Source organism: Tachysurus fulvidraco, chromosome 10 (genome assembly GCF_022655615.1).
Source record: "Tachysurus fulvidraco isolate hzauxx_2018 chromosome 10, HZAU_PFXX_2.0, whole genome shotgun sequence".
Lineage (NCBI taxonomy): Eukaryota > Metazoa > Chordata > Actinopteri > Siluriformes > Bagridae > Tachysurus > Tachysurus fulvidraco.
The window spans coordinates 16,444,033-16,588,211 of NC_062527.1; the positions used below are offsets into that span (position 1 = coordinate 16,444,033).

The 144,179-nt window shown below is 38.7% G+C and overlaps 2 protein-coding genes and 1 non-coding gene across 5 annotated transcripts; 2 read left to right on the forward strand and 1 right to left on the reverse strand.

Annotated features, from left to right (window-relative positions):
- Positions 1-20,018: 20,018 nt before the first annotated feature.
- Positions 20,019-20,210, reverse strand: LOC113654987. Its single transcript, XR_003443611.2, has one exon. It is a non-coding gene; the product is annotated as a U2 spliceosomal RNA (small nuclear RNA).
- An 18,809-nt stretch (positions 20,211-39,019) lies between these two features.
- sh3rf2 (SH3 domain containing ring finger 2) lies at positions 39,020-73,350 on the forward strand. 2 transcript variants are annotated; one of them, XM_047820051.1, is made up of 10 exons: positions 39,020-39,173; positions 49,326-49,592; positions 51,933-52,028; positions 56,243-56,536; positions 64,149-64,270; positions 64,716-64,886; positions 67,055-67,311; positions 68,497-68,813; positions 69,770-70,056; positions 71,153-73,350. In XM_047820051.1, the coding sequence occupies exons 1-10, from the start codon at positions 39,162-39,164 to the stop codon at positions 71,328-71,330; spliced, it is 2,001 nt and encodes a 666-aa protein (XP_047676007.1). In that variant the 5' UTR covers positions 39,020-39,161; the 3' UTR covers positions 71,331-73,350. The 2 variants fall into 2 exon arrangements, with proteins under 2 accessions (XP_047676007.1, XP_047676008.1); XM_047820052.1 differs by lacking the exon at positions 39,020-39,173 and adding an exon at positions 41,791-41,811.
- Positions 73,351-75,544: 2,194 nt separating this feature from the next.
- kif3a (kinesin family member 3A) lies at positions 75,545-92,902 on the forward strand. 2 transcript variants are annotated; one of them, XR_003443589.2, is made up of 18 exons: positions 75,545-75,736; positions 76,491-76,773; positions 80,030-80,174; positions 80,535-80,619; positions 81,293-81,398; positions 81,755-81,894; positions 81,988-82,185; positions 82,331-82,505; positions 83,145-83,243; positions 89,081-89,237; positions 89,754-89,934; positions 90,062-90,172; positions 90,550-90,675; positions 90,906-90,959; positions 91,038-91,106; positions 91,201-91,328; positions 92,182-92,323; positions 92,424-92,902. XR_003443589.2 is itself a non-coding variant. In XM_027165242.2 (17 exons), the coding sequence occupies exons 1-17, from the start codon at positions 75,731-75,733 to the stop codon at positions 92,228-92,230; spliced, it is 2,112 nt and encodes a 703-aa protein (XP_027021043.2). In that variant the 5' UTR covers positions 75,545-75,730; the 3' UTR covers positions 92,231-92,902. The 2 variants fall into 2 exon arrangements, 1 of the variants encoding a protein (XP_027021043.2); XM_027165242.2 differs by having other exon boundaries at positions 92,182-92,902.
- Positions 92,903-144,179: the final 51,277 nt, after the last annotated feature.

Consider the following 144,179-nt stretch of genomic DNA (forward strand, 5'->3'; position numbering starts at 1 on the left):
TGAATTCTGTTTGCTTTTGACCAGCATTCCCTGTTCCCCAGTGCATGCTTAGGCATTACAACTGCGATATAGAGTATTGCCTCACCTCTTATGGATTAGTGCTATATATTATGCCCTGCATAATTTGCTGAGATTTAAGAAAAAAGAAAAAAAAACATGAACATCACATCCAAATGAAAATGTATCTGAAACAATAGAGCAGAACAGATTTGCTAGATTGTTTTCTCATCGTGATCATTTTTGTCCAAAATATTATTTGTAGTGTATCTGATCTGGTTTTGCCTCGGGGTATATGAAGAATCCCTTTATTGTGAATGTGCAATGATTTATTAAATGAACGGAGTTTAAATGCAATTCTTTTCTTTTTATTTGACTGCCTCCATAATATTGCAGTGTTACTTTTGGAAAAAGCACAGCATTTCAAGCCAGTCACAGACTTGAACAGAACTTGTCAAACTTGTCGTTATTGTTTCTTTCAAATAAAGAAATGCACCTTTCAGCAAACTTTGATAGAAGATCAAAAATCACAATACAAAAAAAAAAAAAAGTTCCAGGCAGGATAATATTTGAATGCTGTCTATCTCTTAGTTTTGATAATTTATTGTGTCTATTACAAAACACACTGAAGCTATTCTGGCGTCTCTCCCCAACCCCCCCCACCCCCCCACCCTCTCACTAATTCTTTACATTCAGCTCATTGCAGAGGTGGGGTCTGTAATACACTGTTCCACGTTTTTCAGCATGTGAATTACCCCTTTAGTTCCATAAACGCATCGCAAAAATACCGTTTTCAGACGTGACTATTAATATTCAGGAGATTCTGCAGTGTCGCTATATTTTAGCTGAAACTGAGAGGCTTTCTGCTCTTCTACACTCAAAGTGTGTCAGTTTGATGAATATGGATTTATACATACGAAGGCTTTTTGACACAGAAATGACCTAAAAAATCTAGCATTTGTGGTATAAATAGGCTGGTATGTTAACAAGCCCTCTTACAGTACATGCTGGGTAAAAGTGAATGCGGTAGAATTTATATGCAAACTCCTTTTTTTTATTTCAGATACCAAGATTAGATTGTGACTGTAGTAGAGGTCGGATCAAAGTCAAGCAGTCTGAACAGGGGGGAATTCATATTCATAGTAAAATCAAAATGGTAATAAACAGATGGGCAAAACATGACATAGGATAAGCAACAAAACTATAAGGAATCTATAAAACACACTGAAGGTATAAGCCGGGTGTATACAGCGTGCGTGTACACAGCATTCGGACACAATTTTAGACAATTAAAAAGAAAAAAAAACATGGCTAACTCGATTGCGATTTAGGATGGATGCAGAAAAGAGACGTACAAAAACTGAAAAACAAATCTTTAGCATTAAACTACAAAATATTAAACAGCATTGTGGTAGCCCAGTGGTTTAGGTGTTGGGCTACTGATCGGAAAGACATGGGTTTGAACCCCAGGTCCACCAAGCTGCCGCTGCTGAGCAAGGTCCTTAACCCTCAGTTACTCAGTTGTAAGTGACTCTGGATAAGGGTGTCTACTAAATGCCGTAAATGTAATTCATAACACCTCTATAGCAACTGGTTAAAAATTTTGTTTCTTGAATTCCAGGCCAGATTATTTCAAAGTAAATTTCACAAAACGAAAGTTGAGAAGTGAAATAAGCAATGATATAATTTTTGAAGATGCTTTCCAATACATGAAGCCTGATTTTGTAAACATTAAAATAAGCTAGGGGCATCAGGAAGCATTGCACATTGCCTCACAGCTCCAGGGTTTAGTGCAGCGGTGTGTATAATCTTCAAAATTCATTCCAACCAAGCAGAAGTCACCTGTTTAATCAGTTGTTCTTAGCTTTTAGTAGACTCTGGTGTGGCTTCTGCTTGGATGGAATGAAAACCTGCACCCACACCGGCCCTTTCCGGATAAGATTGAACACCTCTGGGTTAGTGGGTTACTGTCCACTACGAGCCTGGAGAGTTATATGTTCTCCTCATGTCTGTCTGGGTTTCCACAAAATTCTCTGGTTTCCTTCAATTTTCCAAAAAACATGCTGTTTAATTCCGTGCCCCCGCATAAATTGTCTGATGTCACATTCTCTCTGTTTTCCTCACAGTATTCAAGGGTTAGGCTCCAGACCCACCGAGACCCTGACAAGGATAAAGAGCTTTCTGAAGATGAATGAATAAACAAACAAAAGAAAATATAGATTTTTAAAATCTCAGAGCATTGAAAACATAAATAGTGTTGGGGTGCGTTTTTGTGAAGTCATTTATTTTAGAGGTGTGATATTGAGATGTGACTTTCTTTAGCCCGTTAGGAAAAACTCCTAACAATTGCATCACATTACATTAATTCATTTAGCTGATGCGTTTATCCAAAATGAATTACAAATGAGGAATTACAAGCAAAGTGATGTATTAAGGTAAAAAAAAAAAGGATGGCTACTATACAAGATTTAAATTGAGTACTAGATGAACAACATACACAGTGCAGAGGTATCTGATCTGCTGAAGTGCTGATTTATTTATTTATTTATTTTTATCTATCTATCTATCTATCTATCTATCTATCTATCTATCTATCTATCTATCTATCTATCTATCTATCTATCTATCTATCTATCTATCTATCTATTTATTTATTTACTAGCAGTTAGCTAATGTTCTCGGAAAAGGGTGCTTTTTGAAGATAAAAAATTACAAATTCTCCTTTGTGGATTGAGGTTGGAAGATTATTTCATCACTGAGGGACAGTCAGTTAGAAAGTTCTTTAAAGGGACGTCCTTCCTTGCTGAGTATTCAGTACCAGACGGTTACTCACCACAGACAGACTATATTTGCAATATAAATCCTGACATAATTGACAGAAAATTCTATCTTTTTTTTATATGTTAAAAAGTTTTTACTAGGCCTTTAAACAAAATTCATTTATTATTGATAACTATCTGCATATATTTGTATCGTATTTGAATTCCCAGGCATTAAATTTACTGTTTACTGGCCACAACAATCTATGCCTTAGAACAAAAGTAAAGACTGTTCATTGTAATTGGGAACATTTCATACATTACTTTTGGTTTGGTTCTTTTTATTTTGCCTCTTTTTATGGAAGCCAAAGATGGACTTGACATTTCTAAAGTTCCAAATTGTATAAAGGACGCATTAATGTGTTTGGTGGAGAGATCTCAGAAACAGCAAATATAATACAATTGGGGTTAAAGGGTTGGAGATTAAGATTACTATGGAACCAAACCATGCCATTCTGTTGTATATATAGGATTGTAAACACTGTTTTTTTGAGAAATCAATGTCTTGTCATAAATCAGATGGAGATGGAAAACGACACCCTGTCAAAGCGTTTGATCGACCTGTCAGAAGAATTTGTAAATGAATCTGACATCATGTAGTGTGAGCAGTGTCACAATCATATATAAAACAAGACATATTGGATAAAATCGATCCTGGGAATAATCACTAAATGCAGCTTTCACTTAGAGAAAAACAAACAAACAAACAAACAAACAAACAAACAAACAAACAAACAAACAAACAAACACATAACACCAATGCTAAAGCTAAAACCTAATGCTAAATGTCACCATTTTCAGACTGAGGTGACTAGGTGCCATTTAACTTGTGAGCATCTACGTCATGAGGTATTGTACAGTGTGAGTATACGAGAATAAGACCAGGTTTTAACATCAGAAAAATAAACTACTAGATTTCACAACACATCAAAATAAATAAGGGGTGTAAATTCACTCACTAATTAGTCGTGTACAGGAAGCAGGAAGTAAACAAGCGACACACAAGGTGTTAAAGTGTTTAATTTATAAATTAAATACTCGAGTAGACGATTCCTAACATGAATACTGATGCTGCACCTTCAAATTCACCTTCGAATTTATGTAAATTTAATTTCTGCTGCTATATGTTATGTATTATGCATAGCGACCATTTCAAACAGCATTACAGGAATCCTCCTCTAACTCTCCATGTTTGATATCTCACTCCCATTGTGCAATCCTTCCTCATCACATAAACCTAAACGACCCGCCGGATATCCCTGACATCTGAGCAGATCGATTCTAAGAGCATGAGACAGCTTTGGAGCTTGGCCTCGTTGACTGGCTACTAATCTGCATACAGCATCAACAGCACACATCCTTTTCAGCGAGGAATGAATGGCCAGTAATTCGGCTCTTTATTTCAGTCCGGCTCTCTATGAACGGAAGCAGAGCACAGTGATGAAGCCTCTGATAGCAGATGCTTAAATTGCCTATCAAATAGATGCCTTCTACTGTATATATGTACAGTATATTTAAATATATGAATATATAATTATATAACTAAAATTTAAACAAGAAAAGGGAAAAAACTATGAATTATAACTCAGACTTGTTTATATAACTATAAAACAAAACAGACAGCAAACTTAAACATAGCATGTGCATAAAACTGACACATATGAATCACTGGGTGGGTGGAAACGATGTTTTTTGCCACATTTTAAAATGCAGAAGGGAGAAGACTTCACAGCTACGGAAAGGAAGAGAGTACCACAGCTTTTGTGGCAGGAAAACTTTATTGCTGGTTCAGAGCAGAGAGAAAAGGACAGAAAGCTGATGAATCTGAGAGGGTGTGCAATAAATAAATAAATAAATAAATAAATAAATAAATAAAAAATTGGAGAATACTTTGTGTGACCTTCTTCTGCCAACATGAGCACACATGAGTCTTCTCCTATAATGCTTGATGAGATTGGAGAATACAGAGCAAAGGTTCTGTCTTGTAGACTCTTCCTTATTGCTTACTCAGGATTTCAGAGAGTTGCAGGTCAGGGAGATCGGGTGGCCATGTAAAATGCCTGATAGCATGATTCTTGGCAGAGGCAACCTGATTTGCGTTTAATATCTCCAGAGAAAAGGTATGATGCCTTGTATCTTAACAGCTTGATCAAGTGAAAAAGCAGTCTAAACATCACAGAGCCTCTAAAATCCTTAACAGTAGGGATTCGGTTTAATCATTATTCCTGAGTGTTAATTACCAGAAACCTCGATTTTAACCTTACCCGACAATAACGTTGTCTAGTGAATGCCAGGCGCTTAGGTTTGTGCTTAGCTAAAAGAAATGTCTTTCTGTCTGGCACATGAGTTCACAGAGTTTGTTGGTGTGAAGGTTTTGCCTAAAATGCAGACTTTAAAACCTGACAATGTCAAAACAATTCCATGGTCTTCGAATCTCCAACCAATTTAATACAATTTTGTAGCAAATATATATATATATATAAGCCTAATATATAATATGAAAAATCCAATGAAAGTACAACGAGACTACATCCTTTGGTTATGCTTCTGCCCTGTGAGATTTTAAGTGTTCACAGAAAGGCTTTCTTAATCACGCGCCTGTCAAAACCCATGCATCACATGGATGACAAGTTCTATGTTAGTAGAAGAGAAGACGTGGAGAGGGAACACGTTATGCAAGATATTAATTTTAGCTGTAGCTGTGTCACTGCACCCTGGCTTTGAGAAGATCCTTACTCGTGGCAGCTCTTTCTTCACAATATAACATTATTAGGTTTGGTACAGGCGAAGCTCTCTGGATGGGGGATGTGGGAGTGTATGAAAAAGAAGATCGGTGAATGTCACACAAATTCCTGTCTTGCCTTTCAGTTGACTTAAAGAAAGCAGCGTTGTTTTTTTTTGTTTGTTTCTTTCAAATTTGAAGCCTTTTTTTCGTTGCAGTTTTTGTACAGCCTCTGCTGAGTACATGCTGATGGTCATGGTTCAGCATTTTTCTGAAGAGTTTTTTTTTTTGAGGATGAATGAAAACAGCAGCCAATTAGAGTCGTTCTGGCGGCTTTTGTTTCTTCTGGGTGTCCCAGAAACCCCCCAGCTCACTGCCTGTCTATCTTCTTTATTTCTTTTTTTGCTCTTGTTAAGTGTTACAGAAAGCCTGAAAGACAAATAAGTTGGGAGAAAGTTTGCAAGATTATAACAGGATCTGTGTGTGTGTGTGTGTATGGCAGAGAGAGAGAGAGAGAGAGAGAGAGAGAGAGAGAGAGAGAGAGAGAGAGAGAGAGAGAGAGAGAGAGAGAGAGAGAGAGAGAGAGAGCATCTACATGCACTTGTGTGACTAAAAGAAAGGAGCAGGCTTCAATAAGTATGTGGGTCAAAGGTATATCTGGCTCCATATCTGTGATGCTGACAGTAGCAGATCTTGTGGCACTCCCGCCGTGCTGACACTCTGTTCTCTCCTCTGACAGCAATAAGCTTCCAGCGACAGTGAGAGAGCATTCACACACACACACACACACACACACACACACACACACACACACACACACACACACACACACACACACACACACACACACACACCTATTTCTCCCCCACAATGAGTTCCAGTGATCTTTCTATGTGGCTCACCTTTTTCTGTTAGCTCAGCAGCAGTAGTCGTCTCCTGGTCTTTTCTCTCGAGACCACTCACACTGCAGAGTACAATGATGCCAAACCTGCAGGTAAGCAGCCATTAAAGGAATACTCCAGAGTTTTTTTTGAAATTTTTTTTATATCTAATCTCTATACATTGCATCTGTAGTGGAAGGGCAATTACTGTGCAGAAGATTTTCCACATTTTTCTCTGTACCAAGGGAAACGAAAATGAAAATCCCATAAACAACAAAGACACTTGTAAGGTACATGTAAAGCCAGTGGAAATAACGTGCGAATAAAATGCAAATTAAAAAATACAGACATTACAGTCTAGAAATGGGGAAATTAGGATGAGAAAGGCATGAATGTAAGTCAACACACAGTTTATGTAGTTAACAAGTATGTAACAAGAGATAACTACAATTTCTGGTGAACAGGCCTACTCGGAAAATGAAGTAAAGAAGTAAAAAGTGGTTTTCAATGGATATGTAAATGAGCATGAGTACAAGTTTTTATTGTCTATTATGCTCACGTAAATGGCACTAAAGGATAAAAAATAATCAATAAATATTAATGATATTACTAAAGAAGAAGCTGTGTATAATGTTGTCATGGACGTCTTAGGAGATTTTTTTCCCAGCTTGTGCAGTCCACCAAAAACAGTTTACATTATCATATGACTGAGATACTTGAACTTAGATGGCTGTAAATCTGATTAGCTAAAATGTTGAATTTCACCAAGATAGATAATCCATATAGACACATTTCTGCATTTCATATGGACACATTTTATTGCTGGATTTTAAAGAAATTTTAAGGTAGGCAGTGCTTCCCATGAAAATCTGTATATTCAAGGCCAGCTATCGAGAAAGCTTCTTAAATATCTGATTACAAAATCATGAGCATAAATATGAAGTTGGTTTTGTGTGATACTACAGCCTCCACTCTTTTGGAAAGGCTTTCCTATTGATGTTGAAACGTGTCTATGGGGATTTGTGATCATTCAGCCAAAAAAGCATTAGTGAGATCAGGTACCGAGGATGTATGATGGAGTCTGGAGTAAATTCGAACGTCGATGTCTTCCCATAGTGTTTTGGAGGGGTTGAGGTCAGGGCTTTGTGCAGGACACTTGAGTTCTACTCCAAAGTTAGCACACCTTTTGGGCTTTTTAGATTCAATGATGGAAAATTGTAATGCTGCAACTTACAAAGACATTTGATAAGATTGTGAGCTTCCAAAGGTGTGGCAACAGTTTGAGGGAAAAACAGCCTCTGGGTGTGATGGAAAGGGGTGCGCATACTTTTGGCCATACTGTGTAGTCTATTACTGAGTGTGTGTCTGATCCTGCAAAGTGAAAACTTTATAGAAAATGTATGTAGCTGAAATTGATTTGTATTCACTGTATAGTGTAAATGCAACAACTGCCTTTAGACCTTCATCATAAGTGGGTGTAAAGGATTCTTTTCTCAGCATATGCTGCGAATCTATATATAATCTACATATAATACAGATGCAGTGGATAGAAATTGTGTTGAAGATCAATGGAGTATGGCTTTAAGGCTAGATAGGCTGACAGTAAAATATACTGATGATTTTACACAGCTTGTCTTAACATCAAGATTCAACAAGTGCAGATCTGTTGACTTACTAGACATTCAAAATGGCTAAAAACCTTCACAAACATCCAGCAAAGACAGCTATCTCACCGGTCTCACACTCAAGCTGTGAATTATAGCTGTGTTTAGGGATGGATAACAAAAAAAAGGGCTGAGATGCCCTTTAAAGATTCTCTGCCAGGGTTGCAGAGCCCTCATGGCCTTTTAGACTTCCATACATTGCCGGTTTCTGCATCTCACTCTGGGGGCTGTGATTTACAGTCTGAGCTGCTGCCGCTCGTCATTTTCCTCCTCATTACCTGATCCTCTCTCAAGGACTGTGCCGGAATTTACAGGAAGTCAATTAAGCTATTCGGACTAGAGATCCCATTCGCTATAGATCAACTCCATGAGTTACTAATCAGATCCGTGGAGGATTCGGCGACCCTGTACAAGCCTGATGTGGAAACTAAGCTGTAATTTATGGAGCCCCTCTAAAAGAGTACTACAGAAAAAATGAAACATGTTGATGTGCTGGAACAACAGAGCATCTAGATGTAATCAGCATTCCCTCTGGCAGTGGTGCCTTGTAATATTTACACACACGCCCACACTGATGAATTAAGATTCCACTCAATAAAACGCCCTTTGCTACTTGATGCTGTCAGTAAACAGTCATCACTGTGATTTATGGAAATGCTGCCATTCTGTAGGAGAGCTCTGTGCCAAGCCGTTCAGGAAATCCCTAGGGATGTTTCTGATTCTCCCAGAGCTCAGCTTTAGTCAAGCATTATCTAAATTTAACCAAAATGTGCAAATTCTATCCTGTGTCTCCGAGTGAGAACAGCAGCGGTGATTGAAAACACGTACGAGAACTGAAGCGTTGACAGACGTAAAAATTCATCGCTGATTTTTTTTGTATTTTTTTTAGACATTTTCTATTTGACTGGGGTTTAATGTGTATTCCTTAAGCTGTGATGCAGAGAGATGTCAGGATCAGCCCATGTGTGACACCTCCATCATTTTGCAGCTGAGGTCTTTTATTTTTTTATCAGCACTTTCATCTTTGCCTCTATCTGCACCTGGGAATAGAATCTTGGAATAGCAACTTTTATCTCTGTAGTTGAGTGACAATTTGTGTGTGTGTGTGTGTGTGTGTGTGTGTGTGTGTGTGTGTGTGTGTGTGTGTGTGTGTGTGTGTGTGTGTGTGTGTGTGTGTGTGTGTGTGTGTGTGTGTGCGGTGCGGTGGGATGGGGTAGGACGGGGAAACAACATAAATACAGAGATTTTCTCTGCATTCACTTGCCTTGTTTCAGTGTGGTACTTTAAATGAAGGGATGGATAGCTGACTTGGCCTAGTGGGTACATGTCTGACCACTGGGACATAGAGGTGAATGCTGTAGTGACTCAGTTACGTAGCAATCAATGCAGTCCTTCTGCAAGGGTCTGCTGCCATCACTATGTATCAGGGTCCTAACATTTCATTACCACTCTAAAAGGTATTCTTATTTTGACCACAAAGTGGAATTTGTATGTGCTGTAATCAACCCAGGAGACTGTAGAGTGGACAATTTTTAGGCCACCATTTTTAGGCCCATCTCTATTGGGGTGACCAGTGTGGACCGTAAATAGGGCTGCTCAGTCACACAGGGGTCTGCCAAAACCAGCTGCCACTCAACCCCAACTGTTAGCAACCATATACTCCATATACCCCATGTACCCCATGATGGATGGATCACTGTCTAAATATGACCAAGGTTCACATTGAAATGGGCCCACTGTGTCTCAGGAAAGCCACAAAAAAGCAGATAAACTGTGCTAAGCTAAAATTAGACAGAACAAGGTATACATAAGACCTTGTATATGAAATGGTCCCCCTTAACCTCAGTGCAACACACAGATGCAGTTGACTCTGTAGGTAACAAAGCCAGAAAACATCAGACCTGATCACTCAAGGACACTGTTTTCAAGAAGTTTCTTTATTAGGGAAGTTTCAGGAAGAGCTGGAGCACAGTGGACATGATTTTACAGTAAGACAGCTACAAGAAAAGTGTCTTGAACCACATCTGTGCCTTTTAGTAACATTTGGTGATCTCTCTAATGCCTTGGATACTGTGAATTGAGAGCTACTCTGGGACATCCCAATAAAATTTGACTGTTCCATGATGGGCTGGTGGCTCATGTGACCGTAGAGAGACAGGAATCAGTGCCTTCGAATGTATGCACTGGTGTGTTGCAACAACATGTCTTCAACATCTAGTTAGTAGTGGGATTACTATAGATTTCTGGCTGGATCTTTAATATCCAAAGGCTCCAGGCAACCACAAAGGCCTCATCAGTGCAGGACTTTGAGATCCACTTTGCTGATAACTGTGTACTTGTGGCTCACACCCCAGAAACACTGCAGTAGTAGAGGTTGTACTTGTGGCTCACACCCCTCTTTGGCAGTAGTAGAGGTTGAACAGCACTAAGAGGCAGATCTCTTACCGTTACAGTAGGTGGTTTTGACATTTAAATAACTAGTTTTATGCTTTAAGCCCACTCACCCATTCCCACCAATGTTCATAAAGGTCCTCCCCATCTGCCACATGGAAACACAAACAAGCATTCAAGCATTTACTCAGATAATTATTATACTTTTTTATACTAATTTTAATCCATAATTATTTTGTAACATGTTCTAATTATTTTTCAGGTTATTTTTAAAAGTAAAAATAAAAAACACACAGAAAATGTACCTTGACTGTGAAATCACCACAACCAATTAACACAATATTTATTTAGCATGGAGTCTAATTGTTTGTTAGCAAGGGATCCATTCAGGGCACCGTGATTTACTGTATAAAGCAGATTTATAACTATAGCTAGGGAGTCTGTCACTTTTTAGCACCAAACCTAGAGAAATATGTCTACTTTCACAGAACAAGGTAATCTATCTGACATTGAAAACAACCACTGGCCTTTCCTGTTGCCTATAAGAGAATATCCTTAAGGCCAATTTCCATTTACTGCTTCAAAACAATGACAACAAAAAACTAGTATAGCTTGTCTAATGGGATGGGATGATCGATTAAGTAGATCTTGTTCTGGATAGCTCAACATTTTGTACATTTGTATTCCTATTGGAAAATAGTGAATAGAAGAAATTTGAGTAGTCAGATGGCCACTGGCAAAATCATGGAAGTTAATTGTTCAAAATATGTAGATGCATTATCTTGGCCAAGCCAGAGATGGGATGGGCAGACGGCCTACCGTTAAAGAAACTAGGGAGCTAATCCTTTTTGGTGTAACATGTTTGGCTTCACATAAACAGATGTCAGAAATACTACTGTAATTTCTCATCATATCTAGAAATATTGCATTCGCCCACCTGCCTTGGGCCGTGGATCTTGGTAATATAAGCCTTCTCCAAATAAATTATGTACATAATACATTTCTACATGATACCCAATTCAGGTCAGGCATGTGACACAGCCAATAACAGCAACATTGTAGGTGTTTGTTTTGGATTTATTATAGAACCAGATTTTTAGGTTCTGCATCTCTAACATTCTGGATATATCATTTTCAGATCCAGGTCTGTAACCTAATCCAGAAACAGGAACCTTCCCACAGGCAATATTTTTGATAAATTGTTCCACTGTGAATTCTTGGACCCGATAATTTGCCCTTGTCAGTTTTATTCGAAAGATAAGACCAAGAAGAGAGGTTTTTATCATGCATTCATTCACACAAAGATAAACCATACTGAAGGAAAAACAGAAGATTTCTCACACTCTCAGCTGAGGTTTAAAGGCAATCAGGGTTTTCTGCATGTTGCAAATAAATAAATAAATAAATAAATAAATAAATAAATAAATAAATAAATAAATGTGTTATCCACAATAGACAGTTTTAAATCCAATTTAAAACCTTATTTATTCTCCAAGGCTCTTCGGGCTTCATAAGGTCTGCAGTACAATGTTGCATCTGTTGTCTTTCAACTTTTGGTTTGTCTCAGTCCTTACTTCAGTAAGAGCTTTATGCCGGTAGATTTGAGGAAAGATGAGTGCAAAACAGAAAGATATCCTGGATGAGAAGCCAGTCCATTGCAGACCTCCACACACACATTCACACTCACTGACACCTAGGTGCAATTTTACATGTGGGGTGTGGTAGCTTAGTGATTAAGGTGATAAGGACCACTGATCGGAAGGTCATGAGTTTAAATCCCAGGTCCACCAAGCTGCCATTGCTGGATTCCTGAGCAAGACCCATAACCCTCAATGGCTTAGTTGTGTAAATTGAAGTAAAAAATGTAAGTCACTCTGTATAAGGGTGTTTGTTAAATGCCAGAAATGTAACATAACTAACTGAGCATTTAAAAAAACCCCAAAAAACTCATGCAAGCACACAGGCTCCACATAAGACATTTTATTGTATTTCATGGTTTTTCAGCAAATTTATTGAAATTTCTGACATTTAGCAGGCACCATTATTTAGAGCGATTTACAATATCTATTTTTTTTTATAGAACTGAGCAATTGAGGGTTAAGGGCCTTACTCAGGGGCCCAAGAGTGGCAGCTTGGTGGACCTGGGCTCAAACTCACAACCTTCCGATTGGTAGCCCATCACTGTCTCACTTTTCATCTGTGTGTCAAAAAAGATGGCCAACATCTCTTCTGTTTAATAATATTTTAGACATAGCACTCGGCATCCAGTCTAAGATGACCAAGCCATTGAGTACTTAGCAAACTATTTTAAATCAATTCTACTTTGGTGTAAATTTGAGGAATTTCCCCTCTCTGCACCCAGAGTGAGTTCTGTCAGGACCACTTTGTCAAATGAGAGTTTTTTAAATGATAGCATACAGTTAGTGTTGGCGATATGGTTCTGTTCAGGGCAGGAATCCATGCACCCGTCCGTGTGCATGCATGGACCGAGCGGGGAGAGCAGCAACTAGAAAATAGAATAGACTCCCCCTATAACAGAACCATTGGTCATGCATAGAGTTTTTTTTTTAAATAATAAATGAATAAATGGATAAATGGATAAATAAATAAATAAATAAATAAATAAATAAATAAATAAATAGAGAGAGAGGGGGAGAGAGAGAGAGAGAGACACGCTTGACGACATGGCCTGCCAGAACTAACGCTTAATTATGTTTTTGCATCTTGACTCCAACCCGTCATGTCATTGGTTTATCTCATTATTGTGTCTCAATTGCGTTCACCTACCTTGGGCTTTGTTGTTGATTAGTTTGTCTGTTTATACCATAATGGCATCTAACGTCTGTTGTACTGTTGCCTTTATACAAACTTTTTTAAGTCTGGCTAAATGCAGCAACTGAATTAATTAAGCAGAAACTTTATGAGTGTTAGTATGAATAAAAATGAGCTTATGGTCAAGCTGTGCTGTCACTGGCTGCCACACCACAACAACAGCAATAAACGGAAGAAATTCCTAGAAAATCTTGTTATCAGCACCAGCAAACCCATAAAGAATTTATATCTTGCATTCTATAACAAGTAGGAATAAGGAAATGAGGAAATGTGCTTGGCTTTCAACATTGAAATTAAAATACAATAAAAATTATTTCAATAGCACTTTTAACAATGGACATTGTCACAAAGTAGCTTTAGAGAAATATATAAATTCTTAAATTTTACACTTAAATCTATCCCTAATGAGCAAGCCAGATGCTACGGTAGGAAGGAAAATCTCCCGGAGACGGTATAAGGAAGAAACCTTGAGAGGAACAAGACTCCATTGTAATTCTGCACACTCCACTTTACTGTTTCTACATGTCACTCACCTGCATCTTAATATATCATGTAGCATACTACATGCTACAGGTAACATGTAACATATATGTCACATTACATTTTATTACCTCTTTTTCTTTCTTTTTCTTTCTAATTTAATTCTAGGCTTGATTTTTATTTCACTGCAAGTTGTATACTGTATATAACTATGAATGTAACAAATACATTTTTTCATCTTAAATCTTGAGCCCATTCTCATCTGGCTGAAAACAGAAAGAGTGATTATAAATCATTTCAGCTGTGTACTATATGTTTTAATGATGCTTGTATTATTTTGTGGAGAAAAAGCACTCTGAACGTCACTCTGAAAGTAACACTGTAGTTAATAATATAGGTGTAGCTGATCTCTGGACATGTCATCTACCCTGTCTTTATAGACGGTCATTGTGACTGAGCACTAAGGAGCCATATGTGTTTTTTAGCCATTTTATGAAATTGATATCACATTATCAGCTAGGAATATACACTAATTTGACTATGTAATGTAAAACACGTATCCAGCATGAGCCAGGTGAGATGTCAGTGGTCTTCTCTGACTTAATTTCTTTTTCAATGTCTCACCATTATTTGCATGTCACTGATAAAAAGCCGGGGGGCACGGTGGCTTAGTGGTTAGCACGTTCGTCTCATGAGTGAATGAGAGTGTGTGTGTGCCCTGCGATGGGTTGGCACTCCGTCCAGGGTGTATCATGCCTTGATGCCCGATGATGCCTGAGAGAGGCACAGGCTCCCGATTGAGTCTTGACCCGAGAATAGTTTGGATAAGCGGTAGAAAATGAATGAATGATAAAAAGCCACTAAAAATGTCCATTTGAAAAGATTTACTGTATCATGCAATGGGATGGATTCTTAGCTTTTTAATTTTCATTATTATAGACAGGACATAAATGTGTTAAAATACTGGTAAAATATCCATGCAACTTACTGATGAGTCCATGCTGGACTCATCAGTAAGTTGCATGGATATTTTACCACGAAGCAGCCATTCCTAATTATCTCCTGTTTTTCACCATTGACAGAAAATCCATGAGAAAAATTGGCTGGACTCCTTGTCATTGCCATACTTCAATAGATTTAATTAATTTTAATAGGTGCATACTAATGTGGGTAGCTAAAATCATTGACTTCTTTTTTTTTCAAGCTGTTGCTTTGTGTTCTGAAAATAAATGCGGCCATTGTCTCGATACAAAATGCAGAATTTTTTAAATGAATGCCAGATTATGGTCCGGCTGCTATTAATGTTCAGCATTGATGGTAGAACTTGGTCTTCCTGAAGGCCTAATTATGTAGGTTGTTAATCAGAATTGTTTATCAGATGTTACACCCATGACCAAATGGGAAATAGATAGATAGTTTCAGAAATAGAACAGCGATCCAACACATCATTAACACTCAGTATGTAGGAACCTCCAATTAGCTCAGATTTCTTCAAGTTTGAAATCCACGAAGTCAATTTATCCCTTCTTATCAGGGGCTAAAAATGTGTCCATGTTCAGCATTGAAATGTCTTTGTTATGTCACACTCCACACAGTAGTGCTCAGAGCTTTAAGGTATTGTAGACTTTTTTTTAGCCCACTATGGGCCATATATTTACAGAAAAGTAAAAAAAAATAAAATAATAATAATATAAAAAATATAAAAAAAATAAAATAAAAATAAAAAAACATATATATAATTATTTTATATTATATAATCATATAATGATATGAGATGCACCAAGTGCTTTTTAAAAATCTTCAACCACTAAAAATCTGTGTAAGGTTTCTGTGTAATCGCAACACCAGGAAAGCCACATGTCTCATGTTGAAAGCCGACGGTGTTCTGATTAATTTTCGATCAGACTTGTGGCCAGAAAATAATTCATTTGTTTATAATGATTGAAAAGTCGATTTCCATTCCACTAGTGTAATGGAACATGAGCACCACAAAACAGTTTATATTTTTTCATTTATTTGGTCTCTGGTAATCATAACATTACATATAATTTCACATAAGATTTTTATATATATATATATATATATATATATATATATATATATATATATATATATATATATATATATATATATATATACACACGTATATATGTATATATATATATACGTATATATATAAACATTTTATTATTTTATTTTTATTATTTTTATTATTTTTATTTATTACTTATTATTTCTATTCGTTTCTTCTTATGCGTTCCTAACTGTATTTTCTTTTTTTCAGCTTTAGTTACTTCTATGCACAATATATAAGGATGTGTGGGTTCTCATTTTACTGCGAGTATGCTGTAAATTGTTTTTAATATACTGTGCACATATAATAAAAATCTTGAATCTTGAAACTGAATCTAATTCCTGTTCTACACACTTGAGGTTGGCCGAAGCTGATGCTTCGAAAACGCTCGACGCTTCAGTGAACTTTCATCAGATAGCACCCACAAACAACACTGAAGATTGTGCTTAATTATAAATAGCAACCGTACAAATTTTGCCTACAAATCAATAATTCATAAAGAGAATTATCTAACAGTCTTACACCATTTATGGACTATATGTCTTTTCTTTTTAAATATGGCGACTAAGCCGTGTGTCCCTATGCAAAACAATTGCACACTTCAGCTGCAGCACCTACTGTAGCATGAGGCTAAACTTAGAGATGCTGGAATCATACCTTTGAGCTACAATAGTTTTTACAAATCTCCTCTAATTAGATTTGAAGACCATGCTCCATGTTGCTGTTTCAGTCTGCTTGGAGATAAGGGACTCAATTTCTTTGATGCTTCTTTTGGGAAAATACAGACTGGACTCTGGAGTCACTGCTGCTCCAAACGAAAGACGTTAACTATGCCAGTAAATAGAGCAATTCATTTGACTGGGAAGCTGTTTAGTGGCTCGCGTTTAATTAACTAAATCCCTCATAAGGGTCACGTGGCTTGTCAGTATTGTAGCACTCAGTTTGTAAGCATATGTGGCAAACAAATGAAGCACCAGCTGCTTTTCTAGTTAAAGATGCCACTTCCACCAATGCACAGCCTAATGTAGCCATTTTTACAGGCGACATATGGATTCAATATTTTCACTAAATTTGCACATCAATCTGGCAGTAAGCAAGCAGCCTATTAGTGGAATGACTGAGTAGGACAACAAAGTGAAGCTTTGTCTAAATGTTGAATAAATTTCTCATTAATAACGTAAGCTTTCTTTCTTTCTTTCTTTCTTTCTTTCTTTCTTTCTTTCTTTCTTTCTTTCTTTCTTTCTTTCTTTCTTTCTTTCTTTAACAATATTGTAAAACAGGACAATTTCAAGCATGATATCAGTGCAAATGTGCATAAATAAGTCTTAATAATATTTAAAAAGATTAGTTCTAATATTATCATTTTTGTTTTAAAGGTTTACAGGTTTACATTTTAGAATGATTAATTATATTTTAATTTGAGAATTATTAAATTTTATATGTTAATTGTCTGAAGTGTGTCATTATTATTATTATTATTATTATTATTATTATTATTATTATTATTGATGTTGTTATTGTTGTTGTTGTTGTTGGTGGAATTATTATTATTTTATTTGTTTATTTGTTTATTTATTTTATATATACATCCAGTTTTAAGTTACATACACCATCTTTATTATTATTATTATTATTATTATTATTATTATTATTATTATTATTATTATTATTATTATTATTATTATTATTTTACAGTTTAATAATTTTTTTGTATTAATATATAATGAATTTGATATGGAACACATTAAATATCTAATATATTCATACAACATGTTCGATAGAAAAGTGTCAGTGACACTCATCCAACCACACTGCTGTTGAGTCCAGGAATATGAAGGAGCAGCTGCTTGTTCCTCCAAGATACATTTTTGAGCAAATATTGCACCACATGAAAAGTAATTGCATTGTAGTCACAGATTTATCAAAGCAGACAAATATAAAGAGTCGTGATGGAACCTGGCAGTCTTATTAGCTTGTCAATGCCTAGTAGATTAGCCTGTTTTCTGGTTATTCATGTTTTGTGAGGAATGTGATGTTGATTGGTGGTGACCAGGTGAAATACTGTGTAGTCCTGATAAGTTAGTCTGTCAGCAGATGCTCATTAATCTCAATTGGTGAGGATGTCAAGGGAATAAACAGGAGAGTAAATTGTTCTTCCTTCTTCCTGGTGGGTTTCATTTATCCCCCTGATGTGAGTTATTATTGACTCAAAAGGGATAAAAAGTCCTGAAACAGATGATGTTTACCTCTCAGACTTTGTGGCAGGATATAGAGAGAAATCGTTTTTCATATGTGTTTGTGTGCTCGGGCTCAGCTTGAAGATGAGAGAGCATCAACTCAAGACTATGTTCATCTCTCAGAGAAACAAATTAGAGAAGCAAATTAAAAAAGAAAATAAGGGCAAGAAATCATTTTTGTGATTATTCTCTGCAGTTAATTAGTCAAGGACGACAATACAGCCAAAGCAAACTACTTTCCAGAACTGAACTTAAACTGAACTGAACTGAACTGAACTGAACACACTTACTGTATTCAGTATAAATCTGTGTTCAAAACACTATCCAAACAAACACTGATGATATGCTGTTTATACATGTTCACTAATGCTATTTTGCACAAAAGTCATGCCACTATTGAAATTGTACATATGTTTTCAACCATCTTACTGTTTACTAACCTCTATGTGCACAATGCCATTACTATCTATTTTGCATATTGCATTATGCATTTTACATGTTTCATGTCAACTAGTGTTTAGATTCCGATCCTGTAGCTTTGCACTGGAGCAACAATGCTAAAGTAGCTTACAAATAAAGGAAGCTTGCCACTACTTTAACTACAAACCAAAATCATCATCATTTTTGAGATATTTGGAGAAGCTTGGAATTTTTCATACTAAACATATTTTACGCAGATTTTTTATGTGGAAATGTGTCTTAACTGTTAGGAGTTTAAAAGAACAATCAAGTGTTTGCAATTTTGCCAATTGAAGTAGTTTTCTGCAAATATTGATTGCCACGAAATAAAGCATTTCTGGCCACAGTCACAAAAAAAAAAAAAAAAAAAAACAATCTTAAAGGGACCAATAATACTCATCATCAATTTACACCACCAATTAATAAACATATAATTATATAGCAAGAAATTAAGATAGAAACAACAGTAATGGAAGATAATGGAATAAAATGAAAACGCAACTATATGGCAAACTATACAACAAACTATACAATGATACATTAAAATACGACATTTGCACAACTACATTAATAACAAACAACAACAACAACAACAACAACAACAATGAAGAAAAAGCTCCCCATTTCTTTAATCGCTCTATACGAATACTCACATTAAGATAACATATTAAGACTTTATTCTTAATGTTAAACATAAACAGTATATTTTTAAAAATCCTGACCATATATTAAGTACAAAAATTCTCAAATGATATTATACAGATGATTGTTAAAATGCTGTTTATGTCCTGATGGATATTTATAAGAAAAAGCCTGAATATTAATAACTAATCATTTATTTATAAGTTTCAATTCAGTTCAATTCAATTCAATAATTTAAATTTATTTGTATAGCACATTTAACAATGGACATTGTCGCAAAGCAGCTTTAAAGAACATAAGAAACTTAATACATTTTTTAATATTATACCAAGATTAATATAATACAAGTTATTAGTAAGTAGTCAGTATTTAGTTATCAAGCATCGATTCATTGATTTGTTTATCGTTGTTCATTTGGTCAGCATATGATTCAGGATCTGATTCAGGAATATTTCATTCAATTCAGTTCAATTCATTATCACAATTCAAAACATTATCACAAAGCAGCATTATAGAAATATATAGAAGCCAGAGGGGGGGGGGGGGGGTGCATAGAAGCTTTAATTTTTGCCACATATACATTACAGCACAATGGAATTCTTTTCTTCACATACCCCAACTGAGGAGGTTGGGGTCAGAGTGCAGGGGCAGCTATGATACAGTGCCCTTGGAGCAGGGAGGGTTGAGGGCCTTGCTCAAGGGCCCAGCAGTGGCAGCTTGGCTGTGCTGGGCCTTGAACCCTGATCCTCCGATCAACAACCTAGAGCCTTCACCAGTTGCGCCACCACTGTGGGAAAAAAATAAATGGGGGGAAAAAAATAAAAAGTGCACCAATCCTGGCTGTACTGCAATACCAGGTCGATGCGTGGAGCGGACGGAGCAAGCCCCTAATCCATCTCCCTGTTCCAAATTTCAATTCAATATCTGGTCACCCGGGTAGGGGACGTATCAGATATTAAACTGATAAGAACAGATATTACACTTGATCTTAGTCAAAAGGCCGAGAAGCCTCCTTTTACATATACATTCAGGATAGAAATTAAAACTTTTAACTGTATAACTTTATCCTGAATGAGCAAGCCAGAGCTGATGGTGGGAATAAAAAAAAAGCTTGAAGATTTGCTTGAGAAGAACCAGACTCAGAAAGAGAAGCCATCTTCATGTGGGAGACACCGGAGTGTGTGATTATAAATCATTTCTCTTCTAGAACCTTGTACTGTATGGTACTGAGCAGGAAAATCATATTAGTTATAACATGAAGTCTGTCTTGTTATAAACTGATCACTGATGGAGACATGAGTGCCAATCTGATGGTGTCAATTGCACTCCAAAGCCATCTCTATAAGTGTCACCATCCACAGCAATCTGGTGTATCTCCAGGTTGTTCATGTGGCTCCATCCACAGCGACAGTGCGTAGATTCCAAGAGATGAGACTCCAGCCAGAAGTAGGGCATCAGGATGGATCAGACAGGTTCAGAGAGCAGAAGGAGTCAGAACCACTAGTTTATTCCCTGGAAGTGACACCAGTATATTGCACACACTCTTTCACACCTCCAGGCAATTTAGAGCTGCCAGTCCACCTACAAGCATGTTTTTTTTGAAGGTGTGAGGGAACTGGAGGCTAGCATTTTAAATTCTGTTAAAGTAAAAAAGGAGAAAATGCTGTGAAAGATTTCATTCTGTATACTGAACAGAATGAGTATCACGGACATTTTAACAGTCTGGCATTTGATTTTAATTAGAATACATTAGGAATACTTATGTCTGTCTGTCTACTGTACTGTACTAAGATTTGAGCAAATGATAATAAAAAGTGGAGTTTGCATGTTCTCCCCGTGCCTTGGAGGTTTCCTCAGGGTACTCCGGTTTCCTCCCCCGGCCCAAAGACATGTATGGTAGGTTAATTGGCATCTCTGGAAAATTGTCCGAAGTGTGTGAGTGAATGAGAGTGTGTGTGCCCTGCGATGGGTTGGCACTCCGTCCAGGGTGTATCCTGCCTTGATGACCGATGACGCCTGAGATAGGCACAGGCTCCCCGTGACCCGAGAAGTTCGGATAAGCGGTAGAAAATGAATGAATGAATGAATATTCTAAGCTTATAACACAATTTTACCATAAATGTAACAGTTGATCATCAAATATTTCCATGCAATCGTGATACAGCGTATAATATATTTCAATATTACAGGTGTTACACTGGCGACTTTTGATTGACGGTTAATGGAAATGGCTGCCAGTAAAGTTCTGCATATTTGCTCAGTTTTATAGGATTTTATTTCATCACTCTACTCTCCTGAGACCCAAACTATAATGTTTATAGCTGTTTAAGTTCTTCTCATTATTTCATATACAGCTGGCGACTAAAGAAACGAATCTCCAACTAGGAAAAAGTTTGAGAAAAGAGTAAATGTAGAAGAAAAACTTTTAATACTAATACTTTGGACTGAGTTCAACCAGTACAGCCTACTGGAAAGTGAGTCTATGAATCTATGTGCACAGCGTGGCATAATAGCCTTTCTGCCCGTCATCAGTTCCGCTGACTCATCACATTCACCGGTGCTCGAGGAGCCTCGGGGGCAGTTTATAAGCCCTTCCAGTCTTAATGAGTGGAAGTGCAATCTATGTTGAGGCCTTCATGAGCACTGAAGATGAGATAAACTACTTTCACCTGGGACTTTGCTACAGCGGGAATAAATGGTACAGTCAAAGAGAGCTCTTAAGAAGCTGTCTGGATAGAACAGCTAAATTCTTTGAAGGTCCAGTTTTGCTAAAATACTTACAACAGAGCAGAGAAGCAACAATCATGGTGGATGAAAAGTTATTTTTGAATACTTAATAATTTCTCTTTGGTTCACTCTTTATTTTGTGATGTATTTTGTAGAGGCAATAAAAAGATGAGATAACTCTTTACATACTGATCTGATCTCTCTCTCTCCCTCCCCCCCCCTCTCTCTTTCTGTCTTTCTCTTTCTCTCTCTCTCTGTCTGTTTCTCTCTCTCTCTCCCTCCTCTCTCTCTCTCTCTGTCTGTCTGTCTGTCTGTCTGTCTGTCTGTCTCTCTCTCTCTCTCTCTCTCTCTCTCTCTCTCTGTCTCTCTCTCTCTCTCTGTCTCTCTCTGTCTCTCTCTCTCTCTCTCTCTGTCTCTCTCTCTCTCTCTCTCTCTCGCTCTCTCTGTCTGTCTGTCTCTCTCTGTCCCTCCTCTCTCTCTCTCTCTCTCTCTCTCTCTCTCTCTCTCTCTCTCTCTCTCTCTCTCTTTCTCTCTCTCTGTCTGTCTCCCCCCCTCTCTCCCCCTCCCCCTCTCTCTTTCTCTATTTCTTTCTCTCTCTCTCTCTTTTCTCTATTTCTCTATCTCTCCTCTTCTCCCCTCCCCCCTGAAACCCTTGAACACTAATCAGGGCAGAGAGCATAAATAAAATGTAAAAAAAGAAAGAAAAAAAAAGTGCAAATTTCATGCTGTTTTATGTTTAGAGACCTGGACCGGCTAACCTACAGACAGTTTTTTTCATATATTTCTGCAGCACTTTTTCAATATTTTTTCAGGTCTGCTGAAATAAAATAAATAAAGCTCAAACTTCAAACCACCAATTCACAGCCCCCTGGATTAGACCATAAATCTAAAACAACCTAAAACTAATTTGTGAACAGGGATATCCTCTTAGTGGGGCAATTAATCTACTAATTGAATTCACAGAGTCAACAAAGATTTGGGGGAAAATATCAGAGTGTTGTGCCGAACTCGGATGTAAGAGTCATTTGACACTTCAAAGAGACAGAGGGATCAAGCTAATGGATATAAATGGGAGAAATATCTCACACTATATGTGTTTTTATTTTCTAAGAGACTTCTTACAGTTTCTTACAGTTAATAAACTCTGGTTACTTCAGTTAACTGTTTTTTTTTTAGTTAAATGCTTTTTAGCTTTTTTTTTTTTTTTTAAATATTTTTCATTTCTTTATTAGGCAATTGTTATATTTTCTGTCTTTTTTTAACGAGCAGTTTAGGAGTAAAACACAAGCAGGTTAATAATCTTCTCTCTCTCAACGTACATCTTATTGCTTTCATTCAATTCCAAAACATTAACCGAAATGTATGACATCTATTCATGTGTGTTAAAAACGACCCATTGTAATGTTCCTTACCTCACATTGTCCTGTATTACTGTGTTCCTTATTACGGACAGTAATTATGTGTTTATTTAAAAAAAAAAAGACTTATTTACAAGCTCATTTAATCAGCTCTATAACCATAAACATGCATTAACTCGAGACAGATTCTCGGCTCCGCTAATGTGACGATGACTTTGACCTATGAACGTAGTTAGATATCACAGACATCAGCCATAAGGCTCATGTGTAAGACAGAGTGATTGTGTTTACTTAAAGTCACAAATCTAACAGAAAGAAATATGCGCTGCCTGAAAACAGTGATGGATTTTAAATGGCACACTACCATTCGGTTTTCTGACCTTTTTCCTGAGAGGCCAGATTGTCATGGATGATAAATGAGTAGTTGTGATGTACTTTTTGTTGTTAAAGGGCCAGTCTGTAACCCTGCAGGGCATTAGGGGCATTTCGACCCTGCTACGCTCTGTGTGTGTTTATACACAGCTCTGGCCTCTGACCAAAAGCTTTCAGAGATTGAGAAGTGTCACTGCACTGTCGCACCTCACTGCCAGCTCAGTCACTTAACAGATACGGATGTTTCACAGTGAGGAGTAATGCACTGTCTGAAGCAGTTTAATGCTACTTCTAAGTGTCCAGATTTATCACACAGCCTTCAGATGAAGAGGAGGATAGAGAGAGTGAGAGAGGGTGAGAGAGCAAGAAGAGTGAGAAAGGGAAATAGAAAGACTTTTGTGCTAGGCAGAGGCAGGTTTGTATATTTAGAGGAGTCACGTTGAATTTGTATGTGAGATTATGATGAGATATAGTGGGAATACTGATGGCACATCAGTGTCAAATAGAAGCAAAATATTTCCAGGTTTTCAGCATAGAAAGAGATGCTTAAAGGCTGAAAAACATCGCAGTTTTTACACTGAATAAAACATGACAATGTTATTTACAGTGAATTGTGACCTGACATGTCCTGGATGTCCATTACTGTTCCTGAGCTAAACTGAAAATAAAAAGCTTTCTTTTTTTAAAGGTCTCAGAAACAATGAGTGCGTCCACAGAGCAAACTCAAACCCAGATATGCAGATAGCAACAAAACAGAGGAGTTTATTAAATACACGATGTACAGACATACGGAAAAACACAGGACAACAACAGAAAATGAAACCTAAGGACAAACATGAGGCAAGAACGATAACAAGGACTCACAAGACAGCAGGTATACAGTGGTGTGAAAAAGTGTTGACCCCCTTCCTGATTTTTTATTTTTTGTCACACTTTAATGTTTCTCATCATCAAACAAATTTAAAAGATAACACAAGTAAACACAACATGCAGTTTTTAAATGAAGGTTTTTATTATTAAGGGAAAACCAAATTCAAAACTATATGGCCCTGTGTGAAAAAGTGTTTGCCCCCTAAACCTAATAACTGGTTGGGCCACCCTTAGCAGCAAGAACTGCAATCAAGTGTCTGCGCTAACTTGCAATGAGTCTGTTACAATGATTCAAAATACACCAGCAAGTCCACCTCTAAATGGCTGAAGAAAAAGAAAATGAAGACTTTGGAGTGGCCTAGTCAAAGTCCTGACCTGAATCCTATTGAGATGCTGTGGCATGAGCTTAAAAAGGCGGTTTATGCTCAAAAACCCTCCAATGTGTCTGAATTACAACAATTCTGCAAAGATGAGTGGACCAAAATTCCAATCATCTTGGATGAGTCGTCGCTGCACTCTTGGGATAATTTTGGTCGGCCGGCCACGCCTGGGAAGGTTCACTACTGTTCCATGTTTTACTCATTTGTGGATAATGGCTCTCGCTGTGGTTTGCTGGAGTCCCAAAGCTTTAGAAATATCTTTATAACTTTTTCCAGACTGATAGATCTCAATTACTTTCTTTCTCATTCGTTCTTGGATTTTTTTGGATCTCAGCATGATGTGTAGCTTTTGAGGATCTTTTGGTCTTCACTTCACTTTGTCAGTCAGGTCTTATTTAAGTGATTTCTTGATTGTGAACAGGTGTGGCAGTAATCAGGCCTGGGTGTGGCTAGAGAAATTAAACTCAGGTGTGATAAACCACAGTTAAGTTATGTGTTAATGGCGGGGCGGGGCGAGGCGGGGCGGGCCGGGGCGGGGGGGTTGGGGCTTTGGAGACACTTCGAATCGAACCCCCAACCCTGGAGGTGTGAGGCAAACATGCTAACCACTTAGCCACCGTGCCACCCCACACACTGTATATACGAAGGGTAATTAGTGAGACATATGGATGTGGAGAGGCGGGAAAAGGAGAAGGATTGGGTGGGGCAGACACAAGTGAACACATGAGAATAGAAACCATAAAACATTACCCTCCCTCACGACACGCCAATCCAGAGCCTGAACGTCCAAGAAATTGATGACCCTGGTGAGTATCAGGAAGGAGCGAGATGTGCAGTGAGGTCCAAAGGGGCAGCAAGGGCCATGGCGAGGCCCATGGTGGAGGCACAAAACACACAAACGGTCTTTCTTTGTTCAGTCCTGGTCCATTTCGATTTGGTCAAGTCCAGTTTTTTTCAAAACGCATGAAACCTTTTCGACCTGCTGCACATGCTGTGACACAAAGCCGCATAAGACACTTGGAAGAAAGTGCAAATTGAACTAAACTATCTCACAGGCACATAATTGGCTAATGTCACAAGGCAGAAAGTAATGACACCCCTAATATTGCTCTATCCCTGAAAGCGCAGATGTCTGAGGCATCACTGGGATTCAAACCTGTGATTTCCCACGATGAAACCTTTCTGTTGCACCACCTGGCCAAGATGTGTTTTGAACATCTGCTGAAGATCTTTTTAAACACCTTAGTGCTCAGTGGTTTAGTTAATAGTATAAATCTCTCCACTAATTTGTACAATGTAAAACATAGAACTTGATTCTTGAACTCATTTCTTCTCTTGAACTCTAACTGAGAAGTTTTGAATTCTGAATTCAAGTTTAAAGTTTAAATGAGAATATGTTTCAAGGTGGAGAACATATCATTATTAGATCATGTCATATTGGTAAAAACATGCAGGAATATGCATAAACTATGCACCCGAAGTGTGTATAAATGTTTCTGCATAGAGCTCTGTGATAGACTGGCTTTCAATCCAGGATCTAATCATCTCCTTTATAGTGTTCCTGGATCCACTGTGTCCCTGACCAGACTGAAACAGTTAATAAAGATAAATGCATCAATAAAATCGCTTCCAAAACTGTAAAGAATCTCTCTACTGTATATCCAAGAAGGCAAATGATTACTCTTATAACGATTTTCTATCCAGCTAATATATTAGGATTTTTTTTCTTACCCCTAACTGATTTGTTATTTCTGCTGAACTGAGATGTGCCTCATATGGATTATATTTATTGCACTGGCTTTATGCCCTTGTTTCTTTTCCCCTGTAGATTGCACAAGAAGCAATGCTGTTTATTAAAACGAAAAACAAGCAAACAGGATGAAACCAGGAGCAAAAGAGCTGTGTCCCTCGTTCCTAGCACGAGACGGAGTGAGATGCCTTTGAGACGTCTTTGTATGGAATTACGATTACATGCACGCAAACATGCACACATCAAAGCGGCGATAGAGTCGGTCCGGTCCACAGAAGATAAGCACTTTTACAAACATGTACAGAGCCATGTAATCATGTTACTGGATTTGTGATAAAAACTGAGCAGGCTGTCTGGGGAAATAAGAAACTATTTATTCAATTCATTTCATATAAGCTTAAATAAGCATAAATTCAAATTATATATATATGTGTGTACATATTGTGTTACATCTTTCATCCTCACTAAAACAGCATTTTAATGCACCTTTGTGTGCATTTGGATTCCATAACCATGCCCTGGCCTTGTATAGTAGCCAAGAATATAATACACACAGATCTGATTTTTGCACCGTGCAATAAACAAGCTCATTTAGTACACAGCCTATTTGCTGTTGACAGACGTTATATATGGCCTTATTTCCAGACCTGCATTCCTATTCACCAGTGAAGGCGTTTCCCTGAGGGAAACAAGAACGCTCTGTGAAAATCAATGGAAAGCATGAGGGAATTGGAGCAGATTAATCATTTCACAAATCTGTTTAGGGTTGACATCATTGTGGGTGGTTTTCTAATTGTGCGAGCTAATCAGCCCTAACCCAGGGCATAGATAAGAGGAGGGAGATTACTGCACTGGGTTTTTCACTTTTCTGACCCCCCCCCCACCTTATTTCTTTCTTTCTTTCTTTCTTTCTTTCTTTCTTTCTTTCTTTCTTTCTTTCTTTCTTTCTTTCTTTCTTTCTTTTCCTTGAAAGCAACACAAATAGAGGAGCTCCTGAGGCAAGAAGGCAGCTGGCTTGTAGGTGTGTGTGTGTGTGTGTGTGTGTGTGTGCGTGTGTGTGTGTTCTATATTTAGGTTTCTTTGCATATGTTCCTATTCAGACAGCTGTGTGTGTGTGTGTGTGTGTGTGTGTGTGTGTGTGTGTGTGTGTGTGTGTGTGTGTGTGTGTGTGTGTGTGTGTGTGTGTGTGTGTGTGTGTGTGTGTGTGTTTATGTTCAGGGGAATTGTATGCAAATTCTATGCAGTATGCAATTATATGCTTGAATATTTTATGTCTACTATGTTGTCACTGCAGCTCTTGGACCAGGCTTTCACACAAAGATTAAGACGTAAACTATAAAAGGCAGAATGTAGCGCCAGGCTGAACTACAGTGTAAATCCCAATCAAATGAAGACTGAAAAATGAGCTGTTGGTTAATTTTGTCTGGGCCAAGTTCATATATATATATATATATATATATATATATATATATATATATATATATATATATATATATATATATATATAAAACAACAGATGGATTACTAAGAGTCGATTTCAAATATGGAGAGTTTTTTTTAAGTTTTATTAAAGTTTGATTCAGCATATCTTCAGAATCTCAATTGCATAAAATAGAATGAAGAAAAGTAATAAAGAAAGAGTGATGGCAGAGCTGGAACGCCTCAGTGGTCATACAGTAGTAGGCATTGGGAGCAGTGAGTACACAGATTTATCAGCTTTCATTGCTTAACACAGAACAACACTGCAAATATGCAATTATATGAGATTTGAATAAAGTGCAAATAGTGTTTAATTTATGAAAATGGTTCTAGTAGCTTCCAACAGGCTGCTACACAGAGAAGCACTACAGCACTATATTGGGCCAAGCAAGAAAATTCATCACTCATTCTTCTTCAGTAACTGCTTTATTCTGGTCAGGGTTAGGGCTGTGGAGCTGGAGAGTGGATCTCGCTACCACTGGGACAATTCACCCCAGTTTGGATACTGGTTCATTACAGGGCACCATCCACACACACACACACACACACACACACACACACACACACACACACACACACACACACACACACACACACACACACACACACACACACACACACACACACACACACACACACACCTGGCATGTTTAAGTACCTTGGGATGGAACCAGGAATCCCAGGGGAAACCAACACATACACTTATAGAGAGCATACAAAATCCTGCTGCTAGCAGCTATAGCTCTACAGCGCATGTTGAATGAATGTGTTTTCACTTTTGAATATTTATAAAACGATACGATTTTACAATGATACTACGTTTTTTTTTTTTAGAAAGCACATTTAAACCAAAATTCTGTAACTACAGATGTAGCAATCATAAAAAACTACTACAACAGACAGAATGCTGAGGAATGCTTTAAAAACTGTAGCAGTGGGAGCAAATATAATGCTAAGCTCGTTTATAGCCCCAGGGCACTGAGTTTCTGAGCTTTTGGACTGGACCACCAAACAGCATACAGCATAGAGATCTCAGAGGTATGATATAATTTTATGTGATAAAAACAGAAATAGGATCCTGTAATGGACAAAGAGCCAGTGGAGGGAGACTGACACAAGGATGATGTGATGCTTTTTCACGGTATCACTTGGTAAAGAAGGTTTGGGTTATCTGACGGATCAGAATTCATACATAATCACAATAGACAATTGTCAGACTGTTTATGAATTTAGAAAGGAAATTATTTAGAATTACACTCTCCAGTGTCACCCATATGAGGATGAGGTTCCCTTTTGAGTCTGGTTCTTCACAAGGTTTCTTCCTCTTCCATCTTACAGAGTTTTTCCTCACCACAGTCACCTCAGGCTTGTTCATTTGGCATAAATACAAACACGTTTAAATATAAGTCTAATATAAATCTTGAACATTTTGCACCATTTGTTATGTTCTGTAAAGCTGCTTTGAGATAATGTCCATTGTTTAAAAGCACTATACAAATAAAATTTAACTGAGCTCGGATAAGCGGTAGAAAATGAGTGAATGAGAGAGAGTGAATTTATGAGAAGGCACAAACATTAAGCCTGCATCTAACCTAAAGCCCCCCCCAAATGTATTGGAACAGCAAAGCCAATTCTTTTTTTTTTTTACTACATTGTAAGACATTTCATGGTGGTTAAATTTAAAAACAGACGTTCACCTGCACCTCTGTAAAACGGGAGTGAACCGACTCGAACTTGAACTTGAACTCATTTGTGGTCATGAAAATGGATTATTTTAAGTTTCATGTTTTCAAAAACGTGTCTTTCCCCTGATGAAGTTCTTTGTTGAGTTGGCGGCGTGTTTTGGCTCATTGTCTTGCTGACGCTCACCACACTGTTCACTCTCATTGAGACTCGATGAATTATTTCCTCCCAAATAGATTGGATGCATTTTTCTGTATATTGGCACACAGAATGATTCTGTATGACTTCTGAATTCATTCTGTTGCTGTCGTCATAAATTACATCACCAATAAAGATTAGTGAGTCTGCTCCAGAAGCAGTCATGCAAGCCCAAGTCATGACTCTTCCTCCACCATGATTGGACTAAATTTTGTTGATCATGAGCAGGTTTTTCTTTATGAATTCCAGTCTGGTCTCTGATTCTTACTGCTAATGAGTACAGTAGTTTATATCTTGTGGTATGGCCTCTATATTTTTGCTCTCAGAGACTTCAAACAGTGGATTGTGACACCTTCACCCCTTCCCTGTGGAGGCTGGCTGTGAGTTTTTCTTCACAGCTCTCAAAATGTTTCTGTCATCAACAGCTTTTGTTTTCTTTGGCGGACATGTCTGATGCCAGATTTATAGTACGCCGGTGGTTTCTTTCGTTTTTAGGACACACACAAAAAAGACAATGTTGTATCCTGTGGACTCATCATCGGAGCCATTGGGTGTGCTGCGTGGTGTGTCATGTATCTAGTGCACTTTCATCAGTGATGCATCATTAATGTGTTATTGCTGGTGGAAGAAAGCATTGAGATGCATATTGCTCAAGATTTTTAGTTTATCTGTAAAATCCAGAGCCATCCCTCATACTCAGGTACGCATTTGGGTTTCAAAGTAATGTCACGATGACACAAAAACCCAAAAGAAATAAAGTTGTGGAGAAGTGTGAACAATTTATTTAGAGTAAATAGATGAATATACCCCAGTAATTAATTTTTACAACGGCAGCTCTAAAAGTACTCTCCGCTGTCTATATTAATGTACTTGTGCTTCTACTTTATTGTTCTTTTAGTAAACATGCTCAGGGACTTGTATAACAGACATGCAGCATAAGCAACTTTTAAAAATGTGTGGAATTGTTATTCAGATTAAGATTTCTTGAAGAGAAAATCTTTTTATTTCCACACTGTAACAGTCAGGGGTAAAGCTGCATCTGCTGACACGAGAGATTCTTTAGGATGTTGCACTTTGCTGTTTGTTGCTAACAAGACAAGCTACATTTTTATTATATTAATTTCAAGAGAAAAACAAGAGGCTGGTGCTTTTCTAGCTGTAATTGATAATAAGAAATGAGAAATAGTGGACAAAATGCATGCTGTGTTGTCCTTTAATGAATACATTATGGCTAGCACTTACAAATTAGCTGTGGTATAAGACTTCAGGATCTTGTCCTTTATTATTTTCATATAAAACAAGTGTTTAATTCCTTACTTGCTGACTGATAACGTGAACTGACATTAGGAACAAATGATATATATTTCCACACCTTTATGTCTTGGTTTGGGAACTTAAATGTAGATAGATGGTCCCCTAACACCCACAGACAGAAAAATATCAGTCTGTGTTTGTGTTTAATGGAGACAGTTGAGGGTTATGTGGGATGATGGCCTGTCAGTAGCAGGGAGGCAGCTATGGGCTCAGGACAGCAGCTCGGAGTTCACAGGGAGTGTCATCACCATCCCACAACCATGATCGTGACAGCCAGAAAGAAAATCCAAATTTCCCTTTGGCTGAAATACAAAAGCTCATTGGTGCGTAGAAATTCATGGACATCCATAATCCAGATCCAGTATCCAATATTCTTATGAATAGAAACAATGTTTAACCACAATTCATTGAGCATGTTGTGGCTGGTTTACTTTAAATTCAGTTTCAAATGAGCAAGTGAGGCCAATAACTGATCTAGGTGCTTGTGATTGGTTAATAATTCATTAAAATACTGAAATTGCATTTGCATACACTACTAGCAAGTGTTAAAGGCCTGTGCTGAAGCTGGCATGTAGAGGACGACCCGGGCTTAGGTTGTATTAGATAGCAGGTGCTCTGCAAAATGGATGTTAAAGACGTGTGGCAGAAGACCACCTGCTATGAGGCCTGCTAACATTTGGATTTCAAATTAGATTCATAGCTTTTGGACAAGAAAAACTGAGTTGATAGAATATGACAATGTTTTGTCCAACGGCAGCTGTGTTCTGTGTTCTGTAGCTCCCCCCTGATACCCACAGTGGGTTTGTTGTTCTGTTTCTTGTTGAACCATAAAGCTCAAGAAAAATAAGGTCTTTAAATGGAGAGATGGTATTCATGGCACTATTGCTCTCACTCTAATGGGTTTTTAATAACTAATGATAAATCTGCACCATGCAGGATACACACAGGATCCGACTAAAATGGAAGCTTCGGAAAAGGTCTCTTTGACAGAGCAGGATAATTGCCTAGCCTTGCTGTACATAAACTACAATTAGATTTGCTGTAATTCTGTACATAAGTTGGATGACCTCCATTAGATCATGCACTGACAGGTTTAATATGCTTAATCATTATTGGCTAAAATCACAGAAGGCTGGAGCCGTCAAGGAAAACAGACGTAGAAGCTTTTGATACATAGCCAAGGAATAATGACAGGAAATAATGATAGGCATATATAATCAGCTCGTGAATAATTGATAAACTGTAATGGAAAACAACAAAGAGCATTTTTACAGAGCACATTTTGGATTGGTTATTTCGAGTGATCAACACGGTTGATGTTAACTAGAACAACACAGCAGGGTGACACAGTGGAGCAACAAATCCCTAATTTTATCCTGAGAGCCGGTTACTTTCTTTGCTGAGTATTTCAATGCATGGTGTTTTTTTGTCTGGGTTTCTTCTCAGCTCTATGGGCTTTATCTCAACTCTTGAAAACATACCAGTAGGTGGACTGACATCGCTAAATACGTGCCACTTGTGTGTGTGTGTGTGTGTGTGTGTGTGTGTGTGTGTGTGTGTGTGTGTGTGTGTGTGTGTGTGTGTGTGTGAAACCAGCATCCCAGCAACTACACCAGGGTGTTATCCTGACTCATTCTTAGTGTTCATGATTGGGAGGTAAGAAATACTCTTTGCCATCAGCTCTTATGAAGAAATGCAAACTGCTCCATCTGCTGGACTAATCTCTCTCTCTCTCTCTCTCTCTCTCTCTCTCTCTCTCTCTCTCTCTCTCTCTCTCTCTCTCTCTCTCTCTCTCTCTATCTGACTCACACATGCACACACACTTTTTGTTTCAGGGCCATAATGACTACTCAGGCCTCTCTCTGATCCAATAAAACCTTACTCACTGTCAAGCTCACGTTCATTCTGCCTGGCTTCCACAAAAATACAGTGTCTAGACTTGGCTCTAAGCCGAACACATTATAGCAGCAGATGAGAAAGCACTCAAATTGAGGCAGGATTGCAGGTTCCAGTAATCAAATGTTGTGCACCAAGTTTGTAGACTCCATTAACCAACAACTATTTAAAGAACCCGTTAAAAATCAATCTAGCTTTCTTCCATCATCCACTGAGCCTGCAAATCAATAGGTAAGTTCTATAATCATAATCATAATACATATTTTATAGATCATGCAATAATTCAGTGCCTATAATAATAACAACACATTATTATGCTGGATTTGTAAATGAAAGTACTTAGTTGTAAATCGTTTCCTTAAGAGACATCTCCCTATTCTGCAGTGGTGCATTTAAAAGTTTAATGTTTGCTTTGAAAAATTGAAATGAATGTCTTCAGCTTGTGGAGAAGGGAGAGGCAATTCAAATAAATTATTTAACTCTGAGATGTCTGAGGAACTTTGTGCTTTTGAGATGGAAGAAACCCGAAATCCAGTAATGGAATAAAAGTGTGTCAGGTGGGTAAGAGCTTAATATATCTGGCTAATATCTAGTAGCTAGTATGTAACTCATATATGATAAACCGTACGGTTATATTGTTAAACCTTTGTCCTACACCGCATATTGTCTTATTCTATTGGTTTATTAAGTGTGATCTGTGAAGCAAAGACAGCAGAATTGTGTTTTTTTTAGTCAGGGAAATAAAATCCACCATTATTAAAGTATATTAATTATTGAACTATTATATAATAGCTATTATCCTATTAGACTGGTCACTTGACTTGATTTAATCCAGACCATAATAGCTCAGAAACAAATGGAAATGTAAATAATGTTGTTTTATGATTAAAGTGTTAAAAGAAACCTCAAAACAACAAAGCTCTATAGGTCAAATAAATAACCAGAATATTACTGTGCACATTTATATAAGTGTATATATCTGGCTCCGAAATGTTGGTGAATATGATTGGTGGGTTCAGGGTTGGCGATTGGTTCCTACTGCCGCCGTGTGTGTGTGTGTGTGTGTGTGTGTGTGTGTGTGTGTGTGTGTGTGTGTGTGTGTGTGTGTGTGTGTGTGTGTGTGGAGTTTACATATTCTCCCTGTTCCTCAGGAGTTTCCTACCCAAAGACATGCATTCTAGACCGACTGGCATCTCTAAATTGTCTATAGTGTGTAAGTGTGTATGCGATTATGCCCTGCGATAAACTGGCATCCTGTCTAGGGTGTATCCTGCCTTGTGCCCTGAGTGTCCTGGGATTGGCTCCAGGCTTCCTGTGATACAGGAGGATAATATGAATGAACTGCTGTTCTCTCCTAATAATTAATAGTAGCATATAAGCAGGATATTATTGTAAAATGAAGCATAGTGTTAAATGGTTTGGGTTGAAAGGTCTATAATAATCAACAATATGAAATCAACAATACCCCTTTATAATTCTACATCTATCAGCTGCCAAACAAGCCTTTCAGGAAGTCTTTTCCCCATTCTGTGAGCCTATGAGCCTCTAGAATAAAGTGCTATTGAATTATTTATTTTTGTTTATCGAGTGCCCATTACCTAGCTCTTTGTAATCACCATCTATTCCCAGCAAAGTAATATCATTATCACCAACACTATCATTTAGATCAGGCCGTGGACAAGTTCGAATCCACTACATACTTCACTGTCATGTCAGATATGAGTTAGGAGGATTATTTATTTGATATGGCTGGAGAAGGTGAGCTGATTCATTAGTATACCACTAGAGGGAAATCTTATTCCATTATTAAGCATTTAACTTCTGTAAATCAGTATGTGTGTGTGTGTGTGTGTGTGTGTGTGTGTGTGTGTGTGTGTGTGTGTGTGTGTGTGTGTGTGTGTGTGTGTGTGTGTGTGTGTGTGTGTGTGTGTGCGTGTGTGTGTGTGTGTGTTTGTGTGTATGTGTGTGCATGTGTGTGCGAGTGTGTGTATGTGTGTGTGTGTGCGTGTGTATGTGTGTGCATGTGTGTGTGTGTGTGTTTGTATGTGTGTGTGTGTGTGTGCGCGCATGTGTGCATGTGTGTGTGTGTGTGTGTGTGTGTGTGTGTGTGTGTGTGTGTGTGTGTGTGTAAAAACTATGAGTGGTATTATCGTTCATCTTCATTTACTGGATTTAGTGAATATTAAATATTTAAAATACAGTTAACACAAATCCTAATGTGCAATTCTGGGATTGTCTGGTGCTGAATAGATAGTGTTGAGTCAACTATTAGTGTTGAATTCACTCCTACAGTGTTAAATTACACAATGTATTGAATTAAATGAAACTTAATTAATAAAATTTGATGCTTGTAGAATCTGGTGTTATATAAAAACTGTAAGCCAGAACCAGGAAATGATTTGCTAACTGAATTGAAAACTTTGCTTGTTTTCTGAATGTGAGAAATGTCCAAGTAACCGAATAGAATATTAAGACTGTGCATTGAGTCTTGGTGAACTGTGCAGAATGTGAACCCTGTGTACTTCTTGTCAGAGAGCAGTAAGCCTCAGTAACAGTCAACTGTGATGTGAATGTCTTTAAGAATGAAATGCGCAGTTTGTCTCTAGAAAAGTGAATGTGGCAGTGGGGGTGTGGTTGAGCATCAGCTGTGGATAGAGAGGAGGAAGGCTGAACCAGCAGGCAATACATGATGATTCATATATGTAATATTGAGACTGTGCTTCATTTTAATTTTCCATTAAGCATGCTGAAAAATGCTTGTTGAAAGAAATAAAGTAAAGCTCCTTCAGAGTCTGCCTGTCTCCCGAGTTCTCTTTCCCACACACCCTCACATACACTGGGTTGTGCAGTGAATTCCAATAAGAGAGTATCTTCAGTGTATCTGAGTGAGAACTGTGCAGAGAGTCTGCTTGAAATTGAATCTTAGTGCGGGTGTGAGTGAACAAAGCAAATGACACGGTGACAATAAATAATTCATCGAGTCTCAATGAGAGTGAACAGTGTGGTGAGCGTCAGTGAGAGTGAAAATTTCAGTGAGTCTGGGGGACAGTGAACAGAAGAGTGAGTCTTAGGGAGAGTAAACAGTGTGGTGAGTCTCATTGAGAGTAAAGAGTGTAATGAGCCTCGGTGAGAGTGAACTACAGTATGTGGTGAGTCTCGGTAAGAGTAAAGAATGTAGTGAATCTCTGTCAGACTGAACAGTGTGGTGAATCTCAGTGACTGTAAAAATTTCAGTGAGTCTCAGTAAGAGTGAACAGTGTGGTGAGCCTCAGTGATAGTGAACAGTGTGATGAGTCTCAGTGACAATTAACAAGTAGATTGAGCCTTAGGGAGATTGAACAGTGTGATGAGTCTAAGAGAGAGTGAACAGTGTGGTGAGTCTCTGTGAGAGTGAACAGTGTGGTGAGTCTCAGTGAGAGTGAACAGTGTGGTGAGTCTCAGTGAGAGTGAACAGTGTGGTGAATCTCAGTGAGAGTGAACAGTGGATTGAGTCTTAGGGAGAGTGAACAGTGTGATGAGTCTAAGAGAGAGTGAACAGTAGATTGAGTCTTAGGGAGATTTAGCAGAGTGATGAGTCTAAGAGAGAGTGAACAGTGTGGTGAGTCTCTGTGAGAGTCAACAGTGTGGTGAGTCTCAGTGAGAGTGAACAGTGTGGTGAGTCTCAGTGAGAGTGAACAGTGTGGTGAATCTCAGTGAGAGTGAACAGTGTGATGAGTCTAAGAGAGAGTGAACAGTGTGGTGAGTCTAAGAGAGAGTGAACAGTATGATGAGTCTAAGAGAGAGTGAACAGTGTGGTGAGTCTCAGTGAGAGTGAACAGTGTGATGAGTCTAAGAGAGAGTGAACAGTGTGGTGAGTCTAAGAGAGAGTGAACAGTGTGGTGAGTCTCAGTGAGAGTGAACAGTGTGATGAGTCTAAGAGAGAGTGAACAGTGTGGTGAGTCTAAGAGATAGTGAACAGTGTGGTGAGTCTCAGTGAGAGTGAACAGTGTGGTGAGTCTAGGTGAGAGTGAACAGTAGATTGAGTCTTAGGGAGAGTGAACAGTAGATTGAGTCTTAGGGAGAGTGAACAGTATGATGAGTCTAAGAGAGAGTGAACAGTGTGGTGAGTCTCAGTGAGAGTGAACAGTGTGGTGAGTCTCAGTGAGAGTGAACAGTGTGATGAGTCTAAGAGAGAGTGAACAGTGTGGGGAGCCTCAGTGAGAGTGAACAGTGTGGTGAGTCTCAGTGAGAGTGAACAGTGTGGTGAGTCTCAGTAAGAGTGAACAGTGTGGTGAGTCTCAGTAAGAGTGAACAGTGTGGTGAGTCTCAGTGAGAGTGAACAGTGTGGTGAGCCTCAGTGAGAGTGAACAGTGTGGTGAGCCTCAGTGAGAGTGAACAGTGTGGTGAGTCTCAGTGAGAGTGAACAGTGTGGTGAGCCTCAGTGAGAGTGAACAGTGTGGTGAGTCTCAGTGAGAGTGAACAGTGTGATGAGTCTCAGTGAGAGTGAACAGTGTGGTGAGCCTCAGTGAGAGTGAACACTGTGGTGAGTCTCAGTGAGAGTGAACAGTGTGGTGAGCTTCAGTGAGACTCGGCAGTCTGGTGAATCTCAGTGAGAGTGAACAGTTGGGTGAAACTCAGTGACTGTAAAAATTTCAGTGAGTCTCAGGGACAGTTGAGAGTGAACATTGTGGTTTGTCTCAGTAAGTGTGAACTTTTCAGTGAATCTCAGTGAGAGTCAACAATGCAGCGAGATTCAGTGATACTAAACAGCACAGGGAGTCTCAGTGATGCTAAATAGTTCAGTAAGTCTCAGTGAGATTAAATACAGTGAGTCTCAATGAGTCTTATTTCAAGACTGAACTGTGCCATGGCTTGGTGAGTGTAAATTGTGCAGTAAATTCCAGTGAAAGTAAGCTGTCATGGAATGGAATATGGTTCCAGGTGTGTAAAGGTGTTGGACTACTGATCAGAGTCATGAGTTTAAACCCCAGATCCACCAAGCTGCCAATGTTGGGCCCCTTAACACGCAATTGCTCAGTTGCATTAAAATGAGTTAATAATGTAAGACACTCTGGATAAAGGTGCCTCCCAAAATGTTGTAAATAAAACATGTAGTGAATCCCAGCAAGAGTGAACAGCTGAGTCTAAACTGTGCAATGAATTCCAGTAAGAGTGAACTGGTGAGTTTAAACTGTGCAATGAATCCCAGTAAGAGTGAATTGGTGAGTCTTAACTGTGCAATGAATCCAAGTAAGAATGAACTTGTGAGTCTAAACTGTGCAATGAATTCCAGTAAGAGTGAACTGGTGAGTCTAACCTGTGCAATGAATCCCAGTAAGAGTGAACTGTTGAGTCTAAACTGTGCAATGAACTCCACGAAGAGTGAATTGGTGAGTCTTAACTGTGCAATTAATCCCAGTAAGAGTAAACTGTTGAGTCTAAACTGTGCAATGAACTCTGTGAATTGGTGAATCTAAATGAATCCCTAATTGGTGAGTCTAAATGAATCCCAGTAAGAGTGAATTGGTGAGTCTTAGCTGTGCAATGAATCCCAGTAAGAGTGAACTTGCTAGTCTAAACTATACAACGAATCCCAGTAAGAGTGAACTGGTGAGTCTTAACTGTGCAATGAATCCTAGCAAGAGTGAATTGTTTATTAAACTGTGTTTATTAAAATTATTCAGCTATGTTGGTGAGTAATCTGTACACTGACTCATGCGTTTATTTTGGTCAGTGTAAAATAATGCAGTGAATGGCAGAAAGTTTTTTCTGTGTGGGTAAAACTGCATTCATTGTAATTGAGCAAAGTGCAGAATAAAAGCCCAGGCTCCATAGTACAATAAGAATGAAGCCTGTGCAGTGAAAGTTGAGCCGTGTGCACTGACTGCGCCTCCGACTGCTCAACAACTAGTTCGGTCTGTTCACAGCTATGTTTACTCTTTTCTTGGTTGGACTAGATGGAAATTAAGGTATGTAAATTAGACTTTTGAGTTTTAAAAAGGTTTTTCGTAACTGTTCAAGCGTCTAAAACTGTGTGTGTCGAATATAATCATAATAACCGGTGTTTACTGAGGCGCTGCGTGTTTGTCCGCACTTCCTCATTTTGTCAGGTGCTCGGTGAGTAAAAGTGAGTTTTATACCGTCCTTGTTACCGGGCTGTGGTTCTTAAACTAAATGTACAAGAAAAAACAAAACAAACAAAAAACATTTTTAAACATTTTGTTATTTTTCTCACTCGCAAAGCGACAGACGAAACAAAGTAGAAAATAATGACGTTTTTTTCCCCAGTAAGGGACCGTGCACAAAGTGCGCACACAGAACAACCTGTAGGACTTTTAATGATGTATGTATTCATAAAGGAAAGAAATTTTCAAACAACACATTCATGAGGAATCATAAAACCAAATCAGAAGCAATACAAGATCGTTTGAGCTGATAACAACTATTTATTAATAAATGGAAGGAATGGGGATGGTGCACAGTGGCAGATGGTTTGCAGGTCTGCCTCGCACCTCCGGGGCTCACGGTCTGCCTCGCACCTCCGGGGCTCACGGTCTGCCTCGCACCTCCGGGGCTCACGGTCTGCCTCGCACCTCCGGGGCTCACGGTCTGCCTCGCACCTCCGGGGCTCACGGTCTGCCTCGCACCTCCGGGGCTCACGGTCTGCCTCGCACCTCCGGGGCTCACGGTCTGCCTTACTCACACATTCCTCCTGTACCTTAGGGTCTTCCTGCAGGTCCTTCAGCTTTCTCCCTAAGTCATCTCTAATTTGTCTGTAGTGTGTGCGATTATGCTTTGCAATGAGTCGGCAGCCCACCCCCAGGCCTTAGGTTCCCCTGGATAGGTTCTAGGTTCCCCATGACCTCGTGTAAGTTAGGATGGATGTATGTTGTACAGAATATGGACGGACATATATTTTAGTTTAAAGCACATTGGCATATACTGGGGCTATTATTTCAGCATATTTCACTTGTAAACATCACAGTGTAAGTGCTTTTTGCAAATGTTTTACCTACACTTATGTACATGTGTTGCGGAAAGCATTTTCTTGCCATCATCAGAGTCCACAAGATCTGTTGCTGGTTTGCCGTTTGAATATTCTAGAGAACAATTATAGCTGCTAAGGCTCTAGGTGTCTGGGTTTGTCACTGGATCTTTGTGTAAATCATATAGGCCCTGATACACTTTGATTATACTTGAGGTTGGCAGTAAAATACATCACCTTTAGATTCCCATGATACTGCTGAGGATGGTTGCTGTGTCCCATAATTTCTCTTCATGTCTACAAAGATTCAAAATCTGGATGGTCCAATACCTTGTCTTCTGTCTTAGAAAATCTACTTTTGATTTCACTATCATAGTCAAAAACCTGTCATGAGGTTTTCTTTGGTTGTCAGTGTTCAGACCCTGCACCTGAGAAAGTCTGTTGCCATAGAAAGAAGTTTGGAAAAGCTCTTTTTAACCGTTGAATAGGAACAGTAAGACCCAGACATAACAATGACATCAATTTAAATAGAAGATCGTCATCATGATTATCTTTGTCCTTGAACTCGTATTGGTTAATAAATACCTACATCATCATGTCTGTATACACATAATGAACAGACATTGCACACTACATTAGTTTGTTTACATTTTTCATGAATATTCATGAAGCTAAATGTGCAAAACCAACATTGAGAAAAGAGAGCCAATGTTTCAGTCCATTCAAAAGTAGTAATGGCTCAAATCGATCTACATCACCACAGGAATTGTTTATATATATGTCTCAGGTTGTTAAATCTCTCAGCTGTTTAAAAAAAGTTCATTGGTTTAATTTTGACTAATCTTTATAGACATCTTAGTATTATTGTGCCACAGATATGACTTTTATAAAAGTAAATAAAATCAGGAATTTTAAAAAGTATAAATAATAATGATAATAATAAACTTTATCTTCTATAGCGCCTTTAAAAGTAGCATCTCAAAGAACTTCACAGAAGAAAAAAAGGAAACATACAATTATACAAATAATACATTAAATAAGTAAGATATAAAAACACACCAAATAAGAACATACTAAATAAAAAAAATAAATACAAATTCAAGTAACTCGAGTTCCCTCCTATAAGACATCCTCTGAAACAATTACAGCTTTCATTTTTCCAAAAGATTACAAGCAAATGAGTTATTGTATTTATTTCATTACAAATCAGTTTATTAATTGTGGATATCATATATAAAGTTGCTCTGGATAAGGGCTTCTGCTGAATGCTGGAAACGTATCTTAAAAATTAAAATCTCCCTTATAATTTATTGAGTCCAATTAAAACACGAGGGAATATTTTAGATTAAAGAATGATCTTTTTTTTTTTTTACTAACTAATTTTGTGTCTTTTTGGCCTTCTTAACCAGCTCTATGGAAAAGCAGTCCGTGTCGTGCACTTTTTAGACGCTCCCTTAAAATTCAAGCGTCGTTTGTAAATCACTATCTCTATATACGATATTGAGTGTCTCATATACGTCTTTGAGCGGTTTAATGTTTAGGTTTAATGTTAGGAGGTTTCATTATTTGAGTAATTAGAGAGAGGCATCAAAACATAAAAAGTAGTGAAATGAGCACAAAAGGTAAGATCTGGTTAAAGGGGACCTCCTTTTAAAAAGCCTAGTGATTTACTGTACAATGCGGTTGCGCCACCTGGTTTAGTGACGTAGTTACCTGTGCGAAAGACGCGCTGTTTACGGAAGTGCGCCAGCTTCGTATTGATGCCATTTAAAAAAAGTTCATATATGTGCAGAAGTTTTAACGTAGACATAATATTGCCTAGTAAAAAAAATAGGAAAGTATGAGGAGCAGGTCGTTAAATCAGTAGAAATGTTTTAGAACAGGAGGATGGTTCTCTGGCACAGGGACACCATGACCACCGTGACCACCATAACCAGCCTGAGCACCGTGAGCACCATAACCACCATGACCACCATAACCACCATAACCAGCCTGAGCACCGTGACCACCATGATCACCATAACCACCATGACCACCATAACCACCATGATCACCATAACCACCATAACCACCATAACCAGCCTGAGCACCATAACCACCATGATCACCATAACCACCATGATCACCATAACCACCATAACCACCGTGAGCACCATGATCACCATAACCACCATGACCACCATGACCACCATAAGCACCATAACCACCATAACCAGCGTGAGCACTGTGAGCACCATAAGCACCATGAGCACCATTAGCACCATGACCACCATGGATAGGGCTGGACAGGTGAAGCATATGGAAAAAAAAAACATTGAATATTGCGATACTTGTAGTTTTTCCACGGTATTGAAGTTTACTGACAAGTCGATGGATTTTAGGAAACAAGGCAGTAACTAAAAACTTGTCAGTGGTTTTTCAAAAAGACTACAGGTATTACTGGTGTAGCACTGATGGAAAACTTTTCAAAAATTCAATCTTTAAAAATGAAAACATCAACAGTATAATGCTGTAGTTTTGGTATCAACGTTAGAATATTTCTTGTTGTCTTTTTAAAGTGTTGTTTTTATTTACTTTATTTATTATTTTTAATATGTAGATGTTTCTGGAATCAGTGATGAACAAATGAAATATATATTAAAAAAATCGAGAGAGCGAGAGAGGCTGGTGCTGATTTCTTTCTAGCTCAGCCGGTAGATTTGTGCATGCAATCAATAATAGTACAGGTAAAGATCAGTTGTTAAAATCTACAGTGACACATTAAGTTGAGAAAAGCTTAACTTTATTCAGATATGAAGCAAATAACAATGGGAGCTAAGATAGTAGCGTTTGTGATCCTTCTCTAGTCAGAAATATTATTTCTAGTGGTTAACAATCGGTCAGTTCTTTATGGTATGTTTCAAGATGGATACAGAGACGCCATTGAAAATGATGTGTGGAAAAAACATATCCAGTAGTGTGGACATTCCATTGTAAGTTCCATGTTAGTCTGGAATAATAGGTTTTAATTATTAACCGTTGACAGACAGGTCCGACTCTTGCAGTTTCAAGGCTGATTGATGGTCACAGTTGCAAAGAGCACACACTGCTTGTCCTTCGTGTCGTATGATACAATACGTATGTACACTGGTGAGTCTTTAGAAATGTTCTCCCTCTATAATTATAGCAGCAAGAAAACAGAAAACAGTTGGAGATTTGATGTCCATTTAGGCTGATAGATTTCATCCGCCTTCACTGACACCGGTATATCAGTGACATATTAATCAGCAGCAATTGAGAAATGCCTTTGGAGGAGAAACAAAAATAGACTAAGGACACTTTGTCCAGTGTCAAGTTTAAATAACACAAAGGGACATATTATACAATCGTTTAAGTTTGAATGAAAGGGTTATAAGCTTGCTTTGTTTATCGGATCTTATTATGCCGTCAGCTAGACCTCAAATAGTTTCATTGTCAAGCTGTTGATAAATCTTTGACTTTAGCTTTTCTGTCTTAATATTACAACCAGACCTGCTCTCCTAAACTTTCTCTGTCTGATAGTTCATGTCTGGCACTGATTTAGATCAGTTGTTCCAACCCTGATCCTGCATAGTTCATTGTTTTGTTTTTTTTTTCCTCTAACACACCCACATTGACTCAGGAGTGGCCTTTTATTTATCTGGGCACGGTTTCCAAAATGCATTAACGGTCATGGTTAGATGGTGTGAACTTCACAGTAAAATCTGCCTCCCAGCTCAGTCTCTATCTCTCTGTGCCATGGAGAGAAAACTATGACTGGATTTTTTTGTGACGCAGAAATTCAATGTCTAAAAGATCGGCCTGTTCTTAAAAGATTAAAAGTTAAGAGCGTTTGAATCCCAATGATTTTGTTTCCACCAATGGCTCTGAACATTTGTCAGAAACAAGTCCTTGTTTTCTGTCTAGCCCATCGCAGGCGTCTGTGTAGTCACGTATTTGAAAAATAAAGATCAAGTGTCTCCTCCAAGTGTGTTTAGCTGCCTGTTGTAATTTGTAAAAGCATGCAGGAGGAGGCGGATAAGCTTTTGTGCTTAATGCAGTACAGTAGAGAAGAACTAGCTAGTGTTGCCAATAACAAGCTTCGTATCTACCTCCGATTTTTTTTCCTTTAAAGTAAAATCTCACCAGAACAAATGAGACACGCAGCCACACCCAGTCTAAATGTTGCTGCCAGACAGTTCATGTGTAAGTATTAATGTATGTTTGGTTTCATTGTTCTCAGTGTTACAGTAGCACCGGAGGTTGTTTAAACTCTCCTTCTTGCAGTAGCAAGATTAAATTTACAAGTATAACGCCGATGAGATAAAAGAATGAGAACTCAAGGTTGGCTCATGATTAAGACAGGGCTACATAGTTTGTTTTGTTTTTTTCCATTTTACTTACAAATGAACTCTTTTTGTTCTGACATGGCATTAAGAAAGGAAGAAAAAGCTAAAGAAAGTTAGTATTTTTACCAGCGGCCAGAAAATTTAATTCGCGCCTGTTTTGTTAGCTGTTTAGCTCATATTCAGCAATGAATATTCAGTCTTTGTCATTTCACACTCCACAGTGGCGGAAATATTTTGAAAATATTTGAAAAAAGCCAACAGTCCTGATTCATTTTATATCAGATTAGCTTCGATAAAATAGTTTATTTGTTTATGCTGATTAAAAATGTCCCATAAGTTGATTTTGATTCTGCCAACTGTATGGAACAGTGGTGTGCTGGTTAAAAGGGTAAAACAATAATAGTTAATCCGATACAGATGGCATTCTTGGTAGAAGACTCACGTGTGACTCACTTAACTTAAGGAACCGGATGCAGGCTTCAGATCAGTTGACCATACTGTACCTACAGCACAGTCATGTGATTTGTATTGCGACAGTTTCATTGACGGTGCATGTATTTTGTTGTGTTTCTCAACAAGTCTGCTTAACATCAGTGAAGCTGACCGATCCTCACCTCCACCAAGACCAAGAGCGCAAGCAAGCTGACTTAGAAACAGTAATGTAGTCCTGTGCCATTTTCCCCACAGACAAAGCTTTTAAGGTGGAGCTTCCAGTTGCTTCCTTAATTTCATAGATGTCTTGAATGTCTAGAAACTGATAGATATTTAAACACGCATGAGGTAAGATTAGTTCTCTAAGGGGCTTTTTACACCTGGTCACTTCATGCGTTTTCTGTGATCAGATAGCTATCCGATGGAAAAAAGACCAGGTCTAAACGTTTTTGAGACGGATATAAACCCGATCGCTCAAACCACTTCAGGAGGTGGTCTGGGACGCATTTCGGATGAAACTGGACAGGTGTAAATGAATGTGGTTGTTCAAGCCACATACGTCAGCGCTATACTCCTCCCAAAGGGAAGTACAGTACGTCACTCGCAAGTGATCTTTCACCCAGGTGTCTCATTGGGTCTTAAAATGCACTGCTGCTGCCAGCAAAAATGCAGCAAACAGTAAATGCTTTTTTTTTGTAGCGTAACCGTCGTAACAAGTTTTTTCATCTTCTTTTTGATTGCATTCTGAAAACTGCATACACCAAAGTGTGTTCCATTTCAATTACCCCGGAAATGAGGTCAAATATATATTTGTATTTTGGGCGGGAGTAGAAAGATCGGATCGATATCCGATTCGCTGAGACACATTTATGTGGCCTAATGTAAATGGAACAGTTTTAACAAATCAGATAGATATCGGATCAGAGGAAACACATGAAGTGACCAGGTGTAAAAAGGCCCTAAAAGTTAAATAGGTGGATTTGACAATTGAATCATTTTTTTTTCTTTTGCTTCTTAAACCCACCACTATTTAACTTCCCTCCCATGTTCATGAAGCTCTGCTCCCGGGATCTGTAAAGAAGAATCTATACATTGTCTGATAGGAAGCACTTTATGGACTTCAGAAAATCAGTTTTCTCAGCTACTTATTATATCATGTGATAAGGCTACAGGGACAGAAGCACAATCCTTTTTATGATTATTTGCACAAGTAAGAAATTAACCAGGTTGTTGCACCTTGAGTTTTAAATTGACCTACAAATATGTCAAGAAATCAAGGACCATGTGTCATTTCATTTGTTTACAGACCGCCAGCGGGATTAGCCTGGCTGCTCATTCACAATCTACTGTATACACGGTGTGAAAATGCTGATATAGTTTGGAACCGGAGATTTGAAAGCCTCACTGCTGTCATTTTCCTTTTTTGACAGGTTTTTAAGATCTGTTTACTATTCAGCTGTCCAAAAAAGCATCGAAAATTTGATCGACATTTCTCATTGAACATATCATTGAAAAAAAAAAAAAAAAAAGTTCTGTGTTTCAGTGAATTTGTTTATCTTGAATCACAGTGTAGCGGTGAAAACACAGACTGACTTGCACTGATAAGCTTCTTGTTTTCGGTGCATTTTTGTAATGTGCTCATTATAACATTGTGAGAGCGCTGCGTATTTGTGCCCAGCGCCTCCCTCGGGTGCTTGTTAACAAAGCCGTGCCGCAGCAGCGCTCAGGTCGGCTTAAGAAGCAGGTCAGGAGCTTTGGGTTTCTCTCGACACGAGAGACATTCAGTAGAATCAATTATTGCACCACAAGCACTTGGAATATTTACAAAAGTCAATCAAAAGTTTCTGAACTTGTTTTATGATTTAGACGATGTTTAGTCACTGTGATGAAAATTCTACAGAAGGTGGTTTTCACACTAGGTCCACATTTGTCTGTGATTGTTCCTGGGGTCTCCACACCATTGGTCTGGTTTCGGATTTAATTGATTCAGTTGAACCTCGCCGCATTTGGGCTCGTCTTACGTCATTGCAAACGCACACAAAGAATATGTTATTATTATTATTATTATTACTATAATTATATAGTGCTGTTATTATATGCAATAAGGCTCCTCACCACTTCTGGTTCCCACACTGCACGTGTGGTGTGGAAACTAATGATATCTTCATCGACCAAAACACACATGCAGGTTACTTTACTTCCTAAACATGTGCAGACCTGAGTGCATGTTTTGTACAGATTCAGGGAAATCGTGGCACATTTCCAGTGCAGCTGAACTCACACCACCTCCCCCAGGTGGTCTCGGGTTTGGTATCTTTCTGCGCTTTCCGGTCCACATGACCGCGTTTACAATACCAATTTACGTGGCTGAACGTTTTCGTTTATTGCTTAGCAACAGAAACCCAATCGGAAATTGTACGGCACATGTAAACCCCATACAGTATCATGTGCTTTGTACAGTCGCAGAAGCCCCACATGTCCTGTATACAGTAGTTAAACGGTGACCGATATCATGATCAAAGACGTCAGACAAGTCTGTTCAGGACAAATTGAATGGCTTAGATTAGTACATTTACCGTATTTTCTGCACTATAAAGTGCACCGGATTATAAGGCGAAGTCTCAATTACGGGGTCTATTTCTGTACGTAACCCATACATAAGGTATTATAAGGCGCTAAAACATACGGTCTACAAAAAAAAGGTAACAGAAGCAAAACAGTGAGTTTAGTTGAACTTTATTCTACTATTTAACAATACACACATTATTTTTTAATCAATCTTCTCCCACAAATCCATCAAAGTCCTCACCTAACGGAGGCGTGGCTGAGGTAAGCGTACGTACTGTACGTATTACATAATGTTCTCTGATTGGTTTATCGCTGCCAGCGTATGTAGTGTATGTACAGTACAGACCAAAAGTTTGGACACACCTTCCAAAAGTTTGGACACACCGCCTTTTCAACAGGACAATGACCCCAAACACACCTCCAGGCTGTGTAAGGGCTATTTGACCATGAAGGAGAGTGATGGGGTGCTGTGCCAGATGACCTGGCCTCCACAGTCACCAGACCTGAACCCAATCGAGATGGTTTGGGGTGAGCTGGACCGCAGAATGAAGGCAAAAGGGCCAACAAGTGCTAAGCATCTCTGGGAACTCCTTCAAGACTGTTGGAAGACCATTTCAGGTGACTACGTCTTGAAGCTCATCAAGAGAATGCCAAGAGTGTGCAAAGCAGTAATCAAAGCAAAAGGTGGCTACTTTGAAGAACCTAGAATATGATGTATTTTCAGTTGTTTCACACTTTTTTGTTATGTACGTATATACTTACACATGTGTTAATTCATAGTTTTGATGCCTTCAGTGTGAATCTATAATTTTCATAGTCATGAAAATATAGAAAACTCTTTGACTGAGAAGGTGTGTCCAAACTTTTGGTCTGTACTGTATTACGTCCCTGTTTCAGCGGGAAATGGTCTGACAGTCAATCAAGCGGAGTGCTTACCAAAGTCGCACAACGACATTTTTTACAGATTTTGGAACTCCGTGCATACACAAGGCGCACCGGATTATTAGGCACGATTTTTGAGAAAATTTAAGGTTCTTAGGTGCGCCTTATAGTGCGGAAAATACTGTACTACTATTTATCAATATTTATAGAATTGATTGAAAAATGTGCAGAAATCTGGATAACAACAAACGCCTTGTCAACTACACAACAAATTTACAAAGACTTCCTTGTCTATTTACTTCATTTAGCAGACCTCTTTATCCAGAGTGACTTACTGTGTTTTTTAATTTTATAGAACTGAGCAGTTAAGGGTTAAGGGCCTTGCTCAGGGGCCCAGCAGTGGCAGTTTGCTGGTCCTGGGATTTAAACTCACAACCTTTCAATCAGTAGTCCAACACCTTATCCACTAGATAACAATTTCAAGTGTGTAAATCTCTAAAGATTTTTTTTTACAGAATTTCATTTATATCACACTAAAATCAAGTATAACTTAAAATATTAATAAGCACTGAGGAGCTAGTGTTCATACTCTGTTCATAAAGTTATGTCACTCTTTGATGCAAGACAATAAGCAGCACGCAATAAAGTAAAAACACAAAAAACTAAGGGAATAATAAGTAAATATTATCGACACAGAACAACAGCAGCAGTGACATGATGTTCTAAGCAGTGTAACAGACTGTTTGTCTCAGAACAGCAAACAAGTTATGAAACACTGACATTGATGTTAATGGTAAATGATATAAATATGAAATAAGGTAACCTTTTCACACCGGACAATATAAGCCTTTCATTCCTAAATCTTTAAAACTCACCTTATCTGACTTTATCTATGTTTGTTTTTCCAGGTGCTGGCTAAAGCCTTGTACGACTACCAAGGCAATGGACCCGGAGAGCTCGCCATGAAATCCGGCGACATGGTCGGCCTGCGCTGGAGAGTGGATGACAATTGGTATTACGGCGATATCAAAGGGAACAGTGGGCTTATACCCAGTAGTATGGTGCAGATCCTGAGCGAGCAAACGCAGCCGGCGCCATTGTGCCGTGCTCTCTACGACTTTGACCTGAGCCGACTGGACCCGGTCGACAGGAAAGAGTGTCTAGCCTTCATGAAGGTCTGTGTCTGCTTTTCTGAGCAGTACCTAATATGGGTGAAAAATATTAATAAGCTTAATCCGACTTCATTGTAGTGTATTGAGTGTTACTGAAATGATGTGTTTGCTTGATTACATTTTCAAGAAGACCATGCTTAGCTCTTTTTTATTACTTACGAGTCACAAAACGTATTTTCTTCTGTCATGCATCAGATGCATCTCATGGGACCAGTGTTGGGCAGTAATGTGTTACTAGTAACGCAGTTACTTTTGACAGTAGCTAATACTCTAACGCATTACTTTTTAAATAAAGTAACTGTGTTACCGTTACTATATGGTGTGGTTTTCCGTTACTTTTTGAAATTAATTAATTAATTCCGCTTATCCGAACTTCTCGGGTCACGGGGAGCCAGTGCCATTACAATCTCAGGCGTCATCGGGCATCAAGGCAGGATACACCCTGGACCTAGTGCCAACCCATCACAGGGCACACACACTCATTCACTCACACAATCACATACTACGGACAATTTTCCAGAGATGCCAATCAACCTACCATGCATGTCTTTGGACCGGGGAGGAAACCGGAGTACCCGGAGGAAACCCCCGAGGCACGGGGAGAACATGCAAACTCCACACACACAAGGCGGAGGCGGGAATCGAACCCCCAACCATGGAGGTGTGAGGAGAACGTGCTAACCACTAAGCCTGAAGTTAATAGCCTACAGGATTGGTGGATGCCAACCGCTGTAAACACAAAGACTCCGAGCTGTGGGCGTGTTTCCGTTTATTCAAGTATGTGCGACAGTAATGGCGAGTCAAGGCAAGAGCTAGACGAGTTTCTCGAAGTGGAAATATGCTCATTATTTCTTTAAAAAATGTTTATTTTAACAGTAATGCGTTACTTTTTTAAAGTAATTGAGTTACTTTTTGAATGAAGTAACTAGTAACTGTAACTAGTAACTACTATTTCTTAGTAACTAGCACAACACTGTATGGGACAATCCAAAAAATTGAGCATCTAATCAAGTTCATGGCAAAAAAATAAACTTACATATCTTTTCATACTTAACAATGTAGTGCTCACACACTATAGCTATATGTGAGTGTCTGAATATGGCTATATGGACTGCAGTTCTGAACGTGAGGATCATTTTCTCAGTAAAATGTTTCAGTATTAAGTGATATTGATTATAGCGGAGGAGTGTTTGCTTCTTGAACCTCTGGGGTTGGAGGTTTAAGTCATGCCTCCTCCGTGTGTGGAGTCTTCTCTGAGAGGGGTTTTTATCAGGTACTTGGGATTCAATTTCTAGTCCAAAGACATGTTTGGTCCAGGTCCCCACAACCCTGTGTAGAGGCTACCGAAAATGGATTAGATGGATGAGGAAAGTTTCTCAAATTTGCTAGTTTTTCTTTGCTAATGCTAGGTTAGGCTAGCATCAATTCCAGTAGCGAATATACCCCGGTTAGGCAGCAAGTCCGATTCTAGCGCCCGATAATTATTGGTTGTTTGTGATATTTAACTTCCGATTCATTTGTTAATACTATGTAGAATTTCTTATGCACAGTATATGAGCATACACATACAATGTTTTAGAGAAATATTTAATTTTCCCAGGAAAACATAACTCTAACATACTTTTATTAGTTAAACCTATAAATTATTACTTGGTGATACTCGAGGAAATTTTAAAAAGCTTGAATTGTACTTTTTAATTGAATATGATTTTGATACATTACTTATTCATTAGGTATCGTATTGTTTTTCAGTAAGTCTTCCATTCCCTGCTACCCAAAAACCCTGCACTGCTGTAGTGTGGGTATTTATTCACCCAGGAAAACCCCTGCTCTTGGTCTTAGTGATCAGTCGAAAGCTCATTTTTGATGCATGTATGTGGATGTAATGAGATTTACAGAGGTACCGGTAGAACTTCTAATTGAACACAAGCGTATTAAATAACCTCAGTAATAATGCATGATGCTTTTTACACACCGCTGACTTGTGCCTTATAAATGAGTAAGGTTTTGACAGTAATGGGATTTAGGTTTAGTTTCCCTACAGTCACACACACTGAGACCGTTTCAGAGGATGTTATGTAACATCTGTGTCTCTGTGGAGTCCATTAAAGAGCTTCTTGTGTGTTTTTTTTTTTTTTTTTTTTTTTTTTTTTACCTCCGTGACCAGATGGTTTAAATGGGTTTAGAAGAGAGTTCAAGGAAAGGGGTATTGGACCTGCAGACACAAAAGACACATCATGTCTCAAGCTCAGAGTAATTACAGCTAAGTAAAGCTGTCCAGGGACACCCTTGTACAGGCATCACTGCTCATCTCACTGCTCTGTCTCTGTGTGTTGTTTTCAGGGAGACGTCATCACTGTGATTAAGCGAGTGGATGAGAACTGGGGTGAAGGGAAGTTGGGAGACAAGGTCGGCATCTTTCCTTTGCAGTTTACAGAGGTGAGATTCTTTCAGGTTTGTCAATTTGAGAAACATCTAAGAACCTTGGTGAAGGTTTATTAAAAATAGGCTTTGCTTTGTATGTGCAATGATTATTTATGATTAATGATGATTATTTTTTGTATGTGCAAGTAATGATTTACTTGTTTAACTGGTAGATAAAAGTTGGAAATACAATATCTAACTACAAACATATAGGTTTGCCTATATAAGCCACACCCCTAGAAAAATGCTGACCCTAAAAATTTTGAAGGTTATTGTGAAATGGAGAGCTTGCTTAAATGCTTCCTTTGTTTGCTCTTTATTTTTAAATTAATAGCTTCTCTTTCAAAGTATCGAGAGGAGAAATTACAGCATCTTCCACTTACGATACAGTTAGTCTGATTATAACCTTATGACATTTAACAATGATCTTTAATGCCGATTATTATGATGGCCATCCTGAGCACCTAGAGCAGTTTAAGAGACTTTGGTCATGCCTTGATTTGTACAGAAAAGTGAGGTGAATTGAACATGCAAAGAAACTTGTGAGCACTTCAGTTCTGTGAGCACTAAGACTTCTGCAAGTACAATTGCTATGATGGCTTTAGGACTGCAACCATCACAAACAAGTTTGTACTTTCCATCAGTTGATAACGTCAACAAAATAGACTGTGAGTCTGGTTCCTTTTTCTGCTTCTTTCCCATAACCTCTCAGGGAGTTTTTTCCTTTCTACATCACCCCTTGCCTATTAGGGACACATTTATGAATTTAAAATGTATATTCAGAATTTATATACATGTTTCTCTAAAGCAGCTTTGCGAAATTGTTCACTGTTAAAAGGGTTATACAAAAATAATCTGAATTAAACTCACAAGGATACAAGCATAAGGAGTTCATTGCAACATCCCACCCATGGACCTGAATAAAAAGTAGAAAGTGTTCCAGATTGATCAATACGAAATTTGTTATGTATTTCAGTATCAATGTAAGTATAATAAAAGTATCAAAATCATATTCTCATACTTGTGCTTGCCCTGAAAGAAATAATATTGATGCATCCCTACTTTTGAGCTAATATTTTATTCACAGCTGCCACACTATTTTTATATAAACATAAATTGAAGGCAGATGTACTTCATTCTTTACTTACTTTTTCCCAGGACTGTATAATATAACGCTAAATCAAATGATGTAAATGCCTTACAAGCGTTGGTGTATGTAGTATTTTATGTTTTCGCTGAAAATGATGACTTGTTTTGTTATGCACTTTGTGTTTAAATTGGCTTCTGATAAAAGACAGACATGTTTATTTTTTGTTGCAGGGACAGTGTAAAGGGAGATAATTAAACTGTAAATATTAACACTGTCCCGGTTGCTTGTACTTGTCACTATAATTGGACAGTGTCATGACTCTTGGCTCTACAGTCCAACACAGAGAATCTGAAATGAGCCAGCTGGATAAAGGTGAGCCAGCCAGGAGTCCAGGCTCATCTTCCAGACAGAACTTTGTCAGGTGTCAGCTTTGTTGTTTTTGTCCAGCTGCATTTTATTGCTCCATTAGGTTTAGTGTTTATTCTAAATGTGGCATTAAGACCTGGAATTTGTAATCATTGTCTGTCCGTAAGAGGAACAAAGAAGTGATGATGCCAGTAAAGGAAGCTCTTATAAGGATGGTAAAATTAGAAAGAAATTGATTGCATGCAAAAAAAAAAATCACATTTACATTTTATGAAGCAAGAAATTACCTGCAGGCTGAGTAATAGTCTAGTCTAGTTGAGAGCTTCATTGGGATAAACTAAGCAATCATAATTTCTCACAAACATATAGTAACGTCACAGATTACGGATATGGCAGATGTTTGTTCTCTACAGTACTTTGTTCTGGCTCATGCTAAAGTAGGCTAAAACCACCTCTTTTATTAGGAGTGCCTATATTCTGGAAAAGAAGGATCAGACTCATTTAGTCGACTTTTCCATCCTCAGATAGCTTCAGCGGGATGTCAAGGTTGCAGTTTCTTGCCCTTCTGCAGTCTTTGGGTGTGTCCCAATCAGCTCCATAGTACAGTGGTCAAGGGATTGATCAGGCAGGAAGTTGGCCATTTTTTGCATTTTTCTTTCTCTCTCTCAATTGCAAAATCTTTCCACCGGAACATTTGCTCTAAAAAAAATCAATGCTCACTATGTTCTCCAAGTGATAATGATGGCATATTTTCTAAATCCTCTCAGCTCGTAAAAAAAAAAAAAATAGTGGACGAAATCTCAGTCAACTTTGTCTAGAAGTGTAAGCAGCCTGTTATTGTTGTCGTAGCTCTTAAACGATGTTAGTGTATGTTAGATTTTTGCTTTATTTCACATCCTATAAATCGTTTGTTTCAGTCTTAACAGCTTTTAAATATTTACTGACTTTAAGAAATCCAATAGCAAGCCTATGGTCCTGCTTGAAGTACCATGACAGAAATGCTTGTGATTAAGCTAACAGTTGAAACGTTGCCAGCAATTAAGTCCTCGGTTTCCCAGTGCGTAATGAGTATTTACCAGTGCCTGAACAATATATATACTGATTTATGAGCTAGAGAGCTGATTGAGACACACCCAACATATCTATGCTACCGGCCCTAGGCCTATTACAACATTCAACACTATTGTTTGAAGATTCTGAAGCTCTGTTGTGTGGCTGTATTCTGGGAACATCTCACTCCCTCTTCTCTATACTGACTCTCACCCGAGTGTACAGTTTGTAGTGCTTCTTAATTAATTTTGTTATAATCAACTTTGTGAACGTCACCATCCTCCATTTGTCTCTTCCTGTCGCTTTTGTCTTTTAGCTGTTCATTAAGAAAATGTTATTACATTTTCTCATATATTTTGAGAAATCTCATTTAGTCACTGTTTAGTTTTTGTCAACATTTTTCTGATTAGTTTTTATGAACAAGTGTCAACCAAAGCATACTGCTTCAGCTCATTGTAGGGCTAGGATGTTTTTTTTAAACAAAAATTGCAATGTTATTGACCGAAACATTTGTGAAACTGACATTTTGTGCATTTTATGAAATCAGGGAATCACCAGCAAAGTTAGACAGTAGCTACTGATGTCTACAGCTGCGTTCCAAATGATGTACTACACACTATGCAAATACACTTCCCCACAATACCCTTTCCCAGTTGATGGCAAATGACATGTCATATCTGTAATGTGACACCATTGACTTTAGCAGAATATGGTTGAAGTTTGAAAACTAAATCACACAACGGTTTATTTAAAGGACATTTGTAAGGCCTCTTGTCCACCAGAGTGCCGTCAGGCATCTAGAACTTTTTTCTCATCCGGTGTCAGCAGCTGGTAGCCGCGTCCTCTACGTAAGCCACGTCCTCTACATAAGCATCTACCCATGCAGTAGATCGTTTGTTGATGTTTTGCTTCAATCTCACATTTCAATCTTTCAGGCCTGGAAATTTGCTTTTCCCCAGACAGAAAAACACAAAGTGTCATTGTTGGTTGGGTTGAGGTAAAAAATTTGTTATTGTAAAATCACAGACTGCTCCTTTAACATCCAACTTGCATTTTTAAACAAGAGACTGATGAATCTATTTTTAAAAAAAATAGCCGTGACCTGTATATGGTTTACTGTCTAATTGTGTAAATAGTATTATTAAAGCAGATATTCTGCACTTTCACCTTCATTTTCATGTCAGTTATTCACTGTATTCTCTGTTAGCCAAATAAGAGTTTTCAGTCTTCTTTTTAGTCATCTTCTTGCACTCTGTCCTCCTGGCAAACTTCGTCTCGGTGCTCTGCCCAGCCAGCCGTGAAGGCACAGTAATGTTTCCTTTGGTTTGGTGGCATAACAGCACATCACATCACTGTAGGGGGAGAGGGAACATCAATCGTAGCTGCATCTCTCTCTCTCTCTCTCTCTCTCTTTCTTGCTCTTCTGAAACTCACAGCAGGGCAGATCAGAAAGAGCAGGGCACTCACCCAGACGTGACTAATGGCTTTGTGCTGTCGTCTTACTTATTGAAAGCAAACTTCATGCTGGATAGAGATTTAGCAGGTGAAACATCCTGGGCAGAAGCTCAGCTGTCTCGGCACACACTCTCTCTCTCTCTCTCTCTCTCTCTCTCTCTCTCTCTCACACACATTCTCTCTCTCTCTCTCTCTCTCTCTCTCTCTCTCTCTCCTCTCTGCCTGCTGTTAACATCCCTTTTTCTTTTTTCTTTTTCCCCTCCTCAAGCCAAATCCGACTGCGTTTAAACTCCTGGTGAGTGCGAAGGCGAGTGATTTGGCAGAAATTCACCCACGCAACGCGAGAGGGAGCAGCAGGAGGCTGAGCCTAGATGCAGACAGCCAAAGACGACTCTTCAGGACGCAGGCGAGTGCTACCAGGCCTCCCGATGTCAGCGTCCTAAACACTCTGAACCACGGTCAGACCCAGAGCTTAACAGCTCCTAGCGCTTCCCTGAAGCCCGGACGACTCTCCACCGTCTCCAAACTGCGGTCTGGCAGCGCTCAGAGAAGCCAGTCAAAGGTGAGACAGCTGTGTGAGAGAGTTTGTGTGGGAATGAGTACGCCACCTGTTTGTTTTGGTTAGTTAAACGTTTGAATCTTTTACAATGCTGTTTTGGCATGCGATAAATTTCAGCATGGTAGAGTCTTCCTTTCAGTTTAACACTACACTATTTGTGTGAAAGATGCGATCCACATGGTCAAAGATCATTATAATGAATTGTTACACAATGCCGATTGTTAAACCACGAGCGAGTAGCTACTTATTTATTAAGCGTTCAGGCTCATTAAATCTACTTTATTCTCCGGATCACATTTTCAAAGCATAGTTGAGTGCACATGACATTAAGTCTGTTTTTTGAACTGGAACTGTGCTTATTTATGTTGTATTGAAATTCAGATGCAATCCAGGTGCTTTAAACACTAACTCGGTGTGTGTAGTGGCCTTTTAACTCGCCTTAAAGATAAGCTCGGAATTATCGACAGCACTGCTGCATAAGAACTGGGTTTGAACAGTTTTCACTGTTATGTTTTTTCTAACAGCATGCCTAAAAAAGATATTTCATTACACCATATGATATGTTGCACTGTTTGTGGTTTTTTTTTTTCTCCTATTCATGGAGCTAAAAAAATTCTCCTTTTCTCTATTGCTACTTTGTACTCTCATGACTCATGTGGTTATGCAACACCCCCTTCTTATCTGGTTGAAAGGCTTATTTCTCCCGCCTGAGCAGTGACTCCCTCCTCTCGCCCTTCCTTGTGTTTTCTTTCCTCCCATCCCTCCCTCCTTCATCTCATACATGGGGTGCACCATTAATAGATGATTGTGCAATTACAGAACCCATCATCACATGTAGAGGATTCACGCTGCCTCAAGATTTGATGTGCACGTACTCTGAATAATGCTTACTTTCATCCCTCTTTGAAACATACACCAACCTTTGTCTTACTGTTGCTACTACAGTTTTTTTTTTTAAAGGAGCAGTCTATAATGTTTTTTTTGCATACAGTCATTTCGACATGCCTTATGATCGTTTTTTTTTTTTTTTTTTTTTTTAATGCAAAAGCACGAAAGGCCTGAGGAAGTAAGAGATGGGGTGCAGATGATTTCTGGCCCAGAAAAATAAATAGAAGTCTCAGGTATTCAGATCCTTTGCGTGGCAATATTGTAAGATGATCTGTATATAGATCTCAATATAAATTGATGAATCAGTATAAATATTATGACCTTGTGCCAGTGATACAAACTGCACCTAAAACTGTACCTAAAACCGTTCGTATAGTACATAATAATAGTTCAGAAATCTAGATCTTTTCAGGGTTGACAACATGATGAGTCATTTCTGTGCTGTGTGTAATTGTTTTTCTTTCCATTAAAAAAATTTTTTTTTTATTTATTTGTTTTTTGTTTTGTTTTTGCTTGAGCCATTTCAATATGATTTATGATTTCTTTTTAAGAGCGTTCCAGTCCTTATGAAGGAGGGGATAGAGGTGTGGCTGTTTTTTTTGGCCCAGAAAAATAAATAAAAGCATCAGGTGTAAAAAAAACAAATATTGCATGGCAACATTGTGAGCTGCATCTGAAAGATTCAGATTTTAGTGTAAACAGTAAGTAAACAAACCAATATAGATTTAGAAATCAGTATGATATATTATTACCTGAAATATTATGATATATTGGTACAAACTGCACATTTAATATTGTTTGTATATCATGCATGAGATTAATCAAGATATTATGTTTACAGTATTTTCCGCACCATAAAGTCTCAATTACGGGTCTATTTCTGTACTTAACCCATACATAAGGCGCACCGGATTATAAGGCGCATGCTAAAACATATGGTCTACAAAAAAGGTAACAGAAGCAAAACAGTTTAGTTGAACTTTATTCTACTATTTAACAATACACACACACTATTTTTTTAATCAATCTTCTCCCACAAATCCATCAAAGTCCTCATCTACTGTGTCTTCTTAACTCCTCGAAGTACATTTTTTTTTATTTTCTTGCTTCCTCCACTTCCGAACCATACATACATTGATGTTGAATTCTTTCAGCTGCTCTATTCCCATTTACAACCGTGTAACTGATAGCATGTAGTTTGTATTGTGCCTCGTAAGCATCTGATTTTTATTGGCGCATGGCAAACCAACTTAAGGTGCATTTACCGCCACCTACTGGACTGGAGTGTGGAGCGCATAATGGTTAGGAAGAAACAAATGTTGTTTTGCAACATACCGGTAGTTATACTGTACCTACCGGAGGCGTGGCGGAGGTAAGCGTACGTACTGTACGTATTACGTAATGTTCTCTGATTGGTTTATCGCTGCCAGTGTACGTAGTGTATGTATTACGTCTCTGTGTCCGCGAGAAAAGGTCCTACAGTCAATAAAGCGGAGCGCTTACTCAAGTCGTACAACATTTTTACAGATTTTAGGAAGTCGGTGCACGCATAATGCACACCGGATTATTAGGCGTACTAGGCTTTTAGGTGCGCCTTATAGTGCGGAAAATACTGTAATGTTGTGGTACAAAGACAGAATAAAACATCATCATTATACACTTTTCTATTTTAGAGTATATTGAGTATTGTGTAAACCCCCAACACACACACACACACACACACACACTTATTTCTATTTTCTTAAATACAGTCTTTCCTATTTTAGTCCTCTTCTCACCTACCTCCTGACTCTCACGTAGAGCATGTCAGCTCTACTAGTGTAGGAGGCTGAAGACCACACATGCCTCCTCTAATGCAAATTATCCTGCAGTCCTCAGAGAGAGAGAGTGAGAGAGAGTGAGAGAGAGTGAGAGAGAGTGAGAGAGAGAGAGTGAGAGAGAGTGAGAGAGAGTGAGTGAGAGAGAGTGAGAGAGAGTGAGAGAGAGAGAGAGAGAGAGAGAGAGAGAGAGTATTCAGCAGCTCTGGTCATGATCTCCACATAACCCAGCCGAGATTCCAACCCGAACACGGTGGCAGGGCTTCATTTCTGCACCACTAAGCTGTGAAATTGTCGCGTGAGTCACTGAGACTCTCAAAAACTCACCTTAAAACATACCAGTTTTCCCAGGGCTTTTAACTATTGTAGTGCAAAAATAACTACAGCGTGTTCTTTCTGAGTGCCACTAAATGACAGATGTCAGACAGGGATCAGGTGAATGAGGAAGAAAATAAAATACCTTAGCTTTCTAAGCACTTGTTAAGCACTTATTATTCAGTCGTTCTTCTCAAACCACATTACTGAGTACATAGAATAGGTCTAATACTGTACCAATCTTTTCAGATTCCAACCAACAGTTACCCAAAAAACCTCAACGTATCATGTGATCAGCACTGAAAGTTATACATACAGTAGTTACCGTATGCAAAGATCGGACATTAAAACATTAAATTCTCTGCGTTTAACCCATCCAAAGCACTCACACACACAGCAGTGAACACACACACCGTAAAAACACACCCGGGGCAGAGAACGGTGAATGGGGAACGGGGAGCAGTTGGGGGGGTTTGGTGTCTTGCTCAAGGGCACCTCAGTCGTGGCTGGCCCGAGACTTGAACCAACAACCTTAGGGTTAGGAGTCAGACTCTTGATGTGTTGGAAGCAGGAAAAATGGGCAAGTGTAAAAATCTGAGAGACTTTGACAAGGGACAAGTTGTGGTGAAGAGAAAACTGGGGACATCAAATAAAATTTTATTTGTCACATACATATACATACAGGGTACGATATGCAGTGAAGTACTTTATGCAACTGTCTGGTATAAGAATAAAAAAGATATATAAAAAGTAAAAAAAAAAAAAAAAAAGCAAAAAATAAAATAAGAATAAAATAATAACAAGTATAAACTGTATAAGAAAACTATATGAAAATATAGATGAAGAAATAATGTATATACATATACATAAATATACATATACATAAATGTGGATGGTGAAGATTGTCCTTAAAGTGTCCAGGTGCAGTATGGTGTGTAAATTGTGTATAAAGTGGCACTGTGCTGTAAAAGTCCAGTGTTAGTGTCCATAGAATGTCCAGGTAAAGTATGGTGTGTAAATAGTATGTGGAGTGTATAAAGTGTATAAAGTGGCACTGTGCTGTGCATGTCCAGAGTTAAAGTGACAGTGACAGTCCAGAATTAAGTGACATTAAGACAGTCCAGTGACATCTCTACAACAGCAGGTTTTGTGGGGTGTTTATGGTATGCAGTGGTTAGTACCTATCAAAAGTGGTACAAAGGAAGACAACCATGAAACTGCGACAGTTTCATGGACACCAGATGTCCATTTTTGCATGTGCAGTGTAAATACTTGCCTGTCTGGTCCAATCCGACAGAATAGCTACTGTAGCACAAACTGCTAAGGCTTGTTTGTCTTGTCCTGCACTGTCTTTCTGTCTTGCTTGTCTTGTCCTGCACTGTTTGCACCAGGTTGCACAGTTGCACTTTTTGTGGTTAGGACTAACTTACTAAGTCCTTACTAAGTCTTTTGTTTTATGTAGCACCATGGTCCTGGAGAAACTGTGTCTCATTTCACTATGTACTGCAGCAGCTATATATGGTTGAAATGACAATAAAAACTTCTTGACTTGACTTGCTGAAAACGTTAATCCTGGCTATAATAGAAAGGTGTCAGAACACACCAAAAGTTTGCTGCATGTGATGTTGCATAGCTGCAGGCTGGTCAGAGTGCCTGTGAGTTCAAGCTTTTCACTTGACCTTCACATTTGACCTTCCAGCCCCAGATCTCCAAATCTGATCAATCATCTGGAAGATGGATCCATGGAGTCCCCACTTTGTAACTTACAGAATTTTTGGTGCTAACTTTTTGGTGCCACATACCACAGCACACCTTCAGAGGACTTGTGCAGTCCATGCCTTGAAGGATTAGAGTTGTTTTGGTGGCACAATAGGACCTTCACAATGTTAGGCAGGTGGTTTCCATGTATATATTTACATTTACAGCATTTGGCAGACGCCCTTATCCAGAGTGTATATACACATCAATGTATATACACTGTGTATAGTGGAAAATTAGATAACAGGTCTGTTGAATGTGCAACTGAGAGGTCAGAAGGTTGTCATTGGTTCTGGCTCATTATAATACTGATACTGATAATACTGCAGACGCACAACTAACATATTTGGTTTCTTCCTCATATTGTTTTCCTTATATATATTTATGGCTTCTTTATAATGATGTCAGTTTTAATTAGGAACAGTCAGAGTTAAAGCCACAAAATATAAGATTTCCATTAGCAGTAAGTTTAAATGCATAAAATGCCCTTCGTCTGCTCCCTGGATGCCCTTTGAGATGAAACCCTCCCATTTGATCTGGGCTTAGGACCGGCATCGAGCCCGGCTCGCAGCTTTGAGAGCAATGCACGGTTATTGGGAAATAATTAATTTCCGGATGGAAACTACGTTTCACATTTGGGCTACATTACCTGTTAACACTTGCATGCAATCACACACACCCATTTCACACCTAAAGGTAGTTTAGAATAGCCAGCATGCCACTCAAATATAATAACTTTTATTCTGGTAATTATTATTACTATTAATTGGTCTGTATAAATATTATGCTGCTAATGTATTAGGAACCTGCGCCAAATGCTGTTGCTGTTAATGAAGAAGTGTGCGTGCACTAAAGTCGCACATATTCACAGACGGATTAGAGGTTGAACGTCAAGGGTCAAAGTACAAACAACATCTGTTCTGGAGGCTCATCTGTATAACATGGCATGTGGCTAAGATACTGTCTGGGTCTCTTCTGATTACACTGTAACCACATTACAGTCTGTCACTTCTGATCAAGAAATCACTTATTTTTTATAAGTTGAGCTCCAGCTGAAGGCTCAACCTGATTTATTGTCTGAAAACATAAAGCCCAGTGTGTTCGAGATCATTTTTAGATCCTGTATTTCCAGTTCCTTTCAAAAGAAAGTCAAATAAGATCATTATCATTCCTTCCCCTTTCGCAAGTGTCTATTTTTTTTTTTTTTTCCTACTCAACGTTAGAAGCACCGGGAGTTCCACCACGATTACTTCAGCTTCGGTGAACTTTTACACTTTTCCTCTTTAAGCACTTTCATGTCGTGAAGCATTACTTTAGTAACCGCAAAGCATATTGCACAAGCAATAACACATAATGACATGATGCAAGATCTTGTGAAAAGCACAGGAAGGCTATCAGATTAGCTCCTGCTTGCATCAGGAACATTGCAACCATCATCGTAGAGCCGGGTTGTGTGGAAATATGCGGCTCGGGTCTGAGTCACTAGAAAAAAATACCCATGACTCAAACACTGTTTTTAACCCTGATGAGAGTTTACACCTCAGGAGAAGCCACACTCTGGGTTGTTCCCTGGTTGAGTCAGAGCTGTCACTGACATGCTAAGTGTTTTCTTATGTAACTAAACACTTCCTCTTGTGGATAAAAGAACGAATTGTCACAGGTCACATACTGTATAAAGGTGTGTGCATGGAAAATTTTGCCAGTTATATATTAGAGAACCAAGCATTGATTTTGTCCTGAGGGATTATTAATAATTCTGATAGTATGGTGGTTACTGTCTGATTATCTCACTGTTATCATGTGATCCTGGAAGAGCTGGAAGGTGTGGTTTTGAGTGGTTTTCACACTGCTGAATCATACACCTCTTTTTAAAGATTGAGTTGAAGATAAGAGAAGAGAAGAGTCTAGTCTTTATTAGTATTTTAAACAAATGTATCTTCAGCTTATACATCAGTTTAAAAAGCATTACATTGCCTCTGGACCTAAATCATACATATATCTGTCGGGCGTTTTGCAAAAACCCTTCTCATGGTCAGATTTTGACATTTAGCCTAATATATCCTTTAAAACAGAGAATATGTCTTCTTTGGTGTCTCATTCGTACATCTTTGTACATTGTATATTGGTATCTCGTTCTCAGGTATAGTTCTAAGTCTGAACAGATTGTGTAAAAGAGTTTAACATTGAATTCAAGGTCATGAATCCTTGAATGCGTCGATAATCTTATTCCTCTCTTGATTTATCTCATTTGGAAGTCTTAATCTGGTTGACTCTTACCCAGAGCTCACGATCACGCAAACCCCCTGCGTACTTCTCCACTTCTAACCACTTCTAATCTGCATATGAAAGGAAAAAATTAATAGACTGCAAAGTTTTAAAGAATGACACGATTTCTCAATTTAATCATCTCTGTCTCATCACCTGAAATAAGTCACTAATGGATTTCAGACACGGGTCTCGGCATGGTCTCTTTTTTACTTAGACTGATCTGTGATCTGTGGTATTCCATGAAGTTGGCTGTGCTTGCAGTTAAACTGCTTGTCTTTTTATTAGGTTATTTCGACTGTTAGGTTAAATTGATTTTTTTTTTTTTTTAAATTGTATCTGCTGTCAATATTAACATAGGGTGTTTCTCGCTTATGATGATGATGTTGATGATGTGACTGAGCAGGAGAACCGCAGTCATTTTTAAAGTCGTTGTCCATCATCACTTTTAGCCAAAATCCAAAATTTTCAAATTAAGCTGTTTTTGAAGGCAGAATTAGTAACAGTGACGCATGATATTTGTTTCTCAGGCTGCTAGATATATTATCTATATCTCTATTTTTTCTCCACAGGGCGAAAAAAAGATGAACGGCGAAGCTCCTCCAACAATCACCATGGCCCTCATCAACCCTCAGGCTCCCCCTTCGCAGGCAGAGAGCAAACATCCCCCCATCCAGCAACTGTCTATCAGTGTGTAAGTGTCTCGTCTCTGCTGTTTTCCTGAAAGTCCTGATTTGGTTTGTAGTTCTTCTAGAAGACAGATTGCCATCCCAAATCCAGATGGAGAAATATTCCAAATCCCAAGGTTATATGTTCGCAACCCAGATTAGCTAATCCTAATCTTAAAGCATTTGTGATAGCATGAGAGTTTGCACAGCTGCCCGACATTTGTAGCTTGGCAGTGCTGAGGCTTGAACCCTGATCTTCTGCTCAACAAGTCACCACTGCCCTCAAATATGAAGGTAACAGTAAGAAAAGGTAACATTTAATCCTCAAAAGAAAAGGTTTTAAAGTTCTGCGGCTTTCACTGGATGACAGACCTCATTTGACTCGGTATCGTGGAAAACTGCGAATCTTCCTAGCTTTTCTTGTGACAAAACAACAAAAGTGTACGTATGTAACTGTTTCTCCTGCTCTAGGTGCGCTGCCTTGTATTCGTACACTCCCCATCGCCCCGAGGAGCTGGAACTGAGCAAAGGCGAGATGGTAGGGGTTTACGGGAAGTTTAAGGAAGGCTGGTTACGAGGTCTCTCTCTCAGAACTGGCAAAGTTGGAATCCTGCCTGCCAACTACGTCACGCCCGTGCTTAGGTAAGACGCTGTTTGCCTACTCGTCTGTCCAGGCATTGTATACCATTGTACCCTCAATCATAGACATCCAGGCAACAGCTACTCGTCTTCATGGTTATACTAAACACATTTATTTTGGTGTGGTGTGTTTACCCGACGTGTTCTGCTAACAAGTGTCTATTTACATTTTTCTGCATGAATAGAAAAAAAAAGCTGCACCGTATGCAGTTTATCAGCAGTTCACCAAACGTCTTTATAGATTCCATATAAATATAAATGTGACTAATTTAGTGACTAATTATTTTAAATAATAGTTTTCTATTAAAGACACTCAAGTTTATGCTCCAGTAATTTGTAGTTTGCTCATGCCCTCATTTGTTCAGAGATATTATTACACCTAGTTCTCAAACGAGCCTTAATAGAGACCCTATGGGGGCCTATGAACATTTTCAGTAGAGAACCATAAGCGAATAGGAGAGATAATGAGTTGGAGTATTTAAAAATACTCCACAGCCACCAAGATCGTGTTTTATACAAGGAACAAGGAGATGTTGATTATGAAGGGAGTAATATTACAATTACGGCATTTGGTAGACATTGTAGTTTAAGGGCCTTTCTCAGGGGCCCAACAGTGGCATCTGTGGACCTGGGCTTCGAGCTCACAACCTACTGATCTGTAATCCATCACCTTAACCACTAGACTGCCACGTCACATGCAAAGCCTGACAAAAATGAGACAAATTATGCCCCAAATTTTTCAGGTCATTTGTGTGGATCCTGAGATGCAGTAAGTATAGAAATTTTGCAGAAACTTGACAAGCCTGGATGACAGTAGCTTCTACCGTGTTCTACTCTAAGCACAAAACAAGCTGCTAGGCTGTGTGTTGTATACTTTCAACTGCCCATCTCGTATGGTGTGAATCAAGCTTGATAGCGACTTTCATTCATTTTGTTTGAGGCTATATTGTTATTAATGTCCTCCTGCCTCGGCAAAATCAATAGTCATAAGACTATGTTGCCAACATGAGCCTGCTTTCTAGGCTCAGCTAAATTCCTCTATTAAACAGTCATAAATTATGATATAAGAAGCTTGAATATGAAGCACAATTGTGATTTTACTGGGTCTAACATTCCCTCACTCCCTTATTTACACTCACACACGAAGTGAAGATAAATTGTTAAAGATAAAATACAGTTTACATTTGTATTGCTATAAACTGTAAAGAGGAGGCTTGGGGAGATGTAAACAACACTGAATATTGATAAGAAGTGTAAGTTAAAGGGACAGTTTATGATGTTGTAAAGTATTTAAAGATCTGTCAAATTACAGTATGTAGCGCTGCATCCAAGAAAACTCAGTGACCATGCAGTAGATATGGCTGTTTACCATCGTTTGTGGGGTTTGTTTTGAGGTTTGCTCTGGTGTCATTTGTGTTCTAGTTGTGCAGTTATAGGCTGCTTGTATATGGGTCAGTGGTGAGTGGTTTTGGGGTCAGTTGTGAGATTTTTGTGGGGAGAGTTGTTGGATCGGTTTTGGGGGCAGTTGTGAGATTGATTGTGAGATTGGTTGTGGGGGCAGTTGTGGGATTGATTGTGAGATTGGTTGTGGGGAGAGTTGTGGGGTCAGTTGCGAGATCGGTTTTAGGGGCAGTTGTGAGACTGGTTGTGGGAACAGTTGTGAGATTGATCGTGAGATTGGTTGTGGGGGCAGTTGTGAGATTGGTTGTGGGGACAGTTGTGAGATTGGTTGTGGGGGCAGTTGTGTGGTCAGTTGTGAGATTGATCGTGAGATTGGTTGTGGGGACAGTTGTGAGTGGTTGTGGGGGCAGTTGTGTGGTCAGTTGTGAGATTGATCGTGAGATTGGTTGTGGGGACAGTTGTGAGATTGGTTGTGGGGCCTTTACATATTAGAAAAAGCATCTTTGTTGTTTTTTGTATCCTTTTATCCTTAATTTCACTGTCAGGTCACAGTTTACACAGTTAGTAAGCAAAGTATTACTTTATTTATTATTAAAAACGAGTGAAATTCTTATGTGCAGAGAATCAACAATGCAGTAAATTGAATATAATACACACACATGCACATACCTGTAGATACACATGCATTTTAATGTATTAAACATCATAAAAGAAAACAAAAAGATATTAGGTAGATGTTTTTTTATGGTGTGTTTTATGCTTTTTCACAGAACCTCTGCAATGTTTGTCGAGCAGCCAAAGCTTGCTGTTCCCAGTGCTGCCATCACATCAGCAAAGAGATACACGCCCCAGAATCTCCAAGCTGCATCACTGCCTCTTGATAAAGTAAAGGTTGAAGTGGCTGCTCCAGTCTGTGCCATGTCCCCACAGGCAGCTGTAGCATCTGCCAGTACAGTGAAATGTCCTCAGGCAGGGGGAAAGCAGGGCTGGGACACGGTCAAACGAGCCTTACAGACTTCACACAGAGGTGAGAAATATCAGCATGCTGCAGCCATTTGGGTCACTGGAAAACAACTGTAGTAGAGGTTCATACATTACACAGGCAGTATGCAGAAACGTGTTTCAGACATACGGTTGAGTGCAAAAGTATGCACACCCTTCTTTCACATTCAATGTGTGGGGGTTATATAAATATTTCTTTAGCACTGCAATTAACAAACTATGTACAAGACATTTCCGAAAGCAGTTTCTTAAATGCTCTATACATTCCTCGTTCCTGGTTTGTGTTTAGAATTTGAACAGATATTTTCTTTGACACACTGATATCTGATATCATCATCTTCTGCTGCTCAGTATGTCTGAAAGCTCAGTATGTATGATGGCTATTTTTCTTTGACGACCCCACTGACTCTTCACTTGACTTAAGATTTAAATTACAAAACATACGGACCATTTTTAGTCTTTAGGCACTTTTCTGTGGCTCATTTTAAACCAGAAAGCATGTATGCCATCAAGAAAACCATGTGAGACTCAATTGCTATAATATTTAATTGATGCTACTTCAGGTTTGAGCAAATTTTGTAGATACTCAGTAAAACATTAATAGATATTTCAAAAATAAGTTGTTTACATTTAGATCGATGCGGTTCGGCAGACTTATCCAGAGCAAGTTACAGAAATCATGTCTCTCTCAATAAATGCAGGTCAATTTAAAAACTCGGTGGTGAAAGAAAAGCAGACATCCTGGAAAACCATCTTCACTAATATCAGTGCAAAAATTGCTGCACTGAACCTAAGCATAGTTTATCTACAAGGTACTATAAGAAGTCATCATTCAAACTGTGAAGCTTTTTTTTTCTACCTCACCAAATAATTACAACTTATTGCAAATGACAGAAAATTATACCATTCCTTGGATTTAGTTGTAAATATTTATGCTCCACTGCACAGTAAAGGAAAATCTCTCCTAGGCTGATAGCTTTGGTAATATGATGTAAAACATTTCAGTTTTTTTTTTTTTTTTTGTAGGGTTTTTTATTCATTTATTTTTTTAATTTATTTAGTTTTTAGATATCCCAACGATTGTGAAAACTCAACCGAGTTCGACTCAGACTTCTACACCCCAGCAAATAGAGAGCTGCAATGTTTCCTTATGTATATTTTAGATTCATTCAAATTTCAAGCTGTTCTATTTTTCATGGTCTATTTTTAGGCTCATTCCGGCATAGCAGCTACCATCTCCAAAATACCGGTTCAAGCCTTCATCCTCCACCTCAGGATTTGGGACAGATCTACGGCTTTGGCCGCTCTCCCGTCCTTCCCAGGAAGAGAAACGGCTTGTTTTCAAATCCCATCAGGTCACAGCACTGGACCTATGAAGGAACAACCCCCTCTGCTGGTGGTGGTGGTGGTGGTGGTGGTGGTACCTACCAGCCATCAGATACCAGATACATGTCTCCGAAAGAGACTTCCTCAGCTCCTCAGTCTATTCTGGTAAAACCAGATACTCACAGGCACAACACGGAGAAGGTAAACAGAATGTTTTTTTTTTAAATTATTTTTAATGAGTAATTCCCAGTAGTCCACTATAAAAAGAGTTCTTAGTCTATAGTCTATGATCTAAAAATGTAATCTCATCATTCGTGAAACACTATTTTAATGAGATAAAATGGTCAAAACATATTATAATCTAGGTCAAATATTAATGATTTTGTTTATTTATTTTTTGCCTTTGGCTTCTCCCTGTTTGGGGTCGGCACAGCCGGTCACTTGGTCCGCATATTAGATTTGGCATATGTTTCAAGCCGGATGCCCTTCCTGACACAACCCTTTAACTCTTCAGTGACTAGGTTAGCGTCATGCCCGGGAATCGAACCCGGGCCGCACCAACGGGAGTTGAAAAAATATCCAGCAGATGCTGTATGAACAGGACGTTGAGAGATATTTCTATAAATCATATCATTTGTGGCTATATTTCCTATAACGGCACTAAGACTTTAGGCTTCAATCCTCTCCTCCTTAAGTGTAGTATAGTAACTGTTTCAGACTATGTAGAATCTCCTTAATATGTGGAAGCTTCTCATTTGAATATGAAGAGGAAGAAGCGAAGTCAATGTACAAACCCCTGTGTGCTAGCCAGCAAGATTCTTTTGCTATCAGAGCAACCTTTTTTTTTTTAAATATCACTCAGTATTTATTTTTTGTTTATTGATCCATTGTATAAAAATCACCATTGCAATATTACTTAATTGATACAAACATTTCTCCACGGTTTGTAGTAGTTATTTCTTGTTAGTCGACTTTTTTGTGATTTAAATGACTTATTGGTGCCATTAAAGTTATTAAGGTCGATTGTTTAAGTGGAAGTACATGCTATATCCAGTGCAATAGAGAGAGCTAACTAGTGGATGGAAACTGAAAGTGAAAAGAAATGACTGAGAATCTGATCCCAGATTATTAGTTTTTTTTTTGCTTGTTTGTTTTAGCCTGTGAAGTCGGTAAGGTTCCTGACTGAAGACGTCCCCCAAACCACAACGAGGTTGTCGTCTGTGTCGTCTGGATCGCAGGTCACTGGTAACTCTCAGAGCAGTTCCATGGCTCTGGAGCACTGGAACCCGTCAGCCATCATGGGTCGAGATGGAAGTACCTCAGTCCTTAAAGACACAAAGACAATCATGCAAAGAAAAGGTCATGGTCAGAATAATGCCAGTGGGGATTTTCTGCCTTTAAGTACAAAACTGTACACAGCCAACAGCCAGTCCAGCCCCATCAGGTGAGTACCTATCAGTGTGGTCCTGAAGGAACACCATGCATTATTACATTATTACATCCATTCAGCAGCCTGTAATGGGAATAAATTTACATTTACACGCCTAGTCCAGTTCAGATTCTAACTGTTTAGTGATATTTATATATATATATTAGATATATTTATATATATATATATATATATTAGATATATGTTTTTTTTTTTTTTGTTTTTTTTTTTTTTTATATAAATAACAAAGACAATGATTAAGAGGAATTTTCGAAATTCACACGTTTACATCATTTTGACCCAAGAGTAACAATGTGAGATGTGTTTACGATGGCTGAAACAATGATTTAAAAAATTGTGAACTTGAGCTTAAAGTAAATATCCATTTTAGGTAACAGTTTGGTTTAATTGCCATTGTGCTATGTGCTGTAGTTTGGGTGGGGTGGGGTGGGGTGGGGGGTAAATAAATAAATATTTTGTGTGTCTAAATATTATATATATAACAGAAATATACCGTTATCTAATCAGCCAATCATGTGACAGAAGCACAATTTATATAACTGGATGTTTACATCAAATATTAGAATGAAGGGAAAGTGTCTCTGTGACTTTTGGATATAGATGTTGGTGACAAATGGGCTGAGAAGTTTAGAAGCTGCTGTTTTGGGATTTTCACATACAACATTCTGTAGAGTTTAAACAGAATGATGATGAAAAACAAAACAAACAAAAAAAAAGTGTTTCTGTGAGTGTAAATGGTTTATGGATGTTGGAGGACAAAGGAAAATGGCCAGATTGGTTTAAACTGCCAGGAAGCAGGATATAGTAACTCGTATAACGTCTGGTTAGAACCATGCTGAACAGAAAAACATCTGTGTGAAAACAGATGAGCTACAATAGCAGCAGACAACATCAGGTTTCACTCCAGGGATTGGAGGCAAACATCTCCTTGTCTTTTTACAGTCTTCATCTGTCCAGTTTTGCTGTTTAAGATAATTTACTTAATGCATTTTTTCACAGCACATGTACAGTAGACTTGTTTCACTTTATAACACAATCTTGCATTTGGACATTGGAGGTTCATGATTTGTATTCACATCTCTTGTTTTAGACACAGGATGTTGAAGACGTATAATGCAAAGACTGATGCGGAACTGAACCTGCTGGAGGGAGAGGTCGTGTTGGTCCACAAGCCTCGGTCAGACGGGAGGGTTCTGGTGAAACAGGAGATCACTGGAGTGACTGGCCTCTTCCAAAACAGTATTCTGGATATATTGGACAAAGCCTGAACGTGTGTGTGTGTGTGTGTGTGTGTGTGTGTGTGTGTGTGTGTGTGTGTGTGTGTGTGTGTGTGTGTGTGTGTGTGTGTGTGTGTGTGTGTGTGTGTGTGTGTGTGTGTGTGTGTGTGTGTGTGTGTGTGTGTGTGTGTGTGTGTGTGTGTGTGTTCACAATCCACTATCAAATAAAACACCCTCATTGTTGCTTTAGGATCCATGTAAAACAAATCACCTGCATAAGCAAAGCAATATGCTCGTCATGTATTTAAGTGTGTTTCAGTGTACAGCATGCATAATCTAACCTCAACCCCACATCTCAGATCCTCCTCAAATTCACCCTGGGTCATTTATCACCTCTGGGACATAATGTACCTTCTGTTATTTTGGAGTCATGAAGGTCTTCAAAGTATGCAGATATTTTAATACATTGATGAGGACATTCGCCATGTTCTTATATTTTAAAGTACAGTATATACTATGTTCTAGTGTGTAAGAGGAATGTTGGCTTGTTACATGGAAAGTTTGCACATATTTAAAATGAACTATGTGGTAATGAATTGAGTAGAGATCTGATAATTGCTATCCGTTTGTACAGCTCACCAACAATTATCAGTCCCTCCAGGATTTTGTGGTTTTGCGATCGCAGTCATTAAACACAAAATCAAGCAAAGTCTGCGATATTTTGGAGGACCTTGCGATTTGGCAGAATTACCACAGATTTTCTTCAGATTTGGGTTAAGATGCGTCATACGTGAGCAATCAGCAGAAGACGACTGAGATTCACATTCATGACATCAGTCACGAGTAACGCTATCCTGGAAAGTAATTAGATATGCATCACCACTGGTAGCAGTTTAAAAGAAGAATCCTGAGTTTACAATTCAAGCTTTTTCCAAGCAATAACCAGCTTTCAATTCAAGTAGGTTTGAATTAAAAAAAAAAAAAAGCACCAAATTCTCTGCATGTTGCAGGGCTCATTTAGCAAAAGGTTGCAGGAAAAATCAAGTATTTTTGGTTACACGATAAAAAATCTTGAGAAATCCTGAAGGGACAGAATTACAGTTTTAAAATGGAGTCCGAAATCTGCTGTCACTGGTAGACATTTTGATTCGATCCGTTATCTCTCCCTCTGTTTTCTGATTTATGGTGCTTGGGGAAAAAAAACAAAAACGTTTCTCCAAGCAAATATAATTTATTCAGCAAATATTGTCCATTGCTTTTGTTGTTATTTCAGCCCTTCTTCATTTATCAGTGTTTCTCCATGTGAACACACTTACACTGTTAAAAATTCTTACGAACAATTCAAAATGGATATTGGGTTAATATTGTTGTGGTGTAAGGGAGGTCCACAGCTCTTTTATTTTTTTTTATATATTTTTAATTAATTTTATTTTTTGGGCTACATACTGTTTACTTTGCCTTTTCTGAAACTATGGCACACTGCAGCATTAATCTCTGCACCTGAATTATATAAAAATATGTTTCTAACACTTTTGAAAGCCCATTGAAGAGAATTGTAGTTTTCTTTTTTTTTTTTCTTTCTCTTTTTTTTTTTTAAAGAATGCAATTAGTTTGTTAAGATTTAACACCTAAACCCCGGGGATCTGTTGACAAATCCAGAATTCCAGACTTGCACACTAATAACTTGGATTAGGATTAGAAACAGCCCAGTCTGGCAACCTGGATGTCTATATAACCCATGCACTTTACATATTTTTCAACTTTACTGCTTTGATATGTAAATGCCAAAAGGTTTTGTTTCTTCATTGTATTATTTTATTTATAACCGTAGGAACGGCATCCCTCAAGTTCTTCTTCATAATGAAACTTGAGTAAATATGTATATGATTTGAGACACAGTTCTGGATAATGGATTGTCTCAGAGCACAAGGTCCTATTGTTTAAATGCAGTTGACGTGGTACACTTTTGTTAATATAACACTGTAAATCCTGTAAAACTGGCACAGTTGAATTGAGATCAACCCCTGCTAGTTTATTTTTGTAGTACAGAAATAAATTATCTGTGATAAAACTGTTTTATTTTCTTGGGATTCCTATGAATGATGTGTTGGACTTAATAAGTATGAAGCTATCAATTTATAAGAGATCAATTTATAGCACAGCTTTCTTTATCGGATCTGTTATGTAAAAGCCAGCCAGCTGCACACTGAAGTAAACCTAATCATGATTTATCAAAAGATTAGCTGGATGAGTCTTGTTGATTCTTTAAACAAGCTGTCTATACTCGCCAGACAATTTACTGATGTTTTTTTATAGGAGCATATATATTATACTCATGCTCATTCGTGATCTTACCTAATGAGCCAAGCGCGTGGCAGCAGAATGATGCATCCGATCACGCAGATTTGAACTTTAAACGGAAGCTCTGAACAAATATCAAATCTCAGAATTTGAATCATCTGATCTCATGGATGATCCATAGTGCCAAAAGGGCTGAGTATTTCAACTGATTATATTTTTTTTAGTCTCTACAGTTGAAACAGTTTAGTGTGAAAAACAAGAGAGGTCAGAAGTGCTATCAGAACAATCAGAAAGGTTAAATCTTGCATGAATTGTACAGTAAGAGCAGAAAAGCATCTCAAAAACCACAGCATGGTGGTGATGATGAAGAGGATGGGCTACAACAGTAGCAGACCACATCGGGTTCTACTCTTGTCAACCATTGTTAACAAGAAAAGCACAGAACACGTTATCATTCTTCCACATTAACTACCTTATTTAACCTCTACTGACTGCAGTGTTAAGTTCCATATTGAGTAAAATGTCCTGCTTATGATTGTAAAAGCTTCAAATGCCTTTATCTCTGGTGTATCTAGCTGATTTGAAGCCATGTGGCCCATGCTGAGGAAGTCATTAGGCTAAGACAGGTCTCCTGTAAACCCTTTGGAAAACTCACAGCTCAGAGAAAGCAATGATAATGAGCTCTATGCTTTTTCACTCTTCAAGGTTTGACACCGTGTTTATTTACACTATATGGCCAAACATTTGTGGACACACTGTTCAGCATCGCTCCCATATAAGCTTGCTGAACATCTCATGCCAGATTTAATCTGCCTTTGCTGGTATAATAAACTCCAATCTTCTGGAAATAATTTCCACTAGATGTTGCAACAGGTCTGTGGGGATTTGTTTTTATTCAGCTACAAGAGTATTAGTGAGATCAGACAGAGAGGTCTGATGGCTGAGGTGGTCTGGAGTGTTCCAGTAAATTCTAAAGGTGTTCAGTGGGGTTGAGTCACCGTCAGGGACCTGTGCAGGACACTTGGGTACTTATACCCCAACCTTCACCCTTGTCATGCTGGAACAGGTTTGAGCTTTTAAGTTAAAATGAGGAGAAATTGTAATACTACAGAATACAGAGACATTCTATACAGTTGTGCCCTTTAGACTTTGTGGCAACAATTTGGGGAAGAACCACATACTGGTGTGAGCTGCTTTGCTGCATACGGTATATGGATAAATATCTCAATTGTGAATTTCCCATTGGGATGAATGAAGTATCTATCTATCTATCTATCTATCTATCTATCTATCTATCTATCTATCTATCTATCTATCTATCTATCTATCTATCTGTCAGTCAATCAATCAATCAATCAATCAATCAATCAATCAATCAGACAGACAGACAGACAGAGAGATATTTTAGTGCTTTATTGATCCCCAGACTATAATACAGTATAAATGGGGAAACAGATTTCTCTGGATTCCAGAAAACTCTGTTCCCTCTGTGATTTAATGAATTAAAGAAAAACATAATTTCCACAAATTAATGACCACTTCTCTCTGTAGTCTAGTATAACAGAATGAAATAAACCTGTTAACAGTAAAGAGTAGTAATAGAATAACAACACAGTTTGCGTTTTGTGCCATACAATATAGTTTATTTGTGTCTGACAAAATATTATATATATAAACATTATATATAATAATTAACATAATTATAATATAACATAATTAACGATATTTGACACGTTGATTCTATCAATTCTAGTTCTCCAATTCTAGACTCAAAGCGTAAACTATAATTATTAAGCATATATGGCTTTAAGCAATATAAGCAATATAACTTGTTATAATAAGACATTAAAGCCTACAGACAGTTAAAAGTGTGCGTTTAACTGCATCCTTATGTTGATGACAATAACACGATGATACCGCACGCACGCGCCAGGGGCTCTACACAGAACATAGCGACAAACGTCATGATTTCACGCATGCGCACTAAAGGGGAAACAGGAGAACTGAATTGTCCGGTGTAAGTGCCGCTATCTGGGATGGGCGTCTGATTATGGAGAAATAACACCGGGATTCATCGGACATATTGTTTATTCAAACAAAAAGCAAATCGTTTCTTCTTATTTGATTAACAATACACCGCAGATTGAGAAATGCCGGTAAGAGTGTGAGATAATCATCGCTGTAGCGTTTGTGCACAGGTTCCTCCCTTCGGCTTCTGTTGTGTTTATTAGCTTGCTAGCTGCTATGCTACATGTATTATTAAATCAAACTAGACATTTAACACGTCTTGATGTTAGATACATTTTAGGCTCTTAATATATTTTACGGATTTCTTTTACATCCACAGTGTCTTTAATTCTACAAAGGGATGACTGGGCAGAGGGTGTTTAGGTTTAGCTAGTTAGTTAGCTAGCTAAGCTAACGGCGCTAGCAAAATACCGATGGTTGTCTAGACAACTAACTTCAGTTCGGTAGCTATAGCTAGGTTAGCTTAGCTTAGCTTATCATAGGTCTTTAATGAAATTAATTTAATGAATAAAAATGTAACCATGGCTACATATTAACCGCTGTCATTTATATATATATATATATATATATATATATATATATATATATATATATATATATATATATATATTAGTCCGCTAATGTTTACATTGCTTTAGTGTTGTTGTTAGTTCCCTTTAAAGCAGCTATTACACACACTGCAGCACAGTTGCCCTGTTTATTGTTTCTATCAGAAACTGTTATTATTACAATTTAGCAATGAATCGAAATTTTATTTTGCAGCTGTGACACATTCAATGCTTTTTTTTGTTATCAATTCTGTGTTAAATGTGAAATTATGATTGTCATGTATGTGAGGTGCTCTTACAAACACCTCTGTTGTGCTTTTTTCTGCCTTTTCAGAGCCACAAGCTTGATAAACCAGAAAAGTTGGAGGTGAACGACAACGTAAAGGTGGTGGTACGATGTCGGCCTCTCAACCAGAAAGAGAAGATGATGGGACACAAGCAGTCGGTCACTGTGGATGAAATCCGGGGAACAATCACCGTGAACAAGCTTGAGACCCCCAATGAACCTCCGAAGACCTTCACTTTCGACACCGTGTTCGGTCCCGACAGCAAACAGCTAGACGTGTACAATTTAACCGCCAGGCCCATTCTCGATTCTGTGTTAGAGGGATATAATGGTATGTGATAACCTAGAACAGTACTAATCAGTCTTTGAATTGCCAGGTATTACATGAAAAGTATTTTTGCTTTCTAATCATCATGGTCTTTTTTTTTTAACCTATCTTGAGTTCTCAAAAATGAAGGGTCAGTACATGAATAATCTAATGTAAGTGATAAGTGATGTGACATACAGCTAAGTATGGTGACCCATACTCAGAATTCGTTCTCTGCATTTAGACTCGAACCCACAACCTTAGGGTTAGGAGTCAAACTCTCTAACCATCAGGCCATGACTTCCCCACGACTATCTATAAAAGCAGGTCTGACTTCAGTGTCAGGTTTAATCACAGGTTTATATTAACGACCTCGTGTAAATAATGCACTGTTTTTATAGTAACGACTCATTCAAAGGGACTAATACATTGTATGCTGCATGTAAACGTAACTGAAGGTGATAATTAAACAGTCATAAGTTAAGTTCTTCTAACATGGGGAGGATTTTCTGAGAAGCTGAAGATAGAATGGCCTATTATGGCATTTATTATAATAACTTTCAAGGATGATTCACATTATTAAATCTAAATATAAATGGATCAAATTTGACCTTATAACATGAATCATGAGACATAATCACATGATCTGGTGTCATGCAGATAAACGGTTTGCTCGTTTAAATCTGTTTCCTCTCAAGGTTTTTACCTCATGTCACCTCAGGGAGTTTTCCTTTGCCACGTTTACCATCATTACATATTACAGATCTTATTTAAACAATTAAGTACGTCATGTTACATACAAATGTGATCATACAGTTTCCTGCATTGTGCAACAGACTGCAGCTTTTTTTATTTTATTTTATAATTATTGTATTTTAGTTTAATGGACACATGCCAGTCTATAACTGTGACTCATTACTGCTTCAGTATTTAAAATATTGTTATTGCTCATATCGTAATGAATGTGTATCAAAATAATAGCAGTATGCTACTTTTGTTGCTACACTGCTTGCTCATAAATGGCAAGATGTTCCTTTATCTGCTAAACCTTTACTGCTAGACTTTAGTAAAACTTTATTAAAGGCAGGGTCTCCGATGTTTGAAAGCCAATGTTGACATATAAAATCACCAAAACAAACACGCCCCAAACCCAAAGGGGTTCCACCCCTATATTGATAACTCTGGCCACACATACGTAACCCAGGCAGCTAATGGAAAGAAATGTGTCTATCATAGCTGAAGGGAAGAACAATATGATTGCAGATAAACAAACAAGCAAAAATGACACACAAGCATAATCATGCAAAGGACGGCATATATTAGTTCTGTGTAACAAAGCAAAACCAACGTTACTCACCTATCGAGAAGGAAAAACGCGCCTTAAGTAAAGTTGGCAAATAAGCGTTTATCTCAGTTTCCTGAGATAAACGCTGTTACTACACAAAACACGGTTGTAGCTGCCTCTCTACATTACTACGATAGAAAAGAGGTGTTATTTGTGTAGTAACAGCGTTTAGCTCAGGAGTTATTGACTCGGGAAACTTCCTGCTCCTTCAGTTCTCTCTAGTGCTGGAAAGCTGATCCTATATTAACACGTCCTACTTCTTGCCTTATCGTAAGCCTTTCTTCACTTTCTTTCTTTGTTTTTATCCTCCACGTCAATGTTAAAACCGCTTTCTGCTAATGTCACACATGCGCACTGAACACTCTCTCCACCGCATATTGACAAGACCCGCCCCTTCTGCTCATTGGCTACACGTTTGTGTTGATTTTTGTTTAGTTTGTCGGCCCAACACAGTTTTCTGAAGCATTTCTCAAAAATCAGATACCTTTAATCACAGTGCAATTATTCTAGGAGGTCCGGTGTACAAACTTCTTACTATAAGAAAATAAAGCCCTTGACAAAGGTAAGGTGCTCTAATGGAAGGATGGGTTAAAAATCTCTTTTAATCTCTTTTCCCCTCTCTTTTTGTGTGTTACTCTTAATATTTAGTTCACTAGGATTACTTTAACATTTAGTCTGCATCAGTTTGAGCATCTATGCCATGTTTACGCTTGTTTTGTGGTTTCTCTGGTGATATGTGAGAAACCGATATAGCCAAGTGCAAATGAAATTTGCCCAGCAGAAAAAAAACATTATCGACGTGTTAAATGAAGTGGCAAACGGAAATGCCACCACTTCTGGTAATTTTACATAATGCTGATTTTTATCTAATTTAGCTTGTACATTCACAATTCTCTTTCTTGTGAGTCAATAGGAAGCAAGAGGCTATACTAAGTAATGGAACTTGTTGCCTGGTTTTGTGTGTAACACCGAGAAATCTATAGTTGGGCTTATAAACCTGCCTTTATTTATTTATTTATTTATTCATTCATTCATTCATTCATTCATTCTTTTACTTTCTTAAAGTCCCTGCTAAATGAGTAAATTCAAGAGTATGAACAGTTTGAACAAAAATTGAATCCTGTGCAATATTAGAGTGCTTTTTGCTTATTAGTTTTTTTTTTTTATAAAAGAACATGAATATTAAGCCTCAGCCTTTAGCAATCTTTAATAAATTTGTGTTAATGTTTATGTAATTCCAGCCAAACTAGCGGGTTTTTTTTTGTGTGCCACATTTACAAAAGTTTCAGTTAATCTGATCTTCCTTGTGCACATGGGGTATGTTGGTCTGCGAATTTTTATTTTATTTTTTTCTATATCTACATTTGCGTGTAGTGATGCTCACAATACTCTGTAGACTTTCAAGTGCATAGGCTTCTGGGAGCATCGGGGTAAATGCTGAAAGGCAGAAGGTGGAAGTTCTTTTCACTTCAACTTCTTTCCCAATAAAAATATTTCATAATAATAATAAATGTAGTGAGCGCTGTGTTCCAACAGCCGAGGCATCTGTGTAGACTGGCACTACCTCTGATAGTACAATTTTTTTTGTCTAAGTTTTATTCATCTTAATTAATGGGTTTATGGGGTTCATTTATTTGTTTATTTCATATTCGTTGGCTAATAAATGATTAGTTTTTACCAAATTATTTTGATGGGATATTTAGTCCCTGACCTAGTGCACTAGTGTAAGGATGTTTTTCAGCTGCTAAACACATGAGCTATGAGTTTGAGCTATGAGCTATTTATACTCAGCATTATATATATTTAAATGTATATTAAAAACGCAATGTTCTGCACAGATTATATGATCTGATGTTGAGTCACACTTGGCTTTATCTATCTTTTATACATGGAATAAAACCGAAATTTGTACTTTTGTCTTTAATTTGTTTCTAGGAACCATATTCGCTTACGGACAAACCGGCACTGGGAAAACCTTCACCATGGAGGGAGTGAGAGCCGTTCCAGAGCTTCGAGGGATTATACCCAATTCGTTTGCTCACATTTTCGGTCACATCGCTAAAGCAGAGGGAGACACCAGGTAAGCATATCATCAGTGTCGGATGTTTGTGTGTTATGTCTTTCAGTCCCCTTTACCGTCTTAGCTTTTTTTATACGCTTGGCACCGAGTTTACACGACACAAAATTATTTTACTCCTGCTGCTGAACCTTGTGTTGTCTGATTTGAACCTTGTGTTGACCTTTATATGGGGTTTTCTCAGTTACCCAGATATTTTCATTACGTTTCGAAGTTATCAGTATCGAATGCTCTTCTTTTCCATCTAGAATAAAATCCATACTAATACAGAATATTAAACTGCTGCTGTTTGCATTTCCCCATGTGTGCATATTTTCCATTTCATTTGAAGAAACCAAAAATTGCTTCTGTTCAAAATGACAGGTTCTTGGTGAGAGTTTCCTACTTGGAGATCTATAATGAGGAAGTCAGGGACTTGTTGGGGAAGGACCAGATGCAAAGATTGGAGGTGAGAAACAGAAATTCACACATTTCTTGTACAAAACTCCCCCTGATCTGCCTACTAATGCAGAAATGGATTATTTACAATTTGTGTTCGGTAAAAAACGCAAGATAAAACATCTGCTGCGTCAGCGACTTAATAATTAGCAGCACCTACTCGTTTTTTATGGACCAAAATAGACTCGTTTGTTTCAATTCTGTAGTATACCATATGAATCTGAAGTGTTTTTTTTTTGTAATCCATCGTGCAGGCAGATTTTTAATGTCACATCCTATATTTCGTCGCTTCAAAATTCAAATCGGACTTTTATTTGTCACATACGTAAACATACACCATATGACAAGTAGGCGTTTGACAAGTAACCGCTCCTTATAGTGAGACGTAAATATAAATAATAAAAAAAAGAAAAACGTAGGTGCAAGACATTTGTAAGTAAATTATTTATTGAAACAAATATGAACTTTATATCGATGATAAGAGTTTCCAGGAATTGATTTAGTAACATGCGGTTATAACATGATGGTTAGATAAATTGTGCTCCTTGGAGTAGTTTCCTTCCTGTGTAATCTCATCAGCATCTAATTTCCTGCACCTTTACTTCTTAAAGTTGTTTCACAAGTTCCATCGACACATTTTTAATATGCACGTTTTTGTTTTTTTTGGAAAATCCCCAAAACAGGTGAAAGAAAGGCCAGATGTAGGAGTCTACATTAAAGACCTGACTGGTTACCTTGTGAACAATGCAGATGATATGGACGGAGTTATGACTATGGGGAACAAGAATCGTAAGCGTGTATTACTGTTTGTATATTTTCGCTTATTAAATCGTTATTTTCATTCAATTACCCAGTCAGCCGGTCACATGGCATCAGGTCAGGAATAATCATAATCACGCCGATGCAGGTCAGAAGCTCTTCCTGAACTCTGAACTCAGTGCCTTTGGTTGTTGCATACTGGTTTTGGTACCAGCTAATATTAACATTTTTTTGTTATTATTAAGAGATGGTTCTTTCATTCTTAGCGCGCTTTAATGATCTGAATGTGACGAAGTAACGGTTATAATTCTTGGAATTAATGATAGGAAGGAAGGCTGCATACAAATAAATGTACCTAGTGTATTTACAAACCATTGATTCTGCAGGTTCTGTTGGTGCTACCAATATGAACGAGCACAGCTCCCGATCTCACGCCATCTTCACCATCACTATCGAGTGTAGCGAGAAGGGCATTGATGGGAACCGGCATGTGCGCATGGGCAAGCTACACCTGGTGGACCTTGCGGTGAGTAGAACAAGCCTAAAAACAAACATGTTGTCGTTGTTTTTTACTTTTAGTTAAAAAAAAGTGCTGTTGTGGATTTTTCTTGCTTTTCAGGGATCAGAGAGGCAAGGGAAGACAGGAGCCACTGGGCAACGTCTTAAAGAGGCCACTAAGATCAACTTGTCCCTTTCTACTCTGGGGAATGTTATCTCTGCTTTGGTGGATGGGAAGAGCACACATGTGCCCTACAGGAATTCCAAACTCACACGCCTGCTGCAGGACTCTCTGGGAGGAAACTCCAAAACCATGATGGTACAGTGATAGTAATCCTGCACACATGACCTAGAGTTTTTCACTTTCCATTTCGGAAACTCAGCCAGCATAACTACGAGGCAGTACCGATCAACTAACACGGTTTTATTCATAGTTTAACTTCAATCGTCGCTTCTTTTTTCAGTGTGCAAACATCGGGCCGGCGGACTACAACTACGACGAGACCATCAGCACTTTGCGTTATGCCAACCGTGCAAAGAACATCAAGAATAAAGCGAGAATCAACGAAGACCCCAAAGACGCTCTCATACGCCAGTTTCAGAAGGAGATCGAAGATCTTACGAGAAAGCTGCAAGAAGGTACGCTAAAATAACCAACATGCTCGCACCCTTGTATTAGAATTATCAATGAGTTCTAAAAGAGTAAAGTGTACTAGACCAGTACCAATCATACTATTACATAACAATTTAATCCGCAACCCCTTCAGTTTCTTAAATTCATTTCTTAGTCTAATTTGTAGGCCAGTATGTGAATAAAGCAGCAGCTCACAGCCTTGAGATATATATAACGTATTTCTGCAATAGCTTTTCATGCACTATATTGAATACACGGCCCACTGGTGGTCCAGCCGCAGGAGCCTACGCTATCAATGCAAATGGCCCAGGTTCAGTTCCTATGCATCGTAGCGACCCAGCCACTGAGCTGTTAACACTTAGTGACGGTCCCGAGCCCGGATAAAATGGAAGGGTTGCGACAGAAAGAACATCCGTTACCAAATCAAATGTTCAGACCAGATGGAGCGACCAAAAGAAGAAGAACAACAACATTATATACCTTATTTTCTATATAATATTCTGTATGCTGTGGTGTGACAACAGGTTTGAAAGGAGCAAAAGTTGGCAACTGGCAATAAAATGTATGACTAAAAACAGTATGACTAAAAACGGACACTGACTCACTGTTATTGATACACTGCCTCGACTCCGTATTCTTTCAAGGCGAAGAGATCTCAGGGTCAGAAGGCAGCGGCTCTGAAGACATGGACGAAGGAGAAGATGAGTCTGGAGATGCTGGAGAGAGACGCAGGAAACGACGAGGTTAGAGTCTCCGTCTCTCATACACGTAAAGAGTTGTAGAGTTAATGATGTGAATCGGTTTGTGGTCGATTCTCAAAGTGATATAAGGCACCTACACACTTACTCATACAACAGTAATATGCACGGGGGATTTCTGCAAACGCTGCTTTCCCAGTAAACTAATCAGAATTAATACATGAGAACTAGATGATGAAATATTCTTATACAAAATGTGAATGAATGAATGAATGAATGAATGAAATGAAAACTAGTTTTGGTGTGTAGTGAACAGAGTCTGTTTCACTGTTGAGTAAATATTCAAAAACGCATGCTAGAATAAAAGAAATGAAAGAATAAGGTGAGCGAGTCATGGTTGCGAGTCTTTCTTTAAGAAATTTTCCTTCTTTATTTTTTTGTCACATACATTACATTACATTGCATACATTAGGGTGAAATTTGTCCATTTCATATCTCATCTTTGGAGTTTGGGGGTCAGAGCCCAGGGTCAGCCATGATACAGCACTCCCAGAGCAGAGAGGATTAAGGGCCTCGCTCAGGGGCCCAACCTTAATCACATGACTTTTCCTGAATGAAGAATAATGTACTGTAAAATGTTCATAGTAGCTTTTAAGTGAATTACAAATTAAAGTGGAAGCGGATAGCAAATGTGTCATTGACTTCCATTTGTCATGACTGAGTATCTTAAATGATAAGCAGCCCACCAGTTCCTGCTCAGTAGGTAAGGTCTCCAAAGGCTGTGCTTCTTTGTAATTTACTGACAAGGCAGCCCTGTGAGAGGTTAATATGAAAATGAATCCGCTCTGCTCTCTGATCTCCCTATTTCTGTAGTCTGTATTGTACTTTACTTACAATCCTAATCTATGATTAAATCTGCTGGATATTATAGTAAAGTGATGTGTCGGTGCAGAGCGTCGCAGAACGAACGCTCATTACACTAACACGGAGCGAGAACCTTATCTCTGTAGCACTTTACAATACTACAACAATATGTACTATTCCCTGCTCTACTGTGCGTCCTACCCTTTAAAGAGTCGTAAATACAGCCGTCTCTACACATCACGATCATCACCGCCGGCTTTTCGTTTGTAGTGCTTACATAACAAAAAATCTCAGGCTGTGTGGACTGGATGGAAGGTCACGTGTGCTTCAGATCCAATGGGATTTCTGTTACAGGCACATTGGCACACTCTTCTACCATATGGCTGTTATAAATCCCCCTGTCTTTTACCCCGTGCTCTAACTTCAGGGCACTGCCAAAGCCCAAAGCAAGGGCAAAGAGAAAAAGAGAGATAAGGAGAACAGAGGTACAGAAAGTCAGCACAGAAAGAGTTAACAGTAAATCAGAGCCGATTGTAGCTGAATAGATATTCTTAGTTGCAACAACCACAAAGAGACGAGGTTTTATATCATTGCCAGGCATAAACTGTATACCAATCAATTTTTTTTTACCCGTGTGGTTTACTGAACCAAATGCTACCTTCCTTTCATCAATCAACAGCTGAGTCACATTGGCTCTACACAGCGACTGCGGCATGCGTTCAAGCTGTTTTGTCACAGATTTAGTGATGTACGCATGCTAGAGCTGTGCAAAGAGCTTGTTGTTTTAAACCCAAAGAAATGTGATCAGAGAAAATTTAGATGGAATTTAGCTTTATGTAAATGCTAATTATTAAGCAGGGGTCACATTCTTTGCTCCGTGACTTTCGCGTCCTTTATTTTTTCCAGCTCGTTTTATTTCAGTTAACGGACACGGCTAGGACTCGTAGCTTTTTAAACCCCCCCCCCCCCTTTTTTTTTTTTTTTTTTTTTTTGCTTTTTGGTAAGTTTGTTAAAGACTCGTTCAGTTCAACATTAATAATGTGTGTGAATGTATTCAGTTGCTGCTGTAGCACAGAAATGAAACCGGGAACCCTGTAGCCCCGTGTACCGAGTGGATTGTTTGAGAACGGTAAACATTAACTGTTGTCATTTTTAAACCTTTTAATCTGGGTCAGTTGCAGGCATTGTGACAGGATCTGATGGGGGAACAAATACTTTCATATCTTTTTGAACCATCATGTATTTACTCTTCTCTTTCATGTGGCTTCTTTACTTTCATGCCAACTCGACGTCACGTCTTTGTCGCAGTCGTGTTTCTGTCTCCGATTTGACGTCCTTACGCTTTACTTTCTACATCTAGGCTAAATAGATGTACGTTTATACTCAGTTTTTCCACAACTCCACACATTTCATGTTACCGTGCGTTGTCAAACAGAACACCTAATCATGTTTATTTACATAAGAGAACATTTCAAAATAATAGTATAATAAATGGCAGATTTATTTCACTATTGTTTACAGTAACCGATATTCAGTGGGTCAAAACGAATTGGTAATTGCTGGCATCGCCTGGTACATGGTTAAGGGATGTGGTAGCGTAGTTAAGGCATTGGAGCTTATACAGCTTCATCATGCTGCCACGGTTGGGCCCCTGAGCAAAGGCCCCTAACCTTCAATTGCTCAGCTGTATAAAATGAGATTAAATGTAATTTCCTGTGTATAAGGGCATGTGTGGCAAATGCTGGAAATGTAAATCTATAAACATCAGCAGTTACATGATTCTTCCAACTCCTTCTTTTGTTATTTTTATTTTATGATAAATTAAAAAAAAAAAAAAGTTTGTTCATCCCTGAGAATTTTGCTTCTGTCCTGACCGATGCAGTGTCTAGGATGTTTGTATTGTATACAGTTAGTACAGAATTTTGTACTTGTCTCTAAAGGTAAGGTCCGGTACACGATGACAGCTGGCCAATGAGAAACTTCCCATTCATTTTAGAAATTCTCGAACTCTGATGAAGTGAATTAAAGCAGAAATAATGCTGCAGCTAATCGATTAAAATAAATAAAAATTACTTCTGAGGTGAACAAAATAGCTGCTCTGTTTGACTTGAATTATGTGAAGTTGAAACATATAGTTTCTGTCCTCTTTCACTGAGTTTGATGCAATCGGGTTTGACGTGGACGTCTTGTCATTAACCCAACAACCTCTCCTCTAATTCTCTGTTAGGGTAAATCTCTCTTAATGCAAATCCCTGACACACGTAGAGTTTTCTTCAGGCTTTGTGCAAATATTGGAGCAGGTGCTGTTAATATACAGTATAGCCATGCTTTGTGTGTTCAGTTTCATACATGACTACACACACACACACACACACCCACACACACACACACACACACACACACACACACACACATACATACACAGAGAAACTTCAAAGAATTTCAGCAGGCTAATTGTGTAAACCTAATATCACATTATCAGTGCAGAGTTCAAATACTATTCGGGTTATTTTGAGGCACTGTGTGAACTAAACGTTTAATTATATCTCAGTAATCGAGTGTCACTGTTTCACTGGCCTTTACCGCTCCACCCACACATTGCACATCAAATTCATACGATTAAGAAATGTACTCAAAACTACATATGAGTCTTATGTTGTAGGGGGAGCAGAAGTGTCTGTGTGCGTGTCTGTGTGTGCGTGTCTGTGTGCGTGTCTGTGTGTGTGTCTGTGTGTGTGTCTGTGTGTGCGTGTCTGTGTGTGCGTGTCTGTGTGTGCGTGTCTGTGTCTGTGTGCGTGTCTGTGTGTGCGTGTCTGTGTGCGTGTCTGTGTGCGTGTCTGTGTCTGTGTGCGTGTCTGTGTGCGTGTCTGTGTCTGTGTGCGTGTCTGTGTGTGCGTGTCTGTCTGTGTGTGCGTGTCTGTGTGTGCGTGTCTGTGTGCGTGTCTGTGTGCGTGTCTGTGTGCGTGTCTGTGTGCGTGTCTGTGTGTGCATGTCTGTGTGTGATTCTGTTTCTGTGTGTGATTGTGTGTGATTGTGTGTGCATGTCTGTGTGCATGTCTGTGTGCATGTCTGTGTGTGTGTCTGTGTGTGATTCTGTTTCTGTGTGTCTGTGTGTGATTCTGTGTCTGTGTGTGATTGTGTGTGCATGTCTGTGTGCATGTCTGTGTGCATGTCTGTGTGTGTGTCTGTGTGTGATTCTGTTTCTGTGTGTCTGTGTGTGATTCTGTGTCTGTGTGTGATTGTGTGTGCATGTCTGTGTGCATGTCTGTGTGCATGTCTGTGTGTGTGTCTGTGTGTGATTCTGTTTCTGTGTGTCTGTGTGTGATTCTGTGTCTGTGTGTCTGTGTCTGTGTGTGATTCTGTGTCTCTGTGTGTCTGTGTGTCTGTCTGTCTGTCTGTGTGTGTCTGTGTGTGTGTGAGATTCTGTGTGTGTGTCTGTGTGTGTGTCTGTATTTGTGTCTGTCTGTGTGTATGATTCTGTGTCTGTGTGTGTCTGTGTGTGATTCTGTGTCTGTGTGTGTGTGATTTTGTGTCTGTGTGTGATTTTGTGTCTGTGTGTGATTTTGTGTCTGTGTGTGATTTTGTGTCTGTGTGTGATTTTGTGTCTGTGTGTGATTCTGTGTCTGTCTGTGTGTGATTCTGTGTCTGTCTGTGTGTGATTCTGTGTCTGTCTGTGTGTGATTCTGTGTCTGTCTGTGTGTGATTCTGTGTCTGTCTGTGTGTGATTCTGTGTCTGTCTGTGTGTGATTCTGTGTCTGTCTGTGTGTGATTCTGTGTCTGTGTGTGTGATTCTGTGTCTGTGTGTGTGATTCTGTGTCTGTGTGTGTGATTCTGTGTCTGTGTGTGTGATTCTGTGTCTGTGTGTGTGATTCTGTGTCTGTGTGTGATTTTGTGTCTGTGTGTGATTTTGTGTCTGTGTGTGTGATTCTGTGTCTGTGTGTGTGATTCTGTGTCTGTGTGTGTGATTCTGTGTCTGTGTGTGTGATTCTGTGTCTGTGTGTGATTCTGTGTCTGTGTGTGTGATTCTGTGTCTGTGTGTGATTCTGTGTCTGTGTGTGTGATTCTGTGTCTGTGTGTGTGATTCTGTGTCTGTGTGTGATTCTGTGTCTGTGTGTGTGATTCTGTCTGTGTGTGATTCTGTCTGTGTGTGTGTGTGATTCTGTCTGTGTGTGATTCTGTCTGTGTGTGATTCTGTCTGTGTGTGATTCTGTGTGTGTCTGTGTGTGATTCTGTCTGTGTGTGTCTGTGTGTGATTCTGTCTGTGTGTGATTCTGTCTGTGTGTGATTCTGTCTGTGTGTGATTCTGTCTGTGTGTGATTCTGTCTGTGTGTGATTCTGTGTGTGTCTGTGTGTGATTCTGTGTGTGTCTGTGTGTGTGTCTGTGTGTGAGATTCTGTGTCTGTCTGTGTGTGTGTGTCTGTGTGTGTGGCCCACACAGATGAGAGACAAGATTTCCGATAAATATTCGCTTGCAAACTGCTGAAACATTAGCTATTAGACGGAAAATATGCCGAGGCCAAATGTCAGTAAAGAGCAGTTACTACTGAAGAGTTGAGACACATCTTGATTACTTCTGACTAATACTTGATTACTACTGAAGAGTTGAGACACTTCGGCGGTTCACGTGTCCGACGAGATACAGTCTCAGTCCCATTTTTAGTGTGAAACATATCAAGCAGCAATGGCTCCCTAAATAAACCGCACATTTGAGACTAATTTAATTCATTATTCAATTATCATTAATTAAATATTTACTTGTAGTGAAGATTTTCCCTTCATGTGTCTCTGGTTGTGTCTGTGAGATGTGGGGCAGTGGCGGATAGAAGTGTGTCCAAGAATTAGGAGTATGGACATGTAAGTGTGTGAGGTGTTGACATCATCTTCCCGCTACCCAGGCTCAAAAAAGGCATTTTTAAAATACCATGGAAGATTTTGCCCTAAAAATCCACTACTAATAAGCTTTATTTTTTAGATGTGTTGTTTGTTTGAAATAAGTTTTTCCCCCTTGCTTCTGGCAGGAAGGAAGAAGGTATCCCCAGACAAGATGGCAGAGATGCAGGCGAAGATCGAGGAGGAGCGGAAGGCCCTGGAGGCCAAGCTGGACATGGAGGAGGAGGAGCGCAACAAAGCACGAGCAGAGCTGGAGAAGAGGGAGAAAGACCTACTTAAAGCACAGTGAGTCATGGCTGAGCCAGTTTTCAAAAAAGCATGCCTCTACTAGCCTCCGAAGCTCAGTCTTCTCGGTTTCTGGATCCGTGTACATAATGATTTAATGCTGCGTTTGATTCGACTCTGAATTGGGAAAAGTTAGAACCTCTAAGTTAGATTTTGGACCTCTCTGTGCTTGAGCTACAAAGTGGCTAAAGCATGTACTCGTGATGCTCTGAGCATGTACGTTGATTTGATGTCACTTACTGGACCCGGGTTTGATGAGATCTTCATGACAAGGAGTAGCAATGAGAAGGAATTCCAAGTGGAATTTTGTTTGGATTTCCATAGGGCAGAAATTCCTGCTCTCAATCTTCAGAACAAAAAGTCTTTATGGGTTTTATGTGAAGAAACTGAAAGCCAAATATATCGAACCAGACCTTGATTTTTTAAGTATGTAGGTAGGTTCTTAAGTGTTAATAGATGTATTAACATAAACGTGTAATAAGTATATGTCCTTAAATAATATTATTTGGTTTACAGGCAGGAACACCACCTCTTACTCGAGAAACTGTCGGCTTTGGAAAAGAAAGTGATCGTTGGAGGAGTTGACTTGCTGGCCAAGGCAGAGGAGCAAGAGAAGCTCCTAGAAGAATCCAACAACGAGCTGGAGGAGCGACGGAAAAGAGCCGAGCAGCTCCGCAGAGAACTAGAAGAGAAGGAGGTAGGTGTTCTGGCTTCAGTTTAAAAAAAAAGTACAAGAAGTAGAAAGCTTCAGCTTTCAGCGCTGGGAAACCCCTTCATTGTTCTACCCTGCTCAGTATTTGTGTATTCCTGTGTATTCACAATAGCAAGAGCGCTTGGACATTGAGGAAAAATACACCAGTTTGCAAGAGGAGGCCCAAGGGAAGACCAAGAAACTGAAGAAAGTCTGGACCATGTTGATGGCAGCAAAGTCAGAGGTATGCGCAAATGTCGTTTATTGAAGTTATTCGTTTCTGCTTGAGATGCAGTTTGACGTCAGAGCATTCCTGTGGTTAATGTATGTAGAATTGTTCACTTATTTGTGTGACTTAATGTGTGAACTTCTCAGTCACCAGTGGTTTTCCCTAGGTTTATAGAGGGCTTTGGTTACTGTCTGGATTCCAGGGTCTGGCGGAACTTGGGGGAACTCGTAATGTTATGTTAATGTTGGGTAAGGAGGTCTGGGGTGCACTCGCTCTTCCAGTTCATCCCATAGGCGTTCAGTCGGGGTGAAGTCAGGGCTCTGTGCAGGACACTCGAGTTCCAAGCAAGCAGCTTCCAAGCAAGCAGGTCAACATACGCTTTTCTGTTCTAGATGGCGGATCTGCAACAGGAGCATCACAGAGAGATTGAGGGCCTGCTGGAGAACATCCGCCAGCTTAGCAGAGAACTCCGCCTGCAAATGCTAATCATTGACAATTTTATCCCTCAGGAATACCAGGTATGATTACATGCAAGAGTAGATGATTGTATCGCTAGAATCTAATACATTATAAAAGGTAAAATATACAAATGTACAGTTGATTATACAGGAACTTAAAATAACTAATGTGCTAAAGTTTCTGGATTGTCCTTATCCTTATAAGATTGTTGGCACTGTATGTGTTTATTTATAAACTAAAATGGATTTTGACTCAAAGATCTAATCAATCTAAACTTTGTGTTCTCTAGGAAATGATTGAGAATTATGTACACTGGAATGAAGACATAGGGGAATGGCAACTGGTGCGTGCTCAAATTATTGTTTCCCTCCATGTGCTGTTGTCGCTATACCAAACTAAACTAACATCTCTCCTTCTATAGAAATGCGTGGCTTACACAGGAAACAACATGCGAAAACAAACTCCTGTGCCAGACAAGAAAGAAAAGGATGTAAATGGCACTCAAATTCATAATACAATCTATAATGCTCTTTATACAGTGTTACGATTAGGCTAACCGAGCGTGCTGTTTGGATTTGTTTCAGCCATTTGAAGTGGATCTGTCCCACGTGTATCTTGCGTATACAGAGGAGAGCATGCGCCAGTCCTTGATGAGGCTGGAGAGACCCAGGACTTCAAAAAGCGGCAAGGCCAGAGCCAAGACAGGACGCAGGTCAGTTTCTTTGTTTTAGAAAAGTACAAAATGACACCAAACTCTTGATCCGGTCACAGCTTCAGTAGGACCAGTAATTTCATCAACAGCAGATCCAGATTTCATCCAAATGGTGGTCTCTAATAATTCCTCTGACTAGTTCTATGGCGTGTCTGGCCTGACTTTTCCAGTTCCCTACTCGTATTTTAGTTCATGTTCAAAATCTGGTCTCATTGGGTTTCATTTTCAAAAACAAAAGAAAGACTGTGGTCCCATCCTGCCATATATAATATCTTATTAAATCTGTATATGCATTTTATTTTTTGTAGTTTAAAAAAAAAAAAAAGCTTGGATGGAAGCAGCAGAGATTGTTATATTAGTGTACATAGCTAGTAAAGTTTATTGCCATTACAAATCTATTAATATGTGCACAAGAGATGCAAGAGTTCATTTTAGAACTAAAAACCACCACAAAAGCAACGCCTACAAGCGAAGGTGGTATCCCATCGCTAAAGCTGATAAGAGATGAGAGATGAACTGTAAACGCCTTTGTTGCTTGTTAGTGTGAACTACGGTTAAGACTACCATTTTTTTAAGAGGCATTCTGCAGTATAATTGACCACATGGCCGTACTGTATGCATCACATTTAATGGATTCGGCTTTTTTAAATTAATCTATTTCTTATTTTGTAACATCACATTTGATAATGATCTGTAATTGTAATCATTTATCTCCAACTCGCAACAAAATAGCTAAAGTAATTATGATGTCATTCCAAGCATGTGCTTTACGTCTGATCTGAATCTCTTTTATAATAAAATGAAATCAAATGCATGATTAATCCACTCGCTAACATTTACTCAACGTTTGTAGGAAGCGTTCATCCAGGCCAGAGACCGCCATCGAGTCCCTGCTACAGTGATCATCATTAGTGTGTGACTGCAGGACCCAGGCCGGTCATTTGCACAAGAACGGACTGCTGTTCAGTGTGTAAAGCTGTAAACATCTGGACTAAGTATATTGAATTTTTGGTGATGAAACACAAGTATTCAGTGTACATGTGCTGGAATATTACAGTTCTTTATGCTTGTTGTAAAAACACCTATTTATTTCAGAATGCGCAATTCAGCAAATAACATCTGTTTAACTACAAAACAAAACAACGTGTTCCGTCGAGCCTCGACTGGTAGGTGGTAGATTCAGGCAGGACACGACTCCTCCAGCGTAGGATGTTACTACACTGATGCTCTAGCTGATTAGCTTGAAATCTTATGCAAGCTACTTCAGAAATGAATCACCTGCCCGATAATTTTAGCACCGGCCTTTTACAGTTCCTTTTTAGTCTTTGAACTTGATGTATGTAATGTGTACTTCTAACCTGATTCGGTGATGGGATTTGGCCTGAGAACCTGCATGCTGCTCGAACATCCTCTGTAGCGCTATATAACACTAGCTCAATGGTTTTGTTTTCATTTCATCAGCTACCACATGTGCACTGTAGTCAAAGATCAGACCTGTTTATTTGCCATACAGTTGTTTACATTTACTATGCTGTTCCATGTATACTTGTTAATTTATTAAATTATTGACCTCATATTTCACGATTCCTTTGTGTCGATTAAAAATATATGAAGAATACAGTCTGATATTATAATATTGTCTTTCTGAAAATGATTTATTAATGTTATGGGATATGGAAGTAAGTGATTGTGTTATAAACAGCATTTACCCAAAAATAAGCTCTACTTCACTGATTATGAAGGAATAATATTTATGAATCCTGATGCGTTGATGAGTAGAGTGTGATCTAAAGTGAGCAATAAAATGAATGCTAGATTTGTTTTGGACACGGTATACATTATAATCACTTTCAGACATCGTTACTATATAGAAAGCAGATTTATAGACATTTGCAGTGTCTTAATACGCCATCAGCAACTTTTCAAGGTTTTCTCAGATATTTTGAGGAACATGAAGTGAGCAGAAGCTGTGAGTGAGATTGTTAGTGGATGAGATTCAGTAAGTGAGATTGTGAGTGAGTGAGAGTGAGTGAGTGAGATTGTTAGTGGGTGAGTGAGAGAGAGAGAGATTGTGAGTAAGTGAGATTGAGTAAGTGAGATTGTTAGTGAGTGAGTGAGAGAAAGAGAGAGATTGAGTGAGTGAGTGAGATTGTGAGTGAGTGAGATTGTTAGTGAGTGAGTGAGAGAGAGATTGTGAGTGAGATTGAGTGAATGAGATTGTGAGAGAAAGAGAGATTGTGAGTGAGTGAGTGAGATTGAGTGAGTGAGATTGTTAGTGAGAGATTGTGAGTGAGTGAGTGTGAGAAAGAGAGAGATTGTGAGTGAGTGAATTAGATTGAGTGAGTGAGATTGTGAGTGAGTGAGATTGTTAGTGAGTGAGTGAGAGAGAGATTGTGAGTGAGATTGAGTGAATGAGATTGTGAGAGAAAGAGAGATTGTGAGTGAGTGAGTGAGATTGAGTGAGTGAGATTGTTAGTGAGTGAGTGTGAGAGAGAGATTGTGAGTGAGTGAATTAGATTGAGTGAGTGAGATTGTGAGTGAGTGAGAGAGAGAGAGATTGTGAGTGAGTGAGTGAGATTGTTAGTGAGTGAGTGAGTGAGTGAGAGAAAGAGAGATTGTGAGTGAGTGAGATTGTGAGTGAGTGAGTGAGATTGAGTGAGTGAGTGAGTGAGAGAAAGAGAAAGATTGTTTGTGAGTGAGTGAGTGAGATTGTAAGTGAGTGTGTTTGTGAGTCTCTTCAAGTAAGAGGGTAGTATTTACCAGGGTGATTGGTCTGACATTCTCATGAGTTCATCTTTAATGATCTTTTTTTTTTTTTTTTTTTAACAATGCCTTAATACATCATCAGTAAACTAGCTAAACGCATCATTGACATGTTGCATGAACGTTTTCAAGGCTTTTCAATATATTTTGGAGAACATGAAGTAAGTGAGCAGTAGCAGGATTGTAGAGTTACAAAACTGCAGTGTTGTAACTTCATGCAAGAACTCATGAAGATCATGAGAGATGAAAATCAGTGGGTGTGAGATAATGAGTGTAGGGAAGAGAGTGTGTGTGTGTGTGTGAGAGAGAGAGATGGTAGTATTTACCAAGTTGGTTGATAACATTCACACATATTTAATGAGTTCATTTTCTGTGTTCTTGAACAAGAAGAGAAACTGATCATTACTTGTCTCTGTTGTGCTGCAGATTTGCACAATCTTCCTCTGGCTCTAGCTGTGAAGTGAAACTAAAGCAAGGAGATGAGATAAATAAGTTAAAAATAGATTTAAGATTATAGTGACAATAATGTCAGAATCCATGAGAGCATAGATGAAGGAGAGTTTAAATGGGTTTACACTGGGTTTTTTTTAATCATCAACATGGCAGTACTCTGAGATCCAGTGTGTTAGGAGTTAATATACGATGTGAGATGATGAATGTGTGTATGCCCACTGTTGATGATTTGAAAATCAAAGTCATAGAGCAAAGCAAACTGGATTTTATAAAACATTGCTTTAGTTAGAAATATCAGGCGTTACTTTTCCCTTCCTTAAGCTGATTAATTTTTATAGTAACTGAGTGTTTTTTATTCTTCTTATATATACTACAGCAATGCATTCAATTACATCATACTTTTATCTATTTATAGATTCATTTGATGTGGAAATTGTGTTACTTCCTGTTATCGCTTATAATATATACCATGTTACATCAGCCTCTCTTTTCTCCGGAAAGTAATAAAGAAAAACATTTTGCCTATTATGTTACAGAGAAACCTGAAAAGTATAAATCCTGAATACCTTCCTGTGTCTGTCGGAGACACTGTCAATAAATGTTCGATGATTTCTTGTAGAAAGCGTCACCATTTGAGCGATTAGACATTTTCTTTCAAATCTGTTTATTGTTAGATTTAGATTGTGCATCACTTATTTCTTCCTGACCAGTAAAGATCCTTGCTGCATTTATCAACTCTTAACAGATCAGATGCTGGAATTAGTCTTGCTTGTAAATCCATTCATCCATTTTCTGTAGCAATTATCCTATGCAGAGTCACAGAGAAGATGTGGTCTATTTCAGGGGACTCTTGGCACATGGCTGGAGGACACAATGGAGGGGGTGCCAACCCATTACAGGGCACAATCCAACACAACAGAAAATTTAGAGATGCCAATCACCCTACAATTCGTGTCTTTGGACTGTGGATGCAAACTCCATGCACATAGGGCACAAGCATGGATTGATCAACCAAACCTGGAGGTACAAGACATGCCCCCAACTTTTAAATGAAAAGCAGTATAAAACACTTAAAAGCCAGAAGAACGCATTGTCATATTAAATGGACAAAAACCAAACCGATATACAAATGGATGACAGATTAGTGGTACAGTAAAACAACATAAAGTTTGTCCACAAAACCAGCTTCAGTGCAAAATCATGTCTCTGAAATCTTACTGGAGCAATCTTATAAATCACCAATCACCAATCTTATAAAAGATCTTCCCTTGTTTGGTGTCCCTCAGTCGTGTTGCTCCAAAATCTCCCATCGGTGCTCAGTCGAGACGTGTAAAAATCACTGAAATTCAGCTTCAAATATGTGGGACTAGCTCCAAATGGGCTAGCATGGCAACGTACGATAACTTCATTCAACTAGCACTGAAGTCAATAAACCATGAGCTTTTGTTAAATGCCTCTGGGGGTGTGGCCATGTATTTGAGGGCGTGGTCACCCTGGAAGGTCAGTCCCATCATGATGGAATTGTTTTGTTTGATTTGCAGTGAGCAGTGAGGAGATGAATGGACCCAACCCAACCCATACCACAGAATAATTAGTAATACTAATTTTTTGAAATTGTGTAAACAGTGTGATAAATTTGAAGCCCCTTGCTTGCCGTGTGTATCGTAAGCTAGGTAGTGTACTGTTTGCTTGGAAAAAAACACATGATGACTGCAATTGAAGGGAAACAACAACAAAATTCATTCCGTTTGACATAAATATTTTATTAATAAATATTCCAACAATGTAAAAATAAATTAATAATAAAGAAACATCTCATAAATAATGTCTGATATGAAGATAGAAACTGATCAATATTACAATGATTAAAAAAAATAATAAAAAAATCAGCGACAACGATTGTGATGATTTGTGAGCTCCTTCTGGCCACAGCTCTTTATTTGATACAAAAGCTGGTGAAGTTGAATTAATTCTTGCTGGTCTCTTTTTGTGCAGTTCTGCAGATGAAACATACAGAGACACATTAGAGTTGCTGTGCATCTATAGTCAAACGGTTTAATTCTTTTTGTAGTTGCATTTAATCGTATGGTTTGTCTTTTTTTTCTTCTTTCAGCTATACACGGTTGTTCCCTTACATCCTCTTAAAGCAGAAAAAGTGGGATTAGTGGACTTCATGCTCATCGAATGACTCTGTTCATTTAGCTAAGCTATCTGGATTGTGCTCGAAAGAATTCTGACCAATCAGAATTGAGGATTTAACAGCACTGTGGTATAAAAGAGTTTATTGTAATTTCAAAATCAGTCACTTACAGATGAGTAAGCAAGAAGTATCCTAGGCAGCTTCCAGTTTATACTCTCTAGTCCGAGGAACGATGAGTTGTAAGCTGAGAGAACATTCCCAGCTTGGCAGAGTGTCATCTTCTGGATTACACATAGAAAAGGGTTAACATCCTTCAGATTCTATATCGTCAATATACTTTTAATGCTATGTCCATGAATTATTACTGTTGATGTTTACTTACATTGCATCCTTCATTTAGAAATACATTTTGAACTTTTTTCTGAAGTATCTGATAAAAAAAAAAACACAAAAACAAGTTTTTTTAGATTAAGTTTAAAATCACTGCTGGTTTGCAATTTTCTCTATTTATATCGTTAATATTAATCTTACCTTCATGTTTGTGAGGTTTTTCAAGCGATTCACTTGATCGACGACGTTTCGTAAAAGTTGAACAGTTTCTCGATTTTTCTGCTCGCATTTATGCTCGGTGGAGCTGACTGACTTTCCATTTTTAGAGTGATGTTTAGATGTTGCATGAGGTGCTGCAGTAACCATCGCAGCAGACAGGAAGAGAAATATGAAGACGTTCATGTCGTTGTCACTGGTTTCGGTCTAGTAGCCTGTTTGAGTTCACTACTATCAGAGTACTATCTGTGCTCTGTGTCTTCTATACCTCCTCTTTTATAGCGCTGAGAGCGAGAGGATGTGACTGTATGCATTACGTGGCTGGGAAACCCTTCTGATATCCTGATTAAGGTGTTGATGTCATACAGAACTCAAATCACACTGCTTGATATTTTTTTTTAGGTCAAGATTTTGTGAAGTTGCATATAGAGTACTTGTTGTCTATTATTAACAATTAATGTATTTAACCCTTGTGTGATGGTCGTATTTTTGTGTTCGTGGGTCTGGTGGACCTGCTGTATTTTTGGGTTTTTAATTCAACACAATCAAAAATGTTTTGTTAAAATACTCTACAGATGTTTACTTACTTCATCTCAATTGCAAGCAATATAAACAGCATATATGGTTAATATTTGCCCTTTACCTTTATTACATCACATTTTTTTAATTAAAGTGCTACTCGTTTTTTGTTGTTTTTTTAATAAAATGTAATAAAAAAAAAAGAAAATCACATTTAGTCAAGTTATGTGTGGAAAAAATCAACACATTTACAAGGAAGCAAAGTTTTTCAAAACGATTGATATTTATGAATATGGGTCACACAGACCTGAACAACATACAAGGGTTAATTCTGCTGACTCACCAGTAACGTAGTTGCTTTATTAAGGTAGAATCCAGTCAAACCTTTTTTAACTTTCCGCCAACTCAAGTCACGAAGCCTCCGACTTGCTCATTAGGGATAATTGTTAGAGTAACTTCATTTGAAAAGTTAAACTTTTATTTTGTATTCTGTTTCTATACTTATACAAAGCTGCTTGGAGACAATGTGTATCATTAAAGGCGCTATACAAATAAATTTAACCGAATTGAAAATATAATTTTATTGTCATTTTACACCATATACGGCTGGTGCTGTACACAATAAAATGAAGCAAGGTGTCTACAGGACCCTGGTGCTACATAAAACACAGAACTAAATAAAACAACAAAGAGCTAAGAGCACAGTTTTACATAAAGTGCATGTAAAACAGCACAAGACGGACAATACAATACAATACACTATTGTACAGACCATTATTCAGTTTCGAAAGGTAAAGGTAAAGGTCCTCCAGGTGTAAACAATGACAGTGAGCAGCTTTGACAAACTGAGTGTGTTTATGTGTCTTGGTGTTAGTCCCGTTTCTGGGAATTGATGAATCTGATGACTTGTGGGAAGAAACTTGTGTGTTACACAGACTGGTTGTGAGATGCTGAATGCTTCTGTACCTTTTTACAGACAGCAGGATGGTGAAGAGTGTGCACGAGACATGTAGGGTCATCCACAATACCGCTGACTTTGAGGATGAAGCGTTAATGTCTGTAATTAAGAGAATAGAAACTTTTAGTAGTCCTCAGTATCCTCTGCAGGTTCTTGCGGTCTCAGACGGTGCAAATACAAAACCAGGCAGTGAAGCAGCTGCTCAAGATTCTCTTGAGAGTCCCTGAGGAAAAAGTGGTCAGGACAGGGGGTTGGAAATAGACTTTCCTCAGCCTTCACTGAAAGTAAAGATGCTGCTGAGATTTTTTGGTGATCAGCAATATCAGGGATGTGGTAGCCTAGTGGTTAAGGTGTTGGACTACCAATCAGAAGGTTGTGAGTTTGATTCCTACGTCCACCAAGCTGCCACTGCTGGGCCCCTGAGCAAGGCCCTTAATCATAAATTGCTCAGTTGTATGAAAATGAGATAAGTATATCTAAATGAGATAAATGTAAGTCGCTCTAGACAAGGGCGTGTGCTAAATTCTGTAAATGTAGAAATGTAATATACTGTAAATTAGAATGACTGGATGGATGTATCGTAGGCAGACTTGCTTATCAACATGTACTATGATAGCAGGAGAGTTGAGCATTCATTTACTCAATTATTCTCTTTAGGCACTTTGTCCTGCAGTGGATACACAGCCACAGGGACACAGGGAGGGAATACACTATAGAATCGATCCAGCTTGTCACACACAGCTGGGTATGTAACTGAATCTTAAAAACATGCTTGAAATGAACAGATAAGTTAATATGATCACAAGGTCAGGTGTTAAATGTACCATATCATAGCTGGCCCTGTGCTCTGACTTCCTTATAAGTTGGGATGTGTGAAGAAAAGTATTTCACTGTACTGTAGGATATATCGCAAATAAACAGAACTATTAAATGGATAAAATACAGATACAAACAGCAGGTGATATTTTTTTTCCTGGACACTTCAGTAGAGGTTTTTGGGATCAGAAAAAGACAACAGTCCAGCACACATCTTCAGTGGAGATGGTTATGAACTCAAGTAGAGTAACTGAGTTTGAGGAACCTTCACACCATATTTTCCTCTAGTGTCATTTTTATCTCTGGGGATTTCCATTCTTAGAGATAAAGCCCAAAACATTCTGCTGTTGGTCATGCCCTTTTCTATGAATATGAATCGAGACTGATATTTGCCACGTTAAGCATTATGATGCGTCCCACTGCACACTCATTCACACACTAATTTATACCTGGGGCAAATTTGCTTAGCCAGTCCACTTAAGGTAGGATCGCCTGGAGGAACCCCATGGAAGATTTACAACAGGATTTACATAATAACCAGTAACTCTTATGTTAGCAGATTTTACTGTCCTACAGTTAACTCCCTTGAGTGGAAGCTGCGATATCTAAACTTTAACTGACTGAATCATTTCAAGACATGAAAACAATGGCTGCACTAACTCAGTAAGTGCAACAGGTTTGTGTCTTGCTATAAGCAGAATAATGGGCCTGATCAGGCAATCTGGGAGGATTTTTAAAACAGATATTCAAACAGGAAGCAAATGAGTGATGTGTTATGCAGTCAAATGGTGCCCCCTTGTGTTGTGAAAAGAATAGGGACTAAATTCTGTAAATAACTGGTTATGGTGACATGTACTCCGTCCAGGGTGTATCCTGCCTTGATGCCCGATGACATCTGAGATAGGCACAGGCTCCCCGTGACCCGAGGTAGTTCGGATTAATGAGTGAATGAATGAATGGTGACATGTTCCTATCTATCATGGGGGAGAAAACACTGAAATTCAAAAGGATTTTATCAAGTTGTCCATGTCCTTGTTCCTTTCTTCCAATGTTATTCAAATGGGAAAAAAAGACTCAAAGTTTCTGGTCCATATCATCCTCAGGGAGTTTGCTTGTGTGTAACTCTTGCCTCAGTCTTGCTCTTGCTATAAGTAATAAATAGAATGTATTTTTAGTTTAGTTAATTTTAGAATATATTTTTAGTTTAGTTAATTTTGCATTCAAGTTCCTGGGCTCTACCATCTCCCAGGACCTGAAGTAGTGGGAAATGCACATCAGCACCATTGTAAAAAAAAAAAAAAAAAAAAAAGAAAGGCCCAACAAAGGATGTACTTCCTTAGCCAATTGAGGTTTAACCTGCCACAGGAGCTGTTAAACCAGTTCTACTCAGCCTTCATCGAGTCTGTTCTGTGCACATCAATAAGTGCCTAGTTTGGCTCAGCAAAATAATCAGACATCAGAAAACTACCGAGAACGGTTCGGACTGCTGGAAAGATTATTGGTGTTCACCCTTCAAGAACTGTGTATGTTCAGATTGAGAAAAAGAGCTCAGAAAATCACATCCAAGTCATATACTTTTACTATCTGGCTGGTGCTACAGAGCCCCAAATACCAGCACAACCAGTTTTTTCCCCCAGTCAATCTTCCTTATTAACAGTTCTCCCATTACTCTATAACAACGTGCAATAATCTTACATTTACAGCATTTGGCAGACGACCTTTTCCAGAGCAACTCACATTATCTACTTACATTATTTATTCTAGCAATTGAAGGTTAAGGGCTTTGCTCAGGGCCCCAACAGTGGCAGTTTGGTGGACCTGGATTTGAACTTACAACCTTGGGGTGTGTGGTAGCCAACACCTTAACCACTAGGCTACCAAACACCCCACCTTATCATGTTACCACCACCATCCTAGTACATCCCTGCATTTCATTCTCTCTCTTCCATTCTATCATCTATATCACAATTGTAAATACAATTTATTTAGTTTTTTAATTTATTCTTAAATTTTATTTTCTCTATTTGCATTTACATAAGTGTACTTCCTTTAGTTCTGATTCTGATTAACATTCTGAAATATTATGAATACTGACAAGAAAAGGAAACCGAACTTTCTGAAATTCTTTCTTATAGTAAAGAAAATGTCAAATTTTCACATGTAAATGGTATTGAATTAAAAAAACCAACTATATAAAAAAATCTACATCATGCAAAATGCTGTGAAGTGCTTTTTGTCTCTGTATCATAAAGATAGAATAAAAATAGTTACAATAAAAATAATAGAATTACATTCGCAAGCAAAGAGGGAAAAATATTTAGGAAAGATAAATATACAGTATATTAATATGGCTCAGTGAAAAAACAATATGACTGTTGGTGCATTCATTCATTCATTCATTCATTCATTTTCTACGGCTTATCCGAACTTCTTGGGTCATGGGGAGCCTGTGCCTATCTCAGGCATCATCGGGCATCAAGGCAAGATACACCCTGAACGGAGTGCCAACCCATCGCAGGGCACACACACTCTCATTCACTCACGCAATCACACACTACGGACAATTTTCCAGTGATGCCAATCAACCTACCATGCATGTCTTTGGACCAGGGGAGGAAACAGGAGAACCCAGAGGAAACCCTCGAGGCACGGGGAGAACATGCAAACTCCACACACACAAGGCGGAGGCGGGAATCAAACCCCCAACCCTGGAGGTATGAGGCAAACGTGCTAACCACTAAGCCACCGTAACCCCCCTGTTGGAGCAGATGTGCACAATTGTATACAGTTTTAGAGCAATGTACAGGGTAATGTGAGGTAATGTTATGTCCAAAATTCCAAGCTTTAGTCTTATGTATTAGTCCCATGTGTTGTCTTGGTTTGGCCAGCACACATCACATACAGTAGATCAGCACAAAACAGACACTCCCTTTAATGTGAAGCTTCTGTAGGTTACAAAACAAGACTTGAGCATTCACACACTTCTTGCTGTGATGAGTGTGTGAGTCCAAGCGGAGTAGGTCAGGTTCTGCAGAATTGTTTTGTCATACTGTACATCTTTCTGAATTTGCCAGAGCTTTCTGAAAATATTCAAACACCTCTGCCAAAACTTTCTGTCCTGCTTATCCCTGAGCAGCTGGACTGGGTGACTGAGCAGGTCATTCTATTACACACGTCACTACTTTCAGATATCTTTTGTTCATCTTTCAGTTGGGTTTGTGGTCTTTAGAAATCCAGCTTTCGTCTGTACATGGAATTCTTGTGTTTAAGGCAGAGAGAAAAATCTACTGAGTCTACCACTATCTGGGAAAATGCTGTGCCAAGCAGCAGTGGGGGTAAAAAAGTTCATGAGGTTTGTGTAAAGGGTTAGGCACAAATTATGTGGTGTTAGTTGTAAACATACTCAACAGAGAGATCCAGACAATTTTCACTACCTGCTATAATTCAATTCAATTCAATTCAATTCAATTCAATTCAATTCAATTCAAGTTTATTTGTATAGCGCTTTTTACAATGGGCTTCGTCTCAAAGCAGCTTTACAGAACATAAACATAGAACAGAAGTTAAACATAAGGAGAAAAGATATATATATATATATATATATATATATATATATATATATATATATATATATATATATATATATATATAAGGTCTTGAAAATGTGACTAATACCATTAGCAAGGGAAACTATGCTGAGTCACTGCTTATCTTCAAAGGAACAAAGAAGACCCACCTCTTATCAAGTGTTGCGCTGTTTGTACTGTTTTAATTTTAACTAGAAATTTAAACCTAGCATGAGAAAGTTTTGTTGGAAAGCACCTTTGTAAATTTCTCTGTCTTGTGTGTTTACTCTAAAAATAATGATGAGTTCAGGATCCATTTTTAGAGACAAATTTAGAAGTAGAAGATGCATTTTTTTCCCTTTCTTGTAGAAATAGCAATGGAAGATATGTAGATCTGTTATATATGAAAAAAAAAAAGGTTTAATTCATGGTCTGTAGAAAGTGGCTGAGAAAACACGTGTAAAACTGACTTCAGGTTCAGAATGCTTGCTCGTGTTTGGAGGGCCGTCTGTCGGTCATTTTACAGACACCTTACAATATAAGCCACTGTAGATTCTCAAGGTGGTGTTTTAGAAAATTGTTGGAAATGAGGGAGCAGGCTCAAGAATGAAACAAACAAACAAACAAACAAACAAACTAACTTTTAGAGCCTGAAGATGAGGTACCTGTCAGTCCAAGGTGACATGCTTCAGCCCATAAAGTCTGCACCATTTAGATTTATACACATTGAGATTTTTCACCAACCAAATGTGTGTAATCTGATTGACCTTGACCTTCTTTGGATCGGTTCAAAAGCCTAATCAGCTGATTCGCTGGTCACGATGATAATTTCATAGAAAATCCATCAAAATCCAGCGTTTCTTGAGACAAAGTGCTAAAGAAAATCTCACGCTGATACACGGACAACCCTAAAACAAAATGTCTCCACCATCTAGTGGCAAAAGCATTAAAAACCTTTGACAGAAAGTGATCTGTGGTGGTTTTGATCAAATGAGCGCTAAGTTACCCATGTACAGCAAGCCAGTGTAGCTAGGTCAATCCACCACAAAACCTCAACAGCAGGATGTTACTAAGATGTGTTTGTCATCTGGTTATGAATCACTAACAAATTCTACAATAATGTTTCCCATGACCGGTGTTTTTCACTGTGTGTTCATCAACTTTAAAAATGTCTAACACTAATCACACGTTTCTGGACAAGATTTTTTTATTGACACACAACAGTGTCATGTCCAGCTTGAATAACAAGGAACAGCTTCACCACCAAGAGATTATTTTCCTCACAGAAAAAAACGTTTCATTATTGTATTTAAAAGTCTGTATACTGTTTATTAATATAGAAATGATAATGTAATAGTGAAGTAAGAGATAAAACGCAGCAGACAGTGCAGTTATACAACAGTAATCCACCCTGGTGTTGTGTGAAACAGCTCAGCATAAAGGTGGAGGATTAGTTTTATATTATCACACAGTTTTGATTATTTTATTCTAATTTGCCAGTGATGAAAATCAAATAATGAAAGTTTCATTTATTAATGAACTACATAAGCTAGATCAGCATGTATATATAAAATACATTACACGTATGCCCTTAGTAGTATTATAGATATTTTTGTTTGTGTTTTTTTTTTCTTCTTGACTTTTTCACAGTTTCTCTCACAGGTAATCAATGACACTGTAATTAATATAACCTGGAGGGTTTCCGACACAAGAATTTTATCATTGAGCTCTGAATTACTTAAAATTAGGTTATACTTAAATATAATTTTATAGTTAATAATAAGAAAATATCATTTAACTGAGGATCATTTACAGCTGCTGTTGATGGCCCTACATGGACAAGTTTTTTAGGACATTTCTGTAGATAGCACTACATGGATTTGATAAAGAATACTGTTGATGGTTTCTCTTGGACAGACTATTTACTAAATACTTGCTAAAAATTGTGTCAACTAAAGAATTACTGCAATGATGCAATTATAGGTAAGGCCATTTAATAAAAGAATAAAAGACAAACAGTAACAAAATTTTAATGCAAAGGCAAAAAGATGATGGGATGGAGTCAAGGGCCCCTAAGTACCCATGAACCAACCTCAGCTCATCTGTCTTCCCAAAATTCAACCACCCTTGATTCGTTTGTCAATACAGAAGGGTCCGATACACGTGGGGCTGGGATTGCATACATGGGGCTGTCTAAGGTCTTTGTTTACCAGGCACACCCTGTTATCCAGCTGGTATTGGTGGACAGGCCCACAACATTGGCCTTCCTGTGCTTTGTGGGTCTGAACAGAACGATTGAGCCTCTGGTGAGTGGCCTACCACATCTGTTCTCTGCTCTTGAACCATTCATTGAGGGCTGGTAGCCAAGCACACGCTTGGCATAAGCTGTGGCACAAAAAGATTTGGGTGAATTTGGGGCATGACAGGAACAAAATATCTGTTGGGAGGCCAGGAGGGAGGCACTGGTTGTTTGAAGGTGCACTCTATGGCCTGAGAGAGCTGCCATTGGATGTCTTCTACCATACATGCTGTCAGGAAAATGAACACATCTGTGTTAGTCTGGGGTTAAACTAAATGGATACATAGTGTTTTAGCATTTTCGGACCTGGAGGAAGTGCTAGAGAGCTCATATGGCATGAAAAAGTCACTTATAAAGTCCACAAAATGTACTTGCCCTGGTGTATTAGAACATGTCTGACTTAACAGACCAATAAAAAACAGTACATGGCACACACAGTCATGTCAGCAGCATAGCGTTCATGTTGGCATTAAAGTGAACAGGCTTAATGATAGTGCATCAGAATCTGACATTGTGGTTTCAAGACTGTTATTCTGGTCCAGAAAATAGGCATAATCTTGGAGCAAAAAGAAATGTCATGAGAAGTGAAAAAACTGTTTTATGAAATCAATGAAGTGCTTATAATGCTAACACTTCAGTACAAAGAGTATGTATTGAAAAAGGAAGACCCTTAAAAGGCTACTGTACTGAGCCACAACCTTGTGATTAGGATGTCATCGTTTTCAGTTATGTGAAGGCGTCCTTATCATTTTCTTCCATCTTTGCTTCTCTTCTGCACATAGCTGTGGCTGCTGATAACTAGATGACACGAGGCAATGTCGCTGTAAGTGATCTTCAGTTTATTAGATGCCTGACTCTACTAGTGCAGCATGGAACTTACAAACAAAATATCAAACCACTTCTTGTTGTACATATGGCCATCTGTTACTGAGTGTGTGGAGTTCCCTGGTTTCCTTCCACCTCCCAAATATATCCAGGTGGATAAATGAAAGGATTACTAAAAACGAATAAATAATTAAGTGAGAATAATATCCAAGTATAAAGACAGATTTCCCATAAAATCTTTATCAACTCTTTATCCATCAGAATATTATACATGGTGATGTGAAGTTGAAGCACTGTTGTTTCAGCCAATTTTGTGGTTGAAACTTCATCATCGATCATTTGAAGACTTTTGCAAGAAGAAATTAGTGTTGGGTCTCTGGTGAACTCAAATTTTTTTGCTGACCCATTAGTTCCTTGGGAGCAGACTGTTGTAGAAAGGACATTATATACATTTACCTTATTTACTGTCCAGTGTCACCCAAATGAGGATGGGTTTATATATTCTCAGAGAGATTTTCCTTGCCACCGTTGCCTCCGGCCTGCTCATTAGGGATGGATTTTAGAGATTAATAGTAACTTAATGTTTAACTTTAAATTGATTCTGTTTCTGCACTCCTGTAAAGCTGCTTTGAGAACATGTGAATTGTGAAAATCACTATACAAAGAAAGGAATTGAACTGAATTGAATTCAGTTTCTCTCTGACAGTAATCTGCTAGAATCTTGATATCAAGATATCAGGATGGTTTCCCACACAAGAGGTAAGTTGTGATGTCACATCCTTGACAGACCTGTAGACAGACCTGTAGCACTGGACCCAATCTGAAATCTGCCATAGCATCAGCACCATGAAGATCTTCTTGCTGGTTCTTCTGATCAGTGGTTACTTCTGCAAAAGTTCTTCTGCAGGGGTTGCTGTATATCGAGAGGAGATATGTAAAGTTCAGAAGGTTCTTTTAAAAGAAATCATAGAAGATGTGAATAAGATGAAAGAAAAGCAGGTAAGAAATACTCATTGTGTTGTATTTCCAGTAATGGTTCTATTTTCATTGCTGAAAGGTTTAAACATGACTACAAACCTGCAATAATGTCACTGATCTAACAATCATCTATCACTTTTAACCCCAGATTTCTCTGCCTGTTGACAACGTGATAACACCCAAACACTGCACTGTAAGTTACAGTTTAATTTATATATTTATTTTTGTCATTCATTTTTGCTTTGACAAAGAAACGGTTTATATCTAGAAAATCAAATAAAAACTTTAAATGTTATGTATTTGTATTTCTGTGGTTATATCTAACTCTGTACTATATTCTAGCTTGAAAACTTCTGCAAGGCAGGGGAAGTTCTGTCCAAATATAAAGCAGAGCAGCTTGGACTAAAGGAAAAAGACTGGAGGCTTCCCTTGACACTTTTAGCCTACACCAGGGTGAGTAACTGTGATTTGAATGTCTTTTGTGATTGTCTAAAACAGTCGAGATGTCGTTATTATTGCTGCAGACACCATGCAATCTAATATCAGACTGGAATATTAGCGTATGTTACATAATGTAATATAATTTAATGCCATTGTATGTTTGATCATGTAGCATTCACATCCTAATCTCAAACCTGTCATAATGTGTACAGCTGAATCACACATGATAAGACATACAACAGATCTTACTTTGATAACTCTTCTTACCATTTTACTGTCACTGTATTTGTTCCTCACAGAAAACTACCTGCACGGTCTCACCAATGGCTGAGCAAGTTGAATTTCATGAACTCCTGCACAACATAAAATCTTGCGCTTTAATGGTGTACAAAACTGCATGTGTTTAAAAGATGTCCGTAAAAAAACCTTAAGATGTTTATACTGTTTATTGTTATAAACTGTTGATGGTCTGTTATTTCTTAATGATAGGGACATACAAGTTCTAATGTTCCATATTAAATTCTTATTAATAAAGGTTTGTTGAACATAAAGTTGTTTCTGTTCTTTTTTTCCTTTTTCTTTTTCATAATACTGTTTTATTATAAGATAATAAATTAGTCAGGGATCCAAATACTTATAAAATACACAGTCTCTCTGGTGCTGGGCATATACATCTAAACTTCTGCTAATAAAAAGTTATATAATAAGTTGATAAGATAAGAATAAGATGATTTTAATTGATTAAATTAGGATATTTTACTGACAGTATATAATAGATTAGAAAACAGATCAATTAATCTAAAGTTTGAACAATTTTGCTACAAGTAGTATTGTAATCTTATAACCTCTGGGTATTTAAGATTCATGGTTTTTCTATCTGTTTTGAGTTTGCAGATCTGAGTGCAGGTGGAATATTTACTGTATTGTATTGCATATATAATACAATAGCAATATAATATAATTATATTATAATATAATAGCTATATTGTATCGAATGAGTGTCAGGGGAGAGTAATGCAGGTGTGGAAATGACTGTTTATCAGAGCTATAACACGATGATAACAGATGATAAGCTGATCTAGCTGTGTAGTTCATTAATAAATGAAACTTATTTGATTTTCATCACTGGCAAATTAGAATAAAATAACTCTCCCACAACATGATTTTGAGCAATTATTAAATTAATAACAAAAAATGAATATGCAAACAATAATGTATACCTTCTGATCAATCAGACTCAAGAATTCCACCATTTACATTTAAATTTACAACATTGTACAAAAGTGCTTTTAAGTCTCTATCATTGTATGAGCCTAAATCACTGTCCAAAGATTACAATACAATACACACATACAATAAACAGGGGAGAAATTGCTAGTTGAAGTATTTCATGAAGAAGTAGCTCTTTAACCGTCGTTTGACTCAGCTGTCTGGAACCCTAGGGGAAGTTCATTCCACCATCTTGGTGCCAGAACAGAAAAGAGTCTTGTTGTATACTTAACTCTTACCCTGAGAGATGGTGCGAGGTGCAGTGCGTGGAGTGATGAGGACTTTGATGTAAGAGGGAGTTGGTAAGAAGGAGCTGCTCCACCAGCTGTTGTGTAAATTCAAATACCTCACTCACATCGCAAAGCTATGTTTATTGCTACAGAGCTCATGTCCACTTTTTCTCCCATTTTTTTTTATGTTTTTCTTGACTCAGCCATTTTGTTGCTTGTTTCATGATTAGTCTGGCCTGTTCGAAGTTTGTCTACTTAAACCCTTGTGTGTCTTGTGTTCACCATTAAACACTCGTTCCATTCACGCTAAGCACTTGTCGATACTGAGCATTTTGTTCTTGTCCGTAGTTTCCAGCTGTTTTGCTCTTGCCTGCTCTTGTTTAGTCTGTTTATTAATTGCCTGAATTCTTGTTTCACGTTTGTTTCATGACTGTCTCACATATATATTATACAATATATTTATAATATAATTATATTTTATTGCTATTGTATTATACAGTATATGCAATACAATACAGTAAATATTCCACCTGCACTCAGATCTGCAAACTCAAAAAAGATGGAAAAACCATGAATCTGAAATACCCAGGGGTTATAAGATTACAATACTACTTGTAGCAAAATTGTTCAAACTAAAAACCATCTTATTCTTATCTTATTAACTTATTATATAACTTTCTATTAGCAGAAGTTTTGATGTACCAGCCTGGTATGCCCGGCACCAGTGAGACTGTGTATTTTATAAGTATTTCGATCCCTGACTAATTTATCATCTTCTAATAAAACAGTATTATGAAAAAGAAAAAGGAAAAAAAGAACAGAAACAACTTTATGTTCAACAAACCTTTATTAATAAGAATTTAATATGGAACATTAGAACTTGTATGTCCCTATCATTAAGCAATAACAGACCATCAACTGTTTATAACAATAAAAAAGTATAAAAAATACATCTTAAGGTTTTCCGGACATCTTTTAAACACACTGATTTTTGAACTTCATTCTAGCACACTGTATTATGTTGAGCAGGAGTTCATGAAATTCAACTTGCTCAGCCATTGGTGAGACCGTGCAGGTAGTTTTCTGTGAGGAACAAATACAGTGAGAGTAAAATGGTAAGAAGAGTTATCAAAGTAATATCTGTTGTATGTCTTATCATGTGTGATTCAGCTGCACACATTATGACTGGTTTGAGATTAGGATGTGAATGCTACATGATCAAACATGCAATAGAATTTAATTATATTACATTATGTAACATACGATAATATTCCAGTCTGATATTAGATTGCATGGTGTCTGCAGCAATAATAACGACATCTCGACTGTTTTAGACAATCACAAAAGACTTTCACATCACAGTTACTCACCCTGGTGAGGGATATAAGTGTCCTGGGCAGCCTCCAGTCTTTTTCCTTTAGTCCAAGCTGCTCTGCTTTATATTTGGACAGAACTTCCCCTGCCTTGCAGAAGTTTTCAAGCTAGAATATAGTACAGAGTTAGATATAACCACAGAAATACAAATACATAACATTTAAAGTTTTTATTTGATTTTCTAGATATAAACCGTTTCTTTGTCAAAGCAAAAATCAATGACAATATATATATATATATATATATATATATATATATATATATATATATATATATATATATATATATATATGTAAATTAAACAGTAACTTACAGTGCAGTGATTGTGTGGTATCACATTGTCAACAAAAAGCGGAGAAATCTGGGGTTAAAAGTGATAGATGATTGTTAGATCAGTGACATTATTGCAGGTTTGTAGTCATGTTTAAACCTTTCAGCAATGAAAATAGAACCATTACTGGAAATACAATACAATGAGTATTTCTTACCTGCTTTTCTTTCATCTTATTCACATCTTCTATGATTTCTTTTAAAAGAACGGTCTGAACTTTACATATCTCCTCTTGAGATACAGTAACCCCTGCAGAAGAACCTTTGCAGAAGTAACCACTGATCAGAAGAACCAGCAAGAAGATCTTCATGGTGCTGATGCTATGGCAGATTTCAGATAAGTGGGTCCAATGCTACAGGTCTGTCTTGTATATCCCACTCTTCTTATAGAGCTGATCAAGGATGTGACATCACAACTTACCTCTTGTGTGGGAAACCGTCCTGATATCTTGATATCAAGATGCTAGCGATTACTGTCAGAGAGAAACTGAATTGAATTCAGTTCAATTCCTTTTCTTTGTATAGTGATTTTCACAATTCACATGGTCTCAAAGCAGCTTTACAGGAGTGCAGAAACAGTAAATTTAGTTAAACATTAAGTTACTATTAATCTTTTAAATCCATCCCTGATGAGCAGGCCGGAGACAACGGTGGCAAGGAAAATCTCTCTGAGAATATATAAACCCATCCTCATTTGGGTGACACTGGACAGTAAATAAGGTAAATGTATATAATGTCCTTTCTACAACAGTCTGCTCCCAAGGAACTAATGGGTCAGCAAAAAAATTCGAGTTCACCAGAGACCCAACACTAATTTCTTCTTGCAAAAGTCTTCAAATGATCGATGATGAAGTTTCAACCCAAAATTGGCTTAAGCAACAGTGCTTAAGAGTTACGTAGAGTCACAGATGGCCATATTCACAACAACAAGTGGTTTGATATTTTGTTTGTAAGTTCCATGCTGCACTAGTAGAGTCAGGCATCTAATAAACTGAAGATCACTTACAGCGACATTACCTCGTGTCATCTAGTTATCAGCAGCCACAGCTATGTGCAGCAGAGAAGCAAAGATGGAAGAAAATGATAAGGAAGCCTTCACATAACTGAAAACGATGACATCCTAATCACAAGGTTGTGGCTCAGTACAGTAGCCTTTACAGGTGTTCCTTTTACAATACATACTCTTTGTACTGAAGTGTTAGCATTATAACCACATCATTGATTTCATAAAACAGTTTTTCAATGCTCACTGCAGTGACATTTCTTTTTGCTCCAAGATTATGCCTATTTTCTGGACCAGAATAACAGTCTTGAAACCACAATGTCAGATTCTGATGCACTATCATTAAGCCTGTTCACTTTAATGCCAGCATGAACGCTATGCTGCTGACATGACTGTGTGTGCCATGTACTGTTTTTTATTGGTCTGTTAAGTCAGACATGTTCTAATACTCCTCTCCTTGAACCGACACCTTATCATGGTGGAGGGGTTTGCGTGCCTGAATGATCCTAGGAGCTATGTTGTCTGGGGCTTTCTGCCCCTGGTAGGGTCTCCCAAGGCAAACAGGTCCTGCGTGACGGTCCAGACAAACCCCTTATGAAGAAAAATAAAACAAGGTCTGTGACGTCGCCCGGTATGGTGCAACCGGGGCACCACCCTGGAGCCAGGCACGGGGTTGGGGCTCGCATGCGAGCGCCTGGTGGCTGGGTCTTACCCCACGGGGCCCGGCCAGGCTCAGCCCGAAGGAGCGACATGGGGCCAATCTCCTGTGGGCGCACCACCTGCAGGAGGAACCGTAAGGGGCTGGTGCAATGTGGATTGGGTGGCAGTCGAAGGCGGAGGCCTTGGTGACCCGATCCCCAGACACATAATCTGGCTCTAGGGACATGGAATGTCACCATGCTGGGGGGGAAGGAGCCTGAGATGGTGCGGGTGGTTGAGAGATACTGGGGGATGCCCCCCATCTCAGCAGCCATGTGTTGGAGTTGAACGAGAGGGTCATTTCCCTGCGCCTTTGGGTCGGGGATATGTCTCTCACTGTTATTTGCGCTTAAGGGCCAAATGGCAGTGTAGAGTACCCGAGCTTCTTGGCATCTCTGGGAGGGGAGCTGAAAAGTGCTCTGACCGGGGACTCCGTCGTTCTACTGGGGGACTCCAACGCTCACGTGGGCAGCGACAGTGACACCTGGAGGGATGTGATTGGGAAGAACGCCCCCCGACCTGAACCCGTGTGGTGTTCTGTTATTGGACGTCTGTGGTAGTCACAATTTGTCCATAACAAACACCATGTTCAAGCATAAGGGTGTACATCAGTACACATGGCACCAGGACACCCTAGGTTGGAGGTCGATGATCGACTTTGAGGTTGTTTCATCTGACCTCCGGGTGTATGTCTTGGACACTTGGGTAAAGAGAGTGGCGGAGCTGTCAACTGATCACCACCTGGTGGTGAGTTGGATCCGATGGCGTGGGAGGAAGGACAGACTTGGCAGACCCAAATGTAGTGAGGGTCTGCTGAGAACGTTTGGCAGAGTCTCTTGTCAGAGAGATCTTCAACTCCCACCTCTGGCAGAGCTTCAACCAGATCCCAGGGGAGGTTGGAGACATTGAGGCAGAGTGGACCATGTTCTCCACTTCCATTGTTGACACGGCCGCTCGGAGCTGTGGCTGTAAGGTCTCCGATGCCTGTTGTGGTGGCAATCCCCGAACCCGGTGGTGGGCCCCGGAAGTAAGGGATGCCGTCAAGCTGAAGAAGGAGTCCTATCGAGCCTGGTTGGCTCGGGGGACTCCGGAGGCAGCTGATAGGTACCGGAGGGCCAAGCGAGCTTCAGCCCGGGTGGTTGCAGAAACCGAGTCTTGGAGGAGTTAGGTGAGGCCATGGAGAAGGACTATCGGTCGGCCTCAAAGAAATTCTGGCAAACCGTCCGCCGCCTCAGGAGGGGGAAGCAGTGCCCTGCAAACACTGTTTAAGTGGGAGTGGGAATCTGCTGACTTCGACTGCTGACTCAACCCCACTGACATGTCTGTGGAAGCTGAGGCCGAGGGCTCAGTTGTGGACTCGTTGATCCCCCAAGCTGAGGTCACTGAGGTAGTTGAGAAGCTCCTTGGTGGCAAGGCACCAGGGGTGGATGAGATCCACCCTGAGTGCCTTAAGTCTCTGGATGTTGTGGGGCTGTCTTGGCTGACATGCCTCTGCAACATTGCATGGCGGCTGGGGACAGTGCCTCTGGACTGGCAGGCGGGGGTGGTGGTCCCTCTGTTTAAGAAGGGGGACCGGAGGATGTGTTCCAACTACAGGGGGATCACACTCCTCAGCCTCCCCGGAAAGTTTATGCCAGGGTACTGGAGAGAAGAATTCATCCGATAGTCGAACCTTGGATTCAGGAGGAACAATGCGGTATTTGTCCCGCTCGTGGAACACTGGACCATCTTTATACCCTTGCCAGGTTGCTGGAGGGTTCATGGGAGTTTGCCCAACCAGTCCACATGTGCTTTGTGGATCTGGAGAAGGCATTCGACTGTGTCCCTCGTGGCGACCTGTGTGGGGTGCTCTGGGAGTACGGGGTTCGGGGCCCTCTGCTAAGGCTGTCCGGTCCCTATATGACCAGAGCAGGAGTTTGGTTTGCTTTGCTGGCAGTATATGCTGTTGATATATATCGGTCTGTTGTGGTGAAGAGAGAGCTGAGCTGCAAGGTGAAGCTCTCTATTTACCAGTCGATCTACGTTCCTACCCTAACCTATGGTAATGAGCTTTGGGTCATGACTGAAAGGACAAGATCTCGGATACAGGCGACCGAAATGAGTTTCCTCCGTAGGGTGGCTGGGCGCTTCCTTAGAGATAGGGTGAGGAGCTCAGTCACTCGAGAAGCTCAGAGTAGAGCCGCTGCTCCTCCACATTGAGAGGAGTCAGCTGAGGTGGCTCGGGCATCTGTTCCAGGCATCTGTTCTAATACACCAAGGCAATACTCTTCTCAACACTTTCCCCCCCAATCATGTTAGGCTTTCTCCCAGTTTTTAAGCACATCATTTTTGGTCAGCTAAGCATGATTGTATTAAACTGATTGGTTGAACTGCATGACTGACTTGTTGAGCAGCATGCACACAGCTTAGCAAGTCTGAGAGAGAAAGATGGAGTAAAGAACACCATTGCTGTTTTTACTGTGGTCAGCCCAACCATTCAGTGTCCATAGTGTCCACAACATATCATAGACAGACCTCTGAAGAGTGGGTGAATCCATTCCAGTCTTTGTCACAGCATGCATTTAATTTTACAACATTTTAAAACTCCAAAGCTGCAGGCAGATTTATTGATGAAGAGACTGTGAGACATCCAGGCCTCTCCACTAACTGCTTGTCCTCCTGAACGTCACACACCACATGATTAGCACATTCAACTGCTGGTCACTCCCTCTGTCAGGTAACCTGTGATATTGGACCTTCTATGGATAGAGTGCCACAACAAGTAATTGTCATAGTCTGTTGGGCAGCTCTCCCACTTTTCGTAATTCTGCTTGGACTAGTGCCTTCAGAAGCCCAAGCACCTGATTGCCTTCCCTTCCATAAAGAGACACATCTTTTAATCAGTGTTCCTACTGCATATTGCAACCTTACAAAGGTTCTTCAGTAAAAAAAACAATGGCCTCCCACCACTCTGTCTGTCAAAAGTCTGTCGCTAACAAAAAGGCCATGGAGAAGTACCTTTAGGAAGCATTTCAGCATGTGTCCATGTGCAGTACATTTAGGGATCACTATAAGTACTTTTTCATGCCATATGAGCTCTCTAGCACTTCCTCCAGGTCCGAAAATGCTAAAACACTATGTATCCATTTAGTTTAACCCCGGCCTAACACAGATGAGTTCATCTTCTTGCCAGCATGTATGGTAAAAGACATCCAATGGCAGCTCAGCCAGGCCATAGAGTGCACCTTCAGACAACCAGTGCCTCCCTCCTGGCCAACCAACAGATATTTTGTTCCTGTCATGCCCCAAATTCACCCAAATCTTTTTGTGCTACAGCTTATGCCAAGTGTGTGCTTGGCTACCAGCCCTCAATGAATGGTTCAAGAGCAGCAAACAGGTGTGGTAGGCCACTCACCAGAGGCTCAATTGTTCTGTTCAGACCCACAAAGCACAGGAAGGCCAATTTTGGGGGTCTGTCCACCAATACCAGCTGGATAACAGGGTGTGGCTGGTAAGCAAAGACCTTGGGCAGCCCCATGCATGCAATCCCAGCCCAAGGTGTATCAGAACCTTCTGTATTGACAAACAATTCAAGGGTGGTTGAAGTTTGGGAAGACAGATGGGCTGACTTTGGTTCATGGGTACTTAGGGGCCCTTGACTCCATCCCTTCATCTTTTTGCCTTTCATTAAAATTTTGGAACTGTTAGTCTTTTATTCTTTTATTAAATGGCCTTACCTACTGTATAATTGCATCCTTGCAGTAATTCTTTAGATTAGTCACAATTTTTAGCAAGTATTTAGTAAATATTTAGTCTGTCCAAGAGAAACCATCAACAGTATTCTTTATCAAATCCATGTAGTGCTACCTACAGAAATCTTTTAAAAAAATTAGCCTGTCCATGTAGGGCCATCAACAGCAGCAGTAAATGATCCTCAGTTAAAGGATCTTTTTATTACTATTACTATAAAATTATATTTAAATATAACCTAATTTTAAATAATTCAGTTTGATGATAAAATGTTGGTGTAGAAAACCCTCCAGGTTATATTAATTACAATGTCATTGATTACCTGTGAGAGAGACATTTAAACTAATTTCACACCAACAAGCATGTTTTTGGGAGGTGGGAGAAAGCCAGATAACCTAGAGGAAACCTATACAGGGATACGGAGAAGATGGGAAAAGATCATACAATCAGATTTCTTTCTGTGGGGTATATAAACTTGTGCATGGCTTCCTGTGATGAACTGTCATACCACCCATGGTGTATACCATCCCTACAACCAGTGTTTCCTGTCCATCACAACCATGAACTGGATAAAACACTGAAGATTAACATGCATGTTCATGCAAACAATAATACATTATGGTAACAGCAATGAAGAGTAATTGTAAGAAAGAATTGTGTTTTTTGATGAAACTGTGAAAAAGTCAAGAAAAACAAAACAAAACAAAAAAACAAGCACACAAAAATATCTATAATACTACTAAGGGCATACATGTAATGTATATTATATGTAAAATTATATATAATTTCATGTTCTCCTTGTACTTTAAGGGTTTTCTTTTCTCAGAGGATTTCCTTTGGTATTTCACTAACGAATACACTAATGTCTGAAAAGTAGAATAATGAATAAAGATTGAATAAAAAATTCAAAACCCACATTCACCCACAAATGCTTGCTGTAGGGAAGCAATGATAAGGAAAGCAATGGTTATATTATTTAGATTTGATATTTTTATTTTAAATCTAAAAACATTCTATAAGTAGATGTATTTTCTTGGTATTTTCCATGAGATTTAATATTTTGTAAAGATTTGAATCCCTGGCTAATTGTATTGGCATATAAAGAAACAGATTTAGAAGAGAAAAAGGAACAACAACTAATGCAAATTTATGTTCAAAACATTTTTATTAATTAGTACTTTATATGGAACTTTTGCATTTGATAAGCAAATATGCTTGCCATTTAGAAATAACAAACCATCAATGATAATAAACAGTCCAAGATGAATTGGGGAAATGGATTTGCAATGTTAAATACATATAAATATAAAAATTATAAATTCTACATTTCTAAATATATGTTAATGTATAATGTTAATGTTTGGAGTACTCCAGCTAATCACATTGTTTTTTATACTCCTTTTGAGCACATTGTCTTATGTTGTGCAGAAGCTGATGAAAATCAACTTTCTCAGTCATTGCAGTGACATTGCAGATGGTTTTCTGTGGGGAACAAACACAATGACAATACAATAGTGAGAAGGGTTATCAGACTAAGATCTACTGTATTTTTATCATGTGTGATAATAAAATCTCAGTTGTTTTAGGCAATCAGTAGATGTGTTTTTTCTTCTTCTTTGAACTAATTGTGAAGGCTTTCAAATCACATTTACTCACCCTGGTGTAGGCTACAAGTATCCTGGGCAGCAGCCAGTCTTTTTCCTCCAGTCTGAGCTGCTCTGCTTTATATTCTGACAGAACTGCACCTGCCTTGCAGAAGTTCTCATGCTGTAATATACCATAAAGTCAAATATAAACACAGAAATACAAATAAATATAAATATAATAATATTTGAAGTATGTATTTGATTCACTAATTATCAAAATTAAAATGAAAGCTAAAAACAAAATTATTTGATAAAAACATATATATAACTTACAGTGCAGTTTTCAGGTGTTATCACATTGTCAACAAGGATCTGAGGATACTGATAATTAATCATTGAGAGATAATTGTTACTTTATATTATAGGTTGAAACTCATGTCATATATCATAGGCGTAAACCTTTTAACACTGGAGATACTGTACAACACACTGAATCATGAATAATAATAAACACAATGAATCTCTTACCTGCTTTCCTTTGATGGCATTCACATGTTCTATGATTTCACCCAAAATAATGTACTGATCTTTACATTTGTCCAATTTAGATGGTACAATGGGTATTGCAATAACCACCACGATGGACAGAAGAAACAGCAAAAAGATCTTCATGGTTCTTGATGGTTGGTCAGTTCTCAGCATTCAGTAAGTCCAGTGCTATACTGTAGGTCTGTCATTCACTCTTTTTATAGAGCTGATCAAGGACGTGACATCACATCTAAGCTCTTGTCTGGAAAACCCTCCTTATATCTTGAATAAGATCTATGTCATTACCTGTCAGATACAGACTAAAGCAAACCTCACACCACTGATTACAGTATACAGTGTCTTTATGCTTCGATAGCATTCTCACATAATTGTTCATTCAGCTTCACCTTGTTTTTTTTTTTGAAGGTTAATGGAAACCATGGAACTGTTATACAGACATGGAGAAACCAGGTTGTAAGTTCCATAATATGCTACTGGAGTTCGGTGTATAAGTACAGTACTCTATCCCGATACATATCAAGGGCAGCAGAGTGGCTTGCATTGCCACCAGACAGCTTGAGGATCCTTGGGTTGGTTCCTTTCTCTGCATGACCTCCCAGCATTAACATGGATTTCTTCTGCGTTCTCCAGTTTCCTCTTCTGTTCCATAATTGCTCTAGGCACGAATGAGTGTCTGCATGTTGAAGTGTGAATTACTGATTAAGGGATTTTCAAATCACATCGTTGTTCAGGACAAAACACTTATTTACAGTGACTAAATGAATGATCCATACTGCTAACAGACTTTATTTAAACAGATTTCATTTAGGTATATTGTGCTTATACTCAAAGCAATCCCATGGCTTTCAAAACTGGTATGATTATATCTGAACAATCTGAAATATACTGAATAAACTAAAGATCACTTACATCAACGTCACCTCCAGTCAAATTGTAAGCAGCAACCACAGCATACATGCAGAAGAGATGCAAAGATGAAAAGTGTGATAAGGAAGCCTTCACATAACTGAAAATGATGACATCCTAATCACAAGGTTGTGGCTCATTGTTGAGCCACATCTAAGGCATAGCCTTTTAAGGGTGTTCCTGTAACAGTTTAAAACCTCTATCCTGAATTGTTAGCATTATTATCCTATCCTACATCAGTGATTTCATGAATCAGTAATTTCTCACTTATCACTGTAATACCAGTCTAAACCAGAATAACAGATCTCAAAACCTCAATGTCAAATTCCTATGTGCCATACTCTGCAAATGTTTTAAGCAGATGTGAAAAAAAATGCTTTAAATAAGAACGGTTTCAAAAATGGAAATGTTAATAGTATTTTTTTATCAATTAACAAAATATAAAGTAAATAAACAGAAGAGAAATCAAAATCAAAACAATAGTAGGTGTGACTAACCTTTGCCTGTAAAACAAACTAAAAGTCACCTAAAATCTGGTGAAAGTAGATTTAATACTTTAAATTATTAACACTAATTATTATATTATTTAAGGTTTATTATTGTGTCATTATAATAGTGGCCAAATATTGTATGTTTGGTTAGCGTGACTCAGGACAATGGGCATTTTAGATTTTAGATGCACATGCAGAAACACAATGACTAAAAGGCCCTGTAGATCAGTTCTGATAACCTGGCTGGTTGTTTCCCCTGCCATACTACTGTTAACGGCTGAGCCTGCTAAGTAAGCCGGATATGCAGAGGGATTTCCTCCTTTTCAATTGCAACGCTTTTTGACATAGCTGATTATATTTCCATTTATGTGCCATGTACTGTTGACTATAGGTCTGTTATGTTAAATATATTCAAATACAGGAGTATTTTCACTTTTTCTTCAGGTTGGGTTCTCTCTCAGTTTTTGGCCTTACATATCCGCTGCCATCCAACCATCTACCAGGCACAAGGATATACACAGCTATCATGTATAAGAGGTTTCCAAGTCATTCATCCAAGTCAAGTAGCTTTATTGTTCTTCTTTTAATTTCAGCTTTTCCCTTTAAGGGTCACAAGAGCGAATCATCTGTTTCCACCTAACTCTATCTCCAGCATCCTCTACTCTCGCACCAATTAACTTCATGTCCTCATTTAACACATCCATATATCTCCTCTTTGACCTTCCTCTTGACCTCTTACCTGGCAGCTCCATCTCCAACATCCTTCTACAAATATAACCATCTTGCTCTTCTGTACATGTCCAAACCATCTCAATCTATTCTCTCTGACCTTGTCCCCAAAACAGATAAACAGCCATCCCTCTGATGTACTCATTCCTAATCTTGTCCATCTGCATTACTCCTAAAGAGAACCTAAAGATCCTCATCTCTGCTACCTCCATCTCTGCCTCGTCTTTTTTCACTGAAACAGTATCTAACCCATACAGCAGAGCTGGGCTCACTACTGTCTTGTACTGCTTTCCTTTGATTCTTGCTGTCATTCTTCTGTCACACATTCTTCTGACACTTTTCACTACCCAATCCAACCCACCTGCACTCGACTGTTGACCCCAAATACTTAAACTCCTGCACCATCTTGACCTCAGCCCTCTGTAATCTCACTGTTCTACTTCGTATCTATCATTGAATACATTAACTCTGGTTCACTATGTTACAGACTTAAGATACCATGAGTCTAAATCACAGATCAAAGGTTTTTTATTTTATTATTTTTTAAATACAACGAACAGGGAATAAGTGCTAGCTGAAGTGTTTCATGAAGAAGTAGGTCTTCAACCGCCGTTTGAAAATAGCCAATGACTCAGCTGTCTGGACTTATATCTTACCCTGAGAGATGGTGGGACCAGTCGAGCAGTGCTGGTATTGTACAGTAGCTCTGAGGGTGTGAGGTGCAGTGTGAGGAGAGATGAGGGCTTTGGGGTAAGAGGGAGCTGGTCCATTTTTGGCTTGGTAGGCAAGCATCAGTGTTTTGAATCTTTTCACCTCTAAAACCTTCCTCACAAAGTAATCCTTCAGGATCACTCCTACTGTATTTATCTTCCTATCCACACCATAATAATACAGTTTGTATCCCCCTCCAATACTACATACTTTGCTCCCCTTTCACCTTGTCTCCGGCATGCTCAGTATAACTACCTTTCTTCTCTCCATCAAGCTCTCTACCTTCCCCTGACATTGTACCAATGTAAAGATACCCTATTCTCAGACCTATACTCTTGCATTTCTTCTTCTCCCTCCTCTCCTTCCTCGACCAACAGTAGTCTAATTTCCACTGGCACCCTGTAGGTCAGCAGTACAGTGCCTTGACCAATCCAGTATAAAATTCCAAATGACACATAATTAAATTTGGGACCGGCACAGAAGTCACTGGCTTGCATCCCCTGTGGCTAGATTAAGTGGCTTTATTGTTATTTTAGCCATAGACATCTGGAAGAGTACACAATGAAATGAAACAGCATTCCTCCAGAACTATGGTGCTACATACAACACCTTGTTACAACTTTACAGCAATCTGGATATGGATTTAGTTTTAAATCCCTTATAAGCAAACCAGAGGGAATAGCGTCAAGGACAAACTCCCAAAGATGACTTGATGGAATCTGGAGAGAAAGGAAACACATTCTTTACTGCTGACACTAGATAATAGTGTGATTATGAATCGTTACTCTTTCACAACATATACTATAAAATTAAACAGTATGGTTTTTGGAAGGATTTTTTGTTTCATAATCAGATCCATTTTTTAAACGTTCACATTTTATCAGAGCTTTAGTTTTACAAATATAGTATTCCAGTGAAGTTATCCACTGAATAAAGAATAAAACCTGATCTTAGACTGTTTTTAGTCAGCAATATTTAGACTGTTCAGGTGACACCATCCAAATCAACGTTTCAGGGTTTACATTTGGGGCCATCCACAGGAGCAGCAAGTGATTCTCATGTAAAGGATATATTATAAATATTTTAATAAAATATAATTTATTATATAATTCTCAGAATTCAATGGGTCCAGTGCTGTGTGTCTGTCTTCTACAGTACATCACTCTTTTCTTATAGTGCCAAGAGAGGCTTGTAACTGCATAATTTACATCACTGATTAGCTGCTAGAGAGGTCATAACCCCCAGCATGTTTTTGGGAAGTGGAAAAAAAATCAGTGAACCTGGAGAAAACCTACATGGGCATTGGATTGGAAGAAGATGGGAAAATTCACACACTAATAACCCAGAGCTTAGGTTTGAATTATGGTCCCTTGCTATTACTGTGGAATACAATATTTTTCCTCTATGATGCACTTAATTTGACCAGATTTTACAGACTAAATGTTGCTTTATTGCGCACCAAATGCTCTCCGATGAGTATAAGTATCAGTGGTATGTAATGAGTATTGTCTTTCATTGTCTGGCTAGGTGCTATATGCTCTATGTAACCGTGAAATAATTTGTTCAGTATATCCTAAGTTGTAAGTTGAGCCACACATTATACTGCACTCCTGGAGCACAGACAAATAATGCCCTTGTATTATAGTTCCACATTGGAAGATTGGCAGTGACTCAAGCTTCAGATTAGCTCAAAGCCTTATCTACTGACCCTCCACTACTCAACCAACACCGATTTGATGCAGATGTGACTGCATGACTGCAAGACTAAAAGTGACATGACGTACAGCTAAGTATGGTGACCATACCATGTTCTCTGCGTTTAACCCATCCAAAGTGCAAACACACAGCAGTGAACACACACACACACACACACACACACACACACACACACACACACACACACACACACACACACACACACACACACACACACACACACACACACACAGCAGTGAACACACACCCGGCACCCAGGGAACAGTTGGGGGGGGTTCGGTGCCTTGCTCAAGGGCACCTCAGTCGTGCCCGGCCCGAGACTCGAACCCACAACCTTAGGGTTAGGAGTCAAACTCTCTAACCGTTAGGCCACGACTTCCCCAAGACCTAACTCATTGTGCCTGGGGTATGTGTTGTATGTGGGGTATGTATCTTCATAATCTAAGCAAATATCTTTCAGTACTGCTAGTAGTCACATCACTACCACATACAGTATCTCACAGAAGTGAGTGCACCCATCACATTTTTGTAAATATTTATTATACCTTTTTATGTGACAACACTGAAGAAATAACACTTTGCTATAATGTAAAGTAGTGAGTGTACAGCTTGTATAACAGTGTAAATTTGCTGTCCCCTCAAAATAACTTAACACACAGCCATGAATGTCTAAACTCCTGGCCACAAAAGTGAGTACACCCCTAAGTGAACATGTCCAAATTGGGCCCAAAGTGTCAATATTTTGTGTGGCCTTCATTATTTTCCAGCACTGCCTTAACCCTCTTGGGCATAGAGTTCACCAGAGCATCACAGGTTGCCAATGGAGTCCTCTTCAACTCCTCCATGAGGACATTACTGAGCTGGTGGATGTTAGAGACCTTTTGCTCCTCCACCTTCCATTTGAGGATGCTCCACAGATGCTCAATAGGGTTTAGGTCTGGAGACATGCTTGGCCAGTCCATCACCTTTACCCTCAGCTTCTTTAACAAAGCAGTGGTTGTCTTAGAGGTGTGTTTGGGGTCATTATCATGTTGGAATACCGCCCTGCATCCCAGTGTCCGAAGGGAGGGGATCATACTCTGTTTCAGTATGTCACAGTACATGTTGGCATTCATGGTTCTCTCAATGAACTGTAGCTCCCCAGTGCAGTCAGCACTCATGCAGCCCCAGACCATGACACTCCATGCTTGACTGTAGGCAAGACACACTTGTCTTTGCACTCCTCACCTAGTTGCCGCCACATCTGAGCCAAATAATTTTATCTTGGTCTCATCAGACCACAGGACATTGTTCCAGTAATCCACGTCCTTATTCTGCTGATCTTCAGCAAACAGTTTGTGGGCAAACAGTTTTTTGTGCATCATCTTTAGAAGAGGCTTCCTGCATTTGATGCAGTGTACGGCGTATGGTCTGAGCACTGACAGGCCAGCCCTCCACCCCTTCAACCTCTGCAGCAATGCTGGCAGCATTCGTACGGCTATTTCCCAAACACAATCTCTGGATATGACACTGACCACAGGCACTCAATGTCTTTGGTCAACCATGGCAAGGTCTGTTCTGAGTGGAACCTGTCCTGTTAAACTGCTGTATGGTCTTGGCCACCAGTGTCCACTATGAGAGAATGAGAGCGATAACACCAAATTTAACACCCGTGCTCCCCAATTCAGACCTGAGACCTTGTAACACTAACGTGTCACATGACACAGGGAGAGAAAATGGCTAATTGGGCCCAATTTGGACATTTTCGCTTAGTGGTGTACTCACTTTTTATGCCAGCGGTTTAGACATTTTATTATTCCTTATGTTTACCTTCTGCTCTATGTTTATGTTCTGTAAAGATGCTTTGAGACAATGTCTATTGTAAAAAGCGTTATACAAATAAACTTGAATTTAATTTAATTGAATTTAGACATTAATGGCTGTGTGTTGAGTTATTTTGAAGGGACAGCAAATTTACAGCAAAGTGTCATTTCTTCAGTGTTGTCACATGAAAGGATAATAGAAAATATTCACAAAAATGTGAGGGGTGTACTCACTTCTGTGAGATACTGTATATATGATATGACAATATATGATAATATTCCAAAGTCTAGAAAGGTTTACAAGGTTACATATACAACCTTCCAATCTACTGCCTTAGATTTTGGCTTGCCAGGGTGCATTTCTTTCAGAAATATGAGAGACTGTTTTCTACAAGAATAATAATGCCGTGGCAATTCAACCAACCATGTATAACTCCAGCCAGAGCCATGTTCAAAATCTAGTGCACCCAACCAGCTCAATAAATAGTGCTGATACTGCCCTCTATTGAGCATGAGAATCCCTCAAACTAAAGATAGAGATTGTGTTGAGCAATGAAGCATTATTCTATTTGTTAAATCTGATGAAGCTCAGATTTCAGTTCAGGTACCATTTACATTTATTTGTATGAATGTCAAACAGCAGTATTATAAAGACAAGTACACTGCTGGTTTAATACACACATACAGCTGGCACATACTGTACACATGTTGTTATGTTGACATGAACATAATGTTCACTGTAGATTTAATCAAAAACTTTAACCTCCTAAGACCCGAGCTTTGGTTTGGTTTGCATTTTAGATGCAATGTGTTGTCCATGTACAGTATGTGGACACCAGGTTGTAGGAGGTTAAGGGTGGGTTTGCACAGTCAGCTAAATGAAATCTGCATTGCATCTACAAAAAAAAACAAAACATTTCTGTCACTGAAAACTATTATTTTCTTGGATGTAATTTAAATCTCACTTGTTTATTAATTCATTCAATCTTTATTTCATTATTTTATTTCATTATCTTTACTTAAAGTTCTCCATCATAATCAATGTTGGTGATCCGCAGTACTGAGAACACACCATGGTTGGGATGCAAGTATATTCATTTACACACTAGTGTCAGTTTATCATAGACCTACACACCTTACACACAGGCCCTGGCAAAATGTACAGAACTTCACACAGAATCATGAACTCAAGGTTGATCCAGGAACAGAGAAGTAGCAACATTACAGCCTAATAAGTCTTTCATTTTACTTTGATAAATTTAATATCTATTAATTTTATTAAGCAAGTAAAATACCTTTACAATCAGAATCCTTTATGCACATATGCTTTTATTGTACATTCCATTCGTCCACTAATAATTACACCACTCTGATATGTTCTAGGGTGGTGTAGCAATGCAGCAGTTAGCATGATCTGGATAAAATAAAATAAAAATGACACATGCTAATAGTAAACTAATAAAGGAAATCAAACAAACTTTGTGATGTTTGGAGGAGCTTTGCAACACAACATGCATTCAGCCAAAGCAATCTTCCATTTACATGCATCGAGTGCCACTAACATAGAAAGTAATTACAGGTTTTCACTAGTCAAAGTTTAGAACAAGTTTTATTTGAATCCTGTTAATAATTCAAGTCACAAATCTGAAAAAAAAAACAAAAACTTGTAGTAATGTGCAGAATGCTGAGTGATCCAAGAAGGTAAATCAAAAAGATTTAATTACGTTAACTGAAATGATCTTGTCTGATCATCCACTGCTGATACAGTATTTGCTGCACAAATTTTGTTACCAGGCAGTTTATTAGTCATCAGCAACCACAGCTGCATGCAGAAGACATGAAGTGGTGAATAAAGATAAGGTAGCCTTCACATGAAAATTTTTTGACATCCTAATTGCAGAGCTGTGGTTTAGTGTTGTGAAGTGAACATCTAACACTTTAAACACCTTTTATGGCTCTTCCTGTTACAGTGCAAAACTCTGATTATAGAGGTAGGTTGGTGAAATGGTCAGCTGATGATTAGAGTGCAGTGAGTGGTCTGTGTGAATAAATATATTAACATTAATCCACAATAAAAATGATAAGAGGGATTATTAAATAAACATCCATGTTCTCTCTTATCAGGATTGGTCTTTTTTTATCAGATGTAGACATTTAGAATTGTGTCAGATTAGGAAATATATAGTACATTTACAGAATAGATGTTAAGAATCGTTGTTAAAAATTACTGGTTTCTTATTTCAAATCAATAGTTGAGGCCTTCAAATAGTCATCACAGTCAATCTGAGCTGAGTTTATTGGTTTTATATTCTACACTTGTAAGGGTGAAATATTGCAGAGTCAGATGTAAACACAAAAATACTAAGGTGAAATTTGTCTGAATTTTACAAAGCCTTTATTTGTAAAAGAAAAACAAACATCAAGTGCAGTGGTTGGATCTTATCACTTCTTCAATAAATTCAAAGTCAAATTCAATCAACTCCCTGAGATGATATGAGGAAAATTCCTTGAGATAAACCAGGCTCAGAAGGGAACCCATCCTCAAGTGTACAGGAATAAGATTCTGAGGCAAGCCGTCTTTCACATGCATCACACGTCGGATGATTTGTACAAAAGGTCTACGATGATGTTTACTTTTGTCTGATCCATGAGGTTCTGCAGTAATCAACATGAAAAACATGAAGCTAACTTCATACGATCAAATACAGAGTTCTGATATATGAAGGCACACAAAGATTTTTTTATCAATAAAATATGTCTTTATGTATGGAATGTATTCCCATTCGTTCAGTCATTCATTAATCATTAAGCAACTTGTTCTGAACATGGTTAAAGTGCACCAAGAGCTTATAGTGGGAACACTGGGTCTCCAGTATGGGAAATGGCATGCTTACTCATAATTGTATGTATATATTGCATAAATCATAAAGCATACATTTTTTATGCACTCTACATTAACTGGAATTTCTTCATGGGTGTGTATTTTCTGTCTCAGTGCTGCCACTTTTGAGTGCCCCACATGCTGAAGCCGACAAAAACTTCAACAGAAACCCATCGGATGGAGTTTGGAGACATCTAAAGTGGGTTAAACTTTAGTCTCTATATGAGAGGCATTGTAAGCTTGATAAACGTTGTTACATGGCCTAATCTCAGTAATTAATTTTTTGCTAATGTTTTGTAAAGGCCTCCTTTCCTATATGCTGGCAATAATTCCAGCTAGTCCAAATTCTTGGTTTAAAAGAGACCATCAGACCATTTTCACATAAGAGAAGTGATTTTTTATTTTCCCAAAGCCAGTTCTCATTGCATGGGTCTAGTTCGTTTTAAACAAGAAAAAGCTCTGACCCCCGACTTTATTTTACAGGCTGTGAGTGCGATTTCATTCAGTTTATGGTGCGTTCACCAGAAGCTGGTTTAACCTTGTTCTTAGGTTAACGTAACTAATACCTAATTTAAGTATTAAAAAATTAAAACTGGGCTAGTATCAGAAGCTCTAGACACGACCATGAAGCCTGAAATAGTGAATGGTCATCAGAGAACAGACAAAACAAAACAGATAAATTTAAACATTGTATTATACCAAATGAATGACAGTTCTTTACAGTCCCTGCCTACCTAAACCGGTTTCCTGAGTGCACAGCGCACAATAAAATCAAAATGAAACTCAAATAAAGAAGAGAGTCCATGGAAGTCCTTGATGTGTGTGTTTCTTAGAGTATGTTCTTTTCACTACCCGGGTAGGTTTACGCGTGTTCTTATCTGTATCACAAATGAAGGTACAGGATGATGCTGGTTCCAAAGATGCCACGGCTGGCCACACCGGGCTCTTGATCCGTTCACTTCTGCAGTTGGCTCGCCACTGACTGCTAGGGTCAGATTCAGATGGTCTATCCCTTTCTAAAAAACCAATCTATACATACAGTACAGAATGCATTAATTACAATTGCCTCATTTCTTTTCATATCTAAACAACTTTTATCCATTCAAATGTCAAATCAAATACATGTATAACCAATTGTAAAGATTATAAATACTCTAATCACTATACAAATGAATAGGTACACATCACACCACATAACATAAGTCAGTTCCAATGAACAACAATCAGTCACTCATGTACTTCTCTCAGTACAAAAATAAATATTAGGATTTCAGAAACCAGATATTTAGGGTTTTTTTCTTTTTAAATCTATTTTTCCATCTTAACATTTTAACATATTTATTCTTTTTTAACAGCTAAGATAACTTATGCTTCTCATACACATATTAAACATGTATATTCACAATTAAATTAACTAAATCACCCTTATTTTAAATACATGTATATTATCTTAAGTCAACAAAACAGTATGAAGGCACCTTTAGCGGTGTAAACACTATTAAATATCTGCTACAGTGGTGTCTAACTTAGCTGAGCTAGCATAACAACCGAATAGAACTTGCATTTACAGCTTTTATCCTAATGGACACACAGTATTTCAATATATAGTACAAGATTCTCCTTTTAATTTTTGTTCTTTAGAGGATATTTCTCATACCAGTCCTTGTTTGCGTCTAGCAACGTCTTTACCGGAAAAAACGTGTTGTTAAGTGAACTCCCAGGGGTGTATGCGCCACCCGCAGGTAGAGTAGAGAGTTGCGCTCCAGTAACCTTGTGTGGGTTACACTCTCCCCTCCTAACTTATGCACCTCCCTGTGCATGTCAATGTTCAAACAGTTATCACCGGAGGGGGCAGAACAGGAGGACAAGCTGATGCATCACTCTCACTTATGAGGTCATTCCACACAGTGGTCAGCCCTTAAAAGAATGACTTCACCACTGTGACTAAGGGGGTTCCCAGCTCAGTGTAGTCCAGGCGCCTAGGTGGCTGACGATTCCTCATAGATCTCCTGACTAGGTCATCAGTATCAGCCTGTTCCTCTGTCTCCTTAATCTCCTCTTCTCCTTCATTTTCAAGAACGTTTGTCTCATCACATTCTGGCATGTCGGAGGGGACTGGAAGTTGTTCAGGGCAGTCCTCGTCCAAGCCTTTTACAAGGTTACCATTGTCAGATAAGTTTGTCTCTCGTTCCACAGATTCACTTCCAGTTAGGTCTTCTATTTCCACAGGTTCATTTCCAGGTAAGTTCGAGTTCTGTGTTACTTGGTTGACTGGAGCAACGTCGAGTAGGCTACTCTCATTAGCTGTAACATCATCAATCACCTTGTTGAGGTTCGTCATCAGATTCTCTTTAGAATGGTTTGGACCATGGTGTCTTGGAACATCTCGCGAGACAATATATCTGGTTACTTCTGGAACTGGTTCTTTTTGAGACCAGGTAACAGGTGTGATATCATCCTCATCAGAGGACTGATCAACCTCTCTTGGGTCACTGCAAATGTTCTGGCGTGTCTTGCGGCGCTCGAGTGGTTTGGGTTGTTCTTCTGGTGTTACATGAAGGAACCCACATGGGAGCAAGAGGTCTCGATGCAGGGTGCGCCAGGGGCCTTCTCCGTTCTCTGGTTTTACTGTATAAACAGGGAGGTCTCCAGCTTTCCTCACTACCACATGGATGGTGGACTCCCATTTATCAGCAAGCTCGTGCTTTCCACGAATGCGCACGTTCCTGACAAGTACTCTGTCTCCAATGTCCAGAGCAGAAGGAGTCACACGCTTATCAAACCTTGTTTTGTTCTTTTCAGCTACCTTGGCAGCACTCCTTGTAGCTATTTTGTCTTTTGCTCCTGATATAAAGCTGCTCCGAGGCCAGTGGAACTTGCATCTGTGTGAAGGATGTAAGGGAGTGCAGGATTTGTGAAGGCCAGAACTGGAGATGTTGTCAACTTGCCGATGATCATCTCAAATGCCTCTTGGCAGGTGGGAGTCCAACGGCTCAGGAATGGTTCCTTGGGGTGGTAGTATTGGCCACTCCTTTCTTTGGACTTTGGATGCTTCCTTAGAGGTGGGTAGCCAGATGTTAAGTCGTTCAGAGGTTTCAATATACTTGAATAGTCTTTAATGAACTTTCTATAATATCCACAGAATCCAAGAAAGGCTTTCAACTCTTTTAGATGCTGAGGGACTGGCCAGGTCTTTAGCGCTGCAATCTTTTCTGGGTCGGTTTCCACACCATGCTCTGAGACCACATGCCCTAAGTAACGGACTGAGAACTGGAAGAACCTACATTTTTCCGGAGACATCCTTCAGGCGGTTAAGAACCTTGGTGAGTCTGGCTTCATGATCTTCTAAAGTTTCCGAGAAGACTATCAAGTCATCCAGGAAAACGACAACTTCCTTTAAGTTCATGTCTCCCATGCACTTTTCCATCAGTCTCTGGAAAGTGCTTGGGGCATTTGTCACTCCCTGAGGCATGCGATTGAACTCCCAGAAACCAATTGGGCATACAAAGGCGGTTTTTGGCCTGTTGACCTCGTCGACTTCAATCTGATAGTAGCCAGACTTTAGGTCAAGGACGCTGAACCACTTGGAACCGGAGAGTGCTGTGAAGGTGTCATCCATCCTCGGAAGTGCATAGGCATCTTTCACCGTCTGTAGGTTCAGTTTCCTGTAATCTATACAAAGGCGTACCTGGCCATTCTTCTTCCTGACTACAACGATTGGAGAGGAGAATGGGGACTCACTTTCACAAATCACCCCAGCATCAAGAAGCTCTTGAATATGTTGACGAACAGCTTCTAAGTTGTGTGGGTGTATCGGCCGAGCTCTTAGTTTGAACGGTGTTTCATCAAACAGTTTGATGCGATGCTTGACTTTGTCTGTCCTTCCAAAATCAGTGTCGTTCTGGGCAAAGACCTCAGGCATGCTATTCAATTTTCGAATAATTCTGTCTTTCCATTCTGGAGGAACCGAGGACTCACCAAAGTCAAAAGCTAGGTCAGCTGCCTTTGAGGGTCCTGGTTCAGCTGGATTGATCACGCTCTGTTTATGAGACAGAATAGCCTGGATTGCACTGAGCTCAGCAATCACACTCTCAGCTGGGATAATAATGTCGTGTTCCGACTCATTTGAGACCACAACTGGTAGTTTGCCTGGTAGATCTATAAGACATGGCTTTACTAGCAGCCCTCCCGGCAAAGAAGAGGATGAGGGGTACTCCATGATAGCAGACCTCTCAGTATGGAACTGTTTAACTGATGTCACTCCCTCCAAAACAACTGTTTCACCAGCTGGAATGAGTTTTCTGTCTTTGACTTGCATCCTCACCAGTCCGATGTTACTGTCATGGCTTTGCTCTTGTCTCAGTTGAAGTACTTTCAGCACCGTTCTGTAGCCGTTTGGGACAGGGTGGAAGCTTGCTGGACTTTTCTCTCTGCACATACCATATGCTACATCGAGTGTGTTTGTTCCCACAAGTATCTGGTATCCTGAAGTGCCACTGTCTGGAACAACCAAGGCCAACGTTGGGACTTTATATTCAGCTCCAAGGAATTGTTTTGGGAAAGTGATCGCAACCGCGACATATGCAAGATAGGGCACAGATTGACCATTGACCCCTTCAACTTCCAGAAGGTTATAGAGTGGTTCGATCTGTTGCTCATGTAGGTATTCATCATAGAAGGACTTGGTGACTGTGGTTACTTGTGAACCTGTGTCAAGGAGACAGGTGAACTGTTTGCCTTGGATGGTAATTTCGCCTGTGCTTTTCGTGCCTATAAGTTTTTATAAGTGCCTATAAGAACTCTGAAGGGATGTTTTCTTACATTAGATTGGTTCAGGGCAGCACTGAACTTGGGTTTGGTATCACTTTTATACTTAGCAGGGCATTGGTGAACTGCTTCAGCCTCAGTTTGCCCTGCAACTGAGACTCCATCTAAAAATCCCTATTGTCTGGTGAGTATTCTTTAGCCTCCCAGAGGCGGTGCTTTTCTTTCAATTTATCTCTTTTTTCATTGACAAGAGTGGGGTTTGGATTGTTACTGCAAGCTGAGGAAATGTGACCATCTTCGCCGCAGCTGAAACAATACCAAGGTCTCGGCTGGGTGCTTGCCTTTGAGCTGGTAGGTTTCCAGCTTGGTGCCCTGGGGTCAAGTTTAGATGCTGGCCCCCCTGATTTATAATCAGGGTTTCCCTTGGTCTTTGGGGCTTCCTTGGCTTTCTTAGACATCAGTGTGGTAAGTTGGCTCTGCAGAGACACCACCTGCTGTTTAAGCTCTGTCAGTGGGTCAGACTCAGGCTGGAACACTGCTTGTTGACTGCAGACACATGCATTTTGAGAACTTGCCATAGCCCGCTGCCGGTGTGTACCAAGGTGCTTCTTCATACGTGTGGCTTTAGCTGCCTGTCTATCCTCCTCAGTGCGAACTAATAACAAGAGCTCTGAAAATGCTGGTGGGTGACGTTTCTTTTCTTCGAGGTTGCGGTCAGAGAGCAAAGGGTTGTCCCAACACCCACGACAAAACTTTTTGAGGATGTGTCTATCTGCTTCTCCAGCAGCAGCTCCTCCTCTCTTAACAGCAAGGTTCAGGGCAGCTTGAAGGCGGCAGAGGTAAGTAGAGGCCTTTTCACCAGGATCCTGCAGAGTATTCATAAACTGGGCGAAAAGCTCCTCGCCGTCCTCAACAGTTCCAAAGGCTGCGTCCAGCAGTTGAAGGTAGGTTTCAGGAGTAGCTTCAGGGCCTAGTCTTTTGACAATGTCCGCTGCAGGGGAGAGCAAACTTTCAAAGATTTTCTGTGATTTCTGAAGATTAGACAGGGTGGGGTCTTTCCTGAGAAGCTCAACATGAGAACGCCATGTGTCATAGTCTGTCTCACTACTGGGTCTGGGGAGCTTACCTGAGAATGAACGAAGCTTGATGGGAAAGTGTGAATGTGGGTTTGATTCATCTTTCCTCACAATGTGCTCAACAATGACCTTTTGAATTTCAGGTGGATTCAGGTTGCTCTCCACAATGGACAAACGTTGCTTCGTATCAGCTGGTGGGCATGGCTTAGCACCACTATGAATGAACCTTTCCCGAGAAGAATCTGTGAGCAGCTGGGGGTGTGAGGGTTCAAATCTGTCAAGAGACGTGTTGAGCTGTCTAGCTCCAATCTCATGATCACCACTACCATCAGTCTCGGTTGTCTCACTGATCTCTGACATCATGTCTTTCAGCACCTCTTCAAAACCTTGTCCACACAGTTTTGCTAACTTCTTTATTTCATCAAGGCAGGCTTTGGTAACACTGCTGACAATTTTAGTTGTGTACGTGCTTGCCAGAGCTTGAACGTAGTACTTTACATCTGGATTGTCCCTAAGTTCATGTGTGTAGGGCAGAAGAGGGGCTAAGGCTTCAATAGCAGTAGCATCTTGATACTCAATAAACAGGTTTTTATAAAACTCTGAGTTAGTATCAGAAGCTCTAGACACGACCATGAAGCCTGAATTAGTGAATGGTCATCAGAGAACAGACAACACAAAACAGATAAATTTAAACATTGTATTATACCAAATGAATGACAGTTCTTTACAGTCCCTGCCTACCTAAACCGGTTTCCTGAGTGCACAGCGCACAATAAAATCAAAATAAAACTCAAATAAAGAAGAGAGTCCATGGAAGTCCTTGATGTGTGTGTGTGTGTTTCTTAGAGTATGTTCTTTTCACTACCCAGGTAGGTTTACGCGTGTTCTTATCTGTATCACAAATGAAGGTACAGGATGATGCTGGTTCCAAAGATGCCACGGCTGGCCACACCGGGCTCTTGATCCGTTCACTTCTGCAGTTGGCTCGCCACTGACTGCTAGGGTCAGATTGAGATGGTCTATCCCTTTCTAAAAAAACAATCTATACATACAGTACAGAATGCATTAATTACAATTGCCTCATTTCTTTTCATATCTAAACAACTTTTATCCATTCAAATGTCAAATCAAATACATGTATAACCAATTGTAAAGGTTATAAATACTCTAATCACTATACAAATGAATAGGTACACATCACACCACATAACATAAGTCAGTTCCAATGAACAACAATCAGTCACTCATGTACTTCACTCACAGTACAAAAATAAATATTAGGATTTCAGAAACCAGATATTTAGGGGTTTTTTTCTTTTTAAATCTATTTTTCCATCTTAACATTTTAACATATTTATTCTTTTTTAACAGCTAAGATAACTTATGCTTCTCATACACAAATTAAACATGTATATTCACAATTAAATTAACTAAATCACCCTTATTTTAAATACATGTATATTATCTTAAGTCAACAAAACAGTATGAAGGCACCTTTAGCGGTGTAAACACTATTGAATATCTGCTACAGTGGTGTCTAACTTAGCTGAGCTAGCATAACAACCGAATAGAACTTGCATTTACAGCTTTTATCCTAATGGACACACAGTATTTCAATATATAGTACAAGATTCTCCTTTTAATTTTTGTTCTTTAGAGGATATTTCTCATACCAGTCCTTGTTTGCGTCTAGCAACGTCTTTACCGGAAAAAACGTGTTGTTAAGTGAACTCCCAGGGGTGTATGCGCCACCCGCAGGTAGAGTAGAGAGTTGCACTCCAGTAACCTTGTGTGGGCTACACTTTTCTATGGAACCTTAATCTGGACTGGTTAAACTTCTACCTTTTGTGATCTTTAGGATTATTTTTATTTGACTTCTCCTATCAGCACTGTTCACTGGGGAGACCTTTAATAAACAGGCCTTACTGAACATTCATCATTGATGATACATCGTGAATATGCTAAATCATGAATATTCAGTTCAATCCTTTAATGTTTAATATGTGATGCGATTTTGAACTCTAGCCACAGAAAGTGCAAGAAAGTGATTTCTGTACCAGACCCAAGCCTGGATAAATAGAGAGGGGAGGGTCAGGAAGGGCATCCGTCATAAAACGTGACAAATTTAAGCTTGCAAATCGTCAGTGAGATGTTTAATAAAGCTGATAGTGATAGAGGTGGAAACAGATGATTCGCTGTGGTGACCTCTAACAGGAAAAGCTGAAAGTAGTTGATGAAGCAGATTTGATGCAGTTTTGACCCAAATTGAGAAATGCTTTTAAAATGTGGATCTATTATTAATATTGTTATTTAATAAGATTATCCTGAGTTAATGTGTTGAAATGTGTTAATATGTTAATTTATTTTCATTTATATGATGGTTTTAACAATAAACATTTCCACTAACCAGAAATGCAGACATATAGACATTTATCCCCAGTGAACAAGCCAGAAGCAACAATGGCAAGGAAAAATCTACCTTGAGAGATACCAGATACCTTGAGACCTTGAGAGGAACCTCATTTTGATGACACTGGTTAGTGCATTTAAGAATAATTTACTTTCTATAACTGTATACTATTGTCACATTGTGGAAATTGTGTTAATAGAAACTTGAGTATGATCATCATCATCATCATCATCATCATCATCATCATCATCATCATCATCATTAGCTTGCACAACTGATGGATAAACAACCAAAGAAATAGTGAAGCACTGTCTAAACTGGGCACAATATGGCCTAGTGATGTCCTACTCTTAGCAAAACTCTTGGCAGTCAAGCTAAGATTTTAGATGCTAGCCAGATTCAAATTACTACAGCTCAAAAATTTTGCCTTTTTTTTTTGATGGACAAATATAATGAACTATTGATACATTAGCGGGAAAGGAACTCATGTTCAATAAATAGTTTTTTGCTTGTATGTTGCATTGCACACAGAAAACAACAGTCGGAACAACAGAGAACAACAGTTGCCTTTAAATTAGATGCAAACAAATGCATTCGTTTGCATTTGCACAGGAAATATAATATTTATGAGAATCTAGGTAATTTAGAAAAAAAAATCCTATCCTATTAGAGCTCTTCTCCTATTAGAAGCAGCTCAATTTTATGTATGACACTTGCTAATATGAAATATCACAGATCAGCTTCAAATCAAATAGCCAGCTAGTCAAGCAATTTACTGCAATATACAGGACAATGAATCTGAAACAGTGGCCAATATAGTGTATTAGGTTTCAGGCATATATTTGCATGGCCTGCTGTCAAGTCTTCACTGATATTAGAATGTGAGGGTTGAATTGCAATTCACAAAATATAATGGGAGACAAATTCAAAAGAAAAACGAAGAGTTCAAAAGAAAATGAATTATCAGTGCATATCTCACTGGCACATCTGTGTCCAGGACAACAAGCTTTTGTGGTATATTAAAAAGCCATGGCATCCAAGGTAGTGATGAACCACATCCAACAGGAGCAACTGTCAACACTAGAGGATGCTGTATGAAAAACAAATAAAATCCACAGCTGCCCAACTCAGTGCTGGATTAAATGTGCACTTTCCACCAAAACCGATTGTCAGGAGCTCCACAGGGTCAATATTCATGGTTGGGCTTCTATAGCCAAACCTAGTCTCTTGTGTCAATGTCATATGCTGGTAGTAAAGGTGCCAGCAGTGGAAATCTTGGGTTGTGGACAATGTATTGTCAATGAAATCAATAAAACATATATTGTTCTCTGATTAGTCCATCTTCACTCTCTTTTTCACATCTGGGATAGTTACGGTGTGGAAAAAGCCAAAAGAAGCTGAGCACTTGGACTGTTTTGTGCACAGAGTGAAACACAGGGTAGGTTTAGTGATAGTTTGGACTGCAATATCATGCCATTCCCTTGGCCCAATACTTGTCACTGTGAAGGACTATGGAAACATTCATTCATTCATTTTCCTGTGCCTATCTCAGGCGTCATCGGGCATGAAGGCAGGATACACCCTGGACGGAGTCCAACCCATTGCAGGGCACACACACACTCATTCACTTATGCAATCACACCCTAGGGACAATTTTCCAGAGATGCCAATCAATCTACCATGCATGTCTTTGGACCGGGGGAGGAAACCGGAGTACCTGGAGGAAACCTCCGAGGCACAGGGAGAACATGCAAACTCGACACACACAAGGCGGAGGCGGGAATCGAACCCCCAACCCTGGAAGTATGAGGCGATGATGGAAACATTGTACTGTACCATGAAAATGGTGCTGGGTATCAGGAAGCAAATGTAGCAATACACACAGCAAGCATACATAACACTAATAAATAATTAGGGCCTTACACCAGGTGTTTCAGTTTCATTGTTAACCCCTGTGTATAGATTACTCTGTTATATCTAATAGAATTTATTTATTTCAGCTTCATGCATGAATTTATAGAATTAATTGAAACAGAAATATTTTGTGCAGATCACGCTTGGAAGGCATTATTTAATTCTTTAGTCAACATTTTGTGATGCCTGTCACCAAATCTAAATAAGCCATGCTTTACTCATGCTTGCCAATTTACAGCTGATTAGCATTTATGAACATATGCACATGAAGATGAGGAAATGAACCGCTACCCAAATTCTTTTTCCAGGAACTCGTGTTTGGTTTGGGTTTATAGAGATTGAAAAAATAAGGCACTTTAAGATAGAGAATCTCATTAACTGCAACTTTAACCACAGCGGCTTGCAGCAGAGACACAACTCAATAAAAACGATAAGGCAGCCTGTAAAAAACTAGAAAATGCTGACATCCTAATCACAAAAATTGTGGCTGACTGTGATGTTGTATCTGATACAAAGCCATCGTCTGTTCCCGTTAGCATCATTATCTTATACCGTGTCCTAGGTAAGTGATTCAGTACATCAGGTTTTTTTTAAATAATAATCCATAAGCCTGTTTCATTTTCTTCCAATTTGTGGAAATGATTTCTGACTTTATTAACACTTATCTTAAAACATATGTCCACTAGAATGACATAACTGGTGGTGTGATTGCTTCAGGTTCTCTTGTACAGGTAATCACTGACATCTCATCCACTATTCATTTTACAGCGATAGACTGAGGTAGAACAGTTACTGCAGCACATACTGTGCCTTCCAGTGTAATCGGCCCCTGTCATAAAAGGATTTTCTAAGATGCACATTAAAAACGAATGATTAAAGGATTTAATTATTATTTAATTAATTTTAAAGGTTTCTAGTCAAATAGTAAAAAAACAAACAAACAAACAAAAATCACATAAACACATTCTTATGAGAACCTGAAAGAATCTGCAAACCAAAATTTCCTTCTAAAAATAAAATATTGTTAAATTTCTCTCACTCTGAATTCTAATCATACAGACGCAAGATCATACAGAGAGAGATGCAATGTGAGCATCCAATCATTTTACAGCACATCTACTATCAGCATAACTGCATATTTCATTCTATACAAATGTGTCAATGAAATACGGATGTTGGGGACGTGTAAAAAACAAAAACAAAAAAAAGAACATGTTGATAAACAGTTGATAAACAGTCATTTTAGTTTTCTCATTTTATCCATAAATATTACTCATGCATAACCATATTACAACCATGTCATCTTTGCAGAATATGATTTTTCTAATCTTTTTCTTCTAAAATCTTTGTAAAAAATGTTTATTAAATCTTATTTGAGCTTCCATCATCCGTGATGCTAGCTCATCAGCATAGTATGAAATCTCATGTGAGGAGATAACATCACTCAAAGAGTGATTATAGAGGGAGAGCAGAAGAGGACCGAGCACTGAGCCTATTTGGAGTAGGCCCAGTAGACAGTGTACATGAAGCAGATGTGGATCCACTCCATGTCACATGATATAACCATCCAGCCAGCTAATCAGAGCAAATCATTGACTTGCCATGTCATGAAAGACTCAAGAGGATGAACAGGAAATCCTTATAATAGACTGTGTCAAAGATTGCTAAAAGGTCAAGGATGACAACGACTGATGACATTTTGGCTGATTTAGTGACATCTCAGTAATGGCTACTCTATAGAGTGTGACAGCTATAAATTAACAGCATGTGCTCTAGTAATTTATCACCAAAGAATAAAAGCATAGAACTTTCAACTCAAAAGAGTCAGATGGACATAAACCTGAACAAATCAGTTAATGAATACAAAACTACTTAAGCAGTTAAACAAATACAACACAGTCATGAGTCAAAAGAGGGGATGTACATGTTGTCAAGTCCTTTTGCTCAAAGTGACTGAAATACCACATGCTTCATTGTCAGTCATACTGACTACTAAGGATGATCATGGCAGATATTATCACGGCTGTGTACATTCCCCCTTTGAAGTCATTTCTCTTAGGACTTCCTAATCTTGAGAGGATCTGAAAGGAAATTGGACAAACTGACAGAGTTCTGGTGTGCAATTAAGAGAGACTTTTCCTATAATACTCATCTGCATAAAAGAAGGTTCTTCTATGAACTAGTTTAGAGAAATTTATGATATTCTTTATGAGAATTTCATTTTTTTTCTTTTATAAAATTGCAAAGTTAAAACTTATTTATGTTTTACTACAGTATAACAATAAAATCTGCAAGAATATGAAGGAAACTTACTTCAGATGCTGCAAATTAATATCAACCCATGTAAATTATACAAACAAAGAAATCAATTATAAGTTTTAAAAGCATCTGCAATCTTTTACATATTATGACTGTATCACCAATGAAGAGTTGCCCTTAAAAACACATGGAGAAGAATGTTCATCAGGCCTATGGGCATTGAACAGCACATAGGATGGTGCTAAGGAGACAACTTTCTGTACTGCCGCTATTGCTATCAAGCATGGGAAGACCTAAATCTAATGAATCTTTTAGTGCTTTCACTTTAGCAAACTTTTGCAACATAGATTGAAAAAGAAAAGCACACAGAGATAAAACATGGTATTTTTTTACTTGTATTAATAAAGATCAGATAAACAAAACAAAACAAAAAAATAGCAACTGCTTTGCATGTTTGTTTAAGGAATCACTAGTTGTTGCCCCGAGTTGCTTACTGTGCGAAAATGTAGAAATTATGCATCAGCATTTTGTCTGTGATAGCTGTGTGGAATTGGTATATGTGAAAGTGATGCTTATCTCTCACACACTTCTGCTTCCTGCACACATAAAACATTTACAAGTTCATGTCTGACAAATTTTTGATAGAGAAGCTATTTAGGAAATGTGAGCTACACTGATATAAAAAGAAAAAAGAAAAACACAGATTGCTAAAATTCCAGTAGTCTAAAAATTATTAAAAATAATCTTTGGATGCACGTTACCACTCAACATACTGTATAACTAGTATGGTAAGAGGAATTACATAGAAATTACATAGCATTAAATATAGCTAAAGACTAAGCACAACAGATATGAAAATATAGACAATATAGTAGTCAACTTACAAATGCATACATAAATAAATAGCATGTTTGCCTCACATCTGCAGAGTTGGGGGTTTGATTCTTGCCTTCCCAACGGTGGAGTTTGCATGTTCTCCCCATGACTCAGGCCTTTCCTCTGGGTGCTCTGGTTTTCTCCTTCAGTCCAAAGACATGTGTTGTAGGCTGTGATAGATTGGCTTCTTTTTCAGGGTGTAACCCTGAGTCTCCTGGGATAGGCGCTACTGTAGGCTCCTGTGACCCGATAGAATAAGTGGTGTAGAAAATGCCTAAATCATTCACACTCGACTGGGGAAACTATCTAGTTAAACAATATAGTCAAGTTAATTGGGGCTGAATAAGGATGACATATCATATGAAAATATTCTCTTTAAGACCCTGCAAATTTACCATTAGACCTTTTGGCTAGGGGGGGCACGGTGGCTTAGTGGTTAACACGTTTGCCTCACACCTCCAGTGTTGGGGGTTCGATTCCAGCCTCCGCCTTGTGTGTGTGGAGTTTGCATGTTCTCCCCGTGCCTCGGGGGTTTCCTCCGGGTACTCCGGTTTCCTCCCCCGGTCCAAAGACATGCATGGTAGGTTGATTGGCATCTCTGGAAAAATTGTCCGTAGTGTGTGAGTGGATGAGAGTGTGTGTGTGCCCTGCGATGGGTTGGCACTCCGTCCAGGGTGTATCCTGCCTTGATGCCCAATGGCGCCCAATGGCACCCGGCGCACAGAGAAGTTCAGATAAGCGGTAGAAAATGAATGAATGAATGAACCTTTTGGCTAAACATTCTACTTTCTAGTCCTGTCAGGATGTAAATGTCATAATTACAATGTGAACACACTTGAATGTCACAACCAAGAGTGTACCAACAACAAAATATCCTGCTGGCAGTCAATATGATTGTGATGACTGGGGCAAATGGTAAGAATTAAGTGGCAATTTTAGATGTCATTAATGATAAAGAAAAAGATGACTGAAGCTATTTAATTAACATTAACTTCTTCTTGGTGTTTTAGTTTCTTCATGGTTTTCTGTCCTTAGTTACATTAGTTACCTAATTTAGTGTGCAAATTACATTTTCTATTCTTTTCACACCACTAGGGGGCACCCCCAAATCACAGGGTTCCCTCGGCCCAGAGTAACAGCTTTTAATACTTACAACATGAAATGGCTCTGCAAATGCAAATAGGTAGAAAGACCTTAAATTCTATACCTTTGTTCAAGCACATTAAGTTGTGGGCACTGGTAAATGAAAAAAATGGGAGCATTTGCATCTTTGTAAATAAAGCTTAGTGGACATACACTGCAGTTACTGAGACCCACAGTTCAGCTAACATGGGGCTCTGTATTTTTAGGTGCTAAGCCTTCAACCAGTTCTGTAAATTCACACATATCATTATCACTTCAGTCTCTGTCTCTCTGGATGTGAATGCTAAGTCAGCCATTAAATAACTAGGTACTGCTTTTAGCAAGCTACAAACAGGAAGCATTCAGGAGCATTCATTATTGCTGGCAATTTTAATCAGTTTTAGTCATTTTCCTCCCAGCCTGAGGAAAGCTTTCCAAGTTTTAACTCTCCAATTATGCCCCATTATAAAGCATATGAAGTCCTCAGTAAAGACTTTTTAATCATGCCTAGAAGGAGCAGATATTTCATGACAGCACCTGTTTCAATACACAGACAGTGACATGTTTGCTTGAGGCTAAAAAGGACACTTTCCAGGACATCGAGAAATGTCTCAGGTGTAACATATCAATGAGTGTATTGACACGTCCAATACGTACAAGAAAATGAAATATTCTCCAATCAGAAGGTGTGGATGAACAAAGAAATCTGCTTTCTACCAAAGACACGATTCGCTGTTTTCAGGTCTGAGTCATTATAAAATGTCCAGTGATCACCTGAACTTCTGACCTTCTGCCCATTAAATTGGTAACACAGTACTACAGTAGTAATGCCTACTTTACATTACTAACAAACTGCAGTCTGATTTGGATTGACAAACACGTCCTCTAACCTTGGTATCCTTGAACCCTGGTATCCCACAGTTCTGTTGGATAGAACTGCCATTTACTGTACCACAAATATTGCTAATGGATGGTGAAGGGCATCATCAAGGTCATCACTTACCCCAACCATGGTTGTGCACCCTTTTTCTCACCTGGGAAGGACAAAAGGCCTCATTTGCTACCATACTAGCATGCTAAAAACAGGTTCTTCACGTGTTCCTCAACTCCTCACAATATCACTAATCCCCCTTTTCCGACTCCCCTATTGCAGATCTCACTCATTAACTTAAACCATTTACACAATTTATTTTTACAAATATATATAATCAGGACACATTCAACTACTTGTGCACTTTATAGTTTGCATGATCTTGCACTTTTGTCTAATTGCACCTTACATTCAGTTACATTGTTGTGTCTTTGGATTCCACTCGTGTCACTGGATCCATATCCAACTACCTCCACTGCATTTTGCATCTACGTTGCATACTGTATTGTCATTCTATTTGCATATAATGTAATTGGACTGGGTAAACTAATTAGGCTGCTAAAGTCATTCACTGACACTGAATCTGGCTTTAACTAAGAAAACAGACTCTCTGCTAGTATCTTGAGGTATTTGCATTTACTGTTTATTTCTACAAGTGTATTCTGACTGTGAGCTACATTGTGATGATGATGATGATGATGATGATGATGATGATGATGATGATAATAATAATAATAATAATAATAATAATAATAATAATAATAATCCTTACATTTTTAAGTTTAAAAAATGTACATTAAGTAAACAGTCTAGAATCATTAATGATTAATGAATCATTTAACTGTAAATCTACAGGATATATATGCTTAGTACATTTGAATTATGTATTTATTTTTTTTTACCTGGCTGATGAAGAATTACACATCTTTGGCATATTTTGTCAGTAGCTGAGTTTATGGCTATAATGAATTTATTGATCTATTTCGCCCTCTAGTGGAATAACAAAGACTTTTGCTTTCGATCTCCAAGACAACTTTATTTAAATCATACATTCAATATTCATTAGGTGGGTTGGATTAAAAGCTTTCTCACGATAGTCCCAGCCCATTATGTTTGACTCTCTCTCTCTCTCTCTCTCTCTCTCTCTCTCTCTCTCTCTCTCTCTCTCTCTCTCTCTCTCTCTCTCTCTCTCTCTCTGTGTGCTTGTGTGTGTGTGTGTGTGCTTGGTTGTGTGTGTGTGTGTGTGT

Bases quoted from the DNA above. Each gene is read 5' to 3' on its own strand.
- sh3rf2 (XM_047820051.1), top strand. The intron at 49,593-51,932 runs GTCTGTGTCTGC...TGTTGTTTTCAG, and splicing joins AGTGTCTAGCCTTCATGAAG to GGAGACGTCATCACTGTGAT. The intron at 64,887-67,054 runs GTAAGACGCTGT...GCTTTTTCACAG, and splicing joins TACGTCACGCCCGTGCTTAG to AACCTCTGCAATGTTTGTCG.
- kif3a (XM_027165242.2), top strand. The intron at 80,620-81,292 runs GTGAGAAACAGA...TCCCCAAAACAG, and splicing joins ACCAGATGCAAAGATTGGAG to GTGAAAGAAAGGCCAGATGT. The intron at 81,399-81,754 runs GTAAGCGTGTAT...TTGATTCTGCAG, and splicing joins GACTATGGGGAACAAGAATC to GTTCTGTTGGTGCTACCAAT.